This window comes from Mytilus edulis, chromosome 6 (genome assembly GCF_963676685.1).
Source record: "Mytilus edulis chromosome 6, xbMytEdul2.2, whole genome shotgun sequence".
Taxonomy (NCBI): domain Eukaryota; kingdom Metazoa; phylum Mollusca; class Bivalvia; order Mytilida; family Mytilidae; genus Mytilus; species Mytilus edulis.
Genome location: NC_092349.1, coordinates 10,446,161 through 10,590,339, shown reverse-complemented (window position 1 = coordinate 10,590,339; position 144,179 = coordinate 10,446,161). Strand labels below are relative to the sequence as shown.

Genomic DNA, 144,179 nt, shown 5'->3' with positions numbered 1-144,179 from the left:
TTGATGTTTACTCTCTGATAATGTCAGTATAAGTTGATTGGTTGTGATAAAAAAAAATTGGGTCTGTTTGCAATTGTCATGTGCGGGTACAACACGTGTGGATCTTCTTTCCCCTTTCATTCATCAAATTGCGTATGACATTTATCACAAAAACGCACCAGTATTTTGGTGAATAAAACACTTGTCATATCGTTTTAAAGTCAGAGGCTGAGTTAGAGGGTTTTTCGGGGGCCGCCCCTTTTGTAAGAAAAATTTGGTTGTTTATATAGAGAATCACTGGATCATGACTCTCCTTCTTATGCAGTCAGTGGGCCCCTGTATATGAAAACTTCTGGATCCACCACTGAAAGTTTCAGTAAAGTTAGATTAGCATTTTTGACAAATTATGTAGAAATTTGAACAGAAAATGAATGAAAAACCTAATAAATTAAAAAAAAAGCACTATTATTAAAAGCTTATCTTGCTTATTCACAAGGACGTAACATATCCTACATGCTATTCCGATCTGAGTTTTTATTTATACATAGTCTGGTGCTGTTCCAAGAAGTCTTCTGTTTTCTGTTTCTTGAGAAGTATTTGTTTTACCTGTTCAGTCACTATAAAGTGTTATAATTCATATTTAAATGCAACACATAAATAGTGACCAATAAGGTACCGCTATCACATGAGAGAAGCTAGGAAAAAGTAAAATGTATACATTTTAAATATTTTTGTGGGACCATGAAATGTGGTTTATATAATTATTCACTAGAACACACACGTGATATCACTGGTCCGTGACTGAATTAAAGTATATAATTATGCGCAAACCTTATTCTAATATAAGTATTATCATCTGATAAAGTCATGCCGATTATAAGATACACAGTTTTTCTCTGCTTTCAAGTCTTTCTGTTTGAACCCGTCGAACTGAAACAATAATATTAATTATTTGGAAAACAAAAGGTCCTGGAATGGAGTATTTTTTAATCAACAGCATTGTCCTATATAAGTTATAAATAAAGTTGAAATCTTTGCTTCGCTGTTTTACGTCATGCCCACTAACAAATTGAAAACTGTACCTATACGCCTTATTTTTAGTCAAGATGTTTAGTATTCGTATTGTTATCTGAGAAAGTCTTACTGATTAAAATACTACAATAGGTAACAATTTGACAATTTAGTAGTGTCATCCCTGTGGTTATGACCCGTGTATATAGCATATTAATCCTGAATACAACGTTTGGTGGTGCGCCTGTCAGATGCGGAACGTACAGATAGGGTAATAGGTAACAGGTGAATATACTATTGGTATCGGTAGCGGACTCGACCCGGAACTTCTTAATTATTGGCAATATTAATTACGTGGAAAACAAAAGGGCCTGGAGTGGTGTGATTTTTAATCTACACCTTTGTACTATATTAGTTATATATAAAGTTGAATTCTGTGATTCGTCGTTTTTACGTGATGACGGCTGACAAATTGGACCTCGTAATTTTAGTATTATAGATAAGCCATAGAACAAATAAGCAAACACATTCAAAGGAGATATACATGTAAGATGAATAATGAAAAAAGAAGAGCCATGGTCAGGTTCCCCAAACTTGACAGCATTTGGTGTTGAACAGGTGAAAATGTCTGCATTGACAATAAATATAGCCTTTGTTAGAGGTGAGCTAGGTCGCCTTTCCCTAAATTGCCATTTTGGTCATGTTGACTTATTTGTAGATCTTACTTTGCTGAACATTATTGCTGTTTACAGTTTATCTCTATCTATAATAATATTCAAGATAATAACCAAAAACAGCAAAATTTCCTTAAAATTACCATTTCAGGGGCAGCAACCCAACAACGGAATGTCCGATTCATCTGAAAATTTCAGGGCAGATAGATCTTGACCTGATGAACAATATTACCATGTCAGATTTGCTCTAAATATTTTGGTTTTTGAGTTATAAGCCAAAAACTGCATTTTACCCCTATGTTCTATTTTTAGCCATGGCGGCCATCTTGGATGGTTGGCCGGGTCATCGGACACATTTTTAAAACTAGATACCCCAATGATGATTATGGCCAAGTTTGGTTAAATTTGGCCCAGTAGTTTCAGAGGAGAAGATTTTTGTAAAAGTTAACGCAGGACGACGACGGACGACGACGGACGACGACGACGGACGCCGGACGCCAAGTGATGAGAAAAGCTCACTTGGCCTTTCGGCCAGGTGAGCTAAAAAAACAGTCAGCAATACTTTGTGTTAGAAAAGGTGCAATCAACCATGGGGTATTCTAAAACATACTTTCTCTTTTTTATTTTGTTTTAAAGAGAATGAGAAAATATAGCGGACGGGTGTTTTTGAGTTATTTAATCTTCATAAAATTTCACTTGCCGTTTGGAATGATTTTGAAATCTTTTATTTTTCCTGAAAAGGACAAACACGTTTTTGGTTTCAATAGAAAAAAAAATCTATTCGAGAAAAAATAACCAAAAAAAACAGTTATCAACGAACTTTTCTAAGTCGGAAATATATTACAAATTGTTAAAAAAAATTCACAATCAATAGTGTCAGTCGGTAAGGCAACAGTTGCGGATCGTGCATAACAAAAACGACACCAACATTACTATTTCAAATGAAACTGTTTGTTGAGTAGCCTCTGAACAATATTTTTGCTGGTTTTCGTATACTAACCATTCATTTAATTGCGTTAAAAGATTCCCGTTTCGCAGGGGAAGTATATTGCTCCTTCTAATTATATATATTATAGATGTATCTACACCTTCGATCCTTATAAATCCTTGTATTCAAATAATCGGCTTTGTGCGGTCCTGATGGTAAATCCAGAAAAGCGTTTGGGACACATGAAATGTTAACGTGCTGGCTACATCTTTTTTTTTTATAGAAGACACCATTTGCTACTTTATAACTGTATTGTTGCTTTGTTTTTGTATTTTGAGACGACCCCTTGTTTTTTGAAATCGTAAGTCTAAAGTGTAATCCTAGGTATGGACCTAGTTTCCGCAAATGTCTAATTATGTTTTAGTTTAAACATATTTTATTTGTTAAAGTACAAATTGGATAAGACACAAGTCAAACAGACTTATGAAGTCTTCTCCATTTAACATTTATAGCAATATAATACAAAAATATATGTATGAGCATGCATGTATAGAATGGTATATCTAGTAAATATATATATAAATATGGATCAAAAGACGAAAAATTGAAGAAAAAGAAAACAATAATAATACAGAAGAAAAAAAATAAAAAATAAAAATATATAAATAAATAAATCATTATTTAGAAAACAGAAACACAAAAAAAATAACAACAAAAAAACAAATAATAATAAAAACAAAAAAAAACAAAAAAAAACAAAAAAAAACGAAAAAAAAAAAGGACAAAAAAGGGGAGAAGAAATTTTACTTAGATGATGATGTGTGTGCGATCATGGTTTGCTACCTAGACAATTTGAAATCTTTCCGAACTTTTAATAAACTCAAAGACATTTTTGAAAATGGTTTGGTTTTGCTCTAGAGAAAGAAGACAACTACCCGAGGTAAGTAGTTCTATGTTAATTTTACAATCATTTGGAAGCCAGCGCAGACTTTCAAACATTTTATTTCGTATGTCTGAATATAATATACATCTAAAAAAGAAATGATAGGAATCTTCACGATTAACACCACAGCGGCAGGAAGGGTCAGAAATAATATTGACCCTATATAGATCATAGTTTAAGGATGATGCAAAACATCGAAGTTTGGGAGAATTATATTCAATTTTCGATTTCCAAATTCATATTGCTTCGGTACAAATATATTACTCTGAGGATAACGGTTTTTTAGTTCAGTTTTAAATTTATTAATTGATTCCACATCACGAGTTGAATCCTCCAGATTATTCCAAAGACGTATGGTTGATGGAATAAAAGAATCTAATTATGTTATATTAAGCAGTACATAACCATTCATTTATTTATAATTTTAGATGAATTTGACAGCCATATTATTTGTGACGGTTTTACTCATTTCCATATTAGTTTCTTTAATTCATAAGTCTAAAGAGATGTAGGTTAAGTTTGATTTATAATATTTTCTGACAATCTGAAATAAGATATGTAAGTCATTTCTTTTATTGATTTTTCTAAATTCCATTTTATTTATGATTCAGTTAGTCACTGCCAGTTTTTAGAATTGGTTGAGAAGATGTTGTCATGCTAACGAGTCCATATATTACTTTAATCGCTCAACGTTTTATCGTTTATATAAAATATTTTTAATATTGGCCGTGGTTTTCAGTTTGTTCGGCACGGTTAATTATTAGCAAAGTTTTTCTGTGTTCAGTCTAAAATATTTATCTAGATACAATAGTCTGATCTATAATTGAACAGAGTATGTCCTGCTCCCGATTGTGAAGTATGAAAACACGGATATAATTACTTCATGACGGAATGGTATTCAAGATAACATTTAAATCACCAAAAAAAAACTGAACTCCGAGGAATTTAAAAAAAAACAGAAAGTTCCTAAATATATAGCAAAATCCAAAGCTCAACACATCAAACAAATTGAAAACAACTGTCACATTCCTGACTTGGTACAGGCATTTTCTTATGTGGACAATTGTGAAGTAAACCTGGTTTTGTAGCTAGCTAAACCTGATTTGGACATGCATATTTTCATGTAGAAATGGTGGATTGTACCTGGTTTTATAGCCAGCTAAACATCTCATCAAACGAATGGATAACAAGTGTCAAATACCTGAATTTTTTGTGTAATATGTATTTGTTATAGAAAGAATATGGTTACATACTCCCAAAATGAATTGTGTACCATCAAATGAAGTATGGTTTGCATATCTGTACTTGTGTTTTCATTTAGATGCTTGTATAAATGAGCATATTGAGAGTTTGTTGTTTAAGTCTTTAAATTGATGAGTTCAGTTTTAACTTAATCTCCGCCAAAATAGTATGACTGTAGGTGCATGCAGTAATGAGTCTTGTGACGTAGCCAGAGCAAATAAATTGATACTTCCGTCATTCGATGACTTGATCTACATTCCAAGGCAATAACTTGACCTGCTTATAGGAGTCAGCGAGCTCCTGTAATTAAACAGTACATTTTGAATATAGCAATATGTACATCTACTCATGCCTTTTATCTGTTATGGTCACTATTTAAAAAAAAACTCATCAACAATCTATGATTTACGTTATTACCTATAGTAAACATAGAAAAAGAGGAGGATGAGTCAGTACCTTATCACACTTTATATACCATTTGTGATACGTCTTAAGCTTATTCGTGGATTTTGTTAAGAGCTGTTCATGCATGGTTAGCGATTTTGTTTTTCTACTTTCTGGTTGAATTGATGATTCCTTTTATCTTTCGTGTATTTTGTTCACATTCGTCAAAAAAAGGGTAAAATGGTTCATGCAAAATGTTCTATACAAAGCATAATCTCTTCTATACAAATAAAGTAATTCATGTACTGCACCCGTCTTGTAGTTGAAGTACCTTCTTTGATAAAGGTGGGTGTTCGCTTGTTACATTGATGCTTAAACACATAACCGTTGGAATGCAGATACAAATGACTCTTGTAAAAATATATGTAACACTCACTGTAAATCTAACAAAAAACCCTTGCAGCAACCGATGATCAATCAATCAGGAATGAATTCCACGTAGCGTTGATGAAATATGTTCGTTGTTGTTCTGCAGTTTGCATGTTGTCTGCTTGATATTGTAGGTGTTCTTGTGTGTTTGTTTGTTTCTGTCGCGTAGTGTTTTAACATTCTTTCTTGAAATGTTCTGTACCAAATCAATAATATGGCAGTTGTTATCAAATAGTCCGTTTCTGTGTGGTTTTATTTTGTTTTATTTTGGTGTTCCTTTTGTTCCTATGTATCCCTCTTATTGTTGATGTGTTTCCATCGGTTTTGATTTAAAAGCCAGATTTGTTTTCTTTTAGTCGATTTATGACTTTTGAACAGCGGTGTGGTATTGTTGCCTTTATACAGAACTGTCAACAAAACGAAAAATATATTATGCGTTGTTAAAACCAGTACATACCTCCCGTACTTTTTCTAATATGACGAAATAACATAACAAAAATGTGATGCACACTGAATAACCCGCGTAGTGGGTTATTTTAAAGTGCGAACCAAAATTTCTATGTTATTGCGAATAGACAGATAAAATATTACTGTTAACAGTTATTTCTTATAATTCAATTCTAAATTCTATTCTATATCGGAGTAAATCATGAAAAAACGTTGATGACGTCGCGGTCACATGACTAAATTATGTCTATGAGCTGATAAACAAAACGACGTCAGCCAATCAGAAGACGCGTTACATCCAAATTAAAATTATTGAAAAGTGAACAAAATTACAGAATTAAAAACAACGTCTTTTGTTAGTTATTCGTTGTTATGGAAATTACATTTCATTTCATGTTGATTTCAAATGTAAATGTTTCCACTTGTATTCACATACGGATGTGTTTAAGTTGTTGATAACATACATGTTGAGTGCTGTGAAGTCATTGTCAAAACAAATTCCATATGAACAGTTGACAATACACTTATCATAGATACCAGGATTGAAAATTTGTATAAGTGCCAGACGTCCGTTTCGTCTACAAAAGTGACACTCGAAAATAAAATCATCTCTTCTCAGCATTTCTTCCGGTTTCATTTTCGCTCTGATGACAGTCGGTATGTTGTTGTTTTCTTGTGGAAGTATTGCCACCATCCTAGGTGTAAAACTGTCTGTCATTTGTTAAGCCTTGAACAATTGATGCGATACCCTTACTTTAATTAAAGAATCAAGTTTAAGGCAAAGCATAACAAACAAGCAATTTATGTGGAATTAACGGCCACAGTTCACTTTGAATGACGAGGTCTGACATGATAACAGAATGCCGACATGATTGATTTAACTGACAAATCTGTGCACCATTGGTAGCAATGGATGCTCAAGTTCCTCCAGGTTAAATCCTAAAGAGAACGAGGGCCATGATCCCCAAATACGTCGGGTCTTATTCGCATCACCCCCTGGTTTCAGGGGAGTAAAGATTAACAATTTCTAGATTAAACAAACAGTTAAGCTCGAACTGGTACCAATTCAGAACCGGCCACTCAGGGTAGACATGAGATGGTCTCAACAGAACTTCCTGCGGTAACGCAGGAAAGTAAAAAACTAATATGATCCGACGTACAATACAGGAACGGATCATGACCCCTTAATCTTGCCAGACCCCGCCAAACAACCTTTTACTGTGACAAAATATTTTATTACCATATAATGAACAATTATACTAGTATTGGAGATATAAACTCTGAAAGTTCATAACAAAAATTTAAAGTTCTATATGTGTTCCAGGTGGATAAACTAAAATCATACTGATTGTTCCAATCGCATTGCTGGTGGCTGATTGTCCTGGTAAAACTGTATAACACTCACTCGAATATTTAGAATACGATAGTTCTCAAAAGTTTGTTCAGCAAGCAATTTCATCGGCTTAGTCTAGTCATCTTTAATTTGTCCAACAACGTATTTAGTATCAGGCTTCTCTCTGAACAGCCTGAAAAATGAATAAAAACAGCAGCAGACACAAGTAATTGTTGATAGAGTGTGAGGGGAGGTGGGTGGGTTTTGAAACTTTCACTTATCCAGAGCGGCTAGTTCAACTGTGAGGCTGAAGTCACGTGATGTTTATAAGCCGGAAGCGAGATGCGGATCCGAATGATAAAATATGTCAATTAAGGAAAATAAATATATTAATCAAATCTCTTTCATTAAATTGGTTTATCTTATAAGTGATAAACCTTATTAATTAAAGAATCAAGTTTAAGGCAAAGCATAACAAACAAGCAATTTATGTGGAATTAACGGCCACAGTTCACTTTGAATGACGAGGTCTGACATGATAACAGAATGCCGACATGATTGATTTAACTGACAAATCTGTGCACCATTGGTAGCAATGGATGCTCAAGTTCCTCCAGGTTAAATCCTAAAGAGAACGAGGGCCATGATCCCCAAATACGTCGGGTCTTATTCGCATCACCCCCTGGTTTCAGGGGAGTAAAGATTAACAATTTCTAGATTAAACAAACAGTTAAGCTCGAACTGGTACCAATTCAGAACCGGCCACTCAGGGTAGACATGAGATGGTCTCAACAGAACTTCCTGCGGTAACGCAGGAAAGTAAAAAACTAATATGATCCGACGTACAATACAGGAACGGATCATGACCCCTTAATCTTGCCACGTGAGTGAGTCTATACACACTCATTAAATACCCCCCCCCTCTTTTTTTTTTTTTAACCCCTTGAAAACCATAAGAAATTCTATTTTAAATTATACTGCCGGGAAACGCCGAATTTTTTGAGATGATAGGAAAGTTTCAATACCCCCTTGTATGTTATTCAAGTATATATCATAACCAATATCTGATAAGTGAGTTCCGTCATATCTATACAAGTTCATCTCTCGAGCTCGGATATTAGGATGCTGAATAACACAGTGCCCATCATTCAAGGCATAATTGTTAATAGCCGAGTTTACTCGTTTTCGAGATCTTTCGATAGCTTTTCCATCTGTAGCACCGTGCCAATACCTTCGCATTAACATTTCACTCCATACGATGCGAGTGTTAGGTAGAAGTAAATGCAGACGCAGAATATCCCTTTCAATATTTTGGATGAGTTCCAAAGATTTAACTTTGACCAGATCATTGGAACCAAGCTGAATGATTATCATGGCGGGAGGAGAAAATTTGTCAACTGCATGGGATACCTTGGCATTAAAATCATTCCACAACATACCCCTTTTTCCAAACCAGCGTATGTACACCCCTCTGCTTTGAAGACCAATGTTTGGGCCCCCGTATCTCGTTTTTGCATTTGTCTGTGCCCAATATACAATTGAAGATCCGACGAACCAAATAGCTTTTGAACCTAAAAGGAGGTAATATGTATTATAATATTAAAAACACTTCGTTTGAGCTGTAATGAAAGTTAAATTTAAGACTCAGATACGAATATAGCGTAAATATGCAACGGAGGACCATCGACCGCACTGCTTGATAATATCGTTTTTAACACCATTTTTTGCCATATCAGTAGCTCGTCCTATCCGAAAAGAATGAGAACGAATGTGGAACGGTAGTTCACAGAAACCCAAACATTTTTGAAGCAGGGAACAAAATTGATATTTTGTTAAGGCCAAACCATTAAAATGTGTATATAATTTATTTGATCCATTTACGCCGGAGTAGCGAACCTGCAAGTAAGATTGTAATAGCGTGATTGGACAGATGTTCGAATCTGCATGGCTTTGAATGATCAGGGTTATGGAAGTATGCTTTTGATCGGTTTTTGAGCTGCATATTTTTACATGTAATTCGGTTTGACCCTTACTCTTATCAAAAGTGATATCTTCACATTTCAATGCATGTCCGCTTTCGTCAGTACGACTGTTTATAGCCAACTCACTTACCCGTAGCATGGCGAAATACGCAAGAGAAAAAGCAGAAGAAAACAATATAGTTTCATATTGAGAATTGCAGACGCTCCGTAGACTGTGAATTAAACGTTTTAACAAGTCGAACGATATCGGCATTCGAACATCTGGTTTTTGCGGATTTTTTCTACGCAATCCTTCAATCATTTTGCAGATGATGAATGATTTCGTGATCTGTTACATTGTTAATCTTGTGTGTGTGGGCCAATCCGGATATGTAGGTAGAAACAGTAGACGCAGAGAAACCTTTGTACGACAGGTATGCTATGAATTGAGCTATTTCGTCGATAGGTACCGGCCAAATATCGCGATTGTTATAAATAATGCGAAACTTTTTTAAACATTCTACTGCTGTTTTATAAGTTTTCCAGGAGTTCGGAGCCATTGAACATTTAAGTAATAGGTCTGCCTCGTCTTTTAAACATTCCAGAGATGGGCCGGAATCGAGTATGGGTTTGCATCTGCTGTGGGGCATAGTTTCCGGAACTTCTGAAAATCACAACGAGAGAGGGAGTCAGCAAGAGAATTCAAATGACCTGGGATATGTTCGGCTTTAATCAATATGTTGCATTCCAAGCAGGCCAATACAAGTTTTCTGATTAGGGACATAACACTTGTCGACTTTGAAGACTTTTTATTGATTATAGAAACTACGCTCTGGTTATCTATGTGAAATAAAATTTTCTTGTTTTTTAACATGCCTCCCCAAATGTCCAAAGCAACGACTACAGGGAACAGTTCTAGAAAGGTAATATCGGTTAAAATTCCAGAATTTATCCAATTGTGGGGCCAACTCGCCTGGGCCCATTTCCCTTCAAAATAAATACCAAAGCCTTTTCCGACCCCACCTGCACTGTCAGTGAACAATTCGAGTTCTGAGTTTGATGACCAGAATTTATCCAGAATTACGGTAGTACCGTTGTAGTTTGATAGAAATAGTAACCAAATATTAAGGTCTTCTTTCATAGCCTTAGTTATTCTGGTTCTGTGATGGGGCCTACGCAAATTGCAAGTGGCGTCAATCAAACGACGACAAAAGGCGCGACCCGGGACAATTACTTGACATGCAAAATTTAGTATACCAATCAAAGATTGTAAATCCCGAAGGGTGATTTTGGATCTACCTAAACAATAAGAAATTCTGGCTTTTAACTCAATAAGTTTGTCTTCGGGGAGACGCATTATCATGTTGATAGTGTCAAATTCTATACCAAGGAATATCAACACTTCCGTTGGCTCGACCGTTTTTTCCTCTGCTAACGGAACCCCCCAAAGTTTACAAGAATCCTGAAAACACTTTAGAGTGTCGTGGCATTGAGAAGTTTGTGCCTCGCCTCCAAACAGAAAATCGTCCAAATAATGTAAAATATTGTCGTTTTTTGACTGTTGCTGTACAACCCAATGCAAGGCGGTGGAAAAGGATTCAAATAGCGCCGAGCTAATACTGGCCCCCATTGGGAGGCATTTATCAAAGAAATATTGATTCTCAAATTTGAACCCTATCAGATCAAAATCACCCGGAGAGAGTCTTAGCAAACGAAAAGCCGATTTTACGTCGCACTTGGCCAAGAGCGTGTTCTTTTTCAAACTGTGAATCATATTGACAGCGTCGTCTATACTTGAGTATTTTACAGAACAGTACTGCTTGTCAATAAAGTCATTAACGGAGTGATTTATAGGAAAGGACAAATTATGAATTAACCTGAATTCTGAACTAGATTTTTTAGGGATAACCGAGATCGGAGAAACACGAAAGGTGGGGAACGGAGGTTCTGAAAAAGGACCAGCTACCCTACCCAGGTTAATTTCTTTAAGGATTTTGTCCCTGGCTATGGTGGCTTTCTCCCCATTCATTTCTTTAGAATCTATATCCATAGGAAGTCTCGGACCGGAGTATTTTAGTTTAAACCCCGCTTCGAGACTAGGCCTTGTATCAGGTCTCGCGCAACCTCTTGATGTGGGTAATTTTTGAGAGCTTTCTTTACTTCATCGACGTTTATTGGCGAATTACCCAGAGAATACAAATGCTTGTAACCTGCAAATTAAAAACAAAAACAAACACAAATTAATTAGCATGATAAAATATAGTAAATACATTTTTCTAGTACAAAGAGAGATAACTCGACCATTTCTAGCAAACAAGTTCAAATGTACTGAAAGATATCTCTCACGTGTGCTAAATCTGTATTCTATTTATACTCGGTTACAGCCTCTGTTTCATATATGCATGCGTCATTATGTAGTTATAATTAAACTGGATCGGGAACTGAACATGTCTGTTCAATAAGCCACACATAACAATATCTAAATATAATTTCTAGGAAAAATGATGTTTACAAAAACAAGGTAAACAAAAACAAAGCGGAATTAATTTCTGCATTCTAAATAGGGATGACTACCATTACATTTAGAGCATTTGTGAGCAAATTTGCAATTCTTGCCAAATGTACAAGTACCCTTGTTATTGAATAATCTGCATGTAAACACGCGTCGTTGTCCTACATTTTGACTCGACGCCCCACTTGTCGATGAATTCCCACTATGCGATTGATGGTTATTGCCATTTGAAATTCCTGTGTTAAAAGAAGGACTAACGTTCGGAGTAGATACACATAGTAACCAGAGCTCCATATCGACAACTCCCCATGAAGAAAAGGGGGGAAAAACTTTACGTAACCTAAATTGCTCATCATAATGAACCCAGCCTCCAGAGTAACCCCTTGAGGCTGCCATTCTGACTGTTTGCATGTATTTGAAAAATTCCAGACCTTTGTTGGGCCATTTTTCAAGCATGACACTTCCATAAATCATGAATGCGGAAGTCCAGACATAAATACTTTTTATGGGGCTTTTCTTTTGGTTAACTAGGGATAAAACACCCCCTTTAACTACCAGTTCACCCTCTAAGTTTTGTTCGTTTACAAGGTCCCGGGTGGATTTTAGAAGAACGTTCAGGTCAATAAATTCACCGTTCCATATTTTTTCTTTAATTTTGACCGGAATATGGGATGAAATGGGATCGAACACACTTGAAATGTATGAAGGGGATTGGTCCACTTGTAAACGAGTATCTAAAGACCCAGCAGCCGACCCGTGAGAAACATTTGAGACAGTTAACATACCAAGGTTGTTGTTTGCTGGACTCATCACTCCGCTGGGGCCAGGTTGTGGAGTCAGTGGTAACAAATCTCCCCTTGGTCTGTCCAGTGCGTCTCCCTCGTTGCCATTTGGACTTTCTGTATCCATCTCATCTTGAATCCTGAAAGGCACGAATGGGGGTTCCTGATGTGCGTCTGATACAATGTTAATAGCTGCACACCTAGCAATTGCCAAATTAGGATCTGTCGCTGCTCTAGACACTTGAACGGTTCTTGTCGTGTTCTGTGATTTTGAAAGTGCTCCTCGTGTTGACGGCACTTTGCCTTTTCTAGATTTCTTTGCTGGACCTGCAGGCTGCTGTGAAACCTTTTTGGGAACATTACGAGGCCTTTTCGGTGGTTTCATATCTGATTAGAAATCTATAAGTTGCGGATGTCGAAGATTTTTTGACGATTGTCTTTTGAAACTTTTGAAACTTTCACTTATCCAGAGCGGCTAGTTCAACTGTGAGGCTGAAGTCACGTGATGTTTATAAGCCGGAAGCGAGATGCGGATCCGAATGATAAAATATGTCAATTAAGGAAAATAAATATATTAATCAAATCTCTTTCATTAAATTGGTTTATCTTATAAGTGATAAACCTTAGTATACTAATGTTCCACTTGAACTGACACATATGAGCTTGTTCCAACATGAAGCTGGTAATAGTATTAATGTATCATATAAAATATATGAGTAAAATCTGATTCAATTGTTTTTCGAATTTTCCTATTGATGTATTATGGATTGATAATGCGACTCTTCAAAGTAAATTATGTCATTTTCAGTGGCTATAATACCATAACATTTAAATTCGATTTCAATTTTGTTCAACTTTGTCATCTTTGTGGTGTTTATAAATTCTTAAGTGATCTAGGTAAGTAGTGTAACAACAGTTGCGTCTGCACTACGATCATGATGTATAAGGGTTAAAAGGTGTAACCTATCACATGAGTCTATCGCAATCATAAACCTCATAAGCAGTTGTCATATGCCATACCTAAATGATTGTCAATATTTCAAGAATATGGCGTTTACGATAGATTTTTGATAGTTTTTGGTTTAATTCATTTTTAAATGTTTGCTGATATTTTATAAAGATGTCTGATTATGGTTGAATTGTTTCTTCACCTTTTGCAGCATTTTGTTAAATTGCTTGCCAATTTGTATAGAAAAAGTTTTAAAAAAACCCAGGATAATTCAAAACGACAAGATTTTTTTATCATATAACAAAATCAAAAGCTCAAACACATCAAATGAATTGAAAACAACTGTCATATTCCTGACTAGGTATAGGCAGGTCCTTATGTAAAAAATGGTGGATTAAACCTGGTTTAATAGCTATCTGAACCTCAAACTTATATGACAGCCATATAGATGTACGAGCAAAACAAAAATATTTTATTCTCAATTTTATAATAGGTAAAAATGTCTTTCTTAATAACCTTCTATCTAGGAGCAAAATCTCTGTAAAAGAGAGGCGAAAAATACAAAGAAACATTTAAACACATAAGTCGCAATAAACTTACAACGCAATGGCTAAAAATAGAAAACAGACAAACAGTAGTACACAAACCAGACTTAGCAACATGAACCCCACATACAATGTAGATATCTACGGGAAACAATTCTGATAACATTAAAATATATCTAATCAAGTGGCAAAAATCATCACGTGTCCTTTTATGTGAGTTTTAATCAATACTATGCATATTCTTGCATTTTAAGTACAGCTCTTTATAAGAACCAGGCAGAGTGCCATATACATGTGATATATGGGGGGTTCCAGATTTTATCTATAATTGGCCTAGAAGAAGCAATAAATAAATACTGCTCAAAAAATAATTTTGAGTGGGAAAATATGAGTGGTTGCCATGGTAACGGACACACTATTTTTTGGTAGTTAAGCATGGTAAAATCTTTCAAAAATCAGCTAAATCACCACAATTCAGAACCTGATTATGAATAAAATCATACATTTTGCATTAATGTTCTTATGTAACATTGATACAATGTGGTTTAAGCTTCAATTTAGTGAAGATTGCATGTCAACCTAATTTGTATATTTTTTGAAAAATTTAGCGAAAAAATGCATATTTTCAACTTTTCTGAAATTGGGATTTTTGCGAAATTATCAAATTTTTTCTGGTGTTTTTCAGAAAAGTGCAAATGTGTATAGAATAGTTAGCACTGTAGTTATGAAGCTTGGATACTACTTTCCCAAATTTAATAGAAAAATACGTGGGATTTTTTTTAGTTTTATCACCATAGCAACCGATTTTTTTCCTTGGAAACGGAGTTTTTATTTGCAGAATATTGCAGTTTAAGAGCTTAAATGTCCTAAAAATCACTACAAGCAATATTTAATATGGTTATATTTCTTCGTTTACATTTTATAAATCATTTGCATTTGTACACGTCTACAGACTTGCAATCGTTATTTACAACAAATAGTTTTGTAAAGTCATTGTTAAAACACATTCCAGATGGATAGTGAATACCATTGTCCTGGTTAAGCATTTGTTCACAGTTTTCCCCGTCTAGTGATATTCTCTGTATGTTGTTGGTGTGATAATTTCCGAAGTAAATGTCGCCCTGACGATCAAATGTTACTTCTGCTCTACCTGAAACATGCATACTGAATACTAGTGTTCCATCTAATTTTACACAAGATAATTTGTTATCAAATCTGACAATAAACTGCTCGTGAATATCATCGTATAACAGAAAATAAATATCTGTTTCTCCATGGTTGATTGACTGCAGAATTGTCCCATTTGTATCTAATGTTTTGATAGTACCATTATTACCACTGACGTAAATGTTGTCACGTCCAGCACTTACAGCAATACATTCAAATTTAACGTCAACTTTGACCTCCTTTTTCATCTGTTTTGTGTTTATAAATTGTATATATTTATTATTAGGAAGGGTTACCACCGCTCTGTCTGAACCAGCGATGACAGCAACACCTCTGGGATCAGATGTGAATGTTATTTCTCCCTCGTATTCTTTGCACTCTCTGTAGACATATAGTTTCTGATTTGATCCGATATAATTAGTCAAGAGCAGTTTATTATCATCTGTGATTGCCACATCTACAAGGTTACATATCGCATTGCATCTTAGATCATCAGTGTCCTTTTCAAACCCAAGGATACGATGGGTTGGTTCTGTCATGATCTGGGCCTGCTGAAATTTCAATGTTTTGTATAGAATTTGACATGGTTTAACATTTTCTAACAATGATCCAAAAAATTCCATTTTAAAATTTTTGTATTCATCTAAAGATATATCGACTTCTTGTGAACTGGAAATCATCTGCTGAACTTGGTCTTCGGCGGTTTGTACATCGGATACTTGTTTACGCAATGCTATACATAACTGTTTATTCGAACCACACTCTTTCAAGACTTCTATTTCATTTTCCTTTGATTTTAAGATCTCCATCATCTGTGATATTTCTTCCTTTTGTTTGTTGATTCCAGTTTAATGTTTTAGTTGAAAGGACGAAAGTGTGGAGTGAAGATCAAGTTCAAGTTTATCTATTTGTTTCAATAATTGGACTTTTAATTCACTTATCCGATTGGTTATTGCTAATTTAGATTTTGCAAGTAATTCTAAATTCGACTGCCTGTTATCGTTGAATTTATTCAATGTTGCAAGAAGGTGTTTAATTTCCTGTATAACATCGGTATAAAGAGCAGACGTTTTCACATTTTTAGAGGCAACCTCTAATGGTAGAATATTTTGACATGTCCTGTGGTCATTGGGAATGCATGCTCTACAGCAAATGATCTAATGGTCTGTGCAATAATAATCCAGAAGTAATTCCGTATGGATGTTGCAGCTTTTCGTCACAGAGATTGGAATCTTGTAACCAACAGACGACAAGTCGATTACGTTATGTGATTTGAATGCTTTGAACCGGTCATGTGATTCAGTGCAGCTTGAACATAGCCTTTCGTCACAATCGGAACAAAACTTGGTGGCTTGTAACGTTTTATTTTCTGCAAAACATGGCCCACATACACTAGCTGTAGCCATTTCAATATTCTGAAAAAAAAGTATACCACCATGTAAATTGTTAAAAAAAAAGTATATGACAGGTATATAACTCTTGTGGGCACTATGTTTTATTAAAGGAAAACGATGTCAGCTATAACTAAGTGGTCGACACAGGATGCAACCAGAGGCTCCGCAGGCGCAGCTTTATACGACCGCAGAGGTCGAACCCTTAACAGTTGGGGCAAGTATGGACAGAAGCTTGATACAGCTCTGAATTTTGATTGTGATTAAATAGTTGACACCGCAAAGGTTTCTGACACAGAATGAATGTGGTCTAATGAACTTCAGAAATATTTTTTGCATTTGAGTGATACACTATGCTGTTGAATAGTAATCTCCTAAAAAAAACTATTTTTAATTTCTGAAATCTGAAATGAGAAAATTGTTACCCCCTCCCCCCAAATATTTTCACCTCACCCTTTCCCTTATTCCAAAAATAATCTCAATTCCAATTTCTAATAGAGTTGGCAACAATAACTACTCATTTAAATACATCATAGAATATTAAAATATAAAATGAAATAGTCATGGTTAAAATAATATAAATTAATAGTACTTCTAGAAATAAATTTACATCTACATATTTCAAGACAATCATCATTTTTTTATACATAATGTTCAAGCAGTGTAAGGGAGGTTATCAAGTAATCAAACATTTATATAACAGTATTCTTTTAATTTTAATTCGATTACCTCCCTTACACTGCTTTTAAATTGTCTAAATTGTCCTTTCCTAAGCCCAAATGAAAATTACCATTGCGTATTTGACACAACTTTTAGGAATTCTTGGTCCTCAATGCTCTTCATCTTAATACTTATTTAGCTTTCTAACTGCTTTGACCTGAGCGACATTAATGAGTCTTATATAGACGAAACGCGCGTCTGGCGTATAAAATTATAAGCCTGGTACCTTTGAAATCTGTTCACACCACTGGTTCGATGCCACTGCTGATGTACGTTTCATTAATTTTGGGGCCTCAATGCCCTTCATCTTATTCTTGATCGGCTTTCTAACCTTTTTTTATCTGAGCGTCACTGATGATATAAAGGATGTGGTATGATTGGCAATGAGACAACTATCCCAAAATGACACAGAAATTAACAACTATAGGTCAACGTACGGTCTTCAACAATGAGCAAGGCCCATACCGCATAATCAGCAATAACACGCCCGGAAAAAACAAATGTAATACAATTCAAATGAGAAAATTAACGGCCTAATATATGAGTCTTATTTAGACGAAACGCACGTCAGCCGTATGAAAATACAAGACTGGTACCCCTGATAACTGTTGGTACAGAATGTTTATAAAGAAAATGATAGGTGAAATCTAGTTTTGAAACTAACTATAAATCCGACTTGTATGATAGTTGTTAATAGAGATAGCTCAACAGAATCTAATATAACCAAGAAGGCTACAAAATAACAACTTAAACAATTTAAACGACATTTAAAACAAAACAAAACAGGGGTAGTGCGAAATTCCAAAGGAAGAGTTGATCAATTCAGATGGCTGCACTAGAGGTGAAAAGTAAATTCACGAAAATAATGAACTCCGAGGAAAATTCAAAACGAAAAGTCCCTAATCAAATGGCAAAATCAAAAAAAGCTCAAACAAATCAAACGAGTGAAAGACAACTGTCCTATTCCTCAATTTGTACAGGCAGTTTCTTATGTAGAAAAAAGGGAATTCATCCCGATTTTAAAAACTTCCTAAACCTTAATATGTGTATGAAAGTCTCATCAAATTCCATTATATTGACAACGATGTGTGAACAAAACAACCACAAACGGTAGACATGTCACAAATAGGGGGATTGCAGCAACACGAACCCAAACAAAACGGAAGAATAAGCAGATCTTGCTCCATATGTGGCACCCGTCATGTTGCTCATATTATTACAAACCCGGTAAATAGTATAATTCTGTAGGTCACGGATTTGTAGTAACACTATAAGGTACATATTCAATATCATCTGTGAAACGACTATACCACAAATGTCAACAAACTCCGTATCCGTAAAATTTACGAAGTGATAATTTCAACTTCAGCATTTGGAACGAAACATGAAAAAGTACCAATTGTGAAGCTCCAATCATCTCTTTTATCGTAAAGTTTTGTTTTCAATCGACCCTCATTGTTAATTTCAAGACAAAAGTCAAAATATGAGGCAGACTTGACTGCAAAACGGAAAGTCCTAAATCAAATGGCAAAATCAAAAGCTCGAACACATAAACAAAGGTTGCTATCAATATCGTCTAATTTTTTTCTTTTTTTAAAAATTGGTTTTAAACAAGGCAAACCAATCCCTGTTTCTAGAAACTATCACAAATTCTTACTTCTAACTTTCTAACAAAAAGAAATATATTTATTAATAGTATCGGAAGCACATGTCTGTGTTTGTTTATGTTTGATGAGCACATGGTTGCATACCTGGTTTAATGTTATTGTATGATTTGATTGACTATTGTATGTCGCAATGCAGGTATCCTACCCGTTTGTACGAGGGTAGGATCGTGATTCTCGTGCTGAATCTTATCATAAATAAGAGATATTTTTATAACCAGTTATTCGACGTTCTGCCTTTATCGAGTAGCATACCTTCCGTTTCGTTATACACATAATGACCGAAAACCATTCAGACGACGATGATACTTTGCTTTTGCACGAGTCACCAGTACATTCAGGTGCCAAGTCTAGTTCTGTACCACAGATAATTGATCAAAACCGTCCGCCTCCGTTTCCAGACCTGCCAACTCTACTGATACTAGTAACAGTTATTATCAGCCTTACAACGCTACCCAGCAGCCCTTTCCGAGGTTCCGTCGACGTGAGGCGACCCCATACGACACATGTTGCGAGTATCATCAAACTGGCCACTTCAAGAGGAACTGCCCAAAAGCTACAAACAAACCAACCTTTGGAACCTTGTTAAAGTGAAAAGATACAAGGTGAGTATATTACTATTGTTGACAATCTAATGTTTTTTGGTCATATTAATGTTCTCTTTCAACATGTTAAATATTTTGATAATATAGATTTTTCAAAAATCGCTAAAGGAGTAAAATCAAGCTTATTTAAACATATAGAGTTTTGGAAACACATTGGGGCCAACAAATTTGTGTTGGACACCATTGAAAAGGGCTATATAAATTAATTTCATTTATAAAACAACCCCCTCCAATGAAATTTCAGAATGATAAAACTGCCTTAAAAAATAGTTTGTTTGTAAATGAAGCGATAACCGAACTAATTAGCAATGGCTGTATTCTAGAAGTACCATTTCAATCATTCGTCGTTAATCCTCTCAGTGTTGCTACACAAAAGACTGGTAAAAATCGATTGATTTTAGATTTAAGTGAATTGAATTTCTATGTTTCGAAAAACAAGCTAAAATTTTAAGATTGAAAAATTGCAATGGAATTCTTTCAAAAAGATCATTTTCTTATTAAGTTTGATTTAAAATCAGGATCTTTTCATTTGGACATCTGTAAAGAACGACAAACATATTTAGGTTTTTCCTGGAATAACAAGTTCTACTGCTTTTCTGTATTATACCCTAGTCCCACTAGGCCACGATCGCACTACGATCTGTGAAAAAAATGGAAATTTTGATGATCGTGGTACGATCGTGTAGGTCGCAGTAAGGGAGTACCACGGTCGTGGTGAGGTCTTCAAGATCGTGAAGAGCGTGGCTAACTTTGAACATGTTCAAAACAATCGTGGTGCGGTCGTGGCGAAATTAGGTCGTAGTATAAGCGTAGTGAAAGCGCACTAAGATCGTAGTAAGATCGCAAAGGTCGCTGTACAATCGTAGCGAGAGCGTGATTCTATTTGGAGAGATTGCGCTACGATCTTATTACGACCTTACTACGACCATCACGTTCTCACCGCGATCCAACTACGCTTCCACTGCGACTTTACAACGCTGTTCACGACCATAGTGCGATTCTAGCACGCCCTTGCAGTCCTCACCACGCTCTTCTCACGACCTTACTACGTTCACACTACGACCATCATTTTTATTGTCATTTTCACATAAAATATATAAAAATAAACTCCATAGATTTTGTTTGTTTGAATGTATTTATCCATTTGCTCTAACGACTCAACCATGCTTCTCGTTTTTATATAGAATAGACCGTTGGTTTTTCCCGTTTAAATGGTTTAACATTAGTATTTTTTGGGCCCTTTATAGCGTGCTGTTCGGTGTGAGCCAAGGCTCCGTATTGAAGGCCGTACATTGGCCTATAATGGTTTACTTTTATAGATTTTTACGTTGATGGAGAGTTGTCTCATTGGCACTCATACCACATCTTCCTATATATATATTGACACATCTGTGTCATCTCTGCTATCGTTCACTAACATATCGTCATTTGAGCTTTATGGACCAGCAAAAGGTTGTAATTTAGGTTTGATTGGTCTTTCCGACATCTCTTGATGACAAGTATTATACTACTTATGTGTATAGTATCAGTTTAATTGAAGTCTGGAGCTGGCATGTCAGTTAACTGCTAGTAGTCTGTTGTTATTTATGTATTATTGTCATTTTCTTTATTTTCTTTAGTCACATCTTCTGACATCAGACTCGGACTTCTCTTGAACTGAATTTTAATGTGCGAATTGTTCTGCGATTACTTTTCTTCATTGGCTAGAGGTATAGGGGGAGGGTTGAGATCTCACAAACATGTTTTACCCCACTATTTTTGCGCCTGTCCCAAGTCAGGAGCCTCTGGCCTTTGTTAGTCTTGTACTATTTTTAATTTTAGTTTCTTGTGTACTATTTGGAGTTTAGTATGGCGTTCATACTTTGCTCCCTCTGCCCCTACATCAACCCCTACCACCACGCCCACGTTTTCTAGTAGATTTTGGTGGCATGACTGTATTGTTTCCGAGAAATCTCCGTTTTAATCAGAAATAGAAGGCATGGAACTATATTGATATGAAACACGGTATTGACGGTATTGCTGAGAACGTAGTAAGATCGCGATATGAACGTAGTATAATCGTGGTAAGAACGTGCTATAATCGCAGTAAGATCGTGTTGCAATCGGATAACTCGTGGTATGGTCGTAGTGAGAACGTGGAGAGCGTAGAAAGATCTTTTAAGCGTAGTGAGGTCGCAGAATAAGCGTGGTGAGAACGTGGTTTAATCGTAGCGGGATCGTTGTAGAAGCGTGATTAGGACGTAGTAGCATCGTGAAAGCAACGAAAATTAACATTTTAATGCCGCTCATACCGCAACCTCACCACGATCTAAATTTATTTTAGATCGCGGTGAGCGTGGTGCGATCGTGGTCTAGTGGGACTGGGGCTTTAGCTTTTGGTTTAAGTAGCGCCCCCTATATATTCACTAAATATTTGAGACCAATGGTAAAGTGTTGGCGAGAAAATGGTGTTAATATTGTTTTTTATCTGGACGATGGGTTAGGCATGGATGAAGGTTATAAAAATTGTAAAGATACTTCTGAATTTGTAAAGTCGTCACTTAAACTGGCTGGATTTATTGTCAATTAAGAAAAATCCATATTTGAACCAGTTCAGTGTTTAGAATGGTTAGGATTGATTTGGGATTCAAAATATTTTACTTTAAAGGTGCCAGAGCGCAGAATTAAAGACACTAAAGATTCTCTTGATATTATACTGAGGTCATTTTCAAATTTGAACGCACGTATGCTGGCTCAATTTGCCGGAAGAATTATATCAATGTCACCAGTTATGGGTAATGTCACAAATTTAATGACGAGGCATATGTATTTTGCGATAGAAACCAGAAAAACGTGGGATTCAAAACTGTATTTAGTATATGAAAAATGTGTATTAGCTGAATTGAAATTTTGGAAGGAAAATTTTTTGGCGCTTAATGAGAAGCGTTTATTGAATGATTCTTTACCGAGAATTATGATATATTCAGATGCAAGTTATGTAGCTTTAGGTGCATATACTGTTGATTTTTCATTGTATGTTGAATGAAAATGAGAAAAAAATTGAGTTCCACTTGGCGTGAACTCAGGACTATTCAGTTATCGTTGAATTCGTTTGAACCCGATCTGAAATGTAAAATAGTTATATGGCATACTGACAACCAAAATTGTGTAAATATAATCAATAAAGGCAGTACAAAGTTACATTTACAACATTTAGCTTATGGTATTTTTAGAATATGTACAAGGTCGGGTATCACGTTGTGTCCTACTTGGATACCTCGGTGTGAAAATTTCAAAGCTGATTTCATATCTAAAATGGTTGATATTGATGACTGGGAAACCTCGTTTCAGTTTTTTACTTTCATGAAGGAAATTTGGGGTTCTTACACAATAGATAGATTTGCTAATTTTCATAATACAAAATTGAAAAGGTTCAACTCAAAATTTTGGAATCCAGGAAGCACTGCTATTGACGCTTTCGCTCAAAATTGGATAATGGAAAATAATTGGATGGTTTCCTCCGATAAGTTTAGTGGCTAAAAGCTGAGGGAACATTGATCGTTCCAAAATGGCCATCATCGGCATTTTGGTCTTTGATTTTTAATAGAAGATTGGAATTTCAACCTTACGTTATAGAAGTTCTTGATTTTTCATCAGGGTTAATATATATTTATTCAAGGACAGAATAAAAACTCCATTTTTGGTACCAAGCATTATAAGTCTGATATACTGGCAATTAAGATGAACGCGACTTAATGATGTTCGAATTTATATGTATAATTGTTTACAATATGGGAAATTTGCATTTGGTTCTGACACGGCTATGTATGTTGATATAGCAAGGTCTAGTGACTAGTACGATGTACATGAAATATTAAATTATATATAGAAAAAAAAAAGTTTTATAATGTTATTGTTTGTTTATTTTATTTATACGTTTTGCAGATGTTTTTAGTACTGGTCGTTGGTCTAAGGATAATGTACCACAGAATGAAGCTCTTAGCTACCTTGCAAAATATCTTCCAGATTATTGTTTAAATTCTAGAGCTGATAATACTAGAAAGAAATACAGGTATGCATTTAATAGCTTTTGTAAATGGTGTAATTTATTTAATATAAAGCCTTTACCGGCATCAGATTATAATGTCCCATTATATTTGATTCACTTACGAAAAAGTTATAATTCTTTTGCAAAGATAGATGAAGCATATTATGCCATTCAATGGACACACAAATTAGCTGGATATGTAAATCCTTGTGATTCTTTTCTTTGTACTTCCGTAAAAGAAGGTACACAGAGGTCAATCGGTCATCGCATTGTAAACAAGAAGGAACCAATAACTCCTCATATTCTTAATCAACTGGTTTTGAAATATGGCAATACAAATAGTACTTTAAACCTAGAAGAATAGTATGCATGTGTCTCGTTAGCTATGCCGGATTTTTGAGATTTTCAGAATTAGTTAATTTAAAAAGGTCAGATGTTTCATTTCATTCATTACATATATATGTCTTTATTCATCGAAAAAAGCAAAACGGACCAACAAAGAGCAGGAACTCATGTTTATATTTCCAAAACATATTCGGTAACCTGTCCAGTTCAAATGTTAGAGACATACTTGAACCAAGCGAACATTAAAAACGATTCTATAGAATTCATATTTAGATCAGTTCTATATCGTAAAAAAAGACTAATACGTACGTGCTAAGGGGTCATACGCCTTTGTCTTATACAAGAGCCAGAGAAGTACTGAGGCTTAAGGGTCTTTAGGATTAGACAAATCAAAATTTGGTTGCATAGTTTAAGAGCAGGTGGAGCAACAGCTGCGGCTGCTGCTGGTATTTAAGATAGAATATTTAAGAAACACGGTAGATGGTCTTCAGATACAGCAAAAGACGGATATGTGCGTGAAAACATTTCTAGAAAATTACTCGTTACTAAGAATCTTGGCTTGTAATTTTCATACCCGATTTTTCTTATCTACTTTGTCATTTCGAAAGTGTGCTACTCACAAGGAGAGCTCATTCCTATAGTATATATGTGTTGAGTTTTATTGACTAAATAATTTATGTTCGGTTAAGCTCGGCGAATTAGAACATAAATATATTTATTAATAGTATCGGAAGCACATGTCTGTGTTTGTTTATGTTCAACACGTGTTGATGAGCACATGGTCGCATACCTGGTTTAATGTTATTGTATGATTTGATTGGCTATTGTATGTCGCAATGCAGGTATCCTACCCGTTTGTACGAGGGTAGGATCGTGATTCTCGTGCAGAATCTTATTATAAATAAGAGATAATTTTATAACCAGTTATTCGACGTTCTGCCTTTACCGAGTAGCATACCTTCCGTTTCGTTATACATATCCCCCACCCACCCACCCATTTTGATAGATTTACGTTAGACAGTGTAATGATGTGACGAGATAAATTGTTTTGTAGATTGTTATTGATTTTGATTTTAAGTGGGATGGAGTCCCGATACGGACTTTGTTGTATTGAGGAAACTTGTGTGATTTTCCTGGATGAGTTATTAGATGCAATTGGACGTTTGAATGAATATTGAAATATGAATATATGAAATGGTTTGATGTTTGAAGAAAAAATAAAGTATTAAAGTGTGCTACTCACAAGGAGAGTTCATTCCTATAGTATACATGTGTTGAGTTTTATTGACTAAATAATTTATGTTCGGTTAAGCTTGGCGAATTAGAACATAAGGCAAAATGTTCATCCTTAATTTAATACTTCACTTAACCCTCGTAGTCTTTATGCTTACTCTTTAGTTTTTTATGTTGTGTCATGTGTACTATTGTTTGTCTTTTTCATTTTTAGCCATTGCGTTGTCAGTTTATTTTCGATTTATAAGTTTGACAGTCCCTCAGGTATCTTTCGTCCCTCTTTTATTCTTTGGTCAATTGCTATATAGCAGAGTCGTCATGATGTTCGACAAAATATATGTCTACATTTCTTGACAGCACTTGTTTATAGTGAAATATGACTTTCAGAAAATTGAACTGATCTATGTACAACTGGTTTATGATGTTATTCTTAAAAATATTCTAAAGATATTAATCACAAATTATGCACTTTTGTAGCAATGTCAAGATTGTTTTACGCATTAAGTTTGTAATACCAATATTCATCCGAATTATATGACGCAGAATTCAAAAAGAATTTCTTCTGCAGACAAAACGGAAAACAAAACACATAGCAATGTCTTTTTTTATTTTACTGTCGGATTTTTGATATTTTCCTGAAACTCAAAAACTTATATTTTAGTGAGTGCTTTCATCGCAATAAACAATGTCTGGTCTAAGTTTTTCTGCCGTGTATCAGTCATATGAATTAAGCATTTATCAACTGATTTTCTTATTTGTTCTGTAAACCAGGTTAGTGAGTGGATTGAGGGCTCACAAACATGTTAGCCCCCACCACATTCTTTATGTTGTTGTCCCCAGCCAGGGTGTGTAATTTAGTGGCTATTGTTGGTACATGTTTGTCATATTTGTTTTTCATCAATTGTTTTGTAATGATATTGCTTGTTTAGTTAGTTCTTTCATTTAAACTGTTTAATGCTGTTTTTCAAGTCGGGGCCTTGTATTGTCTACTACACTATATTGGTTGTTCTCATTGTTGGACATTTTGAAGGCCGTTTGGTTGTCCATAATTACTTACATCCGTTTCATAGAGGGTTGATAGCTGTTTCATTGGCAATCATCCCACATCTCCTTTTTTCTATATTGAGATTACGTAAATAACCGAATTAAAAACGTCTGCTTCAAAAGTTGATATTTTCCTTGATATTAACTCAGTTGGACGACTATAGAATAGAATGTATTTCAAACGTGTCGATTTCAACTCCCCAATTCTCAATTTTTCATTTCTCAGCGGTTACATACCCTCTTTGTGTATGTTCCCTCAACTAACTTCATTAACAGTGTTAATCTCTTTACAAACAAACTGCTCCAAACAGGGTAATTAGTTAAGTCCGTCAAAATCAAAAACAACATCCGTGTAACGGTCACAATCACAAATTGGTTGACCGATACGATGTGTCTATGTCACAACTTCAATGATTTGAAATGTATGCACAGCAGGAGATGCATACTCCATCTAATCATTTAACATGGACTACACACTCTGTATCGCTCCTTTGGATGCGATTTCGTCCTGTTTACTAGAATTTAATTACTGTGTCTTTTTATTGGATACTTCACAATATCTGTTTGAAACTCCTTTCGTATTTAAGAGATGATAAAATAATTATACAACTTTAATCAGAACTGTATAAATATATTCATAAGTCAACTCTTATTGAAATTTTAGTGAATTTGTTGTTACATTTCAATTAGTAAAATTTTTGTGTTCCTTCCGTAATATTTAAAATAAAAAAAGTTAATACAGTTGCCTTTTTGTTACTTTCGAAGTGAATTTGATTTTTCGGAAAACTTCAAAATGAAATTATAGATGTAAAGCTGATAAATATTAAAAAATATTACAGAAACACTATTGATTATGTTTTGAATTATATCATATAGTCATTATCTTTTCGTTACATTTCGTGTCTACATTTTCAATACGATACCTTTCTATACGAACTAAAGATAAAATACAACAAATCATATTTGTAATCGTCCTTACTATAATCAATATATAAATGTATTGTCTCACAACACCAATAATACACAATCAATATCTACAGTTGTATACAAACACGGACGTGCTGACGTTATTAATAACAAACAGTGTTGTGAAGTCATTGTTAAAACACATTCCATATGGACGGTCAATGCCATCGTCTTTCTTAAGCATTTCTTCACAGTTTTCGCCATCTGATGACATTCTCTGTATGTTACTGGTATTGTAACCGCCGTAATAAATGTTTCCTTTTCTATCGAGTGTTACTCCTGCTGTACCCGAAACGTCCTTACTGTATACTAGAGTTCCATCTAATTTAAAACATTGGAGTTTGTTATAACTCCTCACAAAAAACTGCTCATGACAATCATCGTATAACAGAAAGTAAATATCCCCAGATCCTTGTTTAATTAGTTTTAGAATTGTCCCATTAGTGTCTAATACTTTGATAGTACCATCGTTACCACCAACGTAAATTCTGTCACGTCCAGCAGTTATACTATAACATGTAAAACTAACTTTAACTTTGTCGTCCTTTGTCATATTTGCCGTGTTTATAAATTGTATCGATTCCTCGAAAGGAAGGGTAACAACAGCTCTGTCTTTGCCATGTAACACAACAACACCAAAAGGTGGAGAAGAAAGTATTATCTCTGTCTCATAATCTTTACAGTCTCTGTAAACATACAGTTTGGGATCTGATGATGACCAATTAGTCAGGAGCAGCTTATTGTCGACTGTGATTGCCAGATCTGTTAAACTAACCAACCCCGCTTTGAGTTTTACTTCCGTATCCTTTTCAAACTTGACAATGCGTTTTATTTTTTCTGTCATGATCTGGGCCTGCTGAAATTTCTTTGATTTGTATTGAACTTGACAAGGCTTAACGGTCTCCGAAAGTTGTCCAAACAAATCAATCCTGATATCTTTCTTTGCATCAAAGGCTATATCAATTTCATGTGAACTGGATACCATCTTCTGGACGTTTACTTCCGCGCTTTTGATGATTGATACATGTTGGTGTAAAGCGTGAAAAATCTGATTATTTGATCCATGATTTTTCAGAAAATCAATTTCTTTCTGTTTTGTTTTTAAGCTGTTCAGAACCTTTGTTATTTCTTCTTTCTGCATGTTAATTTCGGTCTCGTGTTTCCGTTGAAGAGAAGTCAGTTCAGTTTGAAGATCACGTTCTAAATCATCTATTTGTTTCAATAATCGGGATTTAACTTCACTGATTTGTTTGGTTATAACTGATTTGGTTTTAGAAAGTCGTTGTAAGTTTGATTCTCTGTTATCCTGTAAATTTTTCAATGTTGTAATGAGCTGGTATATGTCCTGCATAACGTCAGTGAATAGTGCCGACTTTTTGACATGTTTCGAGGCATGTTCAAATGGCAGAACTTTTTCACATTTCCTGTGTTCCTTAGGAATGCAGGCTCTACAGCAAACGATTCCGTGATCTGTGCAGTAATAATCCAAAAGCATATCTGGATGCAAGTTGCAGATTTTTTTCGCTGATACAGGGATATTTAAATCGATAGATGACAAATCGATAACATGATGAGATGTGAATGCCTTGAAACGGGCATGTGACTCAACGCACGCTGGGCACAGTCGCTCTTCACAGTCGGAGCAATACCTTGTTGCTGATACTGATAAATTCGCCTTAGTGCAAGGATCACAAAAACTCGCTGTAGCCATTTCAGTAATCTTAAAAATGATTTCAAAATAAGATTTGTAACTTTTCTATATACTCTTAATACTAAAATTCATTGGATGTACCTGGTGTCGCAAATCAATAACTTCGAAATGTAATTAGTTTTTTTTACCAGGTATTATTATGAAAAGCAGTATTTCAAAATCACAAATATATTTTAGTGTGATAATACAAAATTAATTTGAAATTGATTTAAACGCATTTGTCTGTGGGTTCGCTTTTCGACAGAATATATAAATACATAATGAGTTTGATTTTAAGTATCAAATATCGGGTAATACCTGTCATACCTAATAAAGCATCTGGTTATCAAGTAATTTAAAAATAAAAAGAAACTAAAACAGTTAATGAGACTGCCATAAATAAGTTATTATGTCCTGAATTTAATAAAGCATTCATGATCTTGCATCTCCTTATAACAGACAGGTCTTTGACCATAACAGGAAACATAATTTATATGTGGTAAATACACTTTACTCGTCAAAGCATAAGCTTGATAGACATTATATAATAATTAAGCTATGAAAATTTAACTGAGTGTTAACAGATTTCAACATAGTTATGACTTAAGGAATCAAAGTTGGTGTAGGTCACTTAGTGTCATGGGTTTGAACTTAGACTAACAATTCAAATCAGCCTTTACTGTTTTAAGTTTTTAAAGATGCTGCTCGTTTCAAATTGAAGCCCTACCAATACAATAGCTATACGTTTATGTTTACTAAGTGTCTATAAATATGAAGACGAATATTTTACTTACAGTTGAAATGTAAAGTTAAAGTAAATTGTATTTCTTACGTGTATTTTAAAAACCCTAACTCAAAACTTCCAATATTACTGTTCTTTTATTACAGTAAGATAAAAAGTAGTTACTGAGATTCAACTTTGAATGTTAAATTGCATGTTCATAAAGGTAATAGGTAAATTGGATTGATATACTTAAATACATTGCTTTATCTTGGTTGGCTAGGGCAAGCAGACAACTTAAAAAAATCACCAACAATCTGAACCAGGTGCTCCGCAGGGCGCAGCTTTATACGACCGCAGAGGTCGATCCCTGAACAGTTGGGGCAGGTATGGACAAAACGTTTAAGCGTGATACAGCTCTGAATTTGGATTGTGATCAAATTTTTGACATTATATGGGTTTTTTACACAAAACAAATGTCAGGCCACTCCATCATCATTATCATCATCATCTCAATTCAAATTTTAAATGGACTTTGCAACCATAAACACTCATTTAAATACATCAGAAAATTATAAAAATAGAAAATGACATGATAGTCATGTCTGGCAAATTTCCAACATACATTATCTAAAAACATTTTAGAAAAGATAAGGAAAAAAAGCTTTATCAGCAACATTTTATATTGGCAAATTTCCAATGAAGTTATTTACATAAAGTTATTGGCAAATAAAAATAGAAAATGACATCATAGTCATATCTGGCAAATTTCCAACATATATTATCTAAAAATATTTTAGATAAGATAAGGGGAAAAAAACTTCATCAGCAACATTTTATATTGGCAAATTTCCGATGAAGTTATTTACATAAAGTTATTGGCAAATTAAAATAGAAAATGACATCATAGTCATGTCTGGCAAATGTCCAACATACATTATCTAAAAACATTTTAGATAAGATAAGGAAAAAAAACTTCATCAGCAACATTTTATATTGGCAAATTTCCAATGAAGTTATTTACATAAAGTTATTGGCAAATAAAAATAGAAAATGACATCATAGTCATGTCTGGCAAATTTCCAACATATATTATCAACTACTATTCTATACAAAGAAAGATAACTCCAATTGAAAATTAATTGCTATTGCACAATATTGTGCAATTAGATATTTCTTGCTATTGTGCAATACTGTGCAATTGAAAATTTCTTGCTATTGCACAATACTTGATATGGAATCCTGATTTGGACCAACTTGAAAACTGGACCCATAATCAAAAATCAAAGTACATATTTAGATAAAGCATATCAAATAAGCCCAAGAATTTATTTTTTGTCAAAATCAAACTTCGTTTAATTTTGGACCCTTTGGACCTTAATGTAGACCAATTTGAAAACTGGACCAAAAATTAAGAATCTACATACACAGTTAGATTTGGCATATCAAAGAACCCATTTATTCAATTTTTGATGAAATCAAACAAAGTTTAATTTTGGACCCTCATTTGGACCAACTTGAAAACTAGGCCAATGATTAAAAATCTAAGCACATTTTTAAATTCAGCATATCACAGAACCCCAAGGATTCATTTTTTGTTAAAATCAAACTAAGTTTAATTTTGGACCCTTTGGACCTTAATGTAGACCAATTTGAAAATGGGACCAAAAATTAAGAATCTACATACATAGTTAGATTCGGCATATCAAAAACCCCAATTATTCAATTTTTGATGAAATCACACAAAGTTCAATTTTGGACCCTTGGGCCCCTTATTCCTAAACTGTTGGGACCAAAACTCCCAAAATCAAACCCAACCTTCCTTTTATGGTCATAAACCTTGTGTTTAAATTTCATAGATTTCTATTTACTTATACTAAAGTTATGGTGCAAAAACCAAAAATAATGCTTATTTTGGGCCCCTTTTTTGGCCCCTAATTCATAAACTGTTGTGACCTCAACTCCAAAAATCAATCCCAACCTTCCTTCTGTGGTCATAAACCTTGTGTTAAAATTTCATTGATTTCTATTCACTTTTACTAAAGTTAGAGTGCAAAAACTAAAAGTATTCGGACGACGACGACGACGACGACGCAAGACGACGCAAGACGACGCAAGACGACACAGGACGACGACGACGACGCCAACGTGATAGCAATATACGACAAAAAAATTAAAATTTTTGCGGTCGTATAAAAATATTAAGGTAATGAAATTAAACGACTAATTCATAGTCCAATGCTATGTTTAATTATGAAATCTTATTTTAATAGCACTAATGGCTTGTTTGTCTAAAGTTCAAATAAAAGGACATTCATTGCATGTCAAAGACATACTTTTTTATTGCATATAAGAAAGCACTAGTTCCTGGAGATTTTTAGTAGAAAAACTAGTACTTCGGATCTAAACAATAGGGCAAATGATCCCTCCAATTATAATCTCAAATATTAACTTTTATTGGAAATAAACTTTGAACAATGATTGGGCACTCATTACTGTGATCCCAAGACCTAAAGCTGTCATCTGGTACAAAAAATTATCCAAATAGTTTACTAAGTGACAAAGTTACAGCTGCATGTGTGTAGGAACTATTCTGTTTGGAATATGTAATTCCTTCTTGTATGTTCTTTATATCTTTCCCTAACTTAGTTGATCTATTCCTACAACAGCACCATACTTTATATATTGACCTCTGCTTTACTTTATTTACCTTATTACATACACGGTGGGTATGGTTGTCCTGCGAGAGAACGTTCTGTGCTGGTGATTCGGTCCTGACGGGTGCTGGTGATCAATGAAAAAATGTAAACAAAGACGAAAATGATGATTTTTGACGTTTTCTCTCATAAAAAATTGAAGAAAACAGTTGAGATTTTTCAATTTTGTTTCTTATGGGTTCATATGTAAACCATTAAAAAGTTGACCCTCTAAACTGTTTCAGTAAGCGTAACACAAAAATGCTCATTTTCAGAAAATCAAGAACTGAAAAAATAAAACAACCAGATGCTCCGCAGGGCGTAGCCTTATACGACCGCAGAGGTTGAACCCTGAACGGTTTGGGCAAGTATGGACACAACATTCAAGCTGGATTCAGCTCTAAATTTGGATTGTGATTAAATAGTTGACACAGCATAGGTTTCTGACACAGAATGAATGTGTTCTAATGAACTTAAAATTTTTGTTTTCTCTTAGAGCAATTCACTATGCTGTTGAATATTAATCCTCTCAACAAAATGTTTGAAGAAATTTTCTTTTTTATTTATGAAATTTCAAATGAGAAAAATTGAACCCAATTTTTTTAATCACATCCCCCTTTCCCTTATTCCAAAACTAATCTCAATTAAAATTTCTAATGGAGTTTGCAACAATAACTACTCATTTAAGTACATCATAAAATATTAAGATGTAAAAAAACTGCTTGTTATCACTGAATGGTAAAGATTATTTTAATTTATCAGTTGGTAGTAAAAAGTGAATATACATTGTATATTGTATATAACAAAGATTTAAGTTGATTCTGGACAAAGAAAGATAACTCCAATTAAAAAAAATCTTGCTATTGCACAATATTTTGCAATTAGATATTTCTTGCTTACTATTCTGGACAAAGAAAGATAACTCTAATTAAAAAAAAATTTGCTATTTCACAATATTGTGCAATTAGATATTTCTTGCCATTGCGCAATACTGTGCAATTGAAAAGACTTGCTATTGCACAATACTTAATATAATAATTTTAGATCCTGATTTGGACCAACTTGAAAACTGGGCCCATAATAAAAAATCTAAGTACATTTTTGGATTCAGCATATCAAATAACCCCAAGATTTCAATTTTTGTTAAAATAAGACTAAGTTTAATTTTGGACCCTTTGGACTTTAGTGTAGACCAATTTAAATACAGGACCAAAAATGAAGAATCTACATACACAGTTAGATTTGGTATATCAAAGAACCCCATTTATTCAATTTTTGATGAAATCAAACAAAGTTTAATTTTGGACACCGATTTGGACCAACTTGAAAACTGGGCCAATAATCAAGAATCTAAGTACATTTTTAGATTCAGCATATCAAAGAACCTAACTGATTAATTTTTTGTCAAAATCAAACTAAGTTTAATTTTTGACCCTTTGGACCTTAATGTAGACCAATTTGAAAACGGGACCAAAAGTTAAGAATCTACATACACAGTCATGACAGTTAGATTCGGCATATCAAAGAACCCCAATTATTCAATTTTGATGAAATCAAACAAAGTTTAATTTTGGACCCTTTGGGCCCCTTATTCTGTTGGGACCAAAACTCCCAAAATCAATACCAACCTTCCTTTTATGGTCATAAACCTTGTGTTTAAATTTCATAGATTTCTATTTACTTATACTAACGTTATGGTGCGAATCAAAGAGCTGAAAGCTCTGAAGAAAAATGACGCCACTGTCTCTAATATTGGGATAGTTTTTATGCAAGTCTTGATTTTCACATACCGTAATTAGTTTAACAATGCAACATGTCTCGTAAGCATATAATTGATATTCGTATATGTGTGTGTGTGAAGTGAAGGTGTCAACTGGCTGGGTTTTTTTTAAGACAAATGAATAGGTCAAGACTACCTGAATTGTACAAATAAATACCGTAGAAAGGCTTCTATATTTCTCACTGGTACATAGGCTGAATCCGGGTCCGTTCGCGCCCATTCACGTTTGCGCCAACTCATGTTCGCCCCCTTTCACTTTCACACCCTACATGTTCGTAACTAATCTTAATTGGTTTTGTGTTTAATAACTCTGTAAGCAAGTGTTTTCTTATAAGTATAATTGTTGTCATTGTCTCAAAATAAAGTGAGACAGCATTTTTTTTTTGTGTTGAATAAATCTTAATCATGTTTTGGATAGCGTATTGTTAAAGATAATAATAATCCTTTCTAAATAAATTGGTATTTTGTCAACGTTTTATTTAGCGTTGAATAACTCTTAATCATGTTTTGGTCAGTGTATTGCTATACTTTGTTTCATTGACCTCTTTCATAATGAAGTGAGATTCTGACTAATTTTTTTTCTGTGTGTTTAATTTTATCATGTTTTGGTTATAATAGTGGATTGCTATATTTTGGTTCCTATATTTTATTGTTTCAGATCAAAGGGCTTAAAAACAATTATCTTTTGTGTTTTCCTTTAAAATCTTCAATGTTTTACTCATACCAAGCTATAAATACATTCAGTATTTACACCAAAGCAATTTAAAACAACAATCATGATTTTCCAATTATTCAACTTGAATTTGAATTAAAATTGGGCGCGAATGAGTAGAGTGCGAACGGACCTTGGGTGTGAACGTGCGAGGTGCGAAAGTGTATTGGGCGCAAACAGACCTGATACCACATAGTCTGAACCCCCTTCTCCCACAAAATATGAAGTAAATTAAAAACAAATTGGTCAGAGAACAATTGAAGTCTTTCCACTAGAAAAGATCTATTTTTATATTGAAATATGAAAAATCAGTTTAAAATGTTAGTTTCTTATGGCTTTATGACGTCCTATTAACCTATGACCTTGACCTCAATTTCAAGGTCACAAACCATGGACCTTGAATCAAAATATCCTAGGTCTTTAATATGTTTGGTTAATGAGTACTACCACTTGACGCATAATTTTAAATGTAAGATGGACAAAAACTCCCTTTTATTGTATGCGCAGCCTTTCAACCAAAATATACAAGTAAGGACATGTAAAATTATTTGTCAAAATGTCATACGGTATTTGAAAAGAAGTGAAAATAAGCCAAAATCAAAATTTATAATATGACCTTGACCTTTGACATTGACCTCATTTTCATTTTAAGTACCAATGACCTCATGAAGACCCTAGGTCTCTATCAGTTATGGTTTACCAGTTGAAAATGCATATCGCTTGAATCAAATGAAAAAGGGGGAATAACTCTCATATGGAGTCCCCATAGAGCTATGGTTCAAACGAATATTCTTATCCTTAATATGTAACGAGCAATTTGGTAAAATAAAATCTTTTACGGTTACGAAGGAGAGGTGGCCACAAGAAAAAGTGTTTGGGGAGATAACTCTTATAACGTAATGTATTTTGTTATAATTACATTTGATATATGTTTCATTATAATACTAACTGCACATCACATGTTATTCCTCAAGCAATTGCATCACTCAATAAAACTTTTCATTCATGATAACACGTGGTCCCACAATAAAGTGCACAGATGAATTGAATAAAAAAGTTATAAAATTCGTGTTTTCATGATCCTAGCTAAAAAAAGTAATTATAAGTATTGAATGTTTCTTTTTGTAACCTCATAGGGTTGCAAAAGCATTGACCGTTTGCACATTTTTAGAATGTAGCGCTTACGCTTACGCGCTTCATACAAAAAGTACTTCGGTCAACGCTTTTACACCTCAATGAATTTACAAAAAAAAAGCATTCAATACTTAAATGCAGTTGTAAATTTTTAAAGCAAAAAGAGTTAATACTAACTTTCACTTTTTTGGATGTTCATGTACATTTTGTATGTATTTATTTTTCTCAACTACATGAATTTTTTGGTGTATTTTTAATGATATATATGAGTAGTCAAAATAATTATTACGTCTGGCAAGGCTTTTTAAATTTTATTCTGGGACACCTTCCTATGACCACAAGGCTATGTTAATTTTTTTCTGGGACGCCTTCTTAGGAAGCCTTCCTACGAACGTCTTAGGAAGGCGTCCCAGAAAAAAATAAAATAGCCTTGTCAGACGTCATTATTATTTGGACTAATACATGAGATATTGGATATTTTTATGCATTATTTAACCAGTTGAGTCTTTTACAGGATTGTTTGTTTAATGCTGTTTAAACATTACTGAAAAAAAACCCACCTTAAATTTGCTAATTATTTGGCATGAAAGTTTGATTTATTGAAAGGGACTCATAGTTTTCCATTTAATTTTAATAATTGTCTAATGGTTAAAACAATAGCTTCGTTGTTTACTTTTATACACAACAACATATTCACTTTGGTTTCGTTGTTTACCTAATATTCACTATGTACTTGGTAACAGTTATTAATTAATTGAATAGAAAATATTATAATAAATATTATTGGAAGCCGAATTGACGTCAAATAGGTGCCGATTTGACTTGAAGCCAATTTAACCAGGTGCCGACTTGACTTGTACGTTTCAATTCCTCTGCGATCGTTTGCGGTATTTTCTTGAGAAAACCTATTTTCCATCATCAAAGAGAAGAAGAAACTGCTTGAAATGATTCCCGAACGCTTCGTGATTGTTAAAATAAGTTTAATTCACTCAAAAAACAATTTTAAAACTTGCGATGTTTAATTCTGTATTCTGCTTAAACAGGAAGTTTCAAAAGCACGTGTAAAAGAAGAAATTAACCGGTGAGAGTGGAAATCCGTACATAACATATATCACTATAGTACGACTTTTAAAGCAAAACAGTTTCATCCTTTTGTAAAACAGTCTTTAATATACCTATCACATTAATGTTTGAAGGGTCTTAAGCTTATTCAAACCATATAAGTCGGTATGAAACACCAAAACGGAATAATAATAACCGATTACGTTTTGTAGTTTACAAAATTCTGGACTGGTTCCTGTCAAACTACAACACTTTGTTCGACTGTAGTGGAATACAAACAGAAACCAGTTAGTTTGTAAACTGGTTCCTGGCTGATTACTACACAATGCTCATGCATAATGATAAGGAACACAAGCACATTCCAGTTTGTATTGAAATTAGTAAATACGAAACCAAGCGCGGTAGGCAGAGAAATCAGGTCGGCAGTTATGGAACAATGACTGCGTCATTTTCCAAAAACCAACAAAATGCTTATTTGGGTCCCTTTTTGGCCCCTAATTCCTAAACTGTTGGGACCTAAACTCCCAAAATCAATACCAACCTTCCTTTTGTAGTCATTAACATTGTGTTTAAATTTCATTGATTTCTATTTACTTAAACTAAAGTTATTGTGCGAAAACCAAGAATAATGCTTATTTGGGCCCTTTTCTGGCCCCTAATTCCTAAACTGTTGAAACCAAAAATCCCAAAATCAATCCCAACCGTTCTTTTGTGGTCATAAACCTTGTGTCAAAATTTCATAGATTTCTATTAACTTAAACTAAAGTTATAGTGCGAAAACCAAGAAAATGCTTATTTGGGCCCTTTTTGGCCCCTAATTCCTAAAATGTTGGGACCAAAACTCCCAAAATCAATACCAACCTTCCTTTTGTGGTCATAAACCTTGTGTTAAAATTTCATAGATTTCCATTCACTTTTACTAAAGTTAGAGTGCGAAAACTAAAAGTATTCGGACGACGACGACGACGACGACGACGACGCAGACGACGACGCCAACGTGATAGCAATATACGACGAAAATTTTTTTCAAATTTTGCGGTCGTATAAAAATGCTCATAGAGTCCGCTTTCTATACCGCAATCCACACGACAAAACTATTTTGTGAAAAAACATTGCAATTTATTAAAATTTAGCATTTTCTCAATTTACTCATGTCCTGATACTGTGCTGGTGGGTCCTGTCATTGTGCTGGTGGGTCCTGTCATTGTGCTGGTGGGTCCTGATACGGTGCTGGTGATTTTGGATAAGAAGTTGGTCATATTTGAAACAAATGTTAAAAAATCAATAAAATTGGGCAGATAATTGTTGTCAATAGGATCTATGACTCCTATTTTAGCTCTTGTGCATCCATTTGGCTGTTTTATATGTGTTTTCAAATGATCGTAACTTGTATTACATAATTACATAAAAGGGCAACATCTTTCGTCCAATATCAGATAACAAGATATAGTATCTAAAATAAGAATAGTTTTATCAAGATATTAAATGCCCCTTACATTGATGCTTCAACAATGATCAAAGCCCATGCCGCATAAACATGTTTGTTAGCGCTCCGCATACCCCTCCCCACTTCCACCCAATCAACCCTCCTCATTTCATCCTTCATTGTTACAGTGGTGTACCAACACAACAACGAATGCTCGCAGGTACTGAAAGCTAGTTCAAAGCCGCATTTTCAACTAATAGATAAACCGTGTTCTCATATACAAAAATCCCAATCGTGTCGATTAAAAAAGTCTCAAAACTTAAGTTCACATTTTAATGTTTGATGAAGCAGAACTTTAAAAGTGTGCAGTGAATCTTGTGCTCACAGTAGTTATTGTCATTATTATGTTTACATAAGACTTATAAAGGAATTAAGAAGGTACCAAGAAATATTTTACAGTTCAATTTAGTGATCATGAATGGAAGGAAATGGTACGGAAGTTTACATATGACAAAAAGAAATTGATAGTATTTTTTGGCGAAAGACTTAAACGCTTCTTTGTATTATATAGTACAGCTCTTCTATAAATGCATGCAAAAAAAAACTTTGATTGAGTGACTTGCTTACTATGTTTGCATGGATGTTTTCAAACAATAGGTAGGCGGAGTTTCAATACATACTGGGATTTGATTGGACAAACACAAACTGACAGGAATTGAAGTTTATGTTTATTGTCCAAACAAATTCTAGTATATAGTAAACAGACTACTTACCTGTCGTTTACAAACATCCAAACAATCATAGCAAGCAATTTGATCAATGGGTGCTTTGCATATATTTATAGAAGAGCTGTAAATTCTAAAAAAAAATTCTTGATGTCGTAGATGGTTAAATCCTCAACAAAATCTCAATAACTTTGTTAGAACGAATAAAGTTTTTAAATCAAATTTTCATGGACTTTTTAGCCTCCACCCTGACGAGGCATGTTAGCTGTTCGTATGCTCTTGCACCTGACGCACGGAAACTTTCACATTTCCATCTTCTTTTCTGAAATATTTTACCCAGCTCATACTTGACAGGATTGTTATCCTAGTAAAATGTGTAACCAATGAATCTAACAGAAGTTAAAAATTCCACAATACTATAGAATTCATTTTATGTGTCAATTTGTTTGAAAAAAGTCGAAAAGAAGAGAGTTTTTTTAATGTCATGATTATCTGTCGCTTTCTAGATCTATGCTTACTAGCATTTATTTCAGATAACATGGACTCCTCACTCTGGTGACCCTGCTGCCTTTCATAGCTTTATCAGTGTACATATATTAATAGATATACAAAAGGCTGCAACTGGTATTTTTGTATTTAAAATGATTCGTTGTAACGAGAATATTTGTGGTGAATGGAAACTGTGAGGGTCAAAATCTTAAATTGCTTATAAATGTTGCTGGACCCAGTTTCGTTATCTGATCTGAATTTTCTGAAATGTGCAAGGTAGATAGACATTGGCCTTTTGATTTTTTTTTACTCGGTAAGTTTTGGCCTAATTGGTTGAACTTTTTCAATATTAAAGCCGATTTCAATGAGTGTGTAGACAAAGGGAATATCCTTGGTTATCTTGCTTGCAGAACAGAAAAGACATTGTAAGATTATGTAAACTGCCCTACTTTAAGAGTAGACTAGTCCGACAAATGACACATCTTTATGTCTGTAGGACCAGGCTACTTCGAAAGGAGGGTAGTATACCTTACCTAACAATGACTTCACGGTTTAGCTAACAAGTAAGCTAACCAAAGATATAACCCCTGCCTACATACTCAATGGAATCGGCTGTAACTAAAAACTCGAATACATTTTAACAGACAGTGGTCATGTTTGTTAATGAATATTGTTTTTCCTAGATTCACTCTTGAAAAATCATTTGGTAACATTTGGTCAGGTAATTTCAGATTATATCTTTTTGTAATTGCGGACGCCAAGACAATGCATGAATCTCACACGACCCCTCGACACAGGTGAGCTTATATATGATCTTGTAGCGATTCGGGTTGATAACCAGTTGAAATTAAGCCAGTTTTGTGTGTGTGTAGATTTGTATTGTTTTAAACTGTATGACCTTTTAAAGTTAAATGTAGGTGTTTAATCTAAGAATTTCTTGTTTAAACTTATATACTTGTTTTATACTCAATTGGTAATATGAAGCTACGAGGTATTTTAATTTTTGAAATTGACATATTCTAGTCTGCCCTTTCATTGAATAGTGGTATTTTTTAGTGTTCTATCGAACTTTCGAAAAAAATACCTGATAACCGTTCAGACAAAAAAAATTATGATCACAAAATCTTACAGATACAGCAAGTGGTTCTTAATAGATATAAGATACATTTTCCAAGCTTAAAACTTTCACTGTAACCTCGCTCTAACTTATCCCCAATCCCCCCCCCCCCCCAAAAAAAAACAAACAAACCCGCAATACTATTGTCATTCTTATAGTCAGCACTAAATTGTTCACAAACAAATGTGTTTTAAGCTGCTAAAGACATATGATTCAAACGCTCAGAAAGTCTTTTGTTCTATATTTTTGCTCTCCATTTTTATGCAAAACCTTTTACATTTTTATTTTATGGGTTATTGTTGAAGGTCGTACGATGACGTATGGTTGTTAACACATACTTCCTTTGGTTTCTTATGGAAAGTCCATTGACAACAAACATACCACATCATCTACTTTATATAAGTATTGTATAAGTTACAACGTATTTTGGTGATCTTGCAAAATGATCGTAATCCCGAAAATCGTAAACATATTTTCTTATCTTAAAAGGGGGCAAGAAGGGTTCCATTAACAGACCAATAAATAAGATTACAGTTAATTTAAAAAAAATAAATAAAAAAATAGGGGTATTTTTTCTCTCATAATAACAGTAAACAGATTCACAACAATGTCAATTTCAAGAAAGCAGACAACAATTAATTAGTCAATAAACGTACAGCATCAATGATCTTGAAAATATGCCACTTTTAAGTAAAATATAAAGGCACAGAACCAGGACATAGGAGCACAGAACCAGGACCGTTTTTCTTATCATCAGCACAGCGTCAGGACAATTCCGTTTAACGAACTTGCACGACTTTTGCAATATAATATTGTTGTAATATACTTTGCATGGTACTTATGACGCATCAGAGAAAAATTAAGCAACAAAACTGTCGTTTTATTGCCGTTCTGATACAATGTAAACAAACCCACCAGCACCTGACAGGACCAAATCACCAGCACAGTACGTTCTCTCGCAGGACAACCATACCCACCGTGACATACATATTTCAACTACCAGTTATCAGAAAAAACAGAAAACGTAAATGCAACAAACCAGATATTTTAGAGTTTTCTTGTGAGAAATAATTAACCGACACAAATTGGATCTGACTTATAACATATTACTTACAATATCCGCCGTTCTTGGAATCACTCCCTTAACCCTTTGCTGTAAGTAAAACAAAAAGTTGTAATGCAACTTCACCTTTTCTGAACATACTGAATGCAATTAACATTTTCCACTACCGACTAATAGTTTTCGTAAGTTTCATCGATTCCCACTTTTCACACAGTCTAATATATTTATGTATCGATATATTCATAAATGATGTAAATAGCACATAATTTTAAACAATTGTTCTTAAAATTCACAGTTTTACCTGTATATAAGGTTTTTTACACTTGAGCACCACACCACACTGTAAATATCTGTAAATATTTTAAAACCATATATCCCCAAGTGGGAGTGCTCCGATATATAACGGAGGAATCTACCTGAACAGAACAGAATATGGCTATGTAAACTACATGAACAATGAGAGATATGTTTATATATCAACTGACGGACAAATGTATGAACATTGTTTAATTCAAAAAAAATAATTAAACTGTTATATAATATCAATAATGCTAATAGGAAATTGAAATTGTTAAATTTTAAATTTAATTTCGGTTTCTCCCATGTTTCCTATACACTTTCAAATTATTTCGTTACATGGATTAAAACACTTACATAACGCTTACGATTTGAAAACATACACCTAATTTAGAAAACAAAAGAATGACGGTTAAAGCTGCACTCTTTTTCAAAGTTATAATAGTTTCGTGCAGACAACATTACGCACACACTTACCTAATGTAAGATGTCTGAACAAAGTTCAAGTTCGTTGTATGGAAAGCTGTATGGAACAAAGTATATTTCTTCCTGAATGAAAATGCTCGACAACTGTAATTGCGAAGTACATAGTACCTATTACCGTTCAAAATTATAAAAATAAATCATAAGCATTATTTAAAATAAAACCCGTTCCAAATATTTTTGAATATATAAATGGTAAATCAAAAAAGGAAAAGCAAGGTAGATATTGCAATATATATTTAATTTGGAATATTAACTGAATACTAACAACCATAGAAATAGCAAAATAATCGATATACCTTTGTTATCAGTTTTGGAGTTTTGGGAAAGATACTATGACCCGTAAACACACGTTATTGTGCAATGAAAAATATATCACACAGCCTAGACATTTTGAGCCAATATACTGTGACGGTTTGTTAACAAATCAATATAACGTACAGATAGTGTGGAACTCCGCGGACAAGAGGCATGGGATGTTACTTCACTATTTCACTGTTGACCTTCTTTTTTAACAAGAAGTGAAAAGAGTAGGATTCATAAAAGTCGAAATTTTAAGTCATGAGAGTAGTATATTACAAAATTCCATGTTAAGTATAATTGAAACTGTGAAAGTTACATTGTACTATGACCCGTATAAAAACTGTATTGTTACTGCAATGCAATGAAAAAACTTACAGATACTTAATTGTCTCAACGATCCGTAAACCCATCTTAAAAAGTGAGTTCTCCTTTCATTATCGAATCAATTGCTTACTTTACTTAGACGGTACTCGTCTCCGCTACACACTATATACTGTAATAATCCTGTGTGGGGATACGAGAGGCAAAATATTAGGAACTCATAAAATAAAATCCTTTAATGGCGCTTGCAAAACGAAAAAGAGACAGTACCTGTGATTACGATTACATACATGTATATAACAAAGTCGTATACGGACTGAACAGTATTTCCGGAAACGCGGATTCAACCCCCTATATATATTACATCCCCCGACAAAAGAAAAATGTAAATTTTTCTCAGGGTTGAATTCGCTTTACAATATATATGCACCAACTCATATACCCTCTCAAAACACAGCATGAAAAAGTACAATTATCTGACGTTGCGAAATCTCAACTTTTGAAAGTTAGTAGTTAAATATATTTTTACAGATCCGAAATTGTTTCGTGATACATGTATCATTGAGTAATAAATTCAACAGAGCCCCTATCTCTTACAATATTGTGAAAATGTCCTATAATGATCACATTTCATAAGTTGCAAGTTTCAAAAAATATATCAACTATCTCTCACAGAATCATGGCCAAACCCATTTACGCACACACACTCTCATAAAAAATATAAAATTGCTAACAGATAAAACATATCAGAAAGATACAATTCACGGGGTTTATTTATGAAATTATCTCGATATCACTAACATAGATCCTAGATAATACACTCCTCATAAAAGTTCCAAAAGGACGTTAACTACAGATTTCCGTCTTTATACCATGCAAAAAAAAAAAAAAAAAAACCATTCTCTCTACATTTTCCTTAATTTGCTCGCTAATGAAACTGTATATCACTATCATGTTTCCTTAAAAATCCACTAAATACGAAATGAACCATATTCATACGATCTCATCAACATATTTCAAAAATAGTAAAGATCGATGTTCAATATAAACATACAAAATTCGGCATTCTTCATAGAAAATAATTATTGAATTACAAATCTGAAAACGCAGTACCAACTTTCTGCTATTATGTTACAAAATTAAATAAATCAAATATTAATGACTAAATAATTCAAACTTGATACTTATAGTATGTAAATGAAATTGAAATAAAAAATCTACATGTATAAAAATGCACAAGTGTTTAGCATAATGTCCTGTATACGCAATATCAACAATCGTTCATTATTTGCATCAGAATAATAGAAAAAATCTAGCAAACATACATAATACGAATTGTTCAAGTATTTTAAAAAGATAAGTTATATCAACATATGCAAAATAAAAAATCTTTAGCAGTTAATAAGCAGTTCCCATGTACATGTATATTATATATGCAAACAAACTAATGTCCGTATATTTAAAAAAAATTCTCATTGAATAACATTGGAATTGGGCTCCGCTCTGTACTGAATTTCATCTGACATCATAGTAACGGATTGTCATGAGATAAATCTCACGGACAAAAACATGAAAAGTTCGCCAGAAAAAGTCGTTGTACCATCATCATAGGGCATTGTCATGAGATAAATCTCACGGACAAAAAGTTCCAGAAAAGCATCGCTGTACACAGATTAATAAATTGTCATGAGATAAATCTCACGGACAAAAAGTTCCAGTAAAGCATCACTGTAAAAATCCGGGTAACTTGTCATGAGATCAAACTCAAGGACAAAAAGGTTCGAAATAAACATCCTCGTCAAGCATTAAAATATAAATTGTTCAAATTGGCAATTGTCTTGAATTTTACAACAAAATTCGTTTAATATGTACAATATGAGCATTCCATAAAATTAAACACTGAATAAAACAATAAAAAAAACCGGTGTATCATGAGGTAAACCTCACAGACACAAAACGACTCATAGAATTTGTGGAGGTAGTCGGCGTTTTATCAAATCACGGGTTTTCTTGTCAAAATCGGACTCCTTTAGCCAACGGGCATTTTGAGCCGGTTCTCCAATAAAATGAACTAAATAACTCATTGTTCCGTCCATAATTTTCCTAGCAAGTATTCGTTTAACTTTGTAAAAACGATTTTCATCACTCGAAACAGTTTTGTCTCCTGGATCGGTGAAACTTTCATCTTCAAACCGAGCTGGTTTCTTTTTTAATCGGGTTGATTTCCGGATTGGGGACTGAATACTTTTCCCTTTGCACTTTTTTGTTTGTTCGTCTGTCGCATTGTTTGAATTGTTATTCATCAAAATTATTCCTGTGTCGTTCTCTGTATCATTTGAATCATTGTCATTTATTTCAGAATGTAACACTGTCGTATTCGATAATTCACTTGTTTCAGAGAAGTCCGATGCAGTATTTTGGTCCGTGGTTGTATTTACATGTTTTTTTGTTTCAACTTGATCCATGAAGTATTGTGCAGGATTTGGTTGACGCACGTACGCCGGTTTTATTCGATTAATGTGAATAGGATTCGGAAGGCATTTTTGTGAATCTGGGTCCTTCAAAACTACCATATGAGGACTGTGAATTTTATGAATGATATATGGCCCAGCATAACTGTATTTCAGTTTTTGTCCCTGTCCTGTAGGATTTTTGCTTATATAAACATAATCATGTTCTGCGTACTGTAGAGGGTTCAAACTGTCATTTACACGTTCCACCATTTTTATTTGAGAAGTTAATGCATGTTCTTTCACTTCTGATCGAATTATTTCTAATCTTGCGCACAAATTTTGAACATATTCATGACAATCGTTTGGAAGCGTGTTTATATCCTGTCTAAAATGTCCGGTTAATGGAAAATTAGGCCTCCTGCCGTAAACTATCTCAAATGGAGAATATCCTAGACTGGCGTTAACGGTATTGTTCATTGAGAAAAGAATACAAGGTAATAAATCTTGCCAGTTCTTACCATCTGCAATGTAGGGATTCATGCGTTCAGCTAAAGTCCTATGCGAACGTTCGCACGCACCCAGACAATGATGTGCAAAACTCGGGGTGTATTCATGATTTATGTCTAGTAACCGGCAAACTTCTTTGAAACATTTACTGATGAATTCGGAGCCTTGATCACTGATTATAGTATCAAATACACTAAACTGCGAAACCATCCTGAATAAAACTTCAGACACTGTAATAGTATCGGCGGTAGGAATAGCCTCGGCAAATACAAACTTACTAAAAAGGTCAATCGCCGTGCAAACATATTGATTTCCTGTTGGAGATATTGGATTTATTGGTCCAAAAATGTCGATTTGCCACACTTGAAACTGCGAATCTGGCGTACGGTATGCGACAATTCCGGCCTTAGTGTTGATTTTTGTCAATTTCCTTCTTTGACATGCCGGACAACTTTTTATATAGTCAGAAATTTTCTGCGCCAATTTTGAAAAGAAATATTTTTCCTTTATTAAGTCAATTGTATGTTGTATTCCGCCATGTCCGCCAAGAGATGATTCATGATACATAGAAATAACGGTTTTCACTACAACTGCTGGTAAAACTAGTTGGTAATTTTTTAGATTTTTAGCGCGCTTTGATTTTGCAATTCGAGAATGAAAAAGTAATCCGTTTATCAACATAAAATCAGGCGATTGCAAAAGTAGTTTTCGGGCCTCTTTTTGTGATTTCGGCAGTTCTCCCTTATCCAAGTACGAAACAAATTTTCCGTATTCTGAATCTTTCCGTTGTAGATTGCTTAGACTTTCTACACTAAAGTCAGATCTCTCGAACAGATCTATCATTTCAACTTGACGTCTCATTTGGTTATCCTGATCCGTATTCACATCCGTTGTAAGATTGAAAATATCCGAATCATGTTCATTTAAAACAGTTGATTGATCATCACTACTACGATCGTTGATTGTACGCTTATATCGGTATCTACGGTATTTGTCGGATTTTGTATTTCAATATTTTGTTTCATATCATTGTCGGAAACGATCTCTATATCTGTGTTGTTTACTGAAACTGGGTTATTTTCGGACGGATTTATTCTAATATTTGGAATGGAAAGTAATTTTCTCTTTGAAACAATTTTGCGTTTTAGTTTGTTTTGTTTGCAAGGAACATCATCTTCCGTATCGGCATCATATTCTGCTGTCGTTTGTAAGTCGGGTTTGTGTTGATGATCCGGATTTAATAAATTGAAATTTGATGTTAAATTTTGATCAACTCGAATATTGTTTATCTGGTCGTTTTCACTAGAATCCGAATGTCTAAATGATGGAAATTTGTATCCACCTTCAATGTTTATATCACCTACGATTTCCTCCTTATACGGGAAATATGGGTCTTCAATATCAGGACTAATAAATCCATCGGAAATCTCCTGCCGCGGAATACGCGATAGGGCATCGGCAACCTGCATATCCCTTGCTGGTTTATAGCGAAGATCAAAATTATATTGTTGGAGTATGGCGATCCAGCGCTCATAAATTGCTCCCTCCAGCTGTTTTTGAAACAAAGGCTTTAAAGCCTGGTGATCGCATTCAACGATAAATCTACGCCCACGCAAGTATACAGAACAATCAAGAATTGCAGTCACCATTCCAAGTAATTCAAGTTTGGTGGGGCCATAAGATCTTTGCCAACGACTTAATAATTTTGACCCAAAACGGACCACTCTGATCATGTCCTCTTCATGCTCATCAGTATGAATCTGGTACAGAACGTATCCTATGCCCTTACTGGATGTATCAACAGCCAAATGAAATGGTATATTGTAATTTGGAAATGCAAGAACTGGTGAATTTAAAAGCAATTTTTTCAGTTTTTGAAAGGCATTTTCTTGCTCCGCAGACCACCGAAATTTCATATTTTTCCTAAGTAATTTTGTCATTGGTTCTATTTCTGAGCTGAAATTTGGAATGTATTTTCTAAACCAATTTAGTAGACCGACGACACGGCGTAGTTCTTTAACAGATTTTGGAGAAGGATAATCCTTGATCGCTTGCAACCTTTCCGGTGGGGGCTGAATGCCTTTGCTGGAAATTAAATGCCCCAGAAAAACGCATGACTGCTGTGCAAAGCTACATTTCTTAGGTCCTAGTTTAAGACCGGCTTCTTTCAAGCGGCCGAAAACAGTGTTCAAGTCATCGATATGTTGGTCAAAAGTTTCTGATGCTATAAGAATATCATCCAAGTAACATAAGCACACTTTAAATGTCAATCCCTGTAGAATTTTATCCATCAATAACTGAAATGATGAAGGCGCAGAACTAAACCCCATTGGAAGTCGACGAAATTTGAAAGTTCCAAAACATGTATTGAACGCAGTGTACTTTTGACTGTCTTTATCTACAGGCATTTGGAAAAATTCTGAGCTTAAGTCGATTGAAGCCAGATAATCTGGAGTTTTCCCAGAAAATGATTCAGTTAGTTCGGTCAGATCAGGAATAAAATACGAAAAATCTTGAACTTGGGAGTTTAAATAGCGAAAGTCGCAACAAAATCTGTACTTAGCACTGCTCTTTTGTGAATTTTCTTGTTGTTTCTTGTTTCGATCTTGTTTTGAAACCAAAACAATAGGACTGATTATTGGAACATCCTCAGTTTCACTGACTGGCGCTATTATATTTTGACGAAGGAGTTCATCAAGGTGTTCACGTAAGGCCTCTTTTTTATCAGGTGGAAGTCTATAAGGTCTTTGGTTTTTAGGTTTAAAGTCGGATTTCATGCATATTTTATGATGAACAATGTCTGTGTATCCTAAATCTGGATTTTCATCCGTTACAAACAAACATTTATTTGACTGCAAACACTGACTAAGTTTTGATTTTTCAGTATCGGACAAGTGATTAGGTATATCAAAGTAAGATAAAAATTTGCTATCATCACTTTCATTCTCCGTTCTATGACTTAACTGAACATTTTGCACACTTTGCATTTTACCATTGTCCGGTTCTAATGACGTGATTGAATAATCAGTATCTAATACTTTAAAAATTGCTAAAACTTTCCCTCTTTGAATTGTGATAGGTTCATTAGTAACGTTCATTAGTTTTACCGGCACTGAGTTTTTCTGATCAACTGACACTACAGCCTTAGCTGTTAATAAACCTATTTTGTTCATATAGTCGCTACTAGTATATATGCCCTGCGTACCGTATAATACATTCTTTCCAAGTTTACTCCACATAAAAAATTCTGAATTTGCAGGGACAGAAATTCGTTTTTGACACTTAACCTTCACAGTCTTAGTATTTATATACAATTTACCAAAATCAAGCACTATCTTGTTAGTAAATAAATAATTGGTACCTAAAATCAACGGATTCGAGGTTTGAGATAGTATGTACACATGTAACCAATGTTTGCCAGTCGGAACTTTGATCTTTATACGTGCTGTACCAACAATATTTATTGACGCATTATTTGCCAAAAGTATCTTTTCGTTTGCACTTTTAAAAGAATTACGGTAATGTTCTGGCAACGAATTAAAAAGTTGTTGTGATATTACATTTATGGAACTGCCACTATCTATAAGTGCGGCTGCTATCTCTATATTGTCTATAGTAACTGGCATATATAAAAATTTGGGGCGAGATGACTCCTCTCCTTCTATTTCAGAACAAGTACTATCATATGAGTCAGATTCATTATTGTCACAAGTATAATTACAAGATTGTACATGTACGTTGTGTTGTCTACTAGGAGAGCGACTACGTCTTCTGGCACTTAAGGGTGGTCGCCCGAGGGAGCGTGCCCAGTGTCCCCCGGGTTCTGACGGTTTCCCTGTTGGCTTGAAAAACGTAAACAGTGTGATGCTGAATGCACATACTGACTACAGAGCTGACATTGTGAACTTGGGTTAGCCTGACCTTCACCATCCCACATACAATCCCGCCTAAAAATGAAATTTAATAAATCTATTTTGAATATATACCTGCTATAAGAGTATCATATTTTTAAACTGACAAACTGACCAATTTTGATGTCGAAGTTATCATGCACTCATGCTCATGTAATAGGTGGTGCAAAATAGTTGAAGGAGATGTAATTCACTGTCACTATCAGGCCATAGCAAACCCGACAGCCATTATAACGTGCCCTCCTTACACAAGAGGGCGGTTTGTCCGGATTCAACGTAGAGATACAGAACACCTTACAATGTGTGAAGTAGAGGTCTATATTAATACAATAAACAGCCAAAATAAATCAGGTAATCAGAAAAAGTAAATCACCATAATATTGAAAATTAAGTGTACTTTTTTTATTGTACATCAAGGAAAAATCAAACAAAAGTCTGCAGAAATCATATCCAGAAATCAACGCCACTTTGCTTATTTGGATATTATACTATTGAAATCGGATACGGGTCACGGAACTTATATTGAAATGATAGGGAACTTTCAAAAAAAAATGTCTATGTTAACTTTAATTTAAGTGATAGACAGGTTGCCAGGGCAGAAAATAAATATTCACAGCACAGCAATATACATCATTTAAACGAAACATAATGACTGTTGTTGCAAAAATCAATAATCCTGAGCTATTTTACAATTTGAAGCGAGAGACGTTTAACATTGCAGTATAAAATACTGGCTAAAATGGCTGAAACGGAAAATTCGCAAACTTCATGTTAAAAATTGACTAACAAGTTCACTAGAAAAAAAGGTTGCCGGAGTGAAATTTTGAAACTTGAATGTCCAAAGAATAAGCAAGTCCAAACCTTGTATGTGTAGTCGTTGAACTCTAGACTCCCACGTAAAGTGCAAATGCCCCTATTTCAAGAAGAATAAACTCACGAAAAAGCGAAAAAATCACTAAATTCGTGTTCACAGTTTTGATTTTGACCGCCTGACAACTTTACGGAAATATCAAAGTGATTATAAACAAGGACTCTGTGACGGGCAACATATAATATCCGTGTTTTAAAGATTTTAATGATATCTAGCCAGCCCAGTTCAAACTATTATCACGTGGTACAATTCTCATTCCAAACTAAAAGACAAATTGAAAGAGTTGGTATTACTTTGCTTCATAAAAAAGAATGGCCAACGTAGATACAAGTATCTTGTCTTAGGGAGGGATAAATCATACTTTGTAAAGAATCACTCTGATTCTCTGAAACCGATATTATCAAGATGCTTGATTTCTTGATTGACAACATATTTGTAACGTTCGGAGGACGTGTTTTTCAACAGACTGTCGCCATCCCAATGGGAACAAACTGTGCCCCTCTACTTGCCGACTTGTTTCTTTATTATTATGAGGCCGACTTCATGCAGGAACTTCTTAGGAAGAAAGATAAGAAGTTAGCAATATCCTTTAACTCTACTTTCCGCTATATAGATGACGTTCTTTCACTAAACAATTCAAAATTTGGTGACTATGTGGAACGCATCTATCCCATCGAATTGGAGATAAAGGATACTACAGATACAGTTAAGTCGGCTTCATACCTTGACTTACATCTAGAAATTGACAATGAGGGTCGGTTGAAAACAAAACTTTACGTCAAAAGAGATGATTTCAGCTTTCCAATTGTGAACTTTCCATTTCTAAGTAGCAACATTCCAGCAGCACCTGCATACGGGGTATATATCTCCCAATTGATACGATATTCCCGTGCTTGCATTTCCTATCATGATTTTCTTGATAGAGGGTTACTGCTCACAAGGAAGCTATTAAACCAAGAGTTCCAAATGGTGAAGTTGAAATCATCCCTTCGTAAATTTTACGGACGCCATCACGAGTTGGTTGACCGTTATGGAATAACCGTTTCACAAATGATATCGGATATGTTCCTTACATCGTAACTACAATCCCCTTCCCTTTCATGAATGTGACCTACCGAATTAGACTATTTACCGGATTTGTAATCACATAAGCAACACGACGGGTGCCACATGTGGAGCAGGATCTGCTTACCCTTCCGGAGCACCTGAGATCACCCCTAGTTTTTGGTGGGGTTCGTGTTGTTTATTCTTTAGTTTTCTATGTTGTGTCATGTGTACTATTGTTTTTCTGTTTGTCTTTTTCATTTTTAGCCATGGCGTTGTCAGTTTGTTTTAGATTTATGAGTTTGACTGTCCCTTTGGTATCTTTCGTCCCTCTTCTTTTACATATTATGAATATTAATTAAAAAAGCACTACTAATATCTGGCTATGTTTGGAATATAGAATCCGTTAAGATGACATGCCATTTATAAGAAATTGATTTAATTAAACGTTAAAATCTACTATAGACCATTTGTACAAACAGATATAAAAATTATCCTTTCTTTTGCAGTTGCATTAGGCATAATTCCTCCAGTGAATCAAACTGAAAGCTCGATTGATAAATAAACTCCAAAAATTCATATTTGCACCAGACATGCGTTTTGTCTACAAAAACCTCACCAGTGTCACTCAAAACAGATGCATTATATGGATTAAGCGACAGATTCATATCAAACATTTACAGATTCATGTTATGCATTTCCATATTCATATTCCACATTAACAGACTGATATCATACATTTAGAAATACATCTTATACATTTAGAAATGAACGTACTGCAATGAACAATGTATAACAATATTATCCCCGGCTTAGTATATATCTATGATTTTGATTGGTTAACGCACGTCGTTACAAAACCCATAGCCCCTGGGTGTTGCTAACCCATATCCACGGACGTTGCTAACCATTATCCCTGGGATCTTCACGCAAGTTTTCATTAGTTCCATGATTGCTTCTTGTGAAATATTGAATTCTGTAGATTATCCATGATGTTTGGAATTAAATATTTGATTCATTAACGATTTTGTCCTATTATGCCGATTATTTACACTCATTTCATTAAATGCATCACTTGACTGCCTCATTTTCAAGGAATGGGACTATGCAAATGACCCACGTTGACGTCACACCATCTATGATGTAACTCTCAAAACATTGAGCGCCAAATTTGATTCAATCCAGTTTCTCTGTTTCCGTATTAAAAGCGTCTTATATTTGACAACCTGTAGGGTTCTACCATAGGTAGTAGGTAGTACCCTACACCCCGTATAAAATATGTAAAATTTCAATATTTCAATAAAACTTTTTTAGATAATGAAAAAAACGTTGTTTTCACGTTACACTCTGTATTTGAATTTCCATAAAACTCGCCCAATTCGGACTAAGACCGGGGATAAATTCGTTATCTACGTTCATATCCGTAGATATGGATATTTTAACACCCTGAAGTACCCCAGTACACCATGAAGAGTAGATAACTTATAATATGCATCACACGTTGTCTAAAAGCTTCAAATACAATTACTTCATAATCACTAACACATTTATATATATTTCGACAGTCGTCTATAAAACTGAACATGCTAAAGGCTTGAAATTTCTTGCAGGTCTCTGATATGATAACGTGCGTATTTTTTTATTTTAACAACATTTTTTTCTATTAAAGATTATTCAAGAATTGATGCTGCCTATGCATGTGGATATATCGGGTACGAATACGTAGGTCCTGTCATACGAACATATGTAGCGGACAGTAACATTCACTGTACAATAATATGCTTCATAAAAACAGCCTGTACTGCTGCAGAATATGGCAAGAACACAAATGTCTGTACACTGAAAGGCGAATGTTTGATTGGAACTCAGTCATCTTTATTCCAAGACATCAACAAAGGTGTACTTTCCATTCAGTAGAACATCGGGTGGTGACCAAATCTATATCCACTTTAAAGTGATAAAATTCAAGCGAAGGCACTTTTTTTAAATTGAGTAATTTATTACACCTAGTATACATGGTATATAAACATTATAAATAATAGAACAGAAATAACATTTTCTAAACAAATAATATTTGTAAAATGGTGAATACTTAAACACGGAAAGTATAGTTTCCGGATGTTATCATAATTTTGTTTCTCGAATGAATTGGTTAATTCTTACAATTTTATACATTGACGTGATATGTTGAATATTCCCTCGCAGATCTATCGCTAATTAAACCTTTTAAGCTACTATATTTACCTCGTCCATTTTCCATTTCGTAGATAATTTATTCAGAGATTCAGACATCAAATGTTGCTAGCTCCACACTTGAAACTTTGGCATACTTTTTATTGTCATTGTTTCATGTAGATATTCTTTTACAATCGAGCAGCTACTTGAAAAATGTATAAAATCACAAAAATACTGAACTCCTAGGAAAATTCGAAACGCAAATTTCCCTAATCAAAATGCGAAATCAAAAGCTGAAACACATCAAACGAATGGATAACAACTGCCATACTCCCGTCTTGTTACAGGCATTTTCTTATGTAAATAATTGAGGATTAAACCTTGTATTAATAACTAGCTAAACCTCTCACTTATATGACAGTCGAATACAATGCCATTAAATTGACAACGGTGTATGAACAATACAAACAGACATAAGGAAAAAATGGCAAAAAATAGTTACCACGGTTTTAATGTTTGCAATAATATATATATATATATAATTTGACAAAATATGATTATTTTAGTCAATGAATTATATTTATAGAGAAAGATAGATGATTAAAAACTATCCATCATTATATCTATTAAATAAATTCGGTTTTAATGTAACGGTTTATATTTTATATAGATATATGAAAGTGTGGTATGAGTGCCAATGAGACAACTCTCTCATTAAAGCCATTAAAGCCACAATTTGCAAAAGTAAACTATTGTATTTCAAAGTACAATCTTCAACACGGAGCCATAAAGGGCCCCAAAAATGACTTATATAAAACCAATCAAACGGGAAAACAACGGTATAATCTAAATAAAAAAAAAACGAGAAACGAGAAACACTTATCAATAACATCAACAAACGACAATAAATAAACATCCAAATTCTGACTTAAGACCGGTGCAAACAATTGTAGCGGGTTTAAACGTTTTAAAAGTTACCAACTGCTTCCCTTATCTAAAACAATTGTGTGATATTACATTGAAAAATACAATATATCAATTGAAGTGGCTTTACTCAACCAAAAGAAACATTAACACACAATAGAACATACACTGAACGAATGAATTTGCTCTATGACATAATGGAAATACGAAATCAATAAAATAAAGGGTTACCCCGATTTTGTTTTTTGTCCATGGATTGATGAGTTTTGAACAGCGGTATACTACTGTTGCCTTTATTTATAATTATGCAAATGATTTCAGAAAAAAAAAACACAAAAAAAACCCGCCAAACAGAATAATGTAAACAGGTAAATGAATATGACGTTGTTGTAAATTATCCAGTATAAATGGAGAACGGAAATATTGTTTACAAACTTAATAACTTTGTTGTTCATAGTTCATAGAACAGAACAGAATATGCATAACTAGTGTTAATAAAATGCTCTTCAGGGCGCAGCTTAATACGATGGCAAAGGTCGAACCCTGAAAAGTTGGGGCAAGTATGGACAAAACATTCAAGCTTGATACAGCTCTGAATTTAGATTGTGATTAAATAGTTGACACAGCATAGGTTTTTGACACAGAATGAATGTGGTCTAAAAACTTAAAAAGTTTAAATTGGACATTTACCTTTTAAGTTCCAATATCCTAAATACCAGACTTGGGGTCAATTTCATTTGAATGTAATTAATTAAATTACACATTACATTGCAAAAATGATCAATTACATCAATTACACATTACACAGTTTTTGAAATGTAATTGATTAAATTACAATAGACCACTTTCGAGTTCATCCGTCACCGGCAAAAACTCGTCAATTATGCACGCCTTTATGACGTCATTTACCAGATAGAGGGGGTCGCCTGTATCCCTGCACTATTTACGTTCATCAAGCGTCTTAGTGATCGTCTTTGTGCAGGATAAACTAGAAATAATGGTTGCTCTGTAGGTACTTACTGACAATTCCCTAATGACAGCAGTGTTGATTGTCAATTTTGAAAATTCAATTTGCCGAATAATTCGTATAATATAGAATTATAGTTTTCCAACCACTCGCTCAACATTGGAAGGGAAGTGACGACGCCCCAAAACGCACAAATGACGGTGATAAAAGCGCGTATAATTGACGAGTTTTTTCCGGTGACGGATGAACTCGAAAGTGGTCTATTACTTTACTAAAGTAATTAATTAAATTACACATTACATTTCATCATGATATTTTTTAACAATATATATATCATACATGTATCATACATGTATATATAATGCATGTGTAAAATATTCATGTAAGCATAGTTCAAGCATTGCATTTGATAATCATTTAATTTAGTTATTTTAATGTTTTGTCAATTAGTCTGAATCTTCTGGTCTGAAAACAGCAATTGTAAATAGTCTTTCGACAGGAGCTAATGTGCTAGATATTGCTTGATCAGAACATGGAAGTTTTATGATTAATAGAAAATCATCATATTGATAGGATTGAGAGGGAATTTGTTCCAATTAACTTGCCAATACATCAAGGAGTATTTTGATATATATCTCAGAAATGAACTCATTTGAATTTAACATAATATGAATAAATATATATAAATTATTAAAAATATTTCTTTATTTTACTTTAAAAATATTAAAAAGTGTGCTTATCACAATATTGAAAATAATTTTTAGTACATACAATGTATATAATTGGTCTAAATATTACCAATATTTTGCTATTGTGCCTAACAAGATTTTGTGAGGTAAACGAAATTGACTTTAAAACGATCGTATTGACTTTTGATGTGCAGAAATAGGCAGATCGGACATATTTTGACTTTAGTTACTTACTTCTTAAGTTTGGGATTAATTGTAATCAACATATTCCAATGAGACTGAAAAATGCTTTTTTTTATTATGATAAATAATAATTTTACCTGCCGTAGTCGTGCGTAAAATATATTTCGGTATTTCTCTTACGAAAATGACTTGTTTAATGGAACAAAACGTATTATTTGTAAACTTTCTCTTTACTCTTCACAATTGACTTTTAAAAAATAACCTTTCAACTGTATATTCCGAAAATTTTGTGAAAATCGAATAAGTGGCAATTCTTACCTTTCATACCTTAACTTGATAAAACATAATATTGACTCGTCCAGTATCCAGTTTGAAGGTCATTTTAGTTACCGTACACATTCATGCACGTTCTAATTAATCAATAGTCATATATGAAAAGCATAAACAAGTTTGAAGGTAAACTAATAACAACTTAATCCAATCAAATTGCCTACGATTCAATAACAATGACCAGTCCACATCATAAAAATGTATAGGGGTAAACTGGGTAGGGAGAAAATGTCAGATATATTAAAGACCAAACAGCCTATTGTTTATGCGCATCAACTAACGCAACTTGGTAGTGACATAAAAGCTCTATGACGTTGTTTCTAGCAATGAGAAAACGTCAAAGTATAACGTCCTATTTCGCGTTTTTCACGGATTCCAACATGGTGCACGCTTTTAAAAAAGTACGTCTCCCAAGAAAAGAGGAATTAAACGTCGAGCTGATAGCTTGTGGAAATTTAACACAAATGGATACAGACACTATATTTAACATTCGTTCTAATAAAAACAATAACATATAAATTTTGATCTCGACTTTTTTGCACCGATCTGCATTTCTTTTTTTTTTTTATTCTTTCACATGCGTAGATTTTGTCTGATATTTCCGCCGATCTGCATTTCATTTTTTTTTTATTCTTTCAATTGTGTACAGGGTACCGGTTATTAGATAGGTGATAGTTTTTATGTTCAATTTATGTTTTCTGGCCCGTCCGTTCGTCCGTCTGTCCCGCTTCAGGTTAAAGTTTTTGATCAAGGTAGTTTTAGATGAAGTTGAAGTCATATCAACTTAAAACTTAGTACACATGTTCCCTGTGATTTGATCCTTTTAATTTTAATGTCAATTTTTCAAAGTTTTTAAAAATTGAGTATTCAGAAGGTCAGGCCGATAAACAATTATTCCTAGAAGTTTTGACATACTGGCAACGTATGCATGTAACTGATGTCTGGATGATTATCGTTAAATAATGTCAGATCTTGCAATGAATTTAAAATTTATTTATACTGCTTATTTGACAAAATCTTATAATTATGACAAAGGGTCATTGTCGTTTGTCATTTGTTTCATTTTAAATTGTCTTAAGAAGTAATGGTAAACATTTCGCCTGATCCCACTGATCGTACAGCTAATTTCCTAATGTAAGTAGATCAACACTTTAGTTAGTTGCTAGCTTTAATTGTATATGTTGTGATAATGTCCAACTGAATTTAAATATCATATAAGGTTTACATACCTATATATGAAGATAATATTAATTACAAAGCTTGAATAAACATTGATACATACAAAGCAAGGAAGCCAACCAAAGTTTCACCCTACATGCATTAGAAAATTAGCTGTAAGGCAAAACATATAAAACAGTTGTAAATTTAACTTAATATGACAAAAACAATTGCTTCCAAGGATAATATCCAACATAAATTCCCCCGTTCCATTTAGCTAAAACTATGACCGGAAAGATTGAAAACAAATTTCGATTTTCAATGCCGGCAACAATTTTGACTTTTTTTTTATTTCCAAAATTAGCAGTTTAGATTTATAATATTTTATCCCATTTGAGAAATCTTACTTTGTAGTTTTCAACAGAAAATTATTTCTAAATTAATTTTTGAATTAAAACTTTTTGTAATTTATATTACTCTCTGGTTTATTCAAAACACGTGAGGTAGCAATAACAGGGATTGTATTTCATGATAGATGTATAACGTTTTAGAATCAAAAACTTTAATTCATATATTATACCTATAAATTTTGATTTAATTCCTTATATCTTAAATATTCAGAAATAATGAGTTCACAAACTAGATGGAATAATTTCTATACGCTCGTCTTAGTCGGGAAATAAAATGGTATAAAGAAGTCCGTCCATGCTTTTGTATATATCCGGTCTGTCAACAGTAGTAAATGAGTTCGTTACGGCAAACTTCTGAAATTGACGTGATAAAAAAACCACACTTATATAGTCTGATATAGTCAAATACTCTGTAGTTAGCCAGTGCCATCTTTCATTTCTTTTTTTTCAATAATTTTGCTTCTGAGGGGCAGAGGACAAAAACAGATTTTCCTAACAAAAGCGGCGAGAAAGGTAAATTTCAAACAATTTTCCATTCCGACGGATGGGGTTTCTGAAGGTTATTATTGTGAGGCAACAACATCATAAGATCTGATACTGACACGTGCATTTAATCTCTTGTATTACCGGATAATAAAGTAGGTGAATATAGTTGTTAGTCTTGGAAATTTAAATGTGGGTTTCAAACGTCCAATTTGCGATTGTTTTCAAATAGTGCGCCAGCAAGGAAAGTTTGTACTATGACGTCAGATGCAATGTTCTGAAGAAAGACAACTCTTTTCTTCAAAACGAACGAGAAAAAAACATGAAAATTACTCATAACTTTTTTGAAAAGTCGGTGACATACACTTTTTTTGGCTTTATTTTGTAGAGTGCACATGGCACTTTCCTTCTTGAAATTATTATGTAGAAATCACTGGTAGATATTTTTTAATACTGGAAACGTTTTTCATTTCTACGTTTTATTTTTGGCGGGAATGAAATAAAACATATTTTTAAAGATCAAAACAATATGAGTCTTAAATTCTTGAGCCTGTATTTGATAGCTACAAATCTACTGTTTAACGTGAAACAAGAATCATGCTTGTAGGTTTGATATAAAGGATTTTTTGGAGAGTTTAATTAAGAAGCAAATATATGTTAATATTCGGGGAAACACGAAACTGAGGTTGCTATAGCGACAAAACTAAGTCGGTGACCCCCAATTTTTTTCATCATATTTTGTTCCTCAAATCATGAAATACCTTCACACGAAATTTTAAGGAAAAATCACTGGTAGAAATAAATAGGCTGTTTGGTCTTTAAGTTCATTATTTTGCAATAACGAGTAAAAATTTGTTAACCAATAGATTTGTTATAATTTCATAAACATGTCGTTATGTATTGGTATAGTTTTTGGATCTTTCATTAGCGTATTTAAGGCTGTAGAAAGTTTGGCCTTCAAAAGTCAACATAATCATTGACTTTATAAAGAAAATTCGCCTTTTTAAAACATTGAATGTTTCACAAATAATATGCGACAACAAAGCAAAATCATTTCTTAAAACACTGCAAAAAAAAATAATTCTGATTGATGCAGTGGCATTGTCATAAATTGCACTGGAGTGAACAGTGGTACATCAAACGTCGAATTCCCTCGCACAATGTTATCACACACTATAATTAGATGAAATACAGGTAATAATGGCATTGCCCCTGGACATTTTAATCTGATTAATTGCTGTTTGTTTTTACAGCTGTTAGTTTTTATTTCTATAATCTTTTTGTGTATACTAATTTAACAAAATGATTTTAAATTCTGAAAAAAACTGTCTAAGAAAGATGTTTCACCGTGACACATTTTTTTGTTTATGTTTAGCAAGGTGATTCATTACTTATCAACCTATAGTATATAGTTTATAAAAATCTTTCTTAAAAACTGAAAAACACTTATACATTGTATATGATTCTCACATTTTTTAAATTATAAGACTATTTAAAAAAATCTGTAAGTCAAATAAATGATAAAAAAACTTCAGAATAAATTACAGACTTCATATATTAAAAAACCATGTTACATCAATATTTGAAAAATACATATAGTTTTTCAATTTATATTATTAAACACAAATCCTCATCTTTAACACCATAAAAGTACATGTAATTGAAATGTAATTCAAAAGTAATTGGGCATTACATGCTTTTTTCAATGTAATTAATTAAATTACCATTACATGTAATTAAAAAAATCCTCAATTACACATTACATTCAATTACATGGAAAATTGTAATGCATTACACTTAATTACCATTACATTTTTAATTACCCCATCCCTGCTAAATACATGGTTCGATTCAGCATATCTAAGAATCCCAAGAAATCAATTTTCTATGAAATCAAATAAATTCAATTTTGGACCCTTTAGACCTCAATGTGGACCATTTGATATCTGGGACAAAATATAAAAAATCTAAATACATGGTTAGATTAAGCATATCAAAGAACCCCATATGTTCAATTTTTGTTGAAATCAAACGAAATAATTTTGGACCCCGATTTGGACAACTTGAAAACTGGGCCCATAATCAAAAATCTAGTACATGTTAAGAATCAGCATATATCAAAGAAACCTAAGAGTTCATTTTTTGTTAAAATCAAACTAAGTTTAATTTTGGACCCTTTGGACCTTACTGTAGACCAATTTGAAAACAACTATTAAAAAATCTAAATACACGGTTAGACTCGGCATATCAAAGATCCCTTTGACATATATTCTAAAGAAATAATGAAGAACGTCTTCAAAGAACGAAATCTTTATCTAAACTACATGTAGGAATACAATATCGTCGCGAAATTAAGACGTTTACCAATTATACGAAAATGTCTATAATAAAAGAAAGTAAAGTAATTTACAACAATCCCCAATAATTCAATTTTTGGTGAAATCAAACAACGTTTAATTTTGGCCCCTTTTGGCCCCTAATATCTAAACTGCAAAAATCAATCCCAACCTTCCTTTTGCGGTCAAAAACCTTGTGTTTAAATTTCATAGATTTCTATGTACTTTAACTAAAGTTATTGTGCGAAATCCTAAAAGAAAATGCTCATTTGGGCCCTTTTTACCCCTTATTCCTAAACTGTTGGGACCAAATCTCAAAAAATCAATCCTAACCTTCCTTTTGTGATCATAAACTTTGCGTTTAAATTTCATAGATTTTTGTTCACTTATACTTAAGTTTTTGTGCGAAAACCAAATGTCTTCGGACGACGACGACGTGATACCAATATCATGAACATATGAATCGCCAAAAACATTTTTGTAGATGTATAAAAAAATATCTTCATACTTATATTTATATTTAATTGTGTATCTCATACTGCTAGCTTTCATAAAATTAAACCTTTTTCTTTATTTTATTGCATGAATTTTTAGGTTTTCACCACCAGATATTGCATATTTATCAAAATATGAAAGAAAAACAAAGGAAATAGGGTATGATGGTATATGAGAAAACTATTCTAAACATGTAAAAGAACTCAATCAATATTTATTCGATCAGAACTCTCACAATGGTCGACTCGAATTACGTGTTGTTGCGAAACACAAGTAAAAACTCATACACAAAAATCTGGACATGAAAAGTATTTCATATAAACACACTCTACAACAAAAAAAGAGGGACACGAGTACAAATAATAAATATAATAATACTGAGATAAGAATTCATTGAACACAAACTGAACTGACTTTATTAACTTTAAGATCATGTAATTTGATTTCTGTTGGGAATTTTTCACACTGGCAATCGTACCTCGAATATTCACTTGCTGGTAAGATATCACAGTGACTATACTATCAGTTACTTAACTTAAAAGAAAAGAAATGCGTGGTATTCTTTAACATGTTTAATTTTACTTTCTGACCTTTAAATTTTGGTAACTATGTTGAACGCATATATCCCATCGAGTTTGGCGGATTCAACAAATACAGTTAAGTCTGCCTCATATCTTGACTCACACCAGGAGTTTATTAACGGTTGAAAACAAGACTTTACGACAAAAAAGGATGAGTTCAGCAGTGCATGCATACGGAGAACACATATCCAGTTGAAACGATTTTCTAGGGCTTGTATTTCCTATCATGATTTTTCTGCTCACAAAGAAGCTTTTAAACCAAGTTTCCAAGTGGTGAAGTTTAAATAGTTTTGGTGGGGTTAGTGTTGCTCAGTCTTTGGGTTTTTTTTATGTTGTGTGTGTTTACTGTTGTTTGTCTGTTTTTCGTCACTTTGAGACATGGCGAATATAATTTCATGAATTCTAAGAAAAAAATCATGAGGTTCAATCTCGCTTGTAATTTAACTTTTAAATCTGTGTCTTTTCACACAAGTTGTCTCTTTTCACTTAAAGATTTTTCCTTGATTGAATTTTTTACCACCAAAATATCCCTCCCAATTCCAGTATTCTTCTACCATTTTCTTTGTCTCTGCTGTAGTTGGATCCAATTTTTTCCATTCATAGTATTCATAGTCAATCTGCCAGTGAGGAGATAGCTCAAATGCTAATTTGGGTCCTTTCCAGAACCATACACCTGCTATACTGTTTTTGTTATCTTTTCCAAATATACACATACTTCCAAAAGCGTTCTTCCTCAGTTTTTCCACTCGTTGAAAGAATCCTCCTACTAAATTGCAGGTCATGAAAATTTTAGTCAGTTCTGAGTTATACTTGTATTCACAATACCATATAGAATAATTGTTTTTTTCAAAATTGTTCCAAAAATATGGAAGTGCAACTTTTAATGTGTCCTTATTTGAATATACACGTTTAAATTCATCCATATTGAATTTTCCTGCAGGAAATGGAGCAAATGGATCTTTATCAAACCCAAGGGTACGATGGGTTGGTTCTGCCATAATCTGGGCCTGCTGAAATTTCAACGGTTTGTATAGAATTTGACATGGTTTAACATTCTCTAACAATGATCCAAAACATTTCATCTTTACATTTTTGTATTCGTCTAAAGATATATCGACTTCTTGTGAACTGGAAATCATCTGCTGAACTTTGTCTTCGGCGGTTTGTACATCAGATACCTGTTTACGCAATGCTATAAATAACTGTTTATTCGAACCACACTCTTTCAAGACTTCTATTTCATTTTCCTTTGATTTTAAGATCTCCAACATCTGTGATATTTCTTCCTTTTGATTGTTGATTTTAGTTTCATGTTTTAGTTTGAAGGACGAAAGTGTGGAGTGAAGATCAAGTTCAAGTGTATCTATTTGCTTCAATAATTGGACTTTTAATTCACTTATCCGATTGGTTATTGCTAATTTAGACTTTGCAAGTAATTCTAAATTGGACTGCCTGTTATCGTTGAATTTATTCAATATTGCAAGAAGGTGTTTAATTTCCTGCATAACATCGGTATAAAGTGCAGACGTTTTCACATTTTTAGAAGCAAACTCTAATGGTAGAATATTTTGACATGTCCTGTGGTCATTGGGAATGCATGCTCTACAGCAAATGATATCATGATCTGTGCAAAAATAATCCAGGAGTAATTCCGTATGGATTTGGCAGCATTTTGTCACAGAGATTGGAATCTTATTATCGACAGACGACAAATCTATCACGTGATGTGATTTGAATGCTTTGAACCGGTCATGTGATTCAGTGCAGCTGGAACATAGTCTTTCTTCACAATCGGAACAAAACTTGGTTGCCTTTAACGTTTTATTTTCTGCAAAACATGGACCACATACACTAGCTGTAGCCATTTCAATATTCTGGAAAAAAAGTATACCACCATGAAAATTGTAAAAAAAAAGTATATGACAGGTAAACAACTCGTGTGCACTATGTTTTGTTAAAGGAAAACGATGTCAGCTATAACTAAGTGGTCGACACAGGATGCAACCAGATGCTCCACAGGGTGCAGCTTTATACGACCGCAGAGGTTGAACCCTGAACAGTTGGGGCAAGTATGGACACAACGTGCAAGATTGATACAGCTCTGAATTTTGATTGTGATTAAATAGTTGACACAGCAAAAGTTTCTGACACAGAATGAATGTGGTCTAATGAACTTTAAAAAAATTGCATTTGAGCAATACACTATGCTGTTGAATATTTATCCCCTAAAACAAATATTTGAAGACAAATTCTTTTTAGTTTCTTATAGAGTTGGCAACAATAACTACTTATTTAAATACATCATAGAATATTAAAATATAAAATGAAATACAGTCATGGTTAAAATAATATATATATTTATTAATAGTATCGGAAGCACATGTCTGTGTTTGTTTATGTTCAACACGTGTTGATGAGCACATGGTTTTATACCTGGTTTGTTAATTGTATGATTTTATTGGATATTGTATGTCACAATGCAGGTATCCTACCCGTTTGTACGAGGGAATGATCGTGATTCTCGTGCAGAATTTTGTTGTAAATAATATATATTTTTATAACCAGTTATTCGACGTTTTGCCTTTTCCGGGTAGTATACCTTCCGTTTCGTTATACATATCCCCCATCCCACCCAACCCCACCCATTTGATAGATTTGAGTTAGACAGTTTAATGATGTGACTAGATAAATTGTAATAATAATGTGTTAATTGTGTTTTGTAGAATGTCGTAGATTTAGATTTTTAGTTGGATGGAGTCCCGATACGGACTTTGGTGTATTGAGGAAACTTGTGTGATTTTCTTGGATGAGTTATTAGATGCAGATTAACATTTGAATGAATATTGAAATATGAATACATGAAATGGTTTTTTGATGCTTGGAGGAAATATAATAAAGTATTAAAGTGTGCTTCTCACAAGGAGAGCTCATTCATGTAGTATGTATACATGTGTTGAGTTTTATTGACTAAATAATTTATGTTCGGTTAAGCTTGGCGAATTAGAACATAAAAATTAATAGCAACTTCTAAAAATAAATTTACAGCTACATATCTCAAGACAATCATCATTTCTGAATACATAATTTTCAGGCAGTGTAAGGGATGTAATCAAGTAAGCAAATATAAAAATATATATAACAGTATTCGTTTAATGTTAATTCGATTACCTCTCTTACCATGCTTACACTGCTTTTAAATTGTCTAAATTGTCCATTAACCAGAAAAAACAAACTTGTTTCCCCTTTTTTGCCCCTTAGTGCTAAATGATTTGAGCCATAACCCCCCATAACCATCCATTTGTAGTATGGAAACTTGTGGTATAATTCCAGAGAGATTTATATACTTAAACACAAGTTATTGACTGAAAACTATAAAAATTCTTATTTGGGCCCCTTTTTTGGCCCCTCATTTCTAAACCTTTAGGATCATAACCACCAAATAATCAATCCCAACCTTCCTTTTGTGGTTATAAACATTGTGTTAAAAGTTTATTGATTTCTATATACTTATATTAACGTTAATATAAATGTTTAATGTTATATTTGTAATTGTCATCGGATTTTGTCAAATGTGTTGACGTCTTTTCTATTATATTTATGTGTTATGGTAAAGAAAATTAATCACCGCCTTCATTTATTAGATTCGATTTTGTTCAACGTAATCAGTAAGATATTTTACGTTTGAAGTTAGATTCAAAACAAACCGGACATAGCTTTATAATATAGTTAATTGCTATCTTAGTTTGCTATTAATAAGTATTGAAATGTGCATTGTTATTTAAAAATGCAAAATCAGTATTTAGTTCAAATATAATCTTAAATCGATCCTAATTCTATCTTATTCATTCTAATGTGACGTCATTTTTCATTTTTTGATGATCTGTTTTACAAAGTCAAATGACGTCATTTTTTTGTCATTTTTTTGCAGTTTCTAATATGACGTCACTTGGCGTTGAGGTTTAAACTTATTCGGGTGTGTCTACTTTTTGTGTTGCAAATGGTTATTTAATGTATTTCAGTTGTTTCCTGCAATTAGTTAATACTTCAGTTTTATCATGTACATCTTTTGTATAGTCATTTTATAAAATTTACTGTTTGCAAAAGTATAAATTATTCTAAATAATAGGGATGTTCTGGTAACTAACAGAAAACCCTTGCCGTTTTTGGCACAACTTTTTTTTATCTTTTGGTCCTCGATGCTGTTCAACTTTGTACTTGTTTCGTCTTTCAAATTTTTGTATCTGGGCGTCACTAGTAGGTCTTGTGTGGACAAAATGCACTTCTGGCGTATTAAAATTTTGAATTTGTTGCCTTTTGTTGGCTGTTGTTCGTGTGATTCTTTGTCAATTGTGTTCTCCAATTTATTTATATTGTAGTCCTGTGGTGTTGTGTTGTCATTTTGATGTTATATTTCACATGGCCATAAAAGTGCGAGGCTTTGCATTCCACAAAACCAGGTTCAACCCACCATTTTTTTCCTTTAAAAATGGCCTGTACCAAGTCAGGAACATGGCCATTGTTATATTATAGTTCGTTTCTGTGTGTGTTACATTTTAACGTTGCGTCGTTTGTTTTCTCTTATTTTTGAGTGTAAATTCACATTGCGATAAGACGTGTCACGGTACTTGTCTATCCCAAATTCATGCATTTGGTTTTGATGTTATATTTGTTATTCTCGTGGGATTGTTTCTGATGCTCGGTCCGTTTCTGTGTGTGTTACATTTTAGTGTTATGTCTTGTTCTCCTCTTATATTTAATGCGTTTCCCTCGGTTTTAGTTTGTTACCCCGATTTTGTTTTTTGTCCATGGATTTATGAGTTTTGAACAGCGGTATACTACTGTTGCCTTTAATCGGACGACGATGGCGACGACGCCGACGACGACGACGACAACGTGATATCAATATACGACAAAAAAAAAGTTTTGCGGTGGAATAAAAACGGAAATGAGATACGGTTGTCACTAACTTCATTAGGCCAAAAAAAATATGTCTGTTTCCTGCCGCCAAGTCAAATGAAACAGGGTCGGTAGGTCGAGATTTTTTTTTTCTTTTTTTTTTCTTTAAATATTTTTTGCTTTCCCTGTCAGATTTGCAGTCGGTTCAATGAGGGGGGATAGGAGGGGTCCTGATCCCGAAATCCCGAACTTAAAAAAACGAATTCCCGAGGTCCCGAATTTAAATAAAGTAAATCCCGATGTCCCGAAATCCGAAAAAAACTATTCCCGGATCCCGAAAGGGTCAATCCCGAAATCCCGAGCTTAAAAACACCCGATCCCGGAGTCCCGATAAAGGTCCTATCCCCCCTCTTCAATGTCATGTTTAATTAGGGTTCTGTACCCCAAAATGAGTTAATTTCTTTAAGAAGCTATAATTGACTTCTCCTCCCAGTACCGACATTTTTTAAACCTTAATTGTAGCACATTTGTGCTGGGAGCAGCCATTTTTTATTGTTTGGACATAGTAAGATACAAATCTGGATCGGACCGGATAACGAATTTTCCGGACCGAAAACGATTTTTTTCCCCCAAATTTAAAGAACAAATTCTAGGGTCGGGTTTTTTGAGTCACGGTCGGTCGGGAACAGGAAGCAGGCATATATTTTGTTTTGGCCTTAGCACAGTATGTCAAATTTGGGAATAATGCATAGCAACAATTTGAAAATTCCCCGACAAAATAACATGAAAAATGAATTAAGTCATCTCTCCTATTAAAAAGATAAATAGTTGCAATTGTTTAAAGAGAAACTATTTTTTATTCCCTCTTATAGGAACATATTATAGTTCTAGGTCGATGTCACTGCCCGTCGGTGTGTCGTTAACTTATGAATGGTATCATCACCCCATTATCCGGGACTATGACATGAAACATAATTGATTTATCTATTAATCTGTAAAAATTACTGGTCAATTCGAAACATTGTCTGATTTTTACTAATTTGATGTACGGATTGCCGAAGTCTCAATTGGTACAATATTTATATTTTTGTTTTGTCTGTCTAGCACTTAGATGTTTGTCATTATTTAATGGCACTGGCTACGGTTACATGGAAATGTTTTTCCCTTTTTTTAAAACTATATACCTATATACAAATATTGTTTGGAGAGGTTTTGTAAAAAAAAAAAATGTGTCGGACTTTAAAATGCTCCACAAACAACTTACTGGATATGTAGAAACTGTCATTGTTAATAAAAATAAATAAAGAAATTGTATGTAATAACTGTATGTATTGTAAATATAAAATAAAATGTAACAAAAATATTTTTGTTATTGTTACATTTCCATGTAACCGTAGCCAGTGCCTTATTTAATTCAATACAAAACAAATAAGTATGAAATATAAGTCAGCGTGATATAATTCATATATGTTATAAATATGACCAAATCAATGATATGCCATATCAACGTACTCGGTATAAGGGCTTCCTATGATGAGGTTCTTTCCTACTGGGCTCGTGATACCCACGAGGGGATAATCCACAATAAATGGTGTAGACCACTGGTTATAAAAACTTATCGGTGATTTGTACGCCAGATGTGTATTTCATATACAAAGACTCATTAGCCATGTTCGAATCAAATAAATAAAAACACTAAATAAACATGATAAAGTGGGAAGTTGAAGAGCATTGAGATCCCAAAACTGTCAAAGGTTTTGAAAAATACAGGAGGGTAATTTATTTCTTGTGAATAAAAGCGGTGCTAAAAAGTAGCGTTCCCACTAAAAATGACAAAAAACATAATCAACAAAAATCAAAAAAAGTTTAAGTAATAAAACTTAAATCGACTCGCAGTTTACATACAGTGAAATGACACGTACGCTTATATAAAGCGTGATATAAAGTGTGGGAGATCATGCTTTAACAGTTTAGATTAGTTTACATAATACCTATTTTCATCTACGTATTAATTTATATTAAATTCTCGATTTAAAAAGTTGCATGATAATATAATCATGACAATTACAAGAATGCTATTTGGTAAATGGGAATGGTTAAATTCAATTACTTTCGGTTTCAACTATGTCAACCCCCATGACCCATGCCTCAAAAAGTTTCAAATGATAATAATCAACAGCAAACAAACATCCCAAAAAAAATCGAAAACCTACCCCATTTTAGAAGAAAAAAATACCGACAGTGTTATGCTGTACACGTGTATATATGATAGTTTATAGACAAAAATACTTAGTGCACACTTACCCAATCAAAAATGTCTGAACGAGGTTATGTTCCAACAGTGGTCAACAGCCTAATGATCACCGATCAGGACAGTCAACGGATAGTACGTACACAACCATGACAACTGGCACGTCCAGCGATGACTACGCTGTTAACCCCTTATCTTATGTTCCACACATGTATGGAGAGCCGTTTGAAACAAAGTATATATATTTCTCAATTCAAATACAGGTTAACATATCGACTCTGTACTATAAATAAACATTTAAGCTACCGTTAGAAATATTGTTTAAAAGTTTTACTTAAAAGTATTGTGTAAACGAAACTCCGTTTGAAATTTAAGAATTACATACGTAGCTTAACAATGGTTAAATTATAGGCACTGGCTACGGTTACATGGAAATGTAACAATAATAAAAATATAATTGTTACATCGGAGAGTAATTGCCGGAATGCAAAGTTGGGCAAGGAACCGATTAATTACGAATGTAACAATAATTATTGAGGCTACGGTTACATTGTGTTATTGTTACCTTAAAAACAGCAAATTGAATGTACGCTAAATTTATTAAATTTAAATCTTCTTTAGCTGTGTTGCTTAATTCTTTCATATGTACTAATAGACAACTTTCGAGTTCGGTGCATTTCCGTCAAAAATTCTGGTTTTAGTGAACGTCATTTGTGCGTTTAGGGGCGTCGTCACTTCCATTCCAATGTTGAGTGAGTGGTTGGAAAACTATAATTCTATATTGTACGAATTATTCGGCAAATTGAATTCTCAAAATAGACAATCAGCATTGCTGTCATTAGGGAATTGTCATAATGTACCTACAGAACAACCATTATTTCTAGTTTATCCTGCACAATGACGATCACTAAGACACTTGATGAACGTAAAAAGTGCAGGGATACAGGCGACCCCCTCTAAAATGGTAAATGACGTCATAAAGGCGCGTATAATTGACGAGTTTTTGCCGGTGACGGATGAACTCGAAAGTGGTCTATTAATACTTGTAATAATGGTAATTAATAAGTATTATTATTATACAAATGGTGTTTAAGCAGTTTTACATATTGATCTTAAAGGTAACAAAAATACCTCAGATTAGTACGTAGTGTCAAAATTAATGCGAAAAATATAGGCTGATAAAGTGTTCACTTTTTGAAGTATTTAACTGCACACCTTCTCTTATTACTGTCATTATATACTTTGAACAATGGATGAAGAGATTTATTTTACCAATTTAGTTTTGGATGTCATACTTGGGATGCGTTTGAAACGAGAATGAAACAATATCAAGACACAAATTTCATACAGCTATAGATACAAAAGCAGCTCTAAAAAATTGATACATCAACTGAAGCAAAGTTTGTTAACTGCTAAGTTGGATACTGAAATCTGAGGTAAACCTAATTAACATCCGTAATGGACGGCAATGCAATCATATTGAAAGACAACATGAAACTACACCACATTCTTTCAACCAAAGATCGGATGAGAATATCAACATTGCGAGAGTAAAATAGTATTTCTCACCGAAAGCATGGCAAACATTAAAGACCGACCGTGCAAGGGCTGTATAGCCAGTCAAGGTCGTTAAAAACTTCCATTTGTAACATTAAAGATTTCCTTATCTTCTAAAAGGAATATCGCAGAATTGAATTGCAAGGTATGCGATACAGACGTTCCAAGCGGAGGATAGGAGGGGTCCTGATCCCGAAATTATAAAGCCCCGGCCTTAACCTCACGAGACCGAAGGTCGAGTGAGGTAGCCGGGGGGTTTCAACAAAAACTATTGTATAATTTACTAAACACCACAAAACTATCAAAAAATTTAATATGTAATATCGGTTTTAAAAGAGGGACGAAAGATACCAGAGGGAGTCAAACTCATAAATCGAAAATAAACTGACAACGCCATGGCCATGATGGCTAAAAATGAAAAAAAAAAAAGACAAATAATAGTACACATGACACAACATAGAAAACTAAAGAATAAGCAACACGAACCAAAAAATCCAAAAATTCAAAAATTTAATATGAAATATCTTAACAATGTTTAACTTTTATAGCACACAATTATTCTCTGTTGTTTATGTCTTAGCACACAATTATTCTCTGTTGTTTATGTCTTAGCACACAATTATTCTCTAATGTTACATTATAGCACACTATTATTCTCTATTGTTGATACCTTAGCACACCATAAAACTCTATTGTTGATATTTTAGCACAACATTATACCCTTTTCTCTATTTTCATCCTATTTTCCTCGGCGCTTGTCCATTATTCTCTATTTTGTAAACCTCATTCCTCATAATAATATACTTTTATAATACATGCCTGTTGCATTTTTTTCTTCTATAAGTTCCAACCTAGTTAGTCACTAGCCAAGCTTTACATTATAGATAACAATGGCTGTTTGAATGTTAAAATGTAGACTTTACAAGTTCATAATTTTTTTCTTTTATTATGGCATATTTCTAATTCTTAATTAATCATTGATGGTCTTCCTCTAAAAACCACACTACAGTAAATGTCGGACAAATCTTTCTTATTTAATACCCTAAATTATAATTGTGGCAAAGTTTGGTTAAGTAGTTACAGGAGAAGATTTGTGTAAAAGTGACAATGTCAAGGGCAGATCCAAGCAATGAGAAAAGCTTAAGGTTAGCTAAAAAGTATATCATAAAACACAACAAATTAACATAAAATTATTATAACTTTACATTATGTACCCTTTTGGTCCGGTGCTCACATGTGGAGTACTTAAACTAGAACCCTTTAATCTGCATTTTGTGAATTATGGCTTTTTTCTAAGTCATTAAGTATATCAAACAGTGTGACTACTTACATGTATCTGTGGCTTTCAATTGTTCTGAGTGTTTCTGATGTAGATAAATACAGAAAAGTGATTTGAAACATTTAATTATCATATTTTATAAAATTGAGAATGGAAATGGGGAATGTGTCAAAGAGACAACAACCCGACCAAATAAAAAACAACAGCAGAGGGTCACCAACAGGTCTTCAATGCAGCGAGAAATTCCCGCACCCGGAGGCGTCCCTCAGCTGGCCCCTAAACAAATATATACTAGTCCAGTGATAATGAACGCCATACTAATTTCCAAATTGTACACAAGAAACTAAAACTAGAATAATACAAGACTAACATAGGCCAGAGGCTCCTGACTTGGGACAGGCGCAAAAATGCGGCGGGGTTAAACATGTTAAAGATCTCAACCCTCCCCCTATACCTCTAACCAATGTAGAAAAGTAAAAGCATAACAATACGCACATTAAAATTCAGTTCAAGTGAAGTCCGAGTCTGATGTCAGAAGATGTAACCAAAGAAAATAAACAAAATGACAATAATATAACAACAGACTACTAGCAGTTAGCTGACATGCCAGCTCCAGACTTCAATTAAACTGACTGAAAGATTATGATTAAATTTTCATCATATGAACATCAGGCACAATCCTTCCCGTTAGGGGTTTAGTATCATACCATCATAACATATATGAGAAGAACATAACCCGTGTCATGCCAACAACTGTTTTTAGAATAAATGTGTTTAGTTCCGATGCAAAGACCTTATCAGTGACTCAATATTAACGCCAAAATATGCAATCTTTAATGACTTGACAACAGTATCGTAATTATATCCCTTCTTAATAAGTCTATTCAAAGGTTTTGTAAGTTTCTGAGGTGAATACTGACACCTTTGTGCTTTATAAAGAATATTTCCATAAAAAATTGGATGTGAAATACCTGAACGTATTAGAAGTCTGCATGTTGAGCTATATGATTGTTTTATACATTTATCAAATTTGATAATTAATTAGGCGGTTGGTTTTCTCAATTGGGTTGTTTCATAAAACTTATATCAGAGCCTTTTATAGCCGGTAAAGGTTTTTCTCATTGTTGACGGCTGTACGGTTGTCTATAATTATTTACATCCACTTTATTTGAACTTTGGTAGATACGTGTAGTTCTCACATGTAGGCATTGACAACCTTACCATATTTCCAAATTAATATATTAAAATGTAAAAGTGAGGCAAGTGAGAAGATACCAAAGAGACATTCAAATTCACAATTCAGGAATTGAAACTGACAATGCCATGGCAAATCAAGAGTAACGACTAAAAGACAAACAACATTATATAAAGCACAAAATATAATTAACTGCTACACTGATTGCCGCTGAATATGACCGCAGATGCTCAACCTTTAACAGTTGTGACAAAAATAGACACAATATTCAAGCTTGATACAGGTCTGAATATAGATTGTAATTAAAAATATGACACATTATAGGTTTCTGACACAGAAAAATGTACTAGTACTCAAAGAGCTTGAAACTTATTAAATGATTTAAACTTGTATCCAATTGAAGATTTCTTGCTTTTCTGCAATACACTATGCTGTTGTGCAATACTAAGTGAAACTGTTTTCAGACTATAACAAAGAATTAGCCAAAAAATTGTGACCCCCCAATGTTTTTTTCTCTTAAAAAACTGACAATTTCTAAAATTTTGAGGGAAAAATAATAACCTTCCCCCTGCCCACCCCCCAAAAAAAAAATATTTGTTTTGCCCCAAGCCTTTATTTCCACCAAAAAAAAATCCTGAAGAAATTTTCTTTTTAATTTCTTAATATTTTGAGGGATAAAAAAATCCCCCCCACACAATTTTTTTTTTAAAGGCAATTACCCCAAAAATGAATCCAAATCTTCTACTTGTGGGACAATTGAGAGCATATAAAGTAATAGTCCTAAAACTAGAAAAAGTACTGGTTTTAGGCCCCTTCTTCCTAAACGGTTGAGACCATCGCCCCCAAAAATAATACCAACCTTCCTTTTATGTTTATATTTATAAGAGATCCATACACTAAAATAGTTATTGTCCCAAAACCAACAGGGTCTTTGGACAACGACATCATAGCATTATACAAACCAAAAAAAAAATTGAGAAGTCCAAACAACAAACTATAAAAGACCCCGTAAAATAATTCAAACAGGAAAACCAATGTTCTAATTTATATAGGAACTAAAAAATACCTTTGAATCACACCAACAAAATTACACAAATACTTTTCTGAATGCTGGAAGAGGGAATATCAAAATAGATAAATTAATATTTATTTTAGAAAAAATATGTGCAGACAGGTCTAACAAGGAATTAAATTTGTGTGGCCTTAGGACAATTATATATAAACATTTCACCAAGGTTTCATAAAAGATAATCAAAGCATTTTTGAGTTATAGTCAGAAAACTGGAAAATCCCAGTTTTTTTATAAATAAAATTCCAAAACTCGAAAACCTAATTTCTAAAACATTTGTAAGGAACCCAGTGTCTCGCCTACTTTTGTTGTTAATTGAAGGCTCAACAAAAATAAGGAAAAACAATCAATAAAAGTATTCCTCTTGATACTAACTTTTGATTGTAAGAAGCTTCTGTCCAAGTTTGGTAAAAATCCAGGATAGTTTATGAATTTAATAAATGTTTAGAAACTTTAACTATAACTGCATGTAATGTGAATTGAAGTCCATTTAGTCCATTTATAAGTAAAATACAGATACACAGGTACCTACCAAATTTTAACAAAATTTCCTTCAAAATACTAGCTCTTGATCATAAATAAACTTCTATCCAAGTTTGGAACAAATCCAAAATAGTATAAGAAAGTTATTAAAATTTTAAAACCTTTAACCTCAGAGTGAATGTGTTGTTTTCTGGCAGAAAATCTAAGTCCATATAAAAGTAAAATACAGAAAAAATGGAGGATAATACCAATCAAAAAAACAAACTAGTGAGTACTATTTGTCAACAGGGTAAGGGCATCCTGCTATACATGCATGCTAGTGGTCCTGTTAATTTATGTATCATTGTCATTTTGCTTAGTTTCTTTAATTTGTTACCTACTCGACATCGGACTCATACTTCTTTTTAACTGAGTTTTACTGTGCTTATTGCTATGTGTTTCTTTATTTTACATTGGCTAAAGGTATAGGGGAGGGTTGAGATCTCACAAAACATGTTTAACTCAGTCGCATTTTTGCACCTGTCCCAGGTTAGGAGCCTCTGGCCTTTGTAAACCTTGTATGTTTCTTAATTTTAGTTAATTTATATGTTTGCAAGTCAAGTGTGGTGTCCTTTTCACTGAACTAGTACACAATTTTATTTAGGGACCAGCTGAGGTCCACCCCTTGGGTGTGAAAATTTCTCTCTGCATTGAAGACCCATTGTGGACTTGGGCTGTTGTCTGCTTTTTGGTCGGGTTGATGTCTCTTTGACACATCCCCCATTTCCATTCTCAACTTTATTATCTGCCAATGTGAATAAGGAAAAGGATGCAATTGGTAAATTTAACAGCAGAAGACTAATCTAAGATCTACAGATCAAACATGGTCAGCACAAAAGCATGTGTCTGTGAGTTGAAACACACACACTGTATCAACAACCAAACTATGATGGCAGCCGTTAAGTATTTGAAGTGTCAATTTCAGTTGTTGTTCATCATAGTCATAATCATATATCATTTCAAACACTTTATATAAATTCAAACACTAACTTAAATGGTTTTTATTTTGAAAGTCTAGCACTTCTGAATGTTTTAGTTTTGTCATTCTATAATAACACAAAATAGCACTAGAACAACACTGAATCACCCATCCTCCAATTTCTTGAAACTATGATTACCATGGCAATGGTTTCTGTTCAACAGCTGTCTGATTGGCATGTCATTTTTCCGTATTTGTTTTGATCTTGTCAAATAAGGTTAAATTTGATCCATGATTCCCAAATCACTACCAGTATATTGTCATTTTTCAATTGTCTCCAATTGTTCCTGGTATTCAGTGAATAGTCTTTGAAGTTGTAGATTTGAGCCAATGTTTGGTAAAATTCCATGAAGTAGTTCTCTCTTTTTCATACCCTTTAAAATGATAAAAATAAAATAAACATGTCATTAATAAAGCTTTAACAACACAAGATTGGGAAAGCATGTAAAAGGTAATATTTCCACAAAATCCTCCATATCTTTCATGGATTTAAAGTTCTGCATATTTTAGCAGAGCACCCAATCAGATTTTTGTAAAATAAATATTCAGACTTTTTATTGAGCCCATTGGTATTTCTGACAAACAACCTGTACTGTTCTGAAAGTAACTCTGTCCGTATTACATGTATAAGTTTATCTTTGTAAAAATGATATTACATAGAACAAATCCCTTTGACCAAATATCTGTTTTTCATTGGAATTTATCAAGTTTGTCAAATGACACTAAGACAGCGAGCTTTTCAATCTAAACATAATTATGTTTGACATTTTGTTTCAATATCTACATCAAGTGTTGGTCATTGTAGTTTTTCTTTGTAAATCTATTTTTTTAGAGATTAAGGTGGTACCTAACACTACAGGGAGATAACTCTGTAAAATCAGCAGAACGTTTTTATGACGTTGTATTCATATGGGAATATTAAGCTTCTCAATGATCAAAATAAGTGTTTGTCAAACTGTTATAAGACCATTGTAATTTTTCTGATTAAACAGTTGGTTCAAATTTTTTGAAATTTTTATATTTTTGTCAAAGGGTCAAAGTAAATACTTTGTCAAAATTTTAAGAAAATTAAACGAGCCAAATTAATTTTAGTTAAAGTGTTAGGTACCACCTTAAAAGTGTTTGTTGTACTGTTCATTTCTAGGGTTGCTGTTATCCTTTTTGCATTGTATTAAAATCTTGATGATGATGATAATGAGTGGCTGCTTAGCAGCTTAAGTCTAGCGGCAAATTAATATTAATATTCACGACAAGAACATGCTAATGTGAAATGAATATGATATGAATATTAACCCTGCCTAGTACAAGACTGACCCGATGAGCCTGTTTTTAATCCCCAGGCTGTTTTAGCCTTGCTACATTGGGATGCTTTATATTATTTTACTTGGTTAAACAATTTCAGCGACACTATAATTATTTTTAGGGTCTTGAACTAGTAGAATGTAGTAATTCCAAGATGATGACATTTGACTTATTTACAGGCTACACTTATCAGAAAGTACAGTATCCATTTTAACTTTAATATAACTGTAACTTACCAGGATGTATGAATCCCAGGATGAGGAACCTTTTGACTTGTACACTGGTCCTAATAAATCATCACATACTTCCCGTATTTTTGTTTCCAAACCTGCAATTATTAATACTGTGTCATATAAAGAGCTCTATATTTACACAAATGTAAGAGACCATACTATTTTACACAAATGTAAGAGACCACACTATTTTATACAAATGTAAGAGACCATACTATTTTTACACAAATGTAAGAGACCATACTATTTTTACATCACATTCCAGTAGAGAGTGTTATTATCAGATGTATGTCATTTAATTTTGTTTGTTTCATTGGTTGAGTTGTTTGGTATGGATTTACTCATTTAAATATATGTTATCATTTTCATTTGATGTACATATTATAAAAACACTGACATTTTTGTGAAATTGCATCAGTAACAATGATTAAGTCACATAATTTGCATTCCCCTAATTTCTATGGAAATTGACCAAAGGAAAAGGGTGTTTGAATAACAAAGTGAAAGATTTTTGTTAAAAAAATATCCCCAACAAATTTTGTTTGCAGTTGATTATACTATCTTATCTGTATACTTTCATTGTCGAAATTTTTACTCTAGTCTTGATTTCCTTTTTCTTTTTTCAAATTAGTAATACCCCAAAGGTAAAACTACGATCAATGTTTCCAAGGTGTACAATGATCTCCATAGTAACATATTTACCTTCTTTTGCTAAATATCTGACATAAGTCTGTAACCAGAATTTGTACTCTGACCCTGACTGTAACGAAAGACTAGCTGCCATCTGACTTTCTAAATGGTTTATAGTGGTCACCTGCTGCAGGCTCTGGTCAACACTGAAAATTCTTCCTCCCTGCATACCCAGTCTGAAAGGAGAGGCAAAAAAGTTTACATTGATATACTAGGGGCAAACACTGAAAATTCTACCTCCTTGCATACCCAGTCTGAAAGGAGAGACAAAATTTTACGTTACAAGGGGCAAAGATTGAAAATTCTACGTCCTTGCATACCCAATCTGAAAGGAGAAACAAAATCTTACTTGGATATACAAGGATCAACATTAAAATTTCCTCCCTGCATACCAAGTCTCAAAGGAGACAAAAGTATATGTAGAATGAATGTCTTATAACTTCACCTTTAAACTGAATAACCTGTAAAAATGATTTAGAAAAACATTGCAATTCCTATTAAAAATTATTCAAGTACAATGAGTGATCCCTTTCATGTAATGCTGAAACAGCTCTGCAAGTCATGTTTTTTCTTCTTCAAATACATAATAAATTGTAAAAAAGCAAAGCAGGATCAAGCCATACTTATTAATTATGTATGCTTAAGATACCAACAGCCTTGGGTTGTCTGCCAGATCTTTTATTACTCTTACCTATTGCTGGATGAAGCTAAGGAGGCAAGTGGCCCTGGTTTGTCTACCAAAACTGGTGGTGTACAACTATGGTGATCAGAACTGTGGTGTATAACATCTTGTTTATCATACAGTAGAATCCTGAAGAAGTATAAACAAAAACAAAAAATAATTTAAAAACCTTTAAGAGCATGCTCACATACACCACGCTTCTTTGTCACTGAGCAAACAAAATCTCACCAGATTCCTAAGTTCAAAGACTACAAAATTTAACTGATAAATACATCTTGTGGATATGTACATCTACATAGTATGTCCTTATTAACTACAAAATTCTTCTTGTGTGTTTATAGAGGAGTTGCGATTACAAACTGTTTATATTTAGGCCAAGTTCTATGTTCAAAGAAGCATAACAAATTTAAATTATATTTTTCTGTCAATATGCACATCTATATAGCATGTCTACAAAGTTTCATTAAATTCTGTTGAGTTGTTTCAAAGGAGTTGCGATGAGTCAAACAGGAATGAGGGATGGTCTCTGTTGTGTGGGGTATAACAATGAATTAAATATCATAATTCAAAGTCCAAAATGAAAACAATGTTCAAACCTATTTAAAGATATATAGACAATAACTGTTTAGTATTTTTACATATCAGCTGTATTTCTACATACGAGGCTAAGAAACAGGAGTCGGTTTCACAAAAATACTTACGACTAAGATTGATCGTAAGTATACTGATTTGTTCATGACTTACAATCAATCTTTAATAGTCACAATTTTTTTTGTGAAACAAACTACTCCTTTTACTCCTGTTTCGAGCCGAGGACAAATACAGCTGATATTTAAAGACACTAAACAGTTATTGTCGTTATCCTGCAATAAATTTTGTACATTTTTTTCCAATCCCAATCATTGAATTTGTTTTTGAATGAAATGAACATAAATTAAACACTCATATTGCCAAAAGTAACCTTTTCTGCTTTTGAGAAGCTATATCTTCTAAGTATTTTCCAAGTGGGTACACACACTTGAAGCTACATTATAAAACTACCATATCTAAATTTCATTCGATTTAAGCGACATCTAACATCATTAGATACATGCTTTAAGTTTAGACACTATCAAGAGATGATTAGGTATTATACTTGTTTGACTCAATAGTAGGAGCCAAGCAGAGTTCAATTAAGTGTAGAATTTAACGTACAACTTAACAGCAGATGACATCTAACGAATAATTATAGGACTGAAATTTAACTCTTCAGCGGATGATCTCAGAATGTGAGTAGAATTGAAAATTTACTCACTGGAAATGATTAGATGAAGTATGTATAAAAATTATTAGATTAATTAACCTACCAGCAGCCTAGATCAGGTGAGTATGTGAAGGATTTATGAGTAGATATAGAAACTGTAGGTGCTCCATCAGCAGTAACAAATGCCCTAACTATATGGTCATCTCCTGTCAAAATACAAAGTTAATTTCATTAAAGATATATCTAAATTATTTAAATCATATGCTTCTTAAAAAAAAAGTATGAAATTCTTGTTTCGAGAGTAATCTTCTTTAATAGAAGTGTTGTAATTTTGTAATGCAAGAGAGCAATAAATTAATTAGAACCTCTTTAGCTTACAATCATCATGAAATAAATGTAAATAATGGATTCAGATGGATCAGAATAAAAACATGTCTTCAACCTTTACAATTCAAGTTATAATATTACAGCCAAATGCATGATCTATCAAATGTATGTGACCTTTATTGAATTTAAACCTTAGATAAGTGACATGGTTATGTCTGGTCCCTCTTATTGAGCTTTGATCACAAAATCATTTTGTGTAGTGTGCTACAGGTTAGGCCACAATTAAAAATATTTCAGTTTGCCCAAACCCGACCCATGATGACTGGGTGTGGGTAGGTAGGTAGGCAAATTCTTTTTTTTTTTTTTTATCCGAATTTGCATGAAAATATTAAAAGATCTTAAAACAGTATATCTTTTTTTTCTCTGTCAAATCTTTGTAGAGACAGCCAAAAGCCATGAATTTAAAACCTCTATAAATAAATTAGTTTACTATATGATTTGTATCCTGAGATGTTTATAACCCTGACAGTTGCTAACTGTGTGAAAGGGCTGTTGGATTTGTGAAGTGATTTTCAACAGTTCCATCAACACGAAGTTTGTGTAAAAAAATATCAGCTGATTTTGTAATGATTAAATTTGTTTGCAGTTTTTAAATCCTATTTCTATTAAAATAGATTAAATGTCCGAAAATATTTATATGAATTATTATCTACCATCCTTAGTTTGTGTCTTTTTTATGTTTTGAAAAAAAAATTATATTTTACATTATCACACAGGTAAACTAATTTGGCTATAAATAGATCATAAGATGTTCTGTAGAATCTCCAAACTAAAAACGTATTTGTTATAATTTTATTTCTTTAAATAATCAAGTTTAATTTTTTGAAAATAATCGTTATTGATAAAATATAATTGCATAAAGTTAACGTTTTCTGAAGGCTTTATTTTTAGGTCATGGTTCTAGAGGCTTCCTCACAAATTGTATAAAAATCCAATATGGCGTCCATAACAATGTTTTTACTTTTGCACATGTGAAAAAATATTTCTGACAAAAGTCAGATTTCTCTTGTCAAAAGGGATTTATATTTATATTGCAATAAATTATTCAGAAGGAGTTACATTCAGTTAAGATTATATTTCTGATTCTGTGAGCAATTATAGTTTTATCAAATTCTCCCAAACTGCAACGTACTGACTGTCTAATGAGACTTGTAAATTTGAACTATTTGAATAAAAGGGCATCTAATTTACATGATAAAGGAAGATTATAATTAAAGACAACAATTTATCAAGAAATAATTCCTTTTTATTCAGTAAAAACAAAATCTTCTTGCAAGATTGTAAATTCGCAACTTCCGGATCCATTTCCTGTCAGAATAACATTGAAAATATTCAATTGCACATGGTTTTGAACAAATCTACCTGAATATTCTTATCAGATATTCGATAACACGATGAAATTAACATTGAGCATATAGCTAAGGGTTTGGTAGTACAAACAACTACAGCGTAAAAAAACTGTGCCACTTCACATGTTTTACTTCTTTACGTTCGTTAAATCAGAAGATAAAAACAGAGAACATGGAATATCGATTGACTGTGTCTCTTATACGCTTTCTTTTAATCTTATTCACAGTTACTTTCAAACGCACAAAGACGACAAACATTAAGTTTTGTACAATGACGGAGCGGACCCAATATAAATCCGAAAAAAAAAATTTCTTCCAAAAAACGTCAAAAAAAGAATTTGAGTCGTCGGGTTTATTTTGGGTCGGTCGCGTTTGGGCAAACATACAATCTTTTTATTTTGGCCTTAAACTTTAAAAAAATGGTGGATAACTGACACACTTGACAGTGTTTGTTCACCTAATTTCATAAAGCTTTGCCTAATGATTTTTTTTAAATTCAGATCTTTATTGCTCTGAAAGGCTTCTTTCAATAGTAGGAGCCAGACAGAGATCAATTAAGAGTATAATTTAATTTGCAAATTGTATTAAATATTGAGTGCTAAAACTTATAAAGGGGCAGCAAAACCTCTATTTCAAATATGAGCTGGTGTAGATATTATGTACATTAATCTATGGAGCAGTTTTATTTTAAGACTTCAAACCTACCTGACATGACAGTCATAAGAGATTCGTTTCTTATCACAGCTTTACTTTTCTGTACATTCCTGAAATAAACAGGTGTTAAAAAATAAAAGAACAGTTTTCAACCTCATTTTTGAAGTTTTTTTTGTTATGAAATATCAATGAAAATGCTTTAGCATATTGCTTATAAATTTATTAAATGATAACAATTCTTATATCTAATCGCCATTTGTTTTTGTCTTACTCGCAAACCTATTATCTATGTTTAATGTTTTACCTGAAGTTGGATAGTTATGGATACTCTGGACAACAATTTTCATGGATTAAATGGGTGAAGGTGAATCAAAAATCTAAGGTTCAATTTTCCTTAGTCTTGTAAATGTAACATTGTATGCTGCCTTAAGCTTTGGCAAAACTACAAAATCCTAAATTTACAAAATTACAATTATTGCCTCAATCCAAAATATCGAAAGAAATCCATGGTGCACAATCAAAATTTCAAATAACAAGTTTATATGGTTACCACAACATATTTTTTTTTGTTTTTTTGCCTTACCATACAAAAAGATTTCCTTTTTGTGTGATTGCCATTAAATACTGCCTACAGCTGGTTAAGCGAGACACTGGAGAATTTAACATTAAGCTTGGAAGCAATTTTCTTCCCGTATTAGAAAATATATGTATTGACGAATCTTCACAAGCTGTACATGTCAGAAACCTGTCAAAGAAAAACAGAAATTAATATTAGGTACTACACATTAAATGTCAGAACCCATTCCATTATTGGTTGTAACTTTAGTTATTCTTGTTCACATAATTCTGCCAAAAAACTCTGTTCAGTGCATACAACTGAACATAAGACAGTAAATGTTTAATTTCTATGGTAGATCTATTTTATTGATATTACCCCAAAGAATTTTGCTTAAACCAAATGGCTATATTAAACTTGTAGGGAGGTAAAAGTTTAATTTGTCTTTGTTTAGAAGGCCTCATTATGACTTTGAAAAGAACAGGAATAAAACCACTGTTCCTTTGTGTGTTATTATTTTTGCTGTACATGTACTGATTTTGTGTCATGGGTCGATACCCCATTTTCTTTCATTCTATTATCAGACTTTATAAAACATATATGATTCTTTGACTACAAGACTCTACTAGATTTTCATTCTGTATTTTTTTATAATTCTTTTTTTAAATTAACTTTCATCAGAAACACTCAATCACCAAAAATGTAAAGACAAAGATGTATAAATGCCTGAATACATGAGGATCTATAAATCTATAATCGAATCTATTGAGTTATCATACAATATTGAATTACTTACTTGGTCCCAGTAACAGCTAAAATTCTTGATGTAAAAACCTGTTCCCATAGCAATGTACCATCACAGACAGATTTGATCTTATGAAGGGAGTTAACTCCAGTTTTAACATCATTCTCCACTTCCAATGTGATGACATCATCTGCACCAGGTTTGCCAGTGATCTGAAATTATATTATGTTCTTCAATGTTTGGTTTCAACAATTTTTCATACATTTAAGGGGTGATCCACAACTAGTATATGTGTAAGGCAAATAATTTCATGTACAATTGTACAATTAGACAAATAAACAGATTATAAAAAAGATGTGGTATGATTGCAAATGAGACAACTCTTCAAATTAGACCAAATGACACAGAAATCAACAACTATAGGTCTCAAAAGTTGAAAGATCAGGAAAACTGACAGCAATCAAATTTTATCTCTTACAACAGGTAACCTATAACTTGCATTTCCATGGATATTTGATTGCATGGTTTATCAATTGGCCGTTTCAGAATCTAAAGCATCATGGGTAATTTCATTGTTCGTACCCCAAAGTGAAAATAACGTTACGTCATTGGTTGAATTTCCACTGTTTTTAACGTTTTAAACCAATCAAAACGCTTTGGTGTACGCTTTTGAAAATATTACCCAGGATGCATTAGATTCTGAAACGGCGAATTGCTGCTTGCAAATTCTATAGAATATTTGCTATTCGTAGAACATTTTTATTTGTGGGTCTGCTGTATCCACAAAAAACACGATAATCAACATAATACATTTTCAAGTAATTTCAGAGGTTGTAGTGAACAAAATGGTGAAGGTATATTACTTTATACAAGATATTTGCTGTGAGGAAATGCCACTGACAAGAGTTTTGGTGAAATGAACATTATATTGTCTAAAATGTAAGATATTGTTTCCTAATTCATATGAAACTATGTATAGAATAAAGGAAATGCCATTAAGCTTACATTTATAAATAGAAATAATAAATAAACATAGCTCATCTATCACCAGTTTTATTCATTTACTTTGTACATCTTCTTTTGTCCAAGGAAATAATTACAGCAGTAAACTCAAACTTTCATGAAAATTAAGGTTCAAGCAATATTCCTTTTATGAATAATAATTTTAAATAAATACTTACCACTTTGTTAAAATTCTTCTGAGACGTTGGTATGGAAAGTTTGAGATCAGAAGATGCAGCAACGAGCCGTATAGTCTCCTTCTCAACTGGAGGCTAAAATATACAAAATACCATTAATAATTATACCAACATACTTGAAAAGTCAACGTTTTGCAAAAATTGTCTCATAATTGATAATATCACCCAAATTCTATTAAACAGGACATATACATGTATGATTGTCATTTATTGGTGTGGTTCTTAAGTGTTCAAAAGAATTTCTCATTTCTTGGTTTTTTAAATTGATAAGAATGCTGGTTTTCCTGTTTAAATTGTTTTACACTAGTCATTATGATGCCCTTTATAGCTTGATGTTTGTTGTAGGTCAATGATCTGTGTTGAAGGCCATACTTTGACCAATAATAAAAAAACTTTTTATACATTGTGACATGGATGGAGAGTTGCCTAATAAAAGTATTTCCACTTTTTTGGTAATTAGCTGCATCTTAGATCTACTCCGAGTCACTTTTGAAGTCAAACAAGGATCACTTTTTAACTATGACGTCAAATATTTTGCATTATGATGTAAAAGTTTACAGGAACCTGTGTGATTTTACGTAATGGTGGACAAATTTGCACACAAGTGTAAATACGTCTATTGGAACTCAAACCACTTTTTTTCTTATCTATATATATAGATGGTATTAATATTTGTCTCATGTTGAAAAAAAATTCAGCCATCAGTAATTTTTTCTGGTGGTATTGTGCTATTGTGTTGCCGTCTTGTATGACCCATATCTCTTCTTTATTGATATTAACTTCTTTAAACTTTCTTTTTGGCTAGTTATTATATGTTAAATTGATCCAACTTATTGTGTACTATACATATATGGATATCTATATTTGTTTTTCTTTTTGGACTGTTTCTTTGTTAATATCAATGACACTTGCATTAAAATGCATTAGATATTTGAACAAATATTGTAGATTCTTTTTCTTCATATTCTTTAAGAACTTAAATAGTTCTCATTAATGTTTTTTATCTCATTGTTTGTATTGTATTATGATAATTATGGATGTAGTAATGGGGCCCATTATTGGAAATAAGATATCTTCTTCTTCTTCTATACTCACAGGAGGCATTTGAACAAGTGGAGCTGGTTTTTCTTTCTTTGCTCTCGCTTTACTGTGACCTCCTTCATGTTTTCTTTTTATCCCACCTAACTTTAACTTGTCCTTGACTTTTTCTTTATCGGGCCTGAAAGAGAATTAATGAAATAGATTACATGAAAATCAATCATCTTGATGTTCAGTGCTTTAAAGTGACAGAATGGACTTCTTGCCAGTGTTCAGAGTGAAAAGTATAATTTTTTGTGGAATTCAAACTCATTGGTACTCATACTACATCTTCTTACATCTATCATAAGTCAAATTTGATTATATAGCTAAACAATCCTGTCATCATTACCAAATATATAGATTTTCTACCCACCAGCATTCATTGTGAAAAATCATCAAAAAGAATTATAGTGTGGTGTACTTACCTAGCAAAACACATTACTGAACTGGTGTTAGAAACTTATTTTGCTTGCTCAGATTTAAGAATCAAATGGGCATATTTGTGGGCATTATTCATGTGGATATACTTTGTTGATTTTTTCAAACTCAGGAAGTACCCACATCAATTCTTCGGACAAGTAAAAGACAACTGCATTTTTAAAAAAAGAATCTGCAAGGGAGGAAAATGTCTGAAGGCCAAAAGGAAAATAAAATATCTGACATTGCCTAAGAATTACCTATCAGGGGTATTAAGACTGGATTTGGGTTTATCTATTTTTTCTTTGTCTTTCTGTTTTTCTTTCACTGTACTTTCAGATTTTGATACCAGTGCAGACATGGGCTGAAAAAAGAAGAGCTCATAATACAAAAATATCAATATACATGTACTCTTAAGTGCATTAATAATTTGCTGACTATTTCTATAGCAGAAAGGCACTCTCAGGGTGTAAGAATAAAGATAACTTAAGTTGATTATCAACTTCTTTTATTGATTGTTTGATTTTAGGTGTCTAATGCCATTTTAAGCACTATTGGCCAGATTGTGGTGGTCAGTTTTGAATGAAAGAGGAAACTAGAGTCCCCTGAGAGTACCAAAACATTTGGCAGGAAAACAATCCAAGCTGTTTAAGATTGGTTGATATAGTTTGACATTTGATTAGGTCAGGTGTTTATGGAGTTTCTCCTTTTTGAATATACCTTCAAGTTTAGTAAATTAGTGAATCCCTCTTTTTCTTACTTACCTGTATGCTTAGACTTATAAAAACTTTAGATTTTTCTTAATACTTCTTTTTCTGTCCTTACCTGTATGCTTGGACTTATAAAAACTTTAGAAGTATAAGAAGTATCAGATTCTGATGTACTGGATTTCTTTTCAGGTTGGCCCACTTTTGGTGTGGAGACTGTAGGAGTGCCAGACTGGATACCTGTCTGTGGTGGTGATGACAGGCTCAGTGAGAGGGATGATTTAGACTGTGGAGAAATGAAACCAGGTCCTGTAATGATATCTTGTTTCTCAACAACAATCTTACTGGCCTCTTTTGTTGTTTCGAACATAATGTCACCTGACTGGTTTGATTTTGCTGAGAACGGCAAGGGAACATCACTGAAAATAAATAAAATATATAAGATATATGTTTATAAAGTATCTACTTAAAAGATATACATCAAAGACCAGTTCAACTAATTCCCTCTGAATTTGTACTTGATGGTTCAGTTTATTTACCAATAAGAAATCTGTATCATGATGTTAATTTACAATAAAACCAGGCTCAATCCACCATTTTCTACATTTGAAAATGCCTGTACCAAGTGAGGAATATGACAGTTGTTGTCCATTCGTTTGGTGTGTTTTATCTTTTGATTTTGTCATTTGATTAGGGACTTTCCGTTTTGAATTTTCCTCGGAGTTCAGTATTTTTGTGATTTTACTTTTTAATGATAAAAGTTCAGTAATCCTATAAAAGAATACATGCATAAATAGTTATCTAATAAGTTTTTATTGATATGAATATTTTCACCTGGATTTTTCCCATTTGGGTGTAAAACAATGCAGAAACAGGGCATCTGTTTATTTGTGCATAATGTATAAATATGCAACCTAATCAGGTTAGAAATGGCCTCTTATAGTTAGAGTGAAACCCTTTCTGCAGGTTTAAAAAAAATATTGTACAACAACTCTTAGAAAGGTTTGCAAGTTGTCTATCAATTTTTTTCTGATCCTACAAATTCAAATTCAAATTCAAATATATATTTTATGTCCACAAGGAGCAGAATAGATATTTTAAATCTATACTACTTAAGGAATACCGTAGACTGATTTCATTGAGCTGCAACTTCTCTGAAACTATACAAAGTGTTTTTTACTTCCTTAATTTGTTTTTGTAACAATCTTTTTCCTCAAAAAACACCAATTTTAGAGAAAATATACAAATTTGCAGACTGTTATTGATCTGCGTCTTATACACTTTTGTGCATGCTTAGTCAACATACTGCCAGCAAAATTTAAAAACTCTTTGTTTCAACACTTGCTCAAATGTACCGAGATTTTGCAGCCATCTTCAAATAATCTGTCTATTGATACCTACCCTATATTAACATCTAGTTGAGGTGCTAGAAAGATAGGGGTAATTCTTCTTCTTCCATCTTTTGTCTTTGTTTCTATCTGCTTCTCTGTTGGCTGTAATAAATAACACTTAACTTTCAAATGATTTTTTTTTTTGAAAATTCAAATATGTTTTCAAAGAATAAGATGATTCAATCAAATTTGATACGGAATTTTAATAAAATTCCAAACATAAAAGTTATCTACAAATACAAACATTGTCTCACCAGCATAAATTGGCCTAATAAACCTTATAAAATGTTAAGCACTTATCTAAGTGAAAAGACCAATCTAAGATATGAACACAGATACAAGACTTAATACATTAATAAATAAAGGGTTCCATTAAACACTGCCTCTTGCTTGAAATTTCTGTGAACAGTGTAAAAGTCAAACAGTGACTGCCAAAAATCAACTTTGTTTATCAGTCAGACAAAAAGAATAACAGAATTTATAATTTTGCTTCAAGTCAAATAATTTCCCTAAGATTTACAAAAGTCCATAGTTTTTTTTTTTTTTGCATTATCAAAAATGATCAATTATCAATCTAACTTTCAAAAAAACTCATGTAAAATTCTCAAATAGTTGCAGAGTTAACTTTAAAAAGCAAATGATGCTATATCACAAACAGATCTAGCTTACATTCCTGTTTTCAAATGCAAGATAAAGATTAAACATGAGTCTTTTTCTTGTGCTCACCTAATTTGTAAATAGAAAGTTTTTAAATGTGTATTTGATATCTGTTGGAGTTTATCTTAAAACTGTCTTAGTTATTTCTTGATGTGGTATAATCCTTTTGCAGTCATTAAGCATCCATGAATTCAATTTTAAAAAGTAATTAAAGAAAATAAAGACAGAAAAGTATTTCGTATGCACATAACTACAAGAAATAAAATATAAAAAAAAAATCAATTAAAAACAAAAACAGTTATTTCCCCTGAAAAACCATCTGCATTTATTTTGTTTGTCTTTACCAATAATCCATATATACCTCTACAAAGAATAGTACAAAATAATATTCTTATAAGAACTAATCATCCAGTGTATTTTTCTTAGCAAAGTAAAAACATTAAACTTAAAAAATAGAAAAAGAAAACACAAAATTTAACCATAGAATCATAGTGTGATAAAACTGTCGTTTATAATTACAAATCAAATTACTTAAATAGTACAGTTATCACCACTCCTGGTACTGGTATAACTCAGCCATGGACAGTCCCAAGCCTGTCTGAGAAATGAGGAGGAAGAAGGATATTAAACAATAAGGAAGAATTTAAAACTTATGCCCAAGAGTGGGTTTAAACTGTGTTTTTGAATAAAAAACCATTTATATAGAGAAATTCGAACATTTACCCTGGGGTTTTTTCATAAACCTTACAGGACAATTTCATGTTAATAACAGATTTTATTAAAAAAAAACTATCTTCAATTTTTATATGTTTATTTTCTGTTGTATACTATTTATTCTCTGGACCATGTGTTGTGTCTTGGGTCATGATAAAATCTTGACATTATAACTTTTTAGAAATATTTTAAATTTTAACCTTGGGCATGCAATTCCTTTAAAGCCCATTGAGCAGTGTTGGCAAGGGAGAACTTACAATGTCATTTTTCATATCATTTGCATCCCCAATGTAAGGGACATTACTCCAGATCCTCTGTATTAATCATTTAACTTCGATTTAAAAGTTACTGATAAGAAATGTAGTTGTGAGAATCCTTACTTTCCATATTTTTACATTGCAACGGGGCATAAGTCCCCCAAAAATAGTTCATAATTTCCATGGATATTTAGAAGTTCCTGATTCTATCTCTATCGAGATATTGCTTTTGTTAACCTTGGATAGATTTTATTGAAATTTTGTGTATATGAAAGTCTTTACAAGGTTGGTAGGAGGGACACCAACATTTACATATCTGAATTGCAATTTTCTGTTTGGAACCTCATATGTGAGACAGAAATGTTAAATTTTTGTAGTTCCAAAGCTTTGATCAACTTGTGGTGTATAAAATTCTATATGTCATAATTTTCCTTTTTTTTTTCTTTTCTCTAATTTAACACAGTAGACATAGTATTAAGCTAGAGTAACTTCCCCTGTAAAACCATCTCAAAGTATTTTCCTTGTCTTGATAAGTGGTCCAAATATACTCCTCCAGTAAATATTTCATCATACATCTCTTATCTTAACAAATCATTTAATATAATCTAACCTTATTGATAAAAAGATAAAACTTACAAATAAGAAAAGTACATAACAAAATTAAACCGTAACATCATATTACTGATAACAGTGTTATATTTAAATACAGGTCAAATTACAACAAATGTACAGTTAACACTACTGTGGGTTTTGTATAACTCAGCCTAGGACAGTTCCCAAGCCTGTCTGAAAAATGAGGAGGGACAAACTAAAGTATAATTAAAACCATAGCCGACAGCAGGACTAAACTGTGTTTTAGTGGCACACAGAATATTCAAACAGAAATTTGATTAGCCAAGTTTCCAATTATTTGAATGAAATTAGCTGCAAATACATTTCTGTACATCTGTTGGTTTTTTAATTAATTCAGGGCCTTTAATAGCTGACTGTACAGTGTATGCTTTGATCATTGTTGAAGGCCTTATGGGTGACCTATAGCTGTTAATATCTGTGTCATTTGGTTTCTTGTAGAGAGTTGTCTCATTGGCAATCATTCTACCTCTTTTTTTATATTGGTATGCTATATTCATATTATACTAAAATTCTTGTATGAAGCTATAAGATGATTTTTAACAAATACCCATAAACTTTGCATAAAAGAACTGTTTTTTTCTCTTAAAGTGTAAGTAAGTTTTGATATTTAAAATGCATATACATTGATATACAGGGTTTGAACTGTAATTAGAAAAATATGTTGTAGGGCCTACAGTAAATCTTCATAGGCCACAAAACTATCCATTTAAAATTGGATATTATGATTCTCAATACAATTTTTGGGACACCTAAATGTAGGCTAAGTTTTCTTTTTGGGAATAGTTTGTAGAACTGAGGACATGGGAATCTTATTTTTTTTTTACTTTCTTAAAGTTTAAAACTTTGTAAGGGTTCCTTAGAACTCAGTGTCTCGCCTACTTTTTCTGTTAGTCGCATGCTCATCAAAAATGGGGAAAAAATATTTAAAATTTTCCTCTAAAAACTATCTTTTGATTGTAAGAAGCTTCTATCCAAGTTTGGTAAAAATGCAAGACAGTTTATGAATCTAATAAATGTTTTAAAAACTTGAACTGCAGACTGTGTTATGTTAACTGGAAGAAAAACTAAATACATTTTTAAGTAACATACAGAAAACAGGAAATATGTTTTTACAAAATTTACTTCTGGATACTTACTACCTTATGGTCATAATAAACTGTTATCACAGAGATATGTCTCACCTTTTTGTAATTTTGATTATGCAAATGTTGAAATCCAAATAGCAATACTCTAACATCTTACACAAGTTATGCAAGTATTCGAGGTCAATGAACCATGACTGAGTTATATGGCTAAACAATCTCCATGTAAATGAAATGTGCCAATGCTAATACAACTGCATACCGAATACCATTGACTTATTACAAGTCGTTCCCAAATCTATATACAAACATAAACTTGTATACTATGTAAAAGTTTCAAAGTCAATGAACCATGAAGAGGGGATGGGGTTATATAATCTCCATGGAAACAATACTTACAAATGCCAATAAATTTGCATACCAAATATCATTGACGTAACATAAGCAGTTCATCTTAAACTGATCTTATCACAAACTAATACATGTAAACTAAGATAAGTTTCAAAGTCATTAGACTGTGACTGAGGGGCAAGGCCAAATATTCTCCATGGAAATGAGATGTGCCAAAGCTTATACAACTGAATACCAATTAACATTGGCCTACCACTAATGGTTCCCCTCGACCTGACCTAATCACAAACTAATACATGATAACTTATAAGGCGAGACAAAAAAGCTTCTGTCCAAGTTTGGTTAAAATAAAGGATAGTTTAAGAAAGTTATTGAAATTTAACTTTAACCACAGAGTGAATATTTGTAAATGCCACTGCCTCTGCCTCCTCCGCCAGAATGTAGGATCACTATGTCTCGCTTTTATGACAAAAGTTGCGAGCTCAACAATAAATGATCTTTTTGATACGGTTTGTTTTTATTTTGTAGTGTTGTGTCACATGTTATGAAAATTAGTGTAAAGACAATAAAGATTTAAATTAAAATACTGTAAACCAAATTATTTTTCGCAAACAATTTATTTTCACAACTTTCGCATGTAGAAAAATAAGGCAAATATAAGATGTCGTGAATGTGTAAAGCTTGGATTAAAATACATGAAGTCAATTATTAAATTGCGAAATAAAATTGGTACGAAGTGGACAAGAAAAGAATAAATGTGAAATAAAGTATACGTAAAATAAATTTGTTTACAGTACTTATCTATAAAGACATATAAATTTTCCAAATTTGAGCAACTTAAATTTCTAAATTGATACAATGCATTTATATATTTCAAGGAAGGACAAATGAAAATTTAAAAATTGACATAAACAATGTTTGACAAGCTTTGTATATGTAGTTTATCTGTTTGTATTATAGTAATTAGAAGATATTTGCATAAGACATCTTACAAGTGGGTCTCCTCGGGGGTCCAAGCATGATGCATGATTGGCCAGTTTTTTAAGCGTGACACATGAAAGTCAAATAATTAAGTGTGAAAATGGGAAACTAAGTCCGGCAGGACAAAGGAAATTACTTGCGCTATTATGGCAACGAGAAGCGGGAAACAGGAATTCTCACTAAACAAAGTTGGATCCGCGAACAGACCCCCTCACAATATCATTTTCCGTATCATTTCCATCTCCAGAGAGCACAAGTCTTGCATAAACATTCAAATGGCCCTGATTATCAAACAGCTTTATTGCCAACCCAAAAGAGTGTCATCTCTATCTGGTAAAGGTATTTAAACTTTTGTAAGTTCACCTGTCCTATTTTTAAAAATAAATACAATAGCTATTGTTCTTTGTGTAGTTTTTTTTAACTGATAGGAAATATATTAACATTGAATAAATACAATATCAAATGCAGTTAATGAGTATAAAACATGTATTTTTGTCTATATATATAAGATATTTTTTTTACTCAGTTAATTTAATCAATGAGTAATAGATTTCTCTTAGACGAAATTTTAAAGGTCTCAGTGAAAAAAACTACACAGAGAACAGTAGCTATTGTATTTATTCAATAGGACAGGTGATTTTTAAAAAGTTTAAATACCTTTACCAGATAGAGATAACACTGTCAAAAACTTTCATTGGGTTTGCAATAAAATATTGCTGATTTATTTAAAACTGTCGAGAACTGCAGGTGTGAATAAATATAAAATCTTAATGGAATGGACATCAGCATTTACATATTTTGTAAGTAAATATATAGAACCACAATTACAAGACAGATTTATGATATTTAATGTAGTTACATATCGATAGTCAGAACAAGTATTTGGAGTAGAGTAATCTTGATATTATATTTTCAAATTTCAATTTTTGCCAATTCTGTAATTTTACCAATATTAAACACAATTGGCATGTTACTGAAAACTAGAGTTACTTCCCCTGAAAAATCATCTCTGTTTCTTTATCTGCACATATACTTCCTATATACCCTTCCAAGGAACAGTGTTTTATACTGCTCATCTTAAAACTTATCATTAAAAATACTGAAATTTTACCAATAACACAATATATTAATGAAAAAAAGCTAGAGTTACTTCCCCTGAAATATCATCTCCATGTATTTTCTATATCTGCACATACACTCCCTTTATACCCCTTCAAGGAACAGTGTATTATACTACCCATCTCAAAACTAATCATTCAAAGTATTATCATTTTCCCAATAAAATCATTTAACTAAAAATTATGAAAAGTATATACCAAATATAACCATACAAGTCATATCTAAGATAAAATCATGCATATAAATACTGCTGAACAACAACAACAAAATACTCAGATCATTCTGCTGGTGGTTTGAGAACAATAGAAATCCAAACACCACCTGCAGGATTTAACCACCAGCAGGAGAAATCTGTGTGTTTTGTTATAATAGATCTGTTTCAAATTTTTGTAATTGTTAAAAGAAATAAACCACAAAAACAAATACAAATAACTAGAAAAGACCTGGAAAAGTGTTTGAGATTTCCTCATTTATTATAATAAGCAAAACACTTAGTTATAAAAGACAGTATTGGTAGCTATCAAAGGTACTCGGCTTATAATTTATTAAGCCAGATGCGCGTTTCTTCTACATAAGACTCATCAGTGACGCTCAGATCAAAATAATTAGGAAGCTAAACAAGCACAAAGTTGAAGAGCATTGAGTACACAAAATTCCAAAAAGTTGTGCCAAATATGGCTAAGGAGATATATGCCTAGAATAAGAAAATTATTAAGAATTACTTGTCAAATGATACATCAAAATGCTTAGCGAAGTTCTCATTAATAACATTTTATTCCATCACAATTTTGTTGAGAACAGTATAAGCATGACCATCAGCACATCATGCCTATAGCTTGCCTGATGAGATTTAGAATCAACCTTTTTGAATGTTCTTACTTAGTATGCTTTGAAGTGATGCTGGATTTTCTCGCTGTATTGAAGACCCATTGGTGGACTTCTGCTTTTTTTGGCTCTTTGGTCGGATTGTTGTCTCTTTGACACATTCCCCATTTCCGTTCTCAATTTTATTTGAAGTATTTACTCTTTATCATAAAATAGATTTAATAAAATGATGATTTAGTGATATGCCTCCTTTCTGGTATGAGGTTTTGATAGCATAGTTGATTCTTAAAAGAAAATGCCATTACTAAGCATGAAAACTAAGCAAAATTTTTAGTCAAACATCAGGGACCCCCCTGTCAAGCCCCTTCAATTTTTTTACAAAAAGCCCTTATCCAACACATTTTTTGGAGGCTTACCTTAAAAGGAGTACCAGGTGTACCCCCATTGGTTAATCTACTATCATTTGAAAAACTATCAGAGAGACTCTTAGTTGAGTCCATTTTTTCTGGTGTCTTCTGCAACTGTTGTTGTATCTTCTGCTGCTGGTGCAATTTCAACATGGCTGCCGATTCAATAATTTGGTTTGCTGGATTGGAAGCTTTATTCATTGGAAGACATTTTCCATAAATTTTTTCAAGAAACATTTGCTAAAAAGAAATATAACACAATCAAATCTTTAAAGTATACATTAAAAAATATAGCAAGCTATTAAAAAATTAGGTTGAAAATTTAAATGAATACAAATCTTATTTGCTAAGACTAATGAATTCCAAATCATTTTATACTATCATTTATATGGCCTTCTTTCTGTAATGATAAGAGATATAAATGATTATTTGTTTTTAGCTTGTGGTGAGTAGTTTTTCTCACTGACAATTATCACACCATCTTATCTATAATAGTACATTGAAGCAATTTAAACCCGCTGCATTTTTTTGCACCTGTCCTAAGTCAGGAACCTGATGTTCAGGAGTTGTCGTTTGTTGATGTGATGCATGAGTGTTTCTTGTTTTCTTTTTTTTAATAAAGATTAGACCGTTGGTTTTCCTGTTTGAATGGTTTTACACTAGTCATTTTGGGGCCCTTTGTAGCTTGCTGTTTGGTGTGAGTCAAGACTTCATATTGAAGGCTGTACTTTGACCTTTTATGGTCTACCTTAACAAATTATGACTTTGATGGGAGAGTTGTCTCATTGGTACTCATATCACATCATCTTTTATCCATGTTAAAAATGCCTTTGATCAAATCCCTCGACTTACCACATCATTTTTAGTAAGAGGTGTTCCTATTTCTGCCAGAGTAAAATCTATAAAAGCTACAGTGCCGTCATGGGAACAAGCCATTAACTCCATGCCATTTTTACTCCTTATAACAAAAAATAAACATTATAATTCATCTTCAGGCAATCTTTAGTTTTTAACATTTATTATTGACCTGTGTTTGTTTTATTTGAATCATTTTCTGCTTCTTGTGTAATTCTACTTAATTTTTCAAATAGAAGAAGAATGTGTACATGGGACAAAGATGCCCAACCTTTGTAAACATAGAGTAAATTCAGCAATTTCACCATTCATAAAGGGACATAACTCAAGATCCCTGAAAGTGACACCACTCAACATTCAATCTTGATCTGTGTTAGGTAGTGATAAGCATTATGTGTGAGTATTGATTATAACATTTACTTGAGTTAAAAGTTTTCTCTGTTTCTTGCTGTCAATATAATGGAATTTGAAGCAACTGTCATTAAAGTGAGATGTTTAGCTAGCTATAAAATCAGGTTTAATTCACCACTTTCTACATAAGAAAATGTATGTACTGATTAAGGAATATGAAAGTTGTTATACATTCGATTGATGTGTTTGAGCTTCTGATTTTGACATTTGGAAAGGGTCTTTCTGTTTTTAGTTTTCTTCTGTTTTTTGTTTTGTTTTTGTTTTTTGTTTTTTTTGCTTTTTAGAATGTAAATACAGCAAATTCTGAATGTCTTTAAATTTATAAAGGGACATAACTCAACAATACTACAAAATTTAATCGAGAACTGTGTTCCAGGGTAATTAGCTTTGTGTATATTATTAAACATTTGGTTGAGGGGCAAAGTAAAGTAAGAGTGCATGAACCACAAATTCAGTATTTTTTACAATTTGTAAAGGGAAATTTCTAAAGAACAGTGAAAACGACGGCACATAAATGAACAATATCTGTGTTTAATGGTAATAAGCAGTGAGGTTAGGTTTAATAAAGTTTGCCTATACAGCTCATTAAAGTTAAAGAAGGTAACCAATTTTGGGACTGTACTTCCATAATCTATTCTTATTTACTTTTGTTGACACAACTTGAAGATTATTTTCTATCACAGTTTTTGTAAATGAATTTCATTTTTAATATAACTGATACAAATAAAGTGGAAATTAAAAAAAAAATGTTTTTAAAATTAAGGCCAAATAAAAAAGAATGTGTGGTTCCAGTTACAGCTGAAAATAAATTAGGGTAGGTAGGTAGGGATATTTTTTATTTTATGTTTTTTTTTTACATTGAGTCTATGGGAGCAACATTCTGACTTTAACAGTGCTTAATGAAAAATGACAATAAAATCTTTAGGGTAGGCTATTTTTAAGCCGAAAAAGTAGGGACGGTAGGGTTACTGGGACCACACATATATTTTTATTTATTTACAACTTCTTATAAATGAATTTAATACAAACCAAGTTATGTCAAGAATAGCACTGTCAAACAGGTCTTTAGTCACCACCAACGGCCGCTTCAGAGCTGTCAGCTAAAAAAAAAATTGAAAAAAAATGATTTTATATAAAACTTGAATCAAGGACATCTAAAATGAAAATGAATCCAAAAGCAATGTAAACAAGAATGTGTCCATAGTACATGGATGTAACTGAAAATTAACAAAAGTGCACATGCTGAAATGTCTCACCTTCTTTACATTTCATTGATATAATGTTGATAGTCCTAAATTATATAAAGCTTTACTACAGCTATCACATTAACTTAACATGATCCAAGAAAATGAGGTCAAGGTCATATAAACCAAACAAGAAATACGTGTACACCTTACAATCATTCAAAACAATAAGTATAGTTGACCTATTGCTTTTAGTTTCTAAGAAACAGACTTAACCACGAAAACTAAATATTGACTAATGAACCATGAAATTTAGGTCAAGGTCAGATGAACCATGCCAGGCAGACATGTATAGCTTACAATTCTTCTATACAACAAATATAGTTAAACCTATTCCTGCTATTGCTTATAGTTTAAGAAAAACAGAACAAAACACAAAAACTTAACACTGAACCGTGAAAACGATGTCAATGTCAAATAAAACCTGCCAGACTGACATGCACATCATAAAATATTTTCAAACACCAAATATAGTTGACCTATTGCATATAGTGTTAGAAAAAAAAAGACCAAATCTCAAAAACTAACTATAACCACTGAACCATGAATATGAAGGTCAGATGACACCTGCCAGTTTTTTTTTGAAGTAGTCACTGAACCATGTAAATGAGGTCAAGAACCATGGACAAGTCACAGGCGGATACTTCGCAACATGAGGCACCTATATACAAAATATGAGGCATCCAGGTATTCCACCTTCTTAATCTAAAATATTAAGCTTTTAAAGAATTTAGCTAACGCTGTAGACGCCAGATCACTTTCCCCATGTCAAGCTTGTCTCAGGCTTGACAAAAATGAGGTCAAGGACAATGGGCCATGGGAACTTCATAAAATAAGGCATCTGCATACAAGGTATGAAGCACCCATATCTTCTACCTTGTGAAATAAGATTTATACAAATAATATGCGCTGTAATGAGATAATGATTATGGTCTCATATTGTGTAACTTTTGAGAGAACAACTAATTATTTCAAAGTTAGATATTTTATGCACATATGGAGCAATAACTACTAGTAAGAAATTTTTAGTTTTGTAGTTTCATAACTTTATTCTGAATATTAATTTGATAATTTATAATTAATGCAATTGTAACATGTCAAAAATTTCTTGAGTTATCCCTCTTTGTATAAAGTTCAGCATTTGAACTTTTGTAACATGTCAAATTTTACATTAGAAATTCTTGAGTTATCTCTCTTTGTAAAGAGATAAGCAAATGAGGTGGCAGGTACCAGTTTTGGTGTACCAGAACATGTGTCCCACGCAGAAATTTTGTTATAGTTAAGTATTGAGGTATATAATTGCATCATGTGGACTGAAAAAATAAATGAATGTAAATTCTAGGCTACTGTACTACACAAGTAAGTAGTTGCATACACAGGTTGGGGATTTCCTTCACATATAGGTCCAATCAGATGTCAAAATTGTGGTCTCCTCACTTGACGGCATCCAATCAAAGTGGGGAAAAAATTCAGCTTTATGTAAACAAAAATATCTTGAGATTTTGATGGTAAGGATAGGTTCGGACAAGGCTCTAATTCACTGAATATCCTTTCTCTCTTGAATTTTGGCTAAAATTCTTGTCGGCTTTTAGCAGGATTCTGCAGGTGAGGATTAGATTGGTATCAGATCATCACATTTTTTGCCTTATTTGCAATGCATTTATAAATTTTTAAATCTCCATGCTGGACAGACACCCAAATTTAAAGGTTTTCTATATATTTACATAAGCACGCACACATCTTAGTTCCTTGAAACCATACATTTTATTTGTATATAAGCTTGAATGAATTTTCAAGAAAATAAAATCATAAATCCATGAAATTCTAAAGATTTATTGTAAAATAACTGGTTTCTGCCACCTTAAGCCTAAACATGATTTTAATATATCACAAAATGTGCCTTTTTAAAAGTTCTACAGGTGTGTGGTATTATATTTCTTTTATTCTCAGTCAATGTATAGGTCTGTTTGCAAGCAAATAGTTTTTACATGGATTTTAAGAATTATCAAATATCAAGACAGATAACTCTGTATCACAATACAAACAATGACATTCAATTGATTAGTTTTAAAATGCTTATGTTCACCTAACAATGATTTTATATCATAAATTATATAGAAATAGCAATTACAAAGAGAGAAAAAAGTAAAATAAGCCTCAGCATAGTACAAGAAAAAGCTGATTATACTGTATATTACCTGTTATAATGATTTATTTCATATGATATGGACATTTTCTTATTTATTTACTTTTTAACTATGAATATATGAATTTTTCTTTTTTTATAGGTCTACTACATAGTTGATACTGTAGGACAGGCTACAGAAATAAGAAAACTGGTCTCTCTCATCAGCAATAGTGTGGCAATTCTAAAATTTCAACATGCGGCCTACACAGCTAGCTCATGGGGAGTAGAGATATGAGACTGATTGCGAATAAATGTACACTTAGTTTAGGGCATCATGGATCTACAAAGTGAAACATATGTACCAAAAATATTAGTTTATTCATAACTAAGCCTTTTTCAGCACTGCAGTCAACAGAACAATGATAGTGACAAGAATTGAGACTATTTAATACCTCAAACAATGGGAAAATACTTCTTGAGATCAGTTGTAAGTGGTTTTATATCATGCATGAAACAATAAACTTAAGTAGTTTTAAAAACTGTTGGATAATTCATACACTGTACCAGAAAACTCACACAATAAAATTTATTAAATATGAACACAATCATTTTTTTATATTTTTTTTGCATTTAAAGCAGTTTGACGGCAAAAGACGCAAATAATGCTTTAATAAATTTGGTCTTACAAAGCCTATTAAAATTTTCTTTTGTGCTGTAACCATATAAAATGCATGTATTTTTAATGGTAAATGACTATAGAACTCAATCAGACTAAAAAAATGGAAATATATTGTTTTCAATGAGTGGTTAAAGGTGGCAGGTACCAGTTTTGGTGTACCAGAACATGTGTCCCACGCAGAAATTTTGTTATAGTTAAGTATTGAGGTATATAATTGCATCATGTGGACTGAAAAAATAAATGAATGTAAATTCTAGGCTACTGTACTACACAAGTAAGTAGTTGCATACACAGGTTGGGGATTTCCTTCACATATAGGTCCAATCAGATGTCAAAATTGTGGTCTCCTCACTTGACGGCATCCAATCAAAGTGGGGAAAAAATTCAGCTTTATGTAAACAAAAATATCTTGAGATTTTGATGGTAAGGATAGGTTCGGACAAGGCTCTAATTCACTGAATATCCTTTCTCTCTTGAATTTTGGCTAAAATTCTTGTCGGCTTTTAGCAGGATTCTGCAGGTGAGGATTAGATTGGTATCAGATCATCACATTTTTTGCCTTATTTGCAATGCATTTATAAATTTTTAAATCTCCATGCTGGACAGACACCCAAATTTAAAGGTTTTCTATATATTTACATAAGCACGCACACATCTTAGTTCCTTGAAACCATACATTTTATTTGTATATAAGCTTGAATGAATTTTCAAGAAAATAAAATCATAAATCCATGAAATTCTAAAGATTTATTGTAAAATAACTGGTTTCTGCCACCTGAAGTAAAATTTGCAAATTAAATAAATTGGGAAAAAAAAGAGAAAAGATAATTTTTATATTAGCATTTATATATTTTATGAAATCATATTTATGATACAGTTTGATTATTTTGTCCAGGTATTATTTAAAGGTATTTCAGAATATTATTTACAGTATTTTCTAGTATTAAATTAGTGTACAGGTAAAAACTGTTCACTACATTGTATGTTTTTAATATTGATAAATAACTGATCAACAGGTGTAGTTGTGTCTCAGTTTTGTGAACAAGAATATTTGAAGATTAAAGGTTGGTATGTTTTGTAAATATTTATAATGATTTTGAATATGACTGTTTGATATAAAAGTTTTATAAAATACAAAAAAGAACAAAAATATGATATGTACATGTAAATAACATTCTATATTTTTATCTGAAGTTTTGCAAATGCAAATATGATTTTGAAATTTTGTTTAATCATTTGAATTTGAAATATAGATTTATTGAACTTTTTGATAGGCATTGTTGAGAAATATTTATACTATGAAAAATGCGTTTCACATTTTAAATATAAAAGGTTCTGATAAAATAAATATTGTTCACATGCAGGTAGATCTATGTGATTATCATACTAGAGGATGATATTATTGCAGTAAAATTGTCTGCCATTTCCTTATTTAAGGTATGTATATTGAATTGTTATTATGTGCCGTTGATTGATATTATGATTATGTTTTGTTAATTTTTGATATTTCGAATTGAAACAGTATTGATTAAAAACAAAGTTACTTCCCCTGTAAAACTATGCCCATGTTTTTCCTTTATATTCACAAATACTGTCTTCATACTACTTTAAGGAATAGTGTAAAACATATCTCTAATCAAAATCATAATTCAATTTATTTATCTTATACAATTAAACCATTCAACTTAAAATATTTGAAAAGCAAAATACAAGATTAAACCCCAAAATCTTAATATGGATAAAAATGTTAGATATTAATACAATTCAAATATTTTTATCAGTACAGTTCTCTCGTCTAGTGGTTTATGTAACTCAGCCAAGGACAGTCTCAAGCCTGTCTGAAAAATGAGGAGAGAGGGATTGGGTGGGGTGGTTCCATCATAAACCACTAGGGGGAAAAGCTGTGTTTTTGCCATAAATTAATCTATGGGAACAATTGTTTACTCTTTACAAACTCTTTCATAACTTATGTCAAAACTCTAGCTTTATTTTTCTTGCAGCAAATCAGGTCTGTTTTTAGGAGTGTGCTTGTGTTAGTTTGTTTGTCACTACCTTTGTTTGTCCATCCTTCTGTACAGCTTCAGCTTTGAAGGTTTTTGGTCAAGGTATTTTATGATGAACTTGGAAATCCAATCAACATAATATGATATGACCTTTCTTATTTTAATGCCAAATTAGGTCTGGACTTAGTTTTTTTCTGCAAATATTTCTGCAAATGTTATATAGGTGATGAACACCATCAAACAGGTTGGGAACAACCACCACAGGTGAAGTTTTTTCATTTTGGTTAGGTGTTGCTCAAAATTTTTCTTGCCTCTTCAAGCATAATTGATGTCTTTTTGACATAACTGAGGGCCCTCATGGGGTTTTTGATTATGTGATTACTTGGCCGTTTTTTTAATGATTATTTGATTATTAAGCCAAATATTTCATGATTATTTGATTACCTAGGACTGTATTTTTAGTTTATGATTATTTGATTACTAAAGATAAGCAAATATTTAATGATTATGTGATTATATTGGCAAAAAAATGGTGATTATGTGATTACTAGGACCCCCCCCCCCCCATGAGGGGCCTCATAACTTGCATCTGGCAATTCCTCTTGAATCAATTTTCCATATAAACTGGCCTACTGGGTTGTCATAAACCGTATGCTCTACCCAATCCCATTTCCAACAGTTTTTGACACCTTTGTCAACTTTCAAATTGTATGAGTCCCTCTGAAGTACAACACAGGAAACCATGTTTTCATTTTGTTAGACTTTGTTATCTCGACCAATTACATTTGTCCTTTTATTAAAACATAGCTTTGGCCAATCAAAAATTAGCTTATTTCCGCTTTTGGAGTTTTTGTTTTTACCAGATTTGGAGAAGAGCAGAAAAAATATCTAGTTTTGCCGTGATAAATAAAAAAAGGAATTCAAAGGTGTAAATCAGAAAGAAGCCAAGTGGAAAGCGGAATTCCGCTAAAAAGTGGAAGAAAATTAGGTGTGTAAAAACATAATGCCCAAAGTTGGTGCATAAAAAAAAATCAAAATCAGAAAAATTAAATGATATACTTTTTCAGTTAAAGACTGATAACCAAAGTCTGATATTTAAAGAACCAGTCTGCAAAGAGCCATGCCATCCTACAATGACATATTGTCCAAAAATAGTATTAAAACCGTGTTAAAATATTTCAATGACTGATTTTTTCCTTTATTCCTGATACTCTAAATGACTCCTCTTAAATTGATGTGACTGTCATACAAGTGAGATGTTTGGCTAGCTATGAAACCAGTTTTAATCCACCATTTTCTACATAAGAAAATGCATGTACCAAGTCGGGAATATGACAGATGTTATCCATTCTGTCCGTTTGAATTTTCCTCAGAGTTCAATAATTTTTTTTATTTTACTTTTGACACCTTTATGCATGCTACTTACCCATACTGAGAGCGATCTGTCTTTACTTCCAATGGCACAGCATGTGTATTGGGGATGCTGAAAACAGAAATGTTACACAATTAATAGCTCGGATAGTACTTTTTGTACAAACTTTGCGGTCATATATTGATATCCCATAGTATTTTTATCTGAAACATAACATTTCACTGTTATCTAGCGTTTTAACACTTTCACTACTGTATTTATTTTTTTCGTGGGATTCCCTGGCCGAAATTTATTTGCACGAGCCGTTTGCCTGACCGGGATTAATTTGACATGTGCTTCAGCAAAAACGACCTTATAGATTTGGTCATTGAAAACTCGGGAACCGTAGCGAGTAGTGCGGTCAAGTTTTGATAAAATGTAGATAAATACCATAGGTTGGGCGTCTGTAACCTCTTCATAGAGTGAGAAGCAGTTTACCTTAAAAACGCGTGTCGAAACGCAGATTGATTGAGGCGGAAGATAATTTTTATCATTGCCTACCGTATATCACTTTCACTTCCATTTGGTAACATTTCTTACGCACACGTGTGTTTCAAAATTATATTTCTATGAGCTACTGATATTTTTTCTTTCAAAACCCGTTTTCTTGGCAAAAAACTTGTAAATCGAGACAGTCGTTCACGTAGATTTTGGCCGCCATTTGTTTACGGTTTCGAAAGAAGAAAGATAACTAGGGCTTGATAACGGACAATAACTCTTCCAGACGAGTTGTATAATACCCCCAGAGTTGATGTGCGATTACTGAACTAATTAAAAATAATTTTTAACTGCAATAATCGATGGAACTTCTTTACTTTATGACTTAACCCCATTAATGCCTTAATTCTTCCACATGTGAATGAGATAAAGCTTTCCAATAAATAAAAGTAAATGAACCCACACAAAAAGTGATTTTTTTTTTTAAAGTTCTAAATGCATGAAATTTCCAATAAATTTGATGTGGGTCATGGGGGTTGTATAATATAAAAAAATATTTAAGCATTAATAAATGTACTACAAATAAGCAAATATTCAACTGTATCTCAAGATAAAGAGCCTAGTGAATTTTTTTTTTTTTAAATTGTTGAAATTAAAAATCTGAACTATGTAGTCAAAATTTAGGATGTATAAGATAACATAAAATTGACAAATACATCAACTGATGTTTGTTAAAGCAACACAAATAAATACCAAAAGCTGACAATTAATATTTTATAAATTTATTTTCATCATAGTTAAATTTATTAATCACATGCAGTAGAGGTAAAGAAGATAATATATGCAGACAACTACTGGGTACTGTTTTATTTAAACTCATGATATGTACACACAGCTTCAAGTCGTTGAAAACTAGTGCCAAAAAGGGATTAAAATACATCATGTACATGTTTTACTGCAAAATGCAGTTTTAAAATTCATTGATGGAAAGCTACATCAGGGAGCTGATATAGTTTGTAATAACATTTGGAAGCTATGAAATTTGTTTTAGTTTATAATGCTGCATACTCTTTGAATAGGAGAATTCATATCATAAATTTTGATTTAAAATAGAGTGAGGACAATGAATACTATTTTTTTTTAATTTTCTGTTTATATTGTTGGGTTATTTAATGGAATGGTTTGTCAAAAAGTGAATAAAAATTACTTGAGAGTTGAGGTTGTTATACTATAACCATTGTTACCAGTCTATTAATTAATCTATTACATCCGTCAGCAAGTGTTACTTACATTGTACATATAAGCCTATATATTAATGTGGTATGAAGATACCTGCTTATGTGTACTAATCCCATAAACAGTGTAAAGTTAAGAAGCTGACTTACAAGGTGACAGCTACAAGACCCTAATGTGGTCCCATTATCCCATTTCCAATTTGATCAGTTTTTTCTCTTACTCCTTACTACTACATGTATATGACTTGGCATCTGAGAGAAGAAGCAATTTATATACCATTTGAAGTCCCTTTTTGAACACAAAAATATGTTTCCTAGTGTTAAAAATGGTTGCTTATATTGGCATTACAAATTGTAATAAACTTTAGGCACTGCCGCACTGGTCATTCATCTTTTGTGTTTGTATGCAACATGAAGGGGGGGGGGGGGAGTTCTTTCTCATAATTTCCAAAACAATAAATTGAACCCCTACTAATTGTTTTCAGAAACATACAGGAACAGTATTATTTTATAATAATACATGATGCCATCTCAAGATTAATCAGAAGCAGCAGACAACACCTGATGTAATTTCACTTTTGGGAAAAAATCACTTCCCTTCAGCAAATTTTTTTTCTTTTTTTTCCTTTCCAATTCTGAAAAAAAAAAATCCCTTCCCTTCTAAAGCAAATATATTTTTTTTCACTTCTCTTCTTTGACAATGTTTTTTTTTTTTTTTAAATCAGAAAGAAAACAATTTGTTACATAAAAATAATAATCTTTCAGGTTTTTTTTAACTCTCTGTCAACATTGTTTCTCAAAATTTTTGTATGCTGAACAAGACTTTTAAAAACCTCTGTCACAAGACGAGATACATCATGGAAAATAATTTACACTCGATTAAAATATGAATAAGATTGCAGAATATTGTCTCATTTTTCGAAACCACTTTTATGAAATATAATAAAGCTATGAGATGTAACAACACGTGTTTTTATGAACCGCACTATTTATAGACTCAGCTGTCAATTTTGTCAATATCCGGTTCTATTTTAAATGAAAGTGGACTTTCGTTTTGTCGACCTACATACTGCAGTACAGCCTTTCAATGAAAAAATAAAATCCTTAGCACTACAGACTCCTGAGAGTGTCTAAAACGATGATAAAAGACTCTGACTCAATCGGTAATGAAAGGTTGACTGTCAAACGGCAACGAGAAATAATAATTTACAGTCGTGCACCTGATGGCGACAATCAAAGTCTCGATTTTAGGTTGTTTTACAAATATCCTTCTCACAACTCCAAAATATACGTACAATCACTACTTTTGTACAAGTTAATCGACTTTCGTGACCGCAGGTTAAGTTTTCTAAATGTTTCAACTCGAAATAAAACTCCTGACCACGATTGTTTATGATTCCGCCATTTTGTTTTTTTCGCGAGGTATTTTTTTCTCAACAATCTTTGAAAAAACATATTTTAACAGTGTTTTTACGCCCGATACTAAAATATTGAATGCATTTGGTGTTTATCATAACATCCATGGAGCAACGGGGCCAAGAAACATGTTTAAACTTTGTTTTTACTGTTTGCACTGTGACCGTCTAAAAATAGAAATCTGTGTATCCTTAAGGATACATTCGGCATCTACACGGGTGTGCCAAAAGGATACATTCGGCATGAAAGGGTTAAATACATCATTAACGCTCCACAGTTTGTTCTTCATCTCCATGAAAGCAATGTTTGTCATTTTTTTATACAGTTCAACTGATCATGAATTTTGTTAAGCATTTCTATTTTACATGTACCTTATTATCTTGTTTTTTTGATTTTTTTGCATGCTCTCCGTGTCAGAACCTCTTATAGCTGCAATTCAGCATATGGTTTTCTTTTTCTCTTTCATTTTTTTGTACGGTTTAAAGAAACTATTTTTTTCTATGTTCTTCATGTCAGAGCTTTTTATAACCAACTAAACAGTATAGGTTTTATCTCCTTGTTGAAAACTGTATGGTTTATTATAGTTGTTTACGTCTAATTCATTTGAACTTTGGTGGAAAGTTGTCTCATTGGCAATTAAACCAAATCTCTTAATTTTCATGTCTTTACCTTCATATTTGATTTGGCTTTTTATATATTTTGATTCTCAAGACACTGGTGAGTTAAAGTAGCCTGTAACTGGTCTACAAGTGGTAAGTCTAGTATCTCTAATGAGTTTTTACATCAATCTTGGCTTGAATTCAAGTTTTTTGCTATGAAAATAATTACCTCATGTCCAAAGGAGTAGGTTCAGTAAGACCCCTTTTTGGCCCCAAAATATAGCAGTTTACAAAATTGTTAAAATGTAAACTTTCAGTTATTTATTGGAAAGTACAATGTGTCTGCTACATAAATGTGAGATGTTTTTGACAATACAATGCACATATATTGGGTACTAGCATCATTTAAGTCATGCTTATTTACTGAAATCTTCACAATTTTAGTATTTTAGTTAAATTTTAGACGGTTTCTGTCTTAAATGAAAGTGGCCAAATTTGTGTTCATTCTTAATATTAAAATGTAAGTTGTATTTGATGATAATACATAACATTTATAAAGGTTGAGGATGAACACAGATGCGGCCACTTTCATTTGTGACAAAAACCATCTGAAAAGTTACATTTTTTGGCATATTTGATAGATTTTTCATATTTAAGGTGGTACCTAACACTACAGGGAGATAACTCTGTAAAATCAGCTAAACGTTTTAATTACGTTGTGTTGTAAGCTTCTCACTGCTATATAACCAGTGTAAATTTTCTGATAAAATGATTGGTTCAAAATTTTAAAATGTTTTATATTTTTGTCAAGGGGTCAAAGTAAATACTTTGTCAAAATTTTAAGAAAATTGAACGAGCCAAATTAATTTTAGTGAAAGTGTTGGGTACCACCTTAAGCTTGAATCGGAGCGTTTTTAATGACTAAATCTGTTAAAATATTTCACATAAACTAATTGAATCAACTGAAATAGACACATAAGTGTTTAAAAAGTTTTCAAAATATTTCGTTAGATGAACCTGAAATTTGAGGCCAAAATTGGCCCTAACCTACTCCTTTAAATAGTTAACCTATTCCTCTCAAGAGTTTATTTTATTGATGCTTATATTCTTTTGTAAAGCCAAAAATATTTTTTTCTAGTTTCATGAATTTTTAGTGAAAATCCAGCAATCAAACATAACCTCAATTACCTGCACCTCTAACAAGTTAAACTTAAAACTTTATAATACCTGTTCTGTGCCTTTTATTCTACTGGCAAAAATATTAGGATTAAATCTCTGAAAAGTAGTAAACAAAATTTGTATGTTCTGTAAGTTAAGAAAAAATTGCAATGTTTCTATTATTGCGAAAAATGCAACAGGGTTATAATCACAATAATTTAAATTCATATTTTGAAATATTTTCATATGAATAAAACATGATTTTTTTTTCAATATCGCAAATATTAAAACCGCATCTAAGTCTAATATGACAAAATCACAATAATAAATGCATGCAATAATTTCCAAATTTACAGTATCAGTCTGGAAACTGATTTGTTTTAAAATCAAGTGCTACACTACAAATGTCTACTTTGCTTTCACTACATAACATAATATAAACTGGAATCTAATTGAATTTAAAGGAATGACAAAAAGTGTATAAATATAAAAAAAGAAAATGTGGTATGATTGACAATGAGACAACTCTCCACAGGAGACCACAATGACACAGAAATTAACAACTATAGGTCCGAGAAACTAGCTTATGCATATGGATGTATAGATTACAAAACGACAATGGTTATTCACTCCGTTTTGATGATACATACTGATGCAGCATGTATATTGTTTTAGCACAAGATCCTACAAACATTAATGTGATGGATATGTTAATCATTTGTTTTACTAAATGATGGAACTTTTTTACTTTTGAAGTATAATTCTAGTGAGATATATTAAGTACAGATTTTCATTCACACCTGCTATTTGAACTGCTTGTTTAAGCAAAAAAAGTTTCTAAATTGGTATTTGACACTTGAGTCAGAACTGTTCAAGAATCATTTACAAGCATTTTCATCTTCTATTTGATGATGGAAAACAGGTTTTTCAACAGAAACTGATTGCACACTATGAGAAATTATGCAAGTTTCATTAAACGTCTTGAGCACATACAAATTTTTTAATTTACCTAAAACTGGTGCCAGAAGGGGAGTGTAGACAAAGTACCAGTGCTAACTAAACATAGGCAATAATGGTATGTTTAAAGTTAAACAGGGATTGTATTGCTATAGGCTATCAGTTTCCTTTTTTGAAGTGGTTTCAATTTTTTATTTGACATGGTCAAACAGACCATACAATTTGGATTTTTCTCATGGTTGAAGGCATAACAGAATTCTATAATTGTTTATATCAATGTTATTTAAACTTTGGTGGATAATTGTCTCATTTGCAGGCAACCATACCACATCTTTCTTGTGAAAATATATCTTATATGAAAATCCACACAAATCATCACTTACAACTGCAGTAATAGCTTTCCTGTGGCCAACAAAGTCCAATGTGGCCTTCCACCCATCACGCTCAATAATTTGTGCTGTGGGGCCTGAATTATTCATAGCATGGGCAGAAACAATATAGGCTCCATCTGGTGACCAATTTAGACGTAAAACATGAGTGGTCCCACCACACTGAAATAATAAGGAATTTTGATTTAATTAAACAACTTTTACTTTTTGATCTATGTGGTTTGCATTTTTTATCAGTCAGAATTCAAATATGATGTTTATTTCTAGCAATGCTCCTATTTGCGAGGCCATTCAGCCATGAATTTCCCAATATGCATTTGATGCAGTAAAATTGCTACTGTAAATGTTATTACTACCACTAAGTTAATTCTAATGCTGGTAGACTATAACACCCAGCAGTCAGTACTTTGGTCATGGCATTTAAATACAAATAGTGTTCTACGTTTTCCTTGCAAAAGTTTAGAAATAATTTTAAATTTAGGAAATCAATGCATATCTCTAATGTACAGCTTTGATTTCAATTTATTTTCCATATTGTTTTAGGTTTAGGATTTCTAAGACAATACAATTTCCTATCTGAAATTTAGCTAACTTGCTATATATAACAAGTCTTAAACTTCAACCGTGAAAGTCATGAAAATCAGAACCGTTCTTGTTAATGAGATAAATCATGTGACATAAAATATTAAATTAGGTACCTCTTGGAATGGTTTTGTTATGGATTTCTCTTCCTGCCAGTCTCTCGTTCTCCAGATTCTTACACTTTTATCATCAGCCTACATAAACAAAATATATTTATCATAAGTAAATTGTTTTAATAAATTGATTAGAGAAAAGTCAATAGTTATACATAGTGGCATTTATATTTTTATATGTATTTTTTTTTTTTGTGTGTCTGTCCAAAGGTCTGGATTTTCATCAGTGATTCAGTGTTTGTAAAATATTTCTTCATAATTCTTGTTGTTAATGATTTTAGTGCAGAAAGCAGTTAATTATATTGAACGGCACCTAAAATAGCAATTAAGATATACATGTACAGTACGCCCAAGGAGTTTGTAATCCCAAACTCCATACTCCGATATTTTTCCTGGTGTAACACCAGGAAACTCCGACATCCCTCCCAAAATTCTCGGAGAAATTTGGGAGTATTCCCTCCGACTTCCGCGTAAATCCGCTACCTTTTGTTTATTGTATTAGCGACATCTCTCCCAGTCTGGTGTGACGCGGTGTGACACCAGGTAATTAATTGCCATAATCCGTCTGATCTATGCCGGCACGCGACAGTCAAGGTATGTCAGATTTCTAATGTAATTAAACAATTGTATTTCCTGTCTATTGATTATCAGGTTATATCTGATTGCTTGAAACAAATGAAAGATTAAAATAAAAAGCAAAACGTTGTTGTTAATTCTTTCAATTACTCTGTACATTTTAATCAAGTTTTTAAACAACTATATTTGATTTTGACTTCCGTTTTTTTATCAGTAAATAAATATTTAATCCACTACAAGAGATATAATTGTGCAACAATAAACGGAGACTAACGCTGAATAAATGAGGGCAGTTTAAAGAAAAATTACACGTCTCAAAGTTTTTTATACTACAAGTAAAAAAGAAAATATTATTCCTTATCTGTTATGCTAATAATTCTACGCCATTTCCATTTTACGATTACAAAATAAAAGTTTTAAAATCCAAAACGTTGTTGTTAATGCTTTCAATTGCATTAAAATTTTATAAAAAAAATCTATACTTGATTATGACCTCGTTTTTTATTTATCGGTAATTGATATAACTTACGAAAAGAGACATACTTGCCTGAAAATAAACGGAAACTAACGCTGAAGGTATAAAATGTGAGCAGTGAGTTTAAAGAAAATTACTTGTCTTAAAACTTGTATATGCAAATAATTACATTAGATGTATGTTTCATTACAATACGTTATTCTGATTGGCTAATTAGGCAGTTGTATCACTCAATAAAACTTCTCATTCATGATGACACGAGGTCCCACAATAAAGTGCACAGGTAAATGAAATAAAAACTTGATAAAAGGCGTGTTTTCATGATCCTATAGGTAAAAATGTAATTATAAGTATTGAATGCTTTTTTTTGTAATTTTATAGGGTTGTAAAAGCGTTGACCGTGGGCACATTTTAAGTATGAAGCGCTTCCGCGCTTCATACAAAATGTACTTCGGTCAACGCTTTTACACCCCAATAAATTTACAAAAAAGAGCATTCAATTCTTAAGTAAAAAAGAAAATACTATTCACCATTCGTTATGCTTAATAAGTCCACGGCATTTTCTCTTCACGATTAGCATTACTTTAGGATATAATACATTTCGGCTACAACAGGAATACTTCTATAGCTGCATCAACTCGTCGTTGCATAATATTCATTTACGCACAATGAATGTAAACCTTTGTGTTGTATTTAGAACAGTTATCTTTAAATATTTTTAAAACAATTAATTGCCGTGGGAAGACGACACGCATCTCAGTGATCAACAGTGCGTGATTGAACTTGAACTTGACTTCGCTCACAATATTGAATACTAAAAATAGTGACATCAATTTTGTCCACGAGATTTTTATTTGGCGGGAAATAGTATCATGTAACAGTAAACTCAGGTGACCTTTCTGGATAACCGTGGGAAAATTCATGTAATGATTGACATTTGTGTGCGTTAAGATTGAGGCTCTAGAAGGTCCTTTTACAATTGATTAACCGGATTCTAAATTTTATTCCTTTTCTGAATAAACGAACATCAGCCTTTTATTTATACGTTTCTCAGTCAACAGAGGACATAAACCTGGACATTATTTATACTTCCATAGGCAACACTATACATTAATGGTAGATGAAAACAGGATGCATGTCGTTCAGTTCCTGATGGGCGTTGGTAGAGATCCTCTGTGAAAATGTGTCGATCGTAAAAATCCGATCCACATTTTTTTTTTACATATTTCTTTCTTGTACGATATAATTTCATTTTAATATTCTATAGTATAAATTGTTGAAATACTTCTTTTTATATTTCGCAGAGGACTTTTAACGAGCAGTAAAATACGGATTGCGCCAATCCAATTTTATTTTAAATAATAAAAGATCAATAACAGATCATAACAGATAAAAAACACATGATTTTATTTCTTCATATAATTAAATAAGGTTGTGATGATTGTGTTGTGTCTGGGCGGGGAATTATCTCAGTATTTATGAATATAGGGCTGCCACATTGCATACAAAACTATTTGTCACTTTACAGTTTCTTTTTTAAATTCAAATATTTCAAGTCGGTAATCTACCGAGTAGTGAAACATAATATTTTACATTTCAAAATAAATTGAAAGTAACAGAGTTCACTTGTTGGTCCGATAAATTAACTCTAGGGTTTGATTTAGATTGGACAAATTACCGTAAAAACATCATTTTGTTTTAAGCCAGTTGATATTAATTATATAATATTGAACTATTAATGAACCGGATATTCACTGAGTAGGTCATAAAAGGTTCTGATTGTGGTAAAATCATCTTTGTTGAAACTTTGTTGAAAAAACAAAAATTATGACCTGATCGGACTATAATGAAAATACTAAATAAGTGTTTTATTCGTATTTTTATACGTTTTGACGTTTTATTTAATATGACAATGACATGGGCATATACATACAAGAATAATTATCTTATTTTAAATAAAAATGTCACACTTTTATCTGACAATGAATGGACATTTAAATAACGTATTTTAAAGCACACAGGTGCAATCAAGATCGATTAAATGTACAAAGGTAATAAATCTGGCTAATCCGATTCTGTTGTCACGCGTCATTAATTTTCAGTTCATCCGATGGGCAATAAACCAATTAACAGCCACGCGGTGTTGGGAGAGAATCTTTGGAGGAAATTGGGAGTAGAATCCGTGATTCGCGGTGTCACACCGCTACACTCGGAAATCGGTGATAAAAGTTCGCGATTACAAACTCTCTGGGCGTACTGTACATATGTAGAACAAGAATGTGTCTAAAGTACATGGATGCCCCACTTATCATTTTCCATGTTCAATGGACCGTGAAATTAGGTAAAAAGTCTAATTTGGCATTAAAATTAGAAAGATCATTTCATGTGGAACAAGTGTACTATAAGTTTCAATTTGATTGGACTTGATCTTCATCAAAAACTACCTTGACCAAAAACTTTAACCTGAAACTTGAACTTTCATTTTCTATGTTCAGTGGACCATGAAATTGGGATCAAAAGTCTTATTTGTCTTAAAAATTAGAAAGATCATACCATAAGGAACATGTGTACTAAGTTTCAAGTTGATTGGACTTCAGCTTCATCAAAAACTACCTTGACAAAAAACTTTAACCTAAAGCTGGACGAATGGACGAACAGATGGATGGACGCACACACCAGAAAACATTATGCCCTCTACTATCATAGGTGGGGCATAAAAAGGCTAGGAGCTGTTTATCTCATCAGGTTTAATCCACCATTTTCTACATTTGAAAATGCCTGTACCAAGTCAGGAATATGACAGTTCTTGTCCATTCGTTTTTGATGCGTTTTGTTATTTAATTTTGCCATGTGATTATGGACTTTCCGAATTTATTTTCCTTTAAGTTCAGTAATATTTATTGTCAAATTATCTTAACATTCTTAACATAAGGCAATTAAGCAACAAATATCATAAGACATGTTGTGTTATTGCAAAAGAGATTATCATTGAGCATAGAATTAAGATGCAGCTAATATAGACAGCCTTAAATGATTGATTGTCAGTTGTTTAACGACAAATGCAAATATTGCATGCATATTCAGGACGAGAACAAATTAACAATAGATATAATAGTTCTAGAATGTGATGCTATCTCAGTAAATGAAATTAATTTCTTATGGTGTATGAATGTGATGCTATATTTTATAGAAACAAGAAGTATTTCACAATTCATTGTTAACCGGGATACATGAAATTTCTATGAAGAACACAAACAGAAAGAAAACGTAAATTCCCTTTTTCCTTTGATAGGATACTAATAACCTCAGTTACCTGTGATGCTAAATATTTCCCTACAGGGTCCCAAGTCACACCTTTAACTAAGCCACTGTGTCCTCTCAACACTGCTAACTGTTCTGAAGGAAAAAAATGTTTCTTATTGGAATTTCTATACAATGTTGTTCTGAAAAAGTTATTTGCAATTCTAAAAACATATAAACAGCATTTTTTTTTTAAACAGGGCAACAAATAATCTAGATTGAATAATTAACTTAACAACAGAATGCATTGAGTGTGTAGGTAACAGTAGTATCTTTGTTTAGCTTGCTTGCTAGCTAAACTGTCAAGTCATTGATAGGTAACTTGCCTCCTTTAAGAGTATACTAGTCTGACCAATCTGTAGAACTAGACTATTCGAAAAGGAGGGTAGTACATTGTATACCTAACCTTGTAATGACTTCATGGTTCAGCTAAAAAGCAAGCTAACCAAAGGTTCTACCTTTTTAAACTACTCATTGCATTCTGCTGTAAAGAAATATGCACAATTATATTAATCAATTGCACACAATTTGACTTTAAGTGTTTACGTAATTCTAGCCATGTAAAAGCATACAAATCAAAACAAAATATGCTATCCATATACAGGTTCACCATGTTTCTTTCCAAAACATGTAGTAATCCTGCAGATTTATTTGTTTTATGCAACTATCTATTAGTTTTTAATGTTTCACAGTGGTAATAATTTCTGGTGAACCAATCATATATACCACACCTATTTTCGTATTTTTATAAGTTTATCGGTACTGCTATGGGTTAACTCACACATTTTTTTATATCAAATAATGGCAGCTAGAAACCCTAGGTTGAAAATATATTTTTTATCTAATACTACAGTTCTGTCTTAAATCTCACCTGGAAATTTGTCAGCATTCCATACTACAACTGAGTTATCTACACTACACGAAGCTAGCCAGCTGTCATTTCCTGACCATGCTAAATCTAGAATATCTGTAGGGAAAAAAAATGAATATAGTGTCGTTGGGTTATGGGGGTTTTATTGTGTTGTTGGGTTATTGCATCATTCATCTGTACTGTACCTGGACTGAAAATTCGTAGATTTTTTCAATGTTTTTTTTATTTTTGAGAAATTTCAACTGGATTGGTTTTTCTCTAAAAAAAAATTGCATTTAAAATTTGGAAAGCATTATTTATTGCAATCAATTGTTTAGCAATTAATATAACAAATACATTAACAATTTAATTTGGAAATGCTAAAATAATATTTAATAGCAATAATTAACAAAGCTGGCTGTGTGAAAGTTATCTGAGACAGGACTCTTAGAATGTATGGTCTGTATTATACACATTTATCAGTTTCTAGGATTATTTACTCTAAATACAAGTTACTTTTTTCTATGTAACAATATTTCAAGAAAATACAAGAATGTATATCCCGTAAGTTAGTACATACAGCTCAAAAACTGTATCAATGCCTTATAAATGTTATCTAGTTGCCTTTTTAAATCTACTGTAAGGTCTCAATTTTTTTTTTTAAACTGTTTCAAATGTGCTGAAATCATTAAATTGTTTTTATAAACAATGTTTTCCATTTCAGAAGTTACTTCCATAAGTATCATGTATGTTGATAAAATAGAACAGCCCTTACTCTTTCCAAACATGCCAAATTGGCATTTCTATCAGCATCAAATTTTACTTCAGTTTGTGCGTAGAAAATAAATTTGAATAAATTACAGACTTTCTGATCTAGTGTTTCCTACAGGTGGTTTTGGCGTGTAATGGCGCCCTGCCGCCATTTCTCGACGCCCTGCCCTTTTTGGGAAAAAAAATTGGCGCCCTGCCCTAATTTTGTCGAATTTCCTGACGCCATGCCTTTATCGTCGTAATTAACAACCGGTACTGAAAGACATATTTTATGAATACCGCTCGAGTTATTTCCCTTCAAAACAAAAGTTCACTAGGTCGCCATTTTGTAATCGATTTCGTAATCAGCTGATTAGCAAACTGCAATAGATTGAATAGTGAATACAGATACTAATTACGGGTCCTGATTGTATCCCCCAAGTCCCAGAAACATCGTTTTGCCTAGAAGATTAATGAAAAAACATCGATGTGATGCTTAGATAATTTTTTTTTTACAGCTGATAGATTTCTAATTTACATAATTTACATTGTTTGCATGGTTGAACAAGCCAATGAACGGCGATCATGAGACATTTGTCAAATTGAAAAGTAAAAATTCTTTACAAACTATTTTTTAAATACAAATGCTTGACTGTACCTTAAATGAAATGAATAAAAATCCAAACTAAATTATTAAAAGCAGAATAATCCAGAAAATAAATGAATTCCTTGATCAAATGTTTTCTTTTGTTTACAAACATGTCACATGATCATTTTAGGCGGGAAAAATACTTGGGAAAACACCTAAGTAACAGACAACTATGTCTGGCTATTTATAGACATTTAAAATAAACAGCTGATATGGTAGTGCCATGAAAGTAGTAAAACTTGTTGTATCTATATTAATTTAATTTGGAAAAGGGTGAAGAGGGGAAGGGGTTAATTTGTAAAGTTATTTTTTTATTGTAATTTAATAAATTTTGGTTACTAAAAATGACCCTGGATATCAGGGAATGTGTCAACCTGTTTTTAGGGAAAAAAAGGAGGATTTGTCAATGACAATTGATATGACCAAAGCAATATTTTTATATACATGTATATGACATAGTGCTTTCTTGTTTTTAAAGAACTGATTTTGTTTTTAATTGTGTTTATTGTTTTAAATATTTCATATATATATGTTTTAAACACTTTTTCTTGTTTAACAATTTGTTTTAATGATTGATTACAGATGTATATGTCCTTTTATAGTATTAAACTAGTATGTTTTAAATGAATCCATTTTATTGAAATTGCCTGTTTATGTTAAGTAAGTGCCCTAAAATTGTTGTCCATCGCGCTTAATGTGCCCTCTGAGCTAACAGTTACCCTGCCCTTTTTAAAAGCTCAGATCATACATTAAAAATCTCTTAAATCTGTTGATGCATTAAGCTGAAGTAATTAATACAAATTGCTAATGTGTTTAGGCCAGTACACATTTTCTATATTGCCTAATTAAAATAATGTATTACCTCCTGAATGTCCCCTGAGTGTTATAGATGGTCTCCATTGTTCTTGGTTTTTAGTGTCAGACCCAAACATGGTGGACGTTGATCCACTGTACCTGAAATAATAATTACAATATTATGTTAAGTTATGTGAATCAAGATTGATTGCTGTCTGCTTAACATCCAGTAGCAAATATTTCATGCATGCATATTAATAAATCTTAATTAGTAGTTCTGCCAAACTACAAATGGCAGAAAATTTGAACTATCATTTGTATAGGGATAAATTAAACATGGAACTGACGACTGAACTAATCAAAACATAAAGCTGGGAAAGTATAAATGCTAATCAAGTGACAAATTGAAAATTGAAAATTTACCAACATGTTTGATTAAATGGTGTGTTCTCATTTCGCCTTAACTGTGAATTCCAGGTAAAAAAGGTAAAAAATATACTAAGGCCAGATGGGAATTGAACTAAGGCAAAATGTGAATTTATATAAAAATATTAAATAAACAAATTAATTCTCTGTGTTTTTATAGCCATTTAAACAACATGTAATTAGGGAATTGTTTCTCTTGAATGATTATTTTTATATAATAAAAGTGACTATTTTTTTTTATTTCAAAAGTTGTGAAATCAGAAAAATCTACATTTGAGTAGGAAAGTTGCTTCTCTTGAAATATTGTTCGTATCATATTTAATAAAAGTTGAAAATTTTCATTTTATTTTATGCAGTTAGAAAATAATTTAGTTAATTATCCTTTACATTATGCAACACACAAAAAGTTTAAAGGAAGAAAAAAAAAAACAGGTATTCCCACAGACTTGTTTAATTTTTAACAGAAACTTTAATAATAAAAAAATATTTACGAATAAAAAATGTGCTAATTATCATGTAATTAATTTGTAAGGATTCCACGGAACCTGGTGTCTCACCTACTTTTGCTGTTATTTGCAAAAAAAAATTAATAAAAATATTCCTCTCTATACTATCTCTTGATTGAAAGAAGCTTCTGTCTAAGTTTGGTAAAAACCCAGGATAGTTTTTGAATCTAATAAATGTTTTAAAAACTTTATCTGCAGACTATATGTAATGTTACTAACTGGAAGAAAAGTTCATTTATAAGGAAAATAAGAGGAAAAAAAGAACAAAATTGTAACTAAATTTCTTTCTTTTTTTAAAAACTTTAACCGCAGAGTTAATGTAATGTTTCCTGGCACAAAAAACTAAGTCCATTTATAAGAAAATACTGAAAAATGGAATATTTTATTTTATACATGTTTTAAATACATTAACTGTAGACTATAAGTAATGTAATTTGGGAAAACTAAGTCCATATAATAATATTTATTTATGTTTATGTAAATAGTTCTTGTGCTTTTATCTATTATATAAAAAAAGAAGATGTGGTATGATTGCCAATGAGACAACTATCCACAAAAGACCAAAATGACACAGACATTAACAACTATAGGTCACCGTACGGCCTTCAACAATGAGCAAAGCCCATACCGCATAGTCAGCTTTAAAAGGCTCTGATAAGATTTTTAGTGCTTTTCTCTCGTGCGATTCTATATTACGTGTATATTTATTAGTTTCCTAATTTGAATTTAAAAAAAATAAAAAAATATTAGCCACTCTTAAAAGAAGTATTCAAAAAGTGAGACATTGGGACGACAAAAAAAACCCATCTTTTTAAAAAGTATTTCAAGGCAGATTTTGGCATTAATATAACAAATATCAAACATAATTACAATACAAACAAAGAATAACGTAATTCCATTGTTTACACAAGTTCCCATTTCGCCTTAGTTTATTCTTTGTAACCTGAAAATTTGTAGTAAGGCGAAATGGGATTATTTTTTTATAATAATTTTGACAGCTAAGGCGAAATGAGAATAATCATACTAATGACAACATTGAAAATACTTAACTGTTCTCCCAAATTTGAAAGAGAAAGATTCACGGACTAACATGACTAACTATACAAAGGACTTATGGTCATCGGTAGCACAACTGTGGACAAAGAAGATAATGTTTAATTTCTATTTTCTGAAGATCATGCTTGGTCATGAAAATGGCATTTTAATATATCTTAGGAATCATTCAGACAAAGTTCGGTGCAAACTTGTCTTATGGTTTCAAAGGATATTATGCCCCATTTATGACCATTATGTTTTCTGGTCTGTGCGTCAATCCATTCGTTTACTTGTCCGTTCATCCATCTCTCTGTACCGCTTCAGGTTAAAAGTTTTTGGTTGAGGTAGTTTTTGATGGAGTTTTAAGTCTAATCAACTTGAAACTTAGTACACATGTTCTTTATGATATGATCTTTCTAATTTTAATGCCAAATTAGAGACTTTCCCCCATTTATATGGTCCACTGAAGATAGAAAATGATAGTGTGGATTGGGCATCCGTGTACTGGGGACACATTCTTGTTTATTCAAAATTTACTATAAAATGCTAAGTAATAACAGAAGTTTTGCAATGACTATTGCAGGCAAATGAGCTTATAACTAATATGTATAAAGGCTTTAAAGCAAGAAACATTTCCTTAGAACTTATTTCACCATATCTTGTAGTGCATTGTACTGACTACATTACCTGATTTGCCAAATCATTATTAGTTTATCGTCTCCTCCAGAGGCTAGGTATTTTCCATTGTTAGACCATCGAACACAATTCACACACGCTGAAAATCAGAATATCCAAATTTACAGTAGAAATCAATTTGATAGTTAAATGATAGTATATATACAATCTGATTAATATTAGAATTCAGATCATGTGACCCTGGTTCAAAGGTTAAAGATCTGACAACACTGTTGTTTCTGTTCAGGTTATTATTACATTAGCCAATGAAATATCTGCATTCAAAAGTTTGAAAGGTGTGTATCACTATGACACATCCCTATGTTCCAAAAACAGAAGGTAGAATAATTTTGGTCAGTTAAGCATGGACATTTGATCTGTATTTCAAAAGGATTGATAAATACACTTATCAAAATACAATTATACACATATTTGTGAAATAAATTCAATTCATGTGTCATATTGTACATAGCATAATAGTCCGTCCAATTTTTTTAAACCATGTTTATATTCACTTCATTCATTTTATCTTTTTTATTGTCTTATTTTGAAAGAATATATATGGCCCTTATACCTATGATGTAAATATGAAAATATCTAACATAGAGAATAGTTTTCTTCAAAATATGTATAGCTGTACATTGTCAGGATTGTGTGCATCAAATTTCTCATGAAATACAGTAATATGTCTTGAAAATATTTCAAGTGTAAAGTTATAAGTTCAATTTAGTATTTTAGAGCTCTCTCCACATCTGAAATCGATGTAACTAAAGAAATCTTTAAATATGAAAATAAGAAGATGTGGTATTCATGGTATTATTGCCAACAAAACAACTCTCCACAAGTGACCAAATGACATAGAATTGAAAACTAACGGTATCACCACGGGCTTCAACAATGATCAAGGCCAAAATAGCCTAGTCAGCTATTTAAAGACTTGTTTATATTTACCAATGTGATTGTCCATCTGACAGATAATTTTTGGCACATTTTTATCTTTCTCATCCGCCTCATTTCTGACAGGGGCTGTATTCCAAATAACAACTTTTCCCGTATCATCACCTACAAATACAAAAAAATGTCTTGACTGTGACCAGCCCTAGCTGTCATTAGACTTTTGAGCATTCAGAAATCAACCAATTAAATAATTAAATTTGGTGTTTCCAGTACAATTTGTGTGCTCCGAGTAGAGAAAAGTTTTAAGACTTTACTTTTGCAGGGCGGTTTAAATATTTTAAATTTAACCGTCTAGTAAAGAGAAATAAATATCCTTTTGCAAGAGATTTGGTCGTGGAATCTGTTTCTCTAATAAATGTTTGACGATATGCAGACATTTTCAATTGTTCTTTTGAAACCACTTGCAATAAGATGGCAGGGGCGGATCCAGCCATTTTAAAAAGGGGGGGTTCCAACTATATGTCCCCATTCAAATGCATAGATCGGCCAAAAAAAAGGGGGGTTCCAACCGCTGGAACCCCCCTTCTGGATCCGCCACTGGATGTGTCTATTTCTTTGACATTAATGCCTTTTTTCATGACTTTACATTGTATTGTCACAATAGGAATTTCAGCGGTACATTGTAAGCAAGAAAATGTGACTAACTGAGATCAAAAGAACCAAACGTTGATTTTAAAAAATTAAAATATTCAACAGGTCAGCAAAAATATAAATAGAATTAGAATTAGAACTTTGACATAGATTTTTTCACTGTGTTGAAGACCCATTGATAAATTTCCCATTTCCATTCTCAATTTTATCATTGTATCATTGTTAATGCATGATACATGTATAATACTCAACCAGAGATTTACTCTTATTTTTTACAATTTCTTTACCTTGTCCCCCGGTTGCAAATCTTGATCCATCTGGATGAATGTCTATGGAGAATATTGGCTTACCTACAAAATACAAATTTTTAGATGTATTTATAAAAATATTTTAAATTTTATAAGTAAAAATTCGGGAATTTTTTAAAATGTTGTTAAACAATGTTAAATGAAATATTCTATTGGTGATTTAATGATAATTCATTTAATTGGCAATTAAATCATTTAAACTATGTCAAGTATGTTGTAAAGGATATAGCAATTTCTAAGAGCGTACATAATGAACTAATCCTTGAGAAAGAATTGAGAAGTGGCTTAACAAAATCAAAGAATAAAGAAATGACTCACTATCATTATTTTTTGTTAAAAATTGTAAGACTCCTTGACGTTAAATTAAAATTTTTGTTGCTAACCTCTTCTTTTTGTCTTTTTTTTTAACATTTTATCATGTAACCAGGTGCTCCGCAGGGCGCAGCTTTATACGACCGCAGAGGTCGAACCCTGAACAGTTGGGGCAAGTATGGACAAAACATTCAAGCGTGATACAGCTCTGAATTTGGATTGTGATCAAATTTTTGACATTACATGGGTTTTTTTACACAAAACAAATGTCAAGATTTTACAAATCAATTAAAGATTTCTTCTTATTTAAATCTAAAATTAAATAGTTGACACAGCATAGGTTTCTGACACAGAATGAATGTGGTCTAATGAACTTAAAAGTTTTTTTTGCCTTTGAGCAATTCACTATGCTGTTGAATATTAATCCTCTCAAAAAAATGTTTGAAGAAATTTTCTTTTTATTTATGAAATCTGAAATGAGAAAAATTTAACCCCCCCCCCCCTTTTTTCACATCCCCGTTTCCCTTTTTCCAAAACTGATATCAATTCAAATTTCTAATGGAGTTTGCAACAATAACTACTCTTTTAAATACATCATAAAATATTAAAATGTAAAATAAAGTGCTTGTTATCACTGAATGGTAAAGATTGGTTGGTAGTAAAAGTGAATATACATTGTTTATTGTATAAAACAATAAAAAAAACTTCATCAGCAACATTTTATATTGGCAAATTTCCAATGAAGTTATTTACATAAAGTTATTGGCAAATAAAAATAGAAAATGACATCATAGTCATGTCTGGCAAATTTCCAACATACATTATCTAAAACATTTTAGATAAGATAAGGAAAAAAAGCTTCATCAGCAACATTTTATATTGGCAAATTTCCAATGAAGTTATTTACATAAAGTTATTGGCAAATAAAAATAGAAAATGACATCATAGTCATGTCTGGCAAATTTCCAACATATATTATCAACTACTATTCTATACAAAGAAAGATAACTCCAATTGAAAATTAATTGCTATTGCACAATATTGTGCAATTAGATATTTCTTGCTATTGTGCAATACTGTGCAATTGAAAATTTCTTGCTATTGCACAATACTTGATATGGAATCCTGATTTGGACCAACTTGAAAACTGGGCCCATAATCAAAAATCAAAGTACATATTTAGATAAAGCATATCAAATAAGCCCAAGAATTTAATTTTTGTTAAAATCAAACTTAGTTTAATTTGGACCCTTTGAACCTTAATGTAGACCAATTTGAAAACTGGACCAAAAATTAAGAATCTACATACACAGTTAGATTTGGCATATCAAAGAACCCATTTATTCAATTTTTGAAGAAATCAAACAAAGTTTAATTTTGGACCCCCATTTGGACCAACTTGAAAACTAGGCCAATAATTAAAAACCTAAGTACATTTTTAAATTCAGCATATCAAAGAACCCCAAGGATTCAATTTTTGTTAAAATCAAACTAAGTTTAATTTTGGACCCTTTGGACCTTAATGTAGACCAATTTGAAAACGGGACCAAAAATTAAGAATCTACATACATAGTTAGATTCGGCATATCAAAGAACCCCAATTATTCAATTTTTGATGAAATCACACAAAGTTCAATTTTGGACCCTTTGGGCCCCTTATTCCTAAACTGTTAGGACCAAAACTCCCAAAATCAAACCCAACCTTTCTTTTATGGTCATAAACCTTGTGTTTAAATTTCATAGATTTCTATTTACTTATACTAAAGTTATGGTGCAAAAACCAAAAATAATGCTTAATAGGGCCCCTTTTTGGCCCCTAATTCATAAACTGTTGTGACCTCAACTCCAAAAATCAATCCCAACCTTCCTTTTGTGGTCATAAACCTTGTGCTAAAATTTCATTGATTTCTATTTACTTATACTAAAGTTATTGTGCGAAAACCAAGAATAATGCTTATTTGGGCCCTTTTTTGGCCCTTAATTCCTAAACTGTTATAACCAAAACCCCCAAAATCAATCCCAACCTTCCTTTTGTGGTCATAAACCTTGTGTCAAAATTTCATAGATTTCTATTCACTTAAACTAAAGTTATAGTGCGAAAACCAAGAAAATGCTTATTTGGGCCCTTTTTGGCCCCTTATTCCTAAAGTGTTGGGACCAAAACTCCCAAAATCAATACCAACCTTCCTTTTGTGGTCATAAACCTTGTGTTAAAATTTCATAGATTTCCATTCACTTTTACTAAAGTTAGAGTGCGAAAACTAAAAGTATTCGGACGCCGGACGACGACGACGACGCCGACGCCAACGTGATAGCAATATACGACGAAAAATTTTTCAAATTTTGCGGTCGTATAAAAAGATGTGTTATGGAGAATGAAAACTTTTAGTATGATATGTGCATTTTACAGTGAAATACATGTATCCTCGATGATTGGAAGTTCGTAACCCTAACTCGAAACACAAGGAAAAAAGCAAAACCTTCCAACAAATGTTATCCACGGTGAATGGAACTATTCTTTACTTTTTTGCAAACAGTCTGATATACTTAACCCTTTCACCGATTGCTGCCCAGAGAGAAGCTACTCTGAGACAATGGCTTCCCTGGCTACTATTACTCAAGTGGGAGATCTTCACAATAAATGTCAATAAAAACTTGTTTGTAGTTATTTGTGTATTTATTTCATTCACTAAAACCATGTTCACAGTTTTGTTCATGTTTTGATAATTTTTTATTCATAAAATATTCAAATTATCAAATTTTCAGCATTATCTAGGTGAAATTCTCAAAATTCTGCTCTTCGACCCCAAATCGTAATTTTTAAACCCAAAAGGGCAAAATTTTGAAAATTTTTATGAGGTTGTACAAATTCCTCACACTGAACGATGTCCATTCCAAGTTTTTTGTACATAAAACGACATTTTACGTCAAAAAAGTATACTAGTTTGGCTTCAATTCTTCCATATTCTTTCAAAAAAAATGTTCCCTCATTTCAAATTCTCGTAAATTTCGTCTGATTTTGACACGGTTTTCAACAAACGGAAGCGCCATGTTTACACTTTCATCCAGGTATTCATTAAAGAAAGATAACTCATGTTTGCACTGTTTTGAGCGGGAAACATAAAAGATGTATTCCGATCCCGGTAAAACGGGACTCATCGTCAGCTGTCTGAAGCGTGAAACCCGGTAAACCGGGACTCATTGGCGAAAGGGTTAATTGATGAATAGTTTCAGAAACATGGCCAATCTGTCTAAATTTCATATTGTGACCCGATTCCGTAAAATAAATAGACATGCTTGTAAGTTTCTGACCACTGTTTTGGACAGTGATATTTGCGCATGTGCAACAATATATAGGACAGGTCTATTGTATTATGTATTTTAATATTACAGAATAAATTCGAGATCAAATAACATATGTTATTCCATATTGGTATTATTTTAGTAGGTTTCTCTATATGAATCAGATTTTAAATAAACAAGAATGTGTCCAAAGTACACGGATGCCCCACTCACACTATTAATATACATGTTCAATGGACTGTGAAATTGGGTAAAAAATCTAATTTGGCATTAAATTAAAAAGATCATACCATAGGGAACATGTGTACTAAGTTTCAAGTTGATTGGACTTCAACTTCATCAAAAACTACCTTGACCAAAAACTTTAACCTGAAACTCGCACTTTCATTTTCTATGTTCAGTGGACCGTGAAATTGAGGTCAACAATTTAACTTGACTGTAAAATTAGAAAGATCATATCATAAGGAACATGTGTACTAAGTTTCAAGTTGATTGGACTTCAGCTTCATCAGAAACTACCTTGACCAAAAACTTTAACCTGAAACTCACACTTTCATTTTCTATGTTCAGTTGACCGTTAAATTGGGGTCAAAAGTTTAATTTGGCTGTAAAATTAGAAAGATCATATCATAAGGAACATGTATACTAAGTTTGAAGTTGATTGGACTTCAGCTTCATCAAAAACTACCTTGACCAAAAACTTTAACCTAAAGCGAGACAGACGGACGAACGAACGGATGCACAGACCAGAAAACATAATGCCCCTCTACTATCGTAGGTGGGGCATAAAAAGCATATTCACCTGAGAAAGTGTTATTCACCGCGCTAAACGTCACACGCTTTTACATGCAACATTATGGTAAAATGTTTCATGTAAAATTTGTTTTGGTATATGTTTGTCATCAAATACATTTTCTTTCCTCGGAATATGGAATAAAACAATTACTGTCTTTTGTTTCGGTAAATATGGGGTTCGTCGTCCTCCGTAAATATCAGTTTTTCAAAAGTCAATAAAACCACATATTTACCTCATCAAAAGACAGTAATTGTGTAATATCTCGTTAAATAGAGAAATTGGGACATACTAACTTTTTTATCCTTAATACAACATGTACAAAAAATATTAGAATTTAAACATGTGATTTTTGATGGTCAATTTGAAAATTCAGTATTTAACTTTAAACATTGTTAAGATAACTATAACGATGTCACAATGTCATAACTTCCTCAAAGTATTTGTTCATTCCATTTGCATTCAATGGCATAGATTTATCTTTTACGATCAACAACTTGGCAGATTTTGTTTAATCAAAGTATATGAAAACCAAACAGTCATAGTTGAAATAGACGTATAAACAATATGTAATATGCAAGAACATTCTCAACTTCACTTTTTGAAGCCGATACTAGTGAAAAATGTCACCAAAATATGTGGCTTATTTTTTTTTAAGTAGCATGTTGCCGATGATAAATATGTTTGCATGCCGTCATGATTAAATTGGAAATAGAGATGTCATGAACTTGCAAGCATTGATGATATTCTTAAATGGATTTCATCACCAATTTCTTCCCGTGTAATATAAGCATCATTAATGATTAAAATTATTATGCCCGTGTATATACCCTACAATAGAGATGCCAGTTTAGCGTTATTTGGCTGCCATTTTGTTTTCCGGTGACTGATATAACTGGAAAATGACCATTGTTATTAGATTTCTCCCTTTTGTCAATCTTTTATCTTTCCTATGTACCATTTCATGATGTAATAAATTATTTTTATTTCTATCACTATCTTTGTTTTTACTGAACATCGTTTCGTTTTATTTTATCGGGTCGAAAGAGAACCTACGTGAACGACTTTTTGAACTGCGCGGCACGTTTTTTTCCCTGGGGATGTCTAGTTTGGAGTCAAAAATAAATATGTTTCCTGACAACAAACTGTCCTTATTGGATGTGCTCCTCATTAGTCATGTTAGTAGGAGAAAGTTACAGAAAAGAAGAAGAAGAAGTCACTAACATATTTACAACCAACACATGGGAGTGTAGGACACCGGTCAGAATCTGTTATCATGTAATTTATGGTGGAGGAAGCCAACCTACTAGAAGAGAAACACAAGGTTGCTTGGCAAGAAGATACAAACGAAAGAGATAATAACAGATTGATGTCAAGTTCAAAGTCTGGAGCAACTTTCACCACCCGAGGTCCCCGAAGTATACACCTTATTACTATTTGTCCGCGGTATCCGGTCGTTCCGGCCCCAATTCAATTCGGCCCAAAGTCGATCTGGCCCAAGTCCATCCCGCCCACGTCGATCCGTCCCCAAGTCGCTCCGGCCCCATGATAAAATATAAATTAACTATATTGATTTTGGTGGAATTTGTCACAAATTTTAACAGTATAAATGGAATTTGAAAAATGTGTCCGATCGATGATGGATGACAACAGGTCAGTGAAGTATTGGAGTACAAGTTAAAGAACTATTTTAAATCGATACGAAAATGAGTGTTATTGTGTCCGTTTGTATCGCAGTTTCTACATTTTTAAATTATGAAGTTATTTTCCATGATAACTTTTACTTTGAATTTCATGGCGATTTTTATTTTATTCAGTTCACACACAGAATAGCTAAATAAATATTTAGTCCAATGGACCTATAAAATTTAAAGCATCATAATGACTTATTTAATCGAATCATTAGTCTATAATTGGTTTGTTTATTCAACAGTTGTCTGATGATTGTGAACTAAGGTAATGCCACTCGTAATCACTTAATTCAATCCAATGCTGATTAATTAATGTTACGTAATATAATATCAGCACTCTTTTATACTTTTTTTAGAAACGATTTGGCAAATCAAACAACATTTCCCAATTTGAAAAAATTTAAGAAATTAAGAAAAACAAAGTTAATATGTATCAGCTTGGGGATCGGCTTGTACCGTTCATGTATGTAACTATTTGTTATTACATGTTACACAAGATGAAACTTGTTAGGATCACAATTATAAGAAAATGCTAATTACTGCTGATTAATGTTGATGTCTAAATTCTTTTATATATGTTTTAATATAATTATACCCAATAATCTTGAAAACTTGTAATAAAGACATAATCAACCTAGTTGTTTTATACTCATCTAAGGAAAATATTTTTCAAAGGCCTTTTTTAATTTGTTTACCGTACACCTTTAACATTATAATAAAAATAATAAACATTTATGAATTACAATTAATATATATTTATTTTTATTCCTTAGAAATATTTTTTTTATTGGGGCCTGATCGACTTTACATATGGGCCGGATCGACGTGGGACGAATCGACTTGGGCCGGATCGACGTGGGGCCGGATCGACCCGAAAGCTTTGTCCGCCATAACTGGACTTCACACAGGTTCCCGTTAAATTTTGATGTCATAATACAAAATATCTGACGCCACAATAAAAAAGTGATTATTGTATGACGTCAATAGTTCGAGCGGGACTGATTCTGAGGTCAGCCTGGATTAGCGATAAGGTGTATTGAATATGGCGCCCCACAGCATAATTCAAGTCCTGACATTTACTAAATGCATATCATACTTTGCTGTGTTCCCAAACTCCCATTGGAGTTAAATGGTACAAATGCTTTAAATGAATTGATGGAATGCAAATTTATAGACATATTAAAATGTTTGCAAAAGAAAGAACAAACTATAAAATTTATGATTGAGGGAGATATTTTTTTTTTAAATATCACTTGCCATCGTGATGAACCCAGCCAGGTTTTGTCAATCGCATAATATTGGTTATCTTGATGAATCTACGGATAGAAATACATGTCGTTGTGTATTGTAGGTGTTTAAACAATATAAATAGTTTTTTTTCTTTTCCACTGTTTTGCTTTTCAACTCCCCGCCATTTTGACGCAATTGATCCCGTTTGCGACGAGGTTTGGACGGGAATACAGTTTCGGCAGTGGCTATTGTCACGCATTTTTATCGGTCTCCGTAATTAGGGACAAGATGATATTAAGCGGCAAGAAGCGACAAGAAGAAAAAATAAACGACAAGAAAGTATATTCACTATTAAACACAACAAATTTATAGAAAACAAATCATCTGATTATACTAATGGTAAAGAAAAAAATAGATTAAAATGGCTGTTAAAAAATAAATTGACCCCTTATGTTTCCAAAAATTCGTATACCGTTGGTTTTTTTAAATTAATAATATAGATATATGAACCTTTTATCCTGTTAAGATGGTATGGGAGTCTAAAATAAAATGAAATAATTTGTTCATACTTTGCCAAACGTAGTTTCTATTGATATATGTTCAAAAATATAATAAAAATGATAGGTCACCGCGCATTTTCTCAAGCTACAGGTTGTGACAAAATGACACATTTTGTATGGATTATACAGGAAAAAACACCATTTGGCGATTAGACACTAAACAAAATGATAGGATTGTAAAATAAATTAGGAAAAGATAGCTTTCAGACAATGCTTTAGGAATATCAAAAGAAAAGATATAGGGTCACCGTACGTTTTTTCTGGCTAAAATACAAAATAAGAAAATTCCATGTAGAATCCTTCAGAAAATGCCCTGTTTTACAGTTACCTTCCCTTAAAATGCCAATTTAAAAACATCTAAAAACAACCAAAAATAATCAACACTTAACTGTCTGGTAAACATATTAATATTTATAAGTTTTGTTCTTATAAATTGGTTTGTTTAAATGAATATGCACATTAAATATCTGCATTCCTGCATCAGATTTTGATAACTTGATAGAAAATGTGGACATAAGGCTCTCTGTTTTTTTACAATCCAAGATGTCGGAAGACACCCATACCACCTTAAGACAAAAACTTTTGGGTAATGTATCTATATTAAAGGATTAAAAGAACTGGCCGAGTTTATACATCAATACATTCCTTTAAATAATAATAATAATAATAATAATAATAATAATAATAATAATAATAATAATAATAATAATAATAATAATAATAATAATAATAATAATAATAATAATAATAATAATAATAATAATAATAATAATAATAATAATAATAATAATAATAATAGTACGGTACCAATCTCCCCTGATGCCCTCTGAATAATTCAAAATATACAATGATATAATATATACATTTACATACATACTTTTTATGCAAAACAAAAGGCGAAAAGCATACAAAATAGGTTCATGAATATATTTTGTTAATGTCAGATGTACAAGATAAATATATGGACTTTTATTTAGTAGGTAAATTTTATCTGATAATTTATTTACATTTTTAGTTAAGAAACAAGAAATTATAAAAAAAAACTTTGTTTGGACTGTTCTATCGTTTCTATCTTTTTTATTTGAACAGGAATACTGTTCTAAAGAACTGTACCGGAATATTCGAAATGTTTTTTTCATAAAATTTGTTCTCGGACGTGGTATGAAAAGACAATTATTGTCCGATGAACGCAAAGAATATCTTGCATTAACATTTTGGTTATTATTAAATAATTGACAAAGGTAATCAGATGCAAGACTATTTACACATTTATACATTAATTCTCCTTTGTGATATGTGATTCTTGATTGAAAAGTTAACCATCCTAATTGCTTAAATAAAGTTTTTGATGGCGTGTCGGATGATTTTTTCTGGCTGCCCTTTTTTGCAATTTTAACATTTTTTCCATATTTAGATTACATGTTTCAGCCCATATTGTACAACAATAATCAAAAAGAGGAAGTACATATCCATTATAAAATAAACATAAACCTTTTTGTGGAATATAATGCTTCAATCGATTTAGTAAACCTGGTCTAGTACTAATCACACTACATACTTTGTTTATTTGTTGATTCCATGAATGACAATCATCGATTATGATGACAAGTAATTTTTCACTGTTTACATTTTGTAAAAGATTTCCACAATATTCTATCTTTCAAGTATCTTGTATACTCTGAAGCTTTCTATGTGAACGAACTAACATTGGTTTGGATTTTTTAATATTTAAAATCATATCATTATTTTCACACCATATTTTAAAATTCGCTATTTCATCATTAAGTTTATCACATATATCATCAACGGAATTTGAAGAGTATTTAAGAGTTGTGTAATCAGCATACAAATCAGGCTTTGTGTGATTTAGCTAAAGTTGGAGATCATTAATATATAAAAGAAATAATAAAGGGCCTAAAATACTGCCCTTCGGTACACAAAATGTTACTTTTTTTTCTGAAGATATGTTGGTATTTATTTTTACTTTTTGAGACCTGTTTGATGAATATGATTTGAACCATTCAAAAGAAAGAGAATCAAACTTATAAATTTTTAATTTTGATAATAAAATTGAGTGATTTACAATATCAAACGCTTTTTTAAAATCCAAGAATACAACTCCAGTGTAGTTTTTTCCTTGATCCATATTAATTAACAATTCTTCTACAATTTTCGTTATCGCTGAATGACACGAATTTCCTTGTCTAAACATAGGTTGGTACTTATAAATCAAATCTAATTCTATCAAATATTTGTAAATTTGATAGTAAATAATCTTTTAAAAATCTTTGATAAAATTGTACAGATATTGGTCTTTAGTTGTTCATATCTTTACTGTTGCCACTTTTATGGATAGGTGATACTCTTGCACACCTAAAGATAGATGGAACTAAACCTGCACAAAGACTTAAGGATGTTTGCTGGTCCTGTTTTGGATTTTTTGTCAGATTTTCTAAAATCCTCTGGTTTTATCCATTTGAATGCCTTAAAAAAATTTGCCCATGGACACCCATTTTTCTTTTTATCAATCTTAAACATGCATAATTATAAGCCATTTGTAAAAGTCTTATGAAATCTTATTTATTTTTTAATAGTTTTTGAGAACATTGATTGGTTAATGATAAAACTATGAAAACTCAAGAGAGAACATTTTCCCGCAAAAATTGCAATGGCCAATATCTCGAAAACAAGCACATTGACCCCTATACTTTTTTGCTTTTTTGATTCCTTAATTAATCCCCTGTCAATATATACTAGTTTAATGAAAAGTTACTTATTCTGACACTGAGCAGCAAACTTCCTTAAATTAAAAATATGCGCAACGGATTCATAAATTATTGGAGCACTTATTTTTAGAATTTAAAAAGTCGTCTAAAATCCGTTAATAATCCTACAACAGGTCATTGGATACCCATACCAACAAAATCGCAGCTAAAGCAAACAAGACCTGATAGACTATGAAGTTAGGGAAAAAAATAGACCAGAAACAAACGAAAGGTTTGGCTTATAAATACTGCTCCAGTTTGGTAATGTAACAAAAACAAACAAAAAATATATTGAAAAAGTACTAAGAAGAACAACACGTTACATCACAAACAGGTACAATACCACCAGTAATGTCACTTCCATGATTGAACATATACTATACTATAAGAATGGACCTAGTTTGTTTCTATAAGAATTTACTAAGTGTATCACTATAATAATCTACCTAGTGAGTTGCTTTAAGAATACAATTAATTTACTACTTTTATAATGTATCTATTTGTATGCTATACGAAAGGACCTAGTGATATTCTATAAGCATGATACATCCGATACATACAGGATACAGACTGCCATCCATCTGATACGTTTAAATCACATGTGGAGCAGGATCAGCTTACCCTTCCGGAGCACCTGAAATGTTTCTGTGTTGTGTCTTGTGTACTGTTGTTTGTTTGTCTGTTTGTCTCTTCCCTTTTAGCCATGGTGTTGGGCGTTGTTAGTTTATTTTCAATCTATGAGTTTGACTGTTCCTCTGGTATCTTTCGTTCATCTACTTCTGAGTGAACGGAAATCACTTTCTCATCATGCGGTTAAGTATGTATAGAGTATCATACTGATCTGATTGAGTAAGGGTACAGCACATAATCCGGATATAGAATCCAAGCCGTCTCGCATGTATCTGATTAAGAACACAAGCAGTCTCATATGCATGTGAATGAGTAAGGATACAGCTTCTCTCATATGTATGTGAATGTGTTAGGGTACAGCTTCTCTCAAATCTGATTAATTACTGATCCAGTCTCGTCTACATCTGGTAGAGTAAGTGTACAGCTTCTCATATATCCGATTAAGTACCTAATGTTATGTTATTATAGAATATATCTAGTTTATGTTGTAAGAATTTAATTAGCGGAATATATTACAAAGCTTGTAGTGCTAAAGGCTGAAACGGATGTACCTAGTGCGTAGCTATAAAAATGTATCTAGTTTTAGCTATTCTGTTGTACTTGCTATGATTTTTATAATTTACTAAGTGTATAAATATACTTATGTTCTTATCAATTAGTGATATGATACAAGAATGAAAAAGAGCTATGCTGTAAGAATGGACTTAGTACTACTAAAATTGAGAATGGAAATGGCGAATGTATCAAAGAGACAACAACCCGACCATAGAAAAAAAACAACAGCAGAAGGTCACCAACAAGTCTTCAAAGTAACGAGAAATCCCCGCACCCGGAGGCGTCCTTCAGCTGCCCCTAAACAAATATATACTAGTTCAGTGATAATGAACGCCATACTAATTTCCAAATTGTACACAAGAAACTAAATTTAAAATAATACAAGACTAACAAAGGCAAAAGGCTCCTGACTTGTGACAGGCGCAAAAATGCGGCGGGGTTAAACATGTATATGCGATCTCAACCCTCCCCCTATACCTCTAGCCAATGTAGAAAAGTAAACGCATAACAATACGTACATTTAAAATTCAATTCAAGAGAAGTCCGAGTCTGATGTCAGAAGATGTAACCAAAGAAAATAAACAAAATGACAATTATACATAAAAAACAACAGACTACTAGCAGTTAACTGACATGCCAGCTCCAGACTTCAATTAATTCAATTACTAATATGCTATAACAAAGGTTATAATAATACAATATAATAATGAACCTTGTGTTAGTCTTTTAGAATGTACTCAGTGTTTTACTATAAAAAATTAACCCAGTGCTATGCTATAAGAATGAGACGAGTAGTATGCCACAGCAATGAACATAGTGCTATGCATACACATAAACTCATCATAGATACCAGGACTCTTAATTTTTCACTTACGCCAGACGCGCGTCTCGTCTACAAAAGACTCATCAGTGACGCTCTTATCAAAAAATGTTTTAAATGCCAAATAAATTACGAAGTTGAAGAGAATTGAGGACCAAAAATTCCTAAACGTTTTGCCAAAATACAGCTAAGGTAATCTATTCCTGAGGAAAAAAAGCCTTAGTATTTCATTTTGTATTTTAAAAATTCAAAAATTCAAAGTTTTGTTAACAGTTAATTTATATTATGAACATATCAATGATAACTCTTAGTGAATTATCATAAAAATATACCTAGCGCTATATGCTATGATTAATCATATGACTAGCTGGTTGTTATTAGAATGTACTTGTTGTATCACTAGTGCTTTGCTATACTAAAATAATTAGTGAATTCCTCTAATAATATATCTATTGGTATGCAATACGAATTGTACATCTGATGCATGAAGAATACAGGCTTACATTTATCTGATATGTTAAGGATTTCATGTATATCTGAGTGAGTAAGAATACACCTTCTCATACTTGTGATTGAGTATTTATACAGTAGCATATTCATCTGAGTTATGGTATAGCTTATCTTTCTGATGGAGAACCCAAGCTGCCTCACATGCATTTAAATCAGAACACAGGCAGTCTCATATGCATATGAACGAGTAAGGGTACAGCTTCTCTCACACCTAATTGAGAACTGATCAAGTTTCGTCTTCGCCTACTTAGTGGAATATAATGTAAATGCTCTAAATGCTAAATGCGGAAAGGATGCTCCTGGTGCTTAATAGCTATGAAATACGTATACCCAATGTTTAGCTATCCTATTGTTCTTTTTTCACTTTTATAATGTACTTAGTACACCAATATTGTTATGTAAGAGAGGGACGAAAGATACCAAAGGGACAGTCAAACTCATAAATCGAAAATAAACTGACAACGCCATGGCTAAAAATGAAAAAGACAAACAGACAATCAATAGTACAAATGACACAACATAGAAAACTAAAGAATAAACAACACGAACCCACCAAAAACTAGGGGTGATCTCAGGTGCTCAGGAAGGGTAAGCAGATCCTGCTCCACATGTGGCACCCGTCGTGTTGCTTATGTGATAAAAATTCAGTAAATAGTCTAATTCGGTAGGTCACATTCATGAAAGGGAAGGGGATTGTAGTTACTATGTAAGGAACATATCCGATATCATTTGTGAAACGGTTACTCCATAGCGGTCAACCAACTCGTGATGGCGTCCGTAAAATTACGAAGGGATGATTTCAACTTCACCATTTGGATATCTTGGTTTCATAGCTTTCTTGTGAGCAGCAACCCTCTATTAAGAAAATCATGATAGGAAATACAAGCACGGGAATATCGTATCAATTGGGAGATATATACCCCGTATGCAAGTGCTGCTGGAATGATGCTACTTAGAAATGCAAAGTTTACAATTGGAAAGCTGAAATCATCTCTTTTGTCGTAAAGTTTTGATTTCAACCGACCCTCATTGTCAATTTCTAGATGTAAGTCAAGATATGAGGCCGACTTAACTGTATCTGTAGTATCCTTTATCTCTAGTTCGATGGGATAGATGTGTTCCACATAGTAACCAAATTTTGAATTATTTAGTGAAAGAACATTATCTATATAGCGGAAAGTAGAGTTAAAGGATATCGCTAACTTCTTATCTTTCTTCCTAAGAAGTTCCTGCATTGTCGTTTGTTTGTGTTACATATTTGTTTTTCGTTCAATTTTTTTTGCATAAATAAGGCCGTTTGTTTTCTCGTTTGAATTGTTTAACATTGTCTAATCGGGGCCTTTTATAGCTGACTATGCGGTATGGGCTTTGCTCATTGTTGAAGGCCTTACGGTGACCTATAGTTGTAAATGTCTGTGTCATTTTGGTCTTTTGTGGATAGTTGTCTCATTGGCAATCATACCACATCTTCTGTTTTATATCTAGTGCTTTGCTTAAAGAATGTAGTTAGTGTATTACTTTATATAAATAAAAATACTTCTTCTCATACATATCATTAACTATGTATAGAGTATCATATTCCTCTGAACATATAATTCTGAAAGAGAACCCAAGCTGTCTCATATGCATCTGATTGAGAACACATACAGTCGCATATGCATCTGATCGAGAACACAGTCAGTCTCATATGCATGTGACGTAAGGGTACAGATTCTCTCAAATTTGATTGAGTACTGATGCAGTCTCATCTATATCTGGTATGGCAAGTGTACAGCTTCCGATTAAGTACTTAATGTTATGTTGTTATAATGTTCCTAGTTTAATATTATAAGAATTAACATAGCGAAATGTTATGCAAATACTCTTTGTGCTGAATGCTGAAAGGCTGTTTTTAGTGCTTAGCTATGAAAACAGACCTAGTGTTATGCTATCATATTGGACTTGCTATGCTTTTGAATGTATGATGTGTAAAATATGATAATGTACCTCATGATATGCCTTAAGAATGAACCTAGTTATTTGCTATACTAGTTGATAGTGTAATGCTATAAGCAGGAATTAATGTATCAATATGATAATATACCTTAGTATTAGGCTATCAAAATGGACCTAGTGCTCTGCTATAAGAATAAACCTATAGTGAGTTTCTATATGAATGTACTTCCATGTAGTATATGACTATGAAAATGTACCAACTGCTTTGGTATAAGAATGTTACAAGTGTATCACTTTAATAATGTACCTAGTGATATGCTTGAATTATGTACGTAAGGCTATGCTATATGAAAGGACGTGGTTGGCTGCTTAAATAATTAACCTAAGTGACTATAAAAATGTACCTAGTGATTTGCTATAAGAATGTAAGAAGTGAATTACGTTAATAATGTATCTCTTGGTTTGCAATACGAATGAACCTAGTGCTATGCTTTTAGAATAAACCTAGTGAGTAGCTATACAAATGTACTTACATGTATTATAGGGCTATGATAATGTACCTAGTACTTTGCTATAAGAATATAACCAGTGTAATACTTAAATAATGTATCTTTTTGTATGCTGTATGAATGGACCTAGTGCTATGCTATAATAATGACACATGCGATATTAGATGAAGGATACAGTCCGATGCATCTGATACTTTAAGTATTTTATTTACTTCTGAGTAAGCAAGAATACACCTTCTCATATATATGATTATATTCAGTATCATATTCATTTGATCGAGTAAGGGTACATTCTATCATTCGGATAGGGAACCCGAGCTGTCTCATATGCATCTGATTGAGAACAGAGGCAGTCTTATATAGATATAGAAAGATGTGGTGTGAGTGCCAATGAGACAACTCTCTATCCAAATAACAATTTATAAAAGTAAACCATTATAGGCCAATGTACGGCCTTCCACAATATATGCATTTTTTACTAATGAAATTTAATTATGTTCATACTGGTAATACGTCAATACATTAGATTATGTCAACACAATGTAAAGAATATATTAGAGTTTCATTTGACACTCAGATAAATAAAACTGTTACTTTAAATAAAAACTGGGCCTCAAACCAAGTCAACATTTTTTAAATTATTTTCAATCTTATTAACATTGTTAAAAAGTGTATGATTTTTTTGTCAAATTATGAACCGAAATGAGTTCTTGGTGATCAACTAGTTCAATGCCCATTTTATTCAAACACCAAGAAGACTATTTTTTCTTTCATTCATTAAATACATGGAGCGTCAGTAATGGTATAACATTACACCATTGACAAAAGATAACAAACGGATATTTGAAATGGAAAGTAAAATAAAAATCTGATAGTGCCATAGTAACAAACGAAAAACGTCAAAAAGGCAAACAACAGTACACAAAACACCGCATAACAAACTTTAGATAGAACAACACGGACTTCAACAAAAGTCGGTGGTGATCTCATGTGGTCCGGAAGGGTAAGCATATCCTGCTCTGCATGTGTCACCGGTAACAGTTGCTTTTTTGGTCCATAGTGGATAGTGTAATGGAAATGTACAAAGAATAACATCGATAAAATGAAATATAGAAAAATTGAATTAAAGATTAAAGATATCAATTTATTTCAATGGTATCACTGTGCTCAACCAATCACACTTCCGCCACCTGAAAAATATAAAGTAACAATGAAACGTTACATATTATATATGAATCAATGTTGTTGATCTAACATATTTTAACCATGGGATTTTAACTTAAGCCAGTACATATAGAAAATATTGTTTACACATTTTTAGTAGTCAACAGTAATAACATATAACACCTGACTTCAAGTTTTGATCCAAACTGAATTCATGCAAGCTGATTATCGACTTGTAGGACATTATACACTTAAGACAGGATATGTTTAGCTTAGTTTTCTACCTTCATAATAGATTTTGAACCAATTTATAGGAACGGAAGTATAGTAAGTAGTTTATAGAACCAAATGAATGCTTATAATACATTTGACATATATCAAATTCTTGGGTGTGTTAAGTTCATAGTTTATTCATGATTCCTGTTCGCCCTGAGGTTTATAAAAGAGAACAGAAAGATACCAGAAGGACATTCAAACTCATAAATAAAAAAAAAAAACTGACAACGCCATGGCTACAAAAGTAAAAAACAAACAAACAACCAATAGTAATCAAAACACAACAAAGAAAAATAAAGACTAAGCAACACGAACCCCATCAAAACTGGGGGTGGTCTCATATTCTTATAGTCCTGTATATGTGTTATATTCGTAGTTTATTCCTGGTATTAATTCGCCGTCAGTTTATAATCTAGTCATACTCAGTTAATTGAACCGTTGTTACCGAAGGTAAGGATTTAGCAACCTGATTCAAATGGAGAATTATGTTACTGTGCTAGATTGACTTAAATATGTGTTGTCTTATTTTACACTACCGTCCCTTTCAATTTTTGATAATTCTTCAAATATGTATTTTCCTCTTAAGTTGTTAGTCTGGGACATACATAATTAAGGTCTCCCTAAAACACGGTTAATGCTCTTTATGATAAACACCATTTTACCTGATTTAAAAGTTTTTAGTTTAGGCGGGAAAAGAACAAGTAACGTTATAATTAGTCCGAATAATCATGACGTCTTAAAAAACTATTATATATTTTTTAGCTTTGGCGCCTTACGTCGATGTAAGGCGTCAAAGAAAAAAAGTATAATAGCCTTTTAAGACATCATAATTATTTGGTCAAGCGTCAAAGAAAAAAGCATAATAGCCTTTCAAGACGTCATAATTTTTTGGACCAGAAAAGACTATGATACGTTACCTTGACTGATGATGATATTTGCTTGTGCCCTCTTAGTCCCAAATTCATTTGTAGCGACACAGGTCAATATTCCAGACTGTTGAAAATGCCTGTACCAAGTCAGGAATATGACAGTTTTTGTCCATTCGTTTTTGATGCGTTTTGTTATTTGATTTTGCCATGTAATTATGGACTTTCCCAATTGATCTTCCTCTAAGTTCAGTATTTTTGTGATTTTACTTTTTGCATATTTGTAATTGTTATCTTTGATCCATGTCGTACACCCAAAGTATTACCTGCTTGGCCAAACTGTTATCAAAACAAAGAGAAAGTTCCATCAAACCGGAGGTAGTAAATTTAATAGCCATCACATGACAACATTTTCATTTTTTTTAGTAAAACATGAATGGTTTTTGTACATACATTTTAAAAACCAAATTTTCTTAGTTTTTTTGTCAAACAATTAAGAAGTTTGTATATATTCATAGGTTGACAGATATATAGAACAGTGTCACTCTTGTTCGGTTATTTAAAGTGATATTCAGTACTAGTAGGTCATTTACATTATTGAAAACGAAAAACGTGATCGATAATTGGAAGCTGTAATGAAATAGCAAAACTAATGATAAAAGTAAAATCGTCAACATGCTATTGTACCTCCGGTGATTACAGACCATGTTTGTGTAAATTATAGAATTCTAAAACTACTTTATTTGTTCACAGATAATTTACCTTTGTTTCACTTTCAATGTTGACATTCTTTTCCTTTAGATAACTTTTCACATACAATTCTCGTGTTACACGTCTAAAGCTAAGGGGTTAAATTGATGTTCACATGAGTACGGATTCATTGGGGTCAAATTATTCACTTGCAAGTGAATAATTCATAATCAATGTTTTTTTCGCTTATTTTGACAAAATTGAACCATATTGGCCGCTAAAAGGGAAATATTATTTCACTTTTTGCATTTCATTGATGATTGAGAAAAAATAAATAATATCTTTTTCATATATCTTGTAGCTAGTGCCCCTTTGAGTTATATGTTGAATTATTAATTTAATGAAAAATGCTTTCGTACTGGTTGGAAGGTCCAAGTGATGGTTGGTTCTGGAACCCCATCGGCTTGACACGTGAAATTACCATCAATTCCTGCACGTTTAAGTGATGATTTTGGTGGACTGGTAATTCTGGGAACACCTGAATATAAAAGAATAAGTAAATTTTAAAAAGGTTCATCAAATTTGATTAATTTGATTTTCATCAACATTTGTTTTACTAAAAGGTACTTCAAAATATTAATGCTGATCGCTGAATGTGACACTTACAGCAATAACTTCAACTTAAGATCACAACCAACGTGTCCCAGTATAAACAGTCCTACAGGAACAAGTATAGGACCCTCTTTGATCTGTGCAGTTCGCACCATTATTACAAGGATTTGAAAGACAGTCATTTATATCTGAAAACCAAACATAAATACAGGATTAAACATTGTAAGAAAAAAAGATCAAGGCATTATTTATTTATTTTTTTAATTCTTGATCATTGATTTGCCTTTTTTGTTTAAAAAGCATTTTCTACATTTGGTGGTGAAATTAATATTTCTACTGATTTTTTGTGAAATGAATATGTGCTGCTGCTGTTAAAAGGGATATTTTAACTGCGGGTTTTGTAAATGTTATTTATATTGCTGATGGTAAAAAGATTTGGTACTATTGATGAAACATATTTTTCTACTGCTGTTGTTGAAAGACACATTTTAACAGTGAAATGGATACTTCTACTGCTGAAGGTAAAAAAGACGATTTGTTGCTGGTGATGAAATGAGTATATATAATGTGGATTTTGTAAAGGATACATCTTCTCCTGGTGGTGAAAAGTATATTGCTATATTTGGTGATAACATTCACATTTGAACATGTTGTGGTGAATTGAAATTTTCGGTTGCTACTTGGGTGATGTATATTTTTGCTACCGGTGATGAAAGAAGTGTTTTCACTTCTAAAATGAATATTAATCTCTGCACGGATTTGTAAAATGGATATGTCAGCATATACTTCAACCAATATAATTATATACTGCCTGTTTTTACTGATGGTGAAAGGGAGATTTTCAATAGTTGGTTAAAAGACTTTTTTTTCCAATTCTTGTAGTTAAATGAATATTTCTGCTTCTGGTAAGGAAAAGAATATTTTAACTTCTGGTGGTGAAAGGGATATTTTAACTTTTGCGGCGATATGAATATTTTAATTTCTGACGACAAAAGGGATATATAAACTGCTTGTGGTGGAAAGAACATTCTATTTTCTGGTGGTTGATGGGATATTTAAACTTCTGGTGGTGTATGAAATATTCAAACTTCTAGAGTTAAATGGTATAGTTCTGTAGCTAGCGGCAAAATGGACAGCTGGTGCCCACCTCCGGTAGCGGGGTTTTCTCGTGTTGTTGACGACCCATTGGATTCATTCAGCTGTTATCTGCACTTTAGTTGT

General features: G+C 32.5%; 5 protein-coding genes and 1 long non-coding RNA gene across 6 annotated transcripts; 1 reads left to right on the top strand and 5 right to left on the bottom strand.

Annotated features, from left to right (window-relative positions):
* Positions 1–6,837: 6,837 nt before the first annotated feature.
* On the bottom strand, positions 6,838–13,249 carry LOC139527090 (uncharacterized). The gene is made up of 2 exons (XM_071322360.1): positions 12,629–13,249; positions 6,838–8,941 (listed from the first exon to the last, which is right to left on the bottom strand). The coding sequence occupies exons 1-2, from the start codon at positions 13,008–13,010 to the stop codon at positions 8,343–8,345; spliced, it is 981 nt and encodes a 326-aa protein (XP_071178461.1). The 5' UTR covers positions 13,011–13,249; the 3' UTR covers positions 6,838–8,342.
* A 646-nt stretch (positions 13,250–13,895) lies between these two features.
* On the bottom strand, positions 13,896–16,731 carry LOC139527089 (uncharacterized). Its single transcript, XM_071322359.1, has 2 exons — positions 14,997–16,731; positions 13,896–14,378 (listed from the first exon to the last, which is right to left on the bottom strand). The coding sequence occupies exon 1, from the start codon at positions 16,096–16,098 to the stop codon at positions 15,046–15,048; it is 1,053 nt and encodes a 350-aa protein (XP_071178460.1). The 5' UTR covers positions 16,099–16,731; the 3' UTR covers positions 13,896–14,378; positions 14,997–15,045.
* A 10,468-nt stretch (positions 16,732–27,199) lies between these two features.
* LOC139527087 (E3 ubiquitin-protein ligase TRIM71-like) lies at positions 27,200–50,585 on the bottom strand. Its single transcript, XM_071322356.1, has 4 exons — positions 50,247–50,585; positions 42,671–42,763; positions 41,948–41,986; positions 27,200–29,001 (listed from the first exon to the last, which is right to left on the bottom strand). The coding sequence occupies exon 4, from the start codon at positions 28,990–28,992 to the stop codon at positions 27,343–27,345; it is 1,650 nt and encodes a 549-aa protein (XP_071178457.1). The 5' UTR covers positions 28,993–29,001; positions 41,948–41,986; positions 42,671–42,763; positions 50,247–50,585; the 3' UTR covers positions 27,200–27,342.
* Positions 50,586–62,391: 11,806 nt separating this feature from the next.
* LOC139527086 (uncharacterized) lies at positions 62,392–70,184 on the bottom strand. The gene is made up of 2 exons (XM_071322355.1): positions 70,018–70,184; positions 62,392–64,691 (listed from the first exon to the last, which is right to left on the bottom strand). The coding sequence occupies exon 2, from the start codon at positions 64,680–64,682 to the stop codon at positions 63,300–63,302; it is 1,383 nt and encodes a 460-aa protein (XP_071178456.1). The 5' UTR covers positions 64,683–64,691; positions 70,018–70,184; the 3' UTR covers positions 62,392–63,299.
* Positions 70,185–76,571: 6,387 nt separating this feature from the next.
* LOC139527085 (protein HIRA-like) lies at positions 76,572–131,284 on the bottom strand. Its single transcript, XM_071322354.1, has 27 exons — positions 131,094–131,284; positions 123,717–123,779; positions 122,833–122,943; positions 121,894–121,981; positions 119,307–119,398; positions 117,067–117,162; positions 116,209–116,291; positions 111,848–111,925; positions 111,144–111,311; positions 109,873–109,920; positions 104,973–105,029; positions 98,522–98,592; positions 97,079–97,184; positions 96,236–96,466; positions 89,211–89,302; positions 87,928–88,228; positions 87,363–87,466; positions 86,701–86,824; positions 85,588–85,680; positions 84,458–84,618; positions 83,689–83,850; positions 83,157–83,215; positions 80,819–80,921; positions 79,482–79,601; positions 78,803–78,966; positions 78,104–78,195; positions 76,572–76,939 (listed from the first exon to the last, which is right to left on the bottom strand). Exons 1-27 carry the CDS (start codon positions 131,128–131,130, stop codon positions 76,826–76,828), a joined length of 3,018 nt encoding a protein of 1,005 aa, XP_071178455.1. The 5' UTR covers positions 131,131–131,284; the 3' UTR covers positions 76,572–76,825.
* On the top strand, positions 99,959–102,280 carry LOC139527084 (uncharacterized). The gene is made up of 2 exons (XR_011665259.1): positions 99,959–100,341; positions 101,025–102,280. It is a non-coding gene; the product is annotated as an uncharacterized lncRNA (long non-coding RNA).
* Positions 131,285–144,179: the final 12,895 nt, after the last annotated feature.

Excerpts from the sequence above, each read along its gene's own strand:
- LOC139527090 (XM_071322360.1), bottom strand. The coding sequence starts at position 13,010 with ATGAAACCACCGAAAAGGCCTCGTAATGTTCCCAAAAAGGTTTCACAG. Across the intron at positions 8,942-12,628 it reads TCCAGCAAACAACAACCTTG|GTTCAAAAGCTATTTGGTTC; the intron begins GTATGTTAACTG and ends ACCTCCTTTTAG.
- LOC139527089 (XM_071322359.1), bottom strand. The coding sequence starts at position 16,098 with ATGATGGAGATCTTAAAATCAAAGGAAAATGAAATAGAAGTCTTGAAA.
- LOC139527087 (XM_071322356.1), bottom strand. The coding sequence starts at position 28,992 with ATGGCTACAGCGAGTTTTTGTGATCCTTGCACTAAGGCGAATTTATCA.
- LOC139527086 (XM_071322355.1), bottom strand. The coding sequence starts at position 64,682 with ATGGCTACAGCTAGTGTATGTGGTCCATGTTTTGCAGAAAATAAAACG.
- LOC139527085 (XM_071322354.1), bottom strand. The coding sequence starts at position 131,130 with ATGCGATTGACAAAACCTGGCTGGGTTCATCACGATG. Across the intron at positions 105,030-109,872 it reads GAATAAAAGGCACAGAACAG|CATCCCCAATACACATGCTG; the intron begins GTATTATAAAGT and ends TTCTGTTTTCAG. Across the intron at positions 83,216-83,688 it reads AAAGGAAATCTTTTTGTATG|GAATGTACAGAAAAGTAAAG; the intron begins GTAAGGCAAAAA and ends TGTTTATTTCAG.